This window comes from Odocoileus virginianus, chromosome 29 (genome assembly GCF_023699985.2).
Source record: "Odocoileus virginianus isolate 20LAN1187 ecotype Illinois chromosome 29, Ovbor_1.2, whole genome shotgun sequence".
In the NCBI taxonomy this organism is placed as follows: domain Eukaryota; kingdom Metazoa; phylum Chordata; class Mammalia; order Artiodactyla; family Cervidae; genus Odocoileus; species Odocoileus virginianus.
In genome coordinates, this window is record NC_069702.1 from 6,285,780 (window position 1) to 6,388,776 (window position 102,997).

Consider the following 102,997-nt stretch of genomic DNA (forward strand, 5'->3'; position numbering starts at 1 on the left):
AGATGGATCTGGGTGACCGTGAACGTGAGGCTAGCGTGGGAGGCAAGGGCCCCGCTCCCTGGGCTTCACCATGCACCACCCACTTCAGTTATTTCTACTCCCGGAAGCAACGGTGACCACATCTGACAGTGACAGAGTGACAGCTGAGTGTGCTTGGGGCAAGGATGACTCCTCGACCTGACCTGTCTGTGGAGTCATGTGCAATGTTGCTCTTTTTAAAAAATATTTCTTTATTTGGCTGTGTCACATCTTGGTTTTCCATGCGGGATTTTTTGTTGCAGTGCATGGATTCTCTAGTTGGGGCAGAAGGACTCAGTAGCTGTGGCATGTTAGCTTAGCTGCTCAGTGGCATTTGAGATCTTAGTTCCTAGACCAGGGATCGAATCCACATTTCCTGCATTGCAAAGTGGATTCTTAACCACTGGACCACCGGGGAAGTCCTGGAGGGTCGCTCTTGACTAAGTGGCTTCCAAACTGTTCTCCTGCCTTCCTGGAAAACCTGTCAGCCTCTGAGCTTCCTTAGATAATGTATTTCCGGCCAGAGCTGTATTCACTTGTTGCAGCTAAGGTCACTGGTTGATACACGTGTTTGATGAACATGCTTCGGTTTCTCTTCTCTGCAGGTCTGCGGTGGTTCAAGATTCCAAACGTTGTTTCACAATTATGTTCCTTAATAATAGTCACACATTTCACTATCTCATCACATCGACTCCTGGGAGGTCTCAAGTGAGGTTTCTTAACAGGACAAGGTGTTTCATCACATGATTCTCCAAACTTCCAAGCTGAGATTCTTGCTGGAAAGCAAACAGCACTATTCATTCTTCAATGTCTCTGATGACAAAGATGAATGGTGAGAGCTTTCGGGTCTTCAACTGACTATGTGGACCCCTCTGAGCATCTATTCCCACCTCCCCCATCTGCAAGACATCCATAATGACCATCCATCCTCTCTCCAGCTGCCCGACTCACTCGACCTTGGGGTAGGGTAGGCGAGAGACCATGTTGTCTTTGGAAGAGCATCTCCAGCTTGTTTGATTCTTCCTCCAACCCTATAGATAATTGTTGCAGGTTTTTTTCCCCAGATTTATTGAGGTATGATTGACAAATAAACATTGATATGTATTTAAGGTGTACAATGTGACGTTTCGGTATACATACACATTGCTCAATGATGATCACAATTAAGCTAATTAACACATTCATCATCTCACATAGTTACCTCTGTGTGTGTATGTGTGTGTGGTGAGAAAACTTCATATTTATTTTGTTGTTTCTGTTCAGATGCTCAGTCATGTCTGATTCTTTGTGATCCCATGGACTGCAGCACACCAGGCCTCCCTGTCCATCACCATCTCCCGGAGCTTGCCCAAACTCATGTGCATTGAGTTGGTGATGCCATCCAACCATCTCATCCTCTGCCATCCACTTCTCCTCCCACCTTCAATCTTTCCCATCATCAGGGTCTTTTCCAATGAGTCGGTTCTTTGCATCAGGTGACCAAATTATTGGAGCTTCAGCTTCCCTAGTCACTACATCTCCAGAACTTTCTCATCTTATAACCAGAAGTTTACAACACCCTTTGACCAGCATTGCCCTGTTCCCCACCCCTCTGGCTCTGATAGCCACCTTTCCACTTGTTGTTACTATGAGTTTGACTTTCTTAGATTTCACACGTGAGGGCAAGCAGTTTTTGCAGACACAATTGTTTTTAAAAGAATAATACCACAAAGCCCTTTATTATTCATTCTTTGTATAATTCATTGATATCTGTTGTAAATATATTCCAAACTGGAGAGTCACAGATGTTAATGAACTTTCTCACTGGGTCACTTGTCTCTTAATCCCACGGTTTTCACTACCTTGTGCTGTTTGCACTTTGCTTAAATGATTAAAAAAAAGCATGATGAGCCAATTTGAATTAAGTTCAAGGATAAACGCTATTTAGGGATCAATTCAAACCCTCTGTGCTTTGTGAGTGTGATCTGAGGGCCAGCTAACCCTTGCCTCTTGGGGTGGCACCCAGAAACTGAGTCCCTGATGGATTGATATTAAAAAACATATATTCAAATGATGGCTAGCACTGTTTACAATAGCCAATACAAAGAAGCAAACTAAATGTCCATCAGCGGAGGAACGGATGAAGAAGATGTGATACGTCTATACAAGGGAATATCACTCAGCCATCAAAAAGAATGTGAAGTAATGCCATTTGTAGCAACATGGATGGACCTAGAGATTTGTCATCCTGAGCGAAGTGAGTCAGACAGAGAAGGCGGCATATCATATGCTATCCGGGACGGGTCGGGGGGGATAGTTAGGGAGTCTGGGGTTGACCTGTTGTTATTGTTTAGTCACTCAGTTGTGTCCAACTCTTTTGGGACCACATGGACGGCGGCCCACCCAGCTCCTCTGTCCATGGGATTTTCCAGACAACAATATGGCAGTGGGTTGCCATTCCCTTCTCCGGGAAATCTTCCTGTCCCAGGGACTGAACCCATGACTCCTGCATTGCAGACAGATTCTTTACCACTGAGCTACTTGGGAAGACTTCTGCTATATTGAAAACGGATAGGCAACAGGTCTTACTGCATATAGCACAGGGAACTCTGCTCAATGTTATGTGCCAGCCTGGATGGGAGGGCAGTGTGGGGGAGAATGGATACATGTACATGTGTGGCTAGGAACTCCACGGTTCACATGAAACTGTCACAACATTGTTAATCGGCTGTAGTCCAATAGGAAATAAAAAGTTTAAAAAATGATGGTTAATGGAGCAAAAAGAAATTAATTGCTTCATTATTTAAAAATGGTGGGAAAATGTTAGGTTAACATTGCATTTATAAAATACTGTCTTTTTCTAATACTGTTTTATTTTTTGATAAATTTTTATTGGTGTACAGTTGCTTTGCAATGTTGTATTCATTTCTGTTGTAGAGCAAAGTGAATCAGTCATACATATACATGTATCCCCTTTTTTTTATTTATGGGAAGCTGCTATATAAGACAGGGGACCCGGTCTTGTGCTCTGTGGCAACTTAGAGGGATGGAATGGGGGTAGGGGGTGGGAGAGAGGCTCGGGAGAAAAGAGATGTAATTATGACCAACTCAAGCAATCAGACGGCAGAAATCAACACAACATCATAAAGCAATTATCCTCCAAATAAATAAATACAAATGCCTTTTAAAGTTATGCTGTAGGTTTATTTTAACATTTTGCTTCACACAACTCTAATTTGCCATACAAGACCTGCACCTATATACATAACCACTTGCCCTTTAAAAACCCACAAAAACACAGAGTTGTTCTGCTCCATGTGGATTCTACTTGAGATGCTCAAGTCACAGTCTTGGGAGTGGTCCTCAGGAGAAACTGCATGCCAGGAAATAAGTCAGCAAGGCTCCTAAGGCATCTCTTCCATCGGGGAGTGTACAGACTTGGGCGAGCTTGTTCCCAATGAGAGTTAAAAGGCACAGAAAGTTGTTGAGCGACGAAAGAATGCATTTTGCCAAAATATTTGATATATACTTGGCTTTGTCTGCCAAGTATATAAGAGACACAAATGTGGTGTGAAGCAGGTCAACACAAATGGGACTAAGAGAGACCTACTAAATGTAGCATCCCTATGGACTGAGAAAAATGTGTGTACACAGAAATACATATATACGCATACATGCATGTGTGTCCCTTCAACTATGAGAACTGTATTTGAAAGTGGCTTTGGGTGAATATGGTGCTGTGTAAAAGTTGGAATAGTAACAGGATTTTTCTAGAGCACACAGGAATGAAGAGGGGAGACAAGGCATAGCAGGTTTACGAGTAAAGTATGAGGTTGACGAGCAATCAGTAATTTGGTAGAGATGTCACTTATAAGAAGAGGGATATGGAGGACTACTTACAGAAAAAGTCCTTAGGGCTAGAGACGCATGGTTTAGCCACTGAGTTGTATCTGACTCCTTCGACCCTGTGGATTGTAGCACTCCAGGCTCCTCTGTTCATGGGATTTTCCAGGCAACAATACAGGAGTGCATTGCCATTTCCTCCTCCAGGGGATCGTCCCAACCCAGGGATCAAACCAGTGTCTCCTGCATCGCAGGCGGATTCTTTGCCAGCTGAGCCACCAGGGAAGGCCCATGAGGCATGGTCAATGGCAAAGATGCAAACTCAGAACTACAGGGAGAGCGGAGGCACGGATGAAACATCACGGTAATGAAGATACAAAGGTGGTGTGAGGAGAAAATAGCACCTCAGCCCCCAGCCGCCTCCAGGGGCCACAGGGCGTCCTGCAGCAGGTGTGACAACCTGGGGACCAGCCTCCTCTTTGGTCTCCACCAGCTTTGACCTTAAGCACTCAAATCAGTCTTCTTGGGGGGGGAAGAGTCTCACAAATGGATTTTTACTCTATCCATTTCATCACTGATAAGAGATGTTAAGGACAAAATTTTCCTGACACAGGGAGCCACCTCATGGGGGTATCCTGGTAAACAAAGAAGGTACATTAAAGGATCCAGAGCTCAGCAAGCTGGCCCAACAATAAGGCAGAGTGGTGGGAAGAAAAACAGCCGGGTTACCCAGTGGATTAGCAGGGACCTATTTCTGAAGACGTTCTGCAGGTAGGCAGGAGGCAAGACTGCACCTTAACCAGAACTGGTCCCTAGCATCTATTCTCATTTTAGCCAAGACCACATCCCACAAGAAAGCAGAGAACGGGCTGGAGAAGAAGCCCTGCCCTGATGGCAGTGGCCGTAGCTGTAAGGACTCTCGACGGGAACTGGACTGGCAATCAAGGCCAGGCAGAAGGGAGTCTATGTTCTAGTGATCTCTGACACGTGACTCACTGTGTTAGACTGTCATTTCTGTCATCTTCTTTAGTTCTCACCACACTTTGATGAGGGTAAATTTATAATCCTTATTTAAGTGATGAAGAAGCTGAAGTTCAGAGAGAGTAGGTATTTCATTCTAAAGCATAGAGTGATGCCAAAATATGGATCCAGAAACGTCTGACTCCAAAATGTATGCTGCTTTCAACACACCTGCTGGGTTCCCTGAAGGGTTTCCAAATGAGTTTATTAATTCTCCACTCGATGCATCTTATGTTTTGACAAAACAACAAAGAACTAGAAAATATCTGATGTTTAAAACTTAAGCAACACATTTTGAAATAACAATTAAATCAGAAAATGTTTTTAAATTATAAGGAAAAGAGACATAGCAAAAATTTTAAGAGCTTCAGCAAAGACAGCACTCAGAAGAAAAATTATAGTACTAAAATGAACATATAAGAAAAGAAAATGTACAACAAACTCAGTGATCTAAACTTCCATCTTAAGAAGCTGAATAAGGAAATGCAAAGAAATTAGAATCTCTCTATCTCTAATAATAGAGAGAAAAGTAAAACCTAAATAAGTAGAATGACAAAATCAACAAGGTTAATTGTTGGTTCTTTAACAGTAGTAAAAATGAGCATTCCCAAAGCAAGACCAATCAAGTAAAATTTAAGTGAGATGCAAACTGTCAGCATCAAGAACAAATAAATACATTTTAACTGACTCCTACACAAGTAAGACACCAAGATGAGGAAAAGCAAGGAAGAGGATGAAAAACTTTAACTGTTTTGAAGCCATCCAGAAAAATCACATTTCAGACTCTACTGCATTCAATTTAATCCAACATACATTCATTAGATGAGAGCATAAGGACTATCAATCTAGTTTATCTGCCTAGAAAGGGCAAGCACGTGAAGTTTTGAAACAAAGTTGAGTTCAAATTCATTCTCTACCTTGACCTAAATGTATGACTTTTGGGAAATTATATAAACTTTCTGAACTTATTCTTCTCATTTAACAAATGGAGGATAGTAATATCAACCTCACAGGGCTATTGGAAGGATTAGAGATAAAACCCCAAGCACAGGACTAATTTACATCTTACAGAATGTAACATGACCCATAACCATGGCATCTATACTTTATCTGTAGGAAAGATACAAAAATATATCCTGAGATAAGGTCATCCATTTTGATATGTGATCTTTGCTGAAAAGCCTGGGCATTTATTTTTCTTGACCGGCCAATAGGTTTGGAGAGGTCATTCTTCAACAGAAAGGATGTTACCAACATATTAGCAATATAAAAGAATCATATATTAAAAAAATTAAAAACTATATAAAATTTCCACTCTAACTTTATACAATAATTAATTTTTCTTGACTATTAGATCAAGATAAAAACTATGTCAATAGCATAAGCTATTTTAAGATTCTGGAGGAAAAGCTTCCATCTCTGGTGTTAATTTTACAACGAAAGTTTCCCCCCAAAGTCCCAGCTTTCCACCAGCGTGTCTCCTGAATCGAGTGTGTTGATCTATACTGCCAGGGCTCAACCATGCTGATCGATTCATCTGCAAAATGAATCCTCAGTAACTTCCAAGAAACTGGTCACGGCTATGATGAGAAAGAAAAAAAGGTCAACAGGCAGTACGATACATCTTGGTCAACTCGCCAGTGAAACAAGGCCCTTCATTAACAACAAAAGTATGCAGGGGCCACTTAGCATCCACACAAGTTCCTTCTGCTGCAGTGACAATACCGAGAATGGTCAAGTCTGAGCGTGAATGACTGAAACTACAGCCCAATTTAGCTTCATTTCATGTGCCACGCCATAGAAATAGATAACTGATGCTTGATGATAATGTGTGGAGATGGGAACGAATGTCGGGCTCACACATGTCACAGACAGGTGCTGTGATCCTCGGCTGATGGTCAAGAAACAGCAGAAGCAGCAACCAAAGAGGACAGACCCCATAGTTTCCATTGAGGACTGGTTTTCTCTTCTTCAAGAACTTCCTGAGGACATGTTGGGTCAAAGCATCAGGCAGTAAGAGGTCATAGACTCTCTAGAAGAGGACTGGTTGCCGTCAGCGAGAGGACCCTGATTCTTTGCACAGAGTACCTCCTATAGTATAGGCAGGTGAATGAGTCTGTTTCTTAAAAATCAAATCACAAAGCAACGGAGTTCAGTGGGAGTGGCTGGCACTTAGTGGAGGGGGTTGTCTAGTGGGGGAAAGTGGTTCCTTAAACTGCAGTCAAATCTAATTTTGTTAAATGTGAGTCAAGAAAGAGAGCCTTAGAAGTAGCTAGCAGCATCCCTGGGCTTATAGGAGGGGCCGTCTCAGGCTCATCTCTAGCCCTCTGTCATGACCAGCTGGGCACATTGGCTCTAAGTAGAGTCATCCATCCTCACCTACACTGCGGTCTGGGATCCCCCACATGAACACGCGCGTGTGTGTGTGTGCATGCTCCGTCGTGTCTGACTCTTTGAGACCCCGTGTCTTACAGCCCGCCAGACTCCTCTGTCCAATCTTGTCTGGAATATTCCAGACAAGAATACTGGAGTGGGTTGCCATTTCCTACTCCAGGGGATCTTCCCGACCCAGGGGTCGGACCCTCACCTCTTATGTCTCTTGCACTGGTAAATGGGTTCTTTATCACTAGCACCACCCGGAAAACCCACATGAATACATTCTAGGTGGAAAAAGCATCCTCATCCTCAAGGAAATAATGCTGTGGAAGAGGAGTCTACAGTCGACATCTATATCCACGACATTCACTTTGAGCTCCCCTAGAGACAAGCAAGTTTCTTGCAAAGTGGTCGAACTGTTAGATACAACATTTCCGTACAACAGGGAACTTTAGATACAACAGGGGACCCTGAGGGTCTGGTTATGCTGAATATATCATGACCTCATGGCTGGAGCAAACCAGAAGTGATATGCTGAATATATCATGACCTCATGGCTGGAGCAAACCAGAAGTGATTTCAAATATGGTCCCCAAGTGTAAGGTCACATGAACTGATGCTTGAGTGACAGGTGCTGGCTTCCTAGGTAGGCCACTCCACAAGTCCAGGTGGGAAGGTATACTTAATTATTTTTGCAAGGTGAAGGATGAGTGAGCCCACCCAGAGCCTACAGCTTGGGCCATTCATAAAAAAAAAAAAAAAGTGAATGGTTAACGTAAGGGAAGAGATAAAAGAGTTTTGTGAATGATTCACTTACATTCCTTAATCTTGTCCTGGGTTGTTGTATTCCATTCTCTTACTGCAAAATACCTTTGAGTAACTTAGACTGGTCAGATGTCTGCTATGTCTCCTTTATATTTGTTCCTTTTTTTCTGTTTTCCCACTTAACTGCTATAGAAAGCTTGTGTTATTTTCTGGCAGTTTCCAGAGAGAAGCCAGCCAGCTGATGGGGAATTCAGGTCATCAGAGAGACAAAGGCTTCAGTGAATGTTCCTTGACTCTGTCCTCCTGCCTTTCTGACATGGTTAGTGGGAAAGGGTGGTGACAGGGAAATGATGGGAGGCATTTCAGCTTCGACATTCTTTGAGAAAGTGTTTCTCTCTGCACCTGTTCTCTGGGAACTATCTGTCCCGTATCTATCTGTCACATATGGGAAAATTTCCAAAGATGCTTTTAGCACAGATCTCTGCCTGGAATTAAATACTGACCACACATCTTAAAAGTAGTGAGGGGTCTCGGTTATGATAACAGAGTCACAGGTGATTTTAAAAAATATATGCTTGTGGCTTCCCTTGGTGGTGCAGTGGGTAAGAATCCAGCTGACAATGCAGGGAACATGGGTTCGATCCCGGGTCTGGGAAGATCCCACCTGCTGTGGAGCAAACGAGCCCGCGTGCCACCAACTACTGAGGCCCGCAGGCCCTAGGGCCTGAGAGCCGCGACAGGAGAAGCCACCGCAATGTGAAGCCTGCACACCACGGCTCGAGACAAGCCCACGTGGCCACAAAGACCAGCACGGTCAAAAATAAGCAAATAACCAAAACTTTTGAAAATAAGAAATAAAACAAAAAGCATATGCCTATCTGTAATTTAAACTTTCCTCCAATAAATAGGTGTTATGGGGAAACAGTTTTGAGATTTTACATTTTTTAATTAGAAAATCATAAAGCTTGCTCTTTATGATATGAGACGATGACTGCAGCTGCTGTTCTACCCAAGGGGGCCGATCCTCAAGGGTCAGGGAGGCCAAGCTAGGAAGTCTTAGAAATCATCCAGTCCATCCCAGTGTTACAGATGAGAGGGTGGTGGGCTTTAAGGAGAATTAACGTGGAGGCTTGAAGTCAGGCCTCCTGTCTGTTGTGAGTGTCTGCGTAAAGCCCCGCTGAGCTTATCTGAGTGTTGGTATCTAGAGGACCTAGGCACTCAGGGGAGCTGACCTGGGTGTGAGCTGAGCTATTTGGGTCTGTGCGTAAGCCACCAAGTATTATGCATCTACAACTGAGACCCAGCCAAAGAAACCCCACCTGCAAGATATGCGAAGTCACAAGGCTTTTATAAATCCTTTGCTTTTGGCAAAATGTGCTTCTATACCCCTGAAAGTCAGGAGCTCTGGGTCAGGCCTCTCACATGGGAAAGCAGAAAAGATGCCCTCAAACCTGGGTCACATTTAGAGGCAAATCACTGCTAGAGTCGTGTGGGGAAGGACGAGGAACAGGGCAGGGGAGTGGACATCAGAAGGCCACTGGCTGGAAACGGCTTCCGGGCTAAGCTGGGAGAAGGACTGAGTTTGCTGAAGGTCACCACCCAGACTGCCGTCACGGCCCAAGGGAAGAGCATCTGCACGTGGCGGGAGAGTGTCAGTTACCTGAGATTATCCCTGCAGATAAATCTGACACTCCTTTGATTTAGGATGGACTCCAGTTCCTTTATAGAGGGGCCAGAGCATGAGTCGCTGGAGGAAAAAGGAAGAAAGTGTTAAAATAACAAGAGCTCACGCGCATTTCCTTGGAGTTGCTTGGTGTCTTCCAGGAGGCGGGCCTGGGGCAGGGCCCTCGGATGAAGACATGACGTGGAGGGAGCTTCAGAGAGCTCACTGGTCCACAGCAGAGTCAAAGGTGTGAACTAGGTAGAGACCCACCACGGAGACACAATTAAGAGACTGTGGAGTGAGTGAAAGTTGCTCAGTCGTGTCTGACTCTTTGCAACCCCATGGACTGTACAGTCCATGGAATTCTCCAGGCCAGAATACTGGAGCGGGTAGCCTGTCCCTTCTCCAGCGGATCTTCCTGACCCAGGAATTGAACCAGGGCCTCCTGCTGAGCAGATTCTTTACCAACTGAGCTATGTTGGGATGGGGTAAAGGTAGAGTAAGGCTCCATTCATTTCCTGAGCCAGTCTTTTCTCAGCGCATTCATCCCTGTGACTGTGGAGTCGTTCATGGACTGATTCCTGAAATAAGCCTGAGAACATACAGGAGTACAAAGTAGTAACACATACCTGGGAGGTTTTCCAGGGTCATGTACCAGCCAAGCCTTTAGTGTAACCATTTGCCTCAAGTTAGGGGCTTCCACTCGTCCAAATATGCTAAGATAGAAGAGACACAGAGCATTGTTCACCTCAAACTGAATTGTTGGAGCAAACACAGCCCCTGTGAAAAGTCATCGGGCGGGTGTCACTGGTTAGAACCTACCGTTTGGAAGTGACCCATGATTTGCATCAGAATCAGCCACCTTTACTTATTCAGCATGACCCCAAATAAGGAAGATTCTCAGAATAAGGGTCTTCATCTGTACACTGATGCTGATTCTTTACACACTTGCTATTCCAAAAAGATACAATTATCTTACACTCCTTAGACCAAGGTAAGGAGCTCATTAGAATCACAGAATCTCTGCCCAACACCACCTGCTGAATCTGAGCCAGCAGCCCAACAATTCCTAGGTGATCCCCACGCACAGTGAGTTTGAGAAGCATGTCGCTGAAAGACCCCTATGTCCTGTTCTGACCCCAGCCCTAAGCTCTCCCCATTAGGCACCACCACTCCTGTTACAAGTACTTGGGCCCCTAATACCAGATTACAAAATTCTGGAATGTTCACACTTGCACCCAAAAGCCCGCGAGGTTGGGGTCAGAAGAAGACAAGAGGACAAAGGCTTCCTGGAGGACTCAAACATTAACAGAGGCAAGGGGGGCTTCTCCGGTGGTCCAGTGGTTAAGAATCCGCTTGCAGTGCAGGGAATGTGGGTTCAAACCTTGGCTGGGGAACTAAGATCCCGCATACCATGCGGGCAACTGCAACTAAGACAGGATGTAGCCAAATAAACATTTTTAAGAAAAGAAAGAGGAAAGCAGGAAAATTCATTTGAGGGGCACTTGGAGTCCCCGGTGGTGGCGCTTTAGTCACTCAGTCGTGTCCAACTCTTGCGACCCCATGGCCTGTAGCCTACCAGGCTCCTCTGCCCACGGAGAAGAATATACTGGAGTGGGTTGCCATTTCCTTCTCCAGGGGATCTTCCCAACTCAGGGATCAAACTCACATCTCCTGCATTGGCAGGCAGATTCTTTACTGCTCCGCCACTGCTCAGAAGCCCCTGGGGCACATTAATATATGTTCCCTCATCTCAATCAGCCTTATCCAGGGAAAGGTTGGAGAAGAAAGACCAAGGTAAGCAATGTGGTAGAACCTGTAAGTGCAGAAGGGGGTCAGCGAAGGAAAGCCGGGGTGAGACCAGGGTCAGTGGTGTGGGCGAAATGAGATACTCAACCAGCACTTTCTCTGTGTGGCAAGTGGCTCAGCATTTTTCATACACCCTCCCATCCATCTTCACATCACCAGCACCTCCTCAGGTACACAGAGACTAGTGGGGCCCTGCTAAGGTCACCCAGGTAAGATGTCATGACCTCTGGAGTCCCCGCTTTTAACCGTGACAATAAACTGCTGACACTGCCTGCAAAAGATGGAATGCAGGTCAAAGGCGTGGCAGAGTCCCGCTGGTCTCAGCAGCAGATTCACTGGGATCCATACTGTCCAGGGAGGAGACAGGAGTCTCGGGCAGATGTTCGTGAGGAGCAGACGAGACAGGCAGAAGGAAGGAGGGGACAGGCCCTGTGGGGAAACAGGGTGAGCAAAGGGAAATGGGCAGGATGGAGTGTCAGGAGAGAGACAGCGGGCATGCTCAGGCAGCCAGTTGTGCCCAACTCTTTCTGGCCCCGTGGACTGCAGCCCGCCAGACTCCTCCGTCCATGGGGATTCTCCAGGCAAGAACACTGGAGTGGGTGGCCGTGCCCTCTTCCAGGGGATCTTCCCGCCCCAGGGACTGAACCTAGGCCTCCTGTGTCTCCTGCATTGGCGGGCAGATTCCTCACCACTGATCCACCTGGGAAGCCCTACAGGAGAGCGAGCAGGCCTCAACAAGCTAAGAGGAAGAGTCGGACCCCGAGCAAGGACCTCGGGGAATTTTAAACCGGAGAAACTGGACACAAGTGTTGACTTAGACAAAAATCTCACCATAGAATACATTTTACCTTTCTCAGCCCACATCTTCAGTCTTGAAGTTCGACATGAAAAGCATATTCTTCTAAAGGCAAAAGAGCCAGGAGGAGACTGTGTTAACCCTAACCCACAGGAAGCAAAGAAATAAGTACCTCATTTTATCAAAGGCGTTCTCGATGGATCCATTGAGCACCACCTGGACTGTACCACAGACATTTTCTGCAAACTTAAAAACAGAAACACCATTCCTCAGCATGCAAACTTCGCTGTCAGTCCCCAGCAGGTCCATCCCCACAGCTCTTAACATCAGCTGGTGAAAGAGGAACCGCCCGTAGGGTTCTACCTCAGACAGCGAGGTCTAAGGAACGTTTACCCCAAATTACTGGAGGGCATATGCTTCCCTCCAGAGTTCTGGAAGCCATTGTGCCAATCTGTGTCTGAACAATGAAGTTCAGCTTCATCGCTGCTAAGCTGGCGGTTCGGAAGGCAGAAGTCGGGATGAGTAAGAACAGCATCATTGCCGGAGAAGGACGGTAACATTGCTTTCCTAACACCACGCACTGTAGACGCCACACATCTCATTCAGTGGGAGCAGACCCTTCAGCCATAAGAAACAAAGAAAGACAAAAGAAAATGCCAAGGGAAAGGAAACTGTGACAGATGGTGGCCCTGAAGCCTGCACCAGCATAATGAGGAGCGGAGAATGAACGAATGAGTGGATATTTTTGAGCATGGGGTTTTAGTTCTTCATGCAACAAAGATTCAGCTGGAATCTTCGCTAGACACTGGGGAAAATAAGATGAACAAAAATATGCAAGCTAGGGAGGGGAGAATGGATACCTGTATATGTATGGCTGAGTCCCTTCACTATTCACCTGAAACTCTCACAACAGTGTTGTTAATTGGATAAATGCTAATACAAAATAAAAACACTATGCAATCTACTATTTCTTCCAGGAGGCCCACCCAGACCCCTGGGGCTATCTCTGCATCCGCTTCTCACATTATCCAGCTCTAGGGCGTTGTGATGATGAGTTTAACGTGGGTTTAGCCCCTGGGACTGAGAGCTGTGGGCCTGGCCGTCCCACCCACCTCCACAGCGCTGGAGCCTTGCAGCCAGGGCACTGTGAGTGGGCGCCCAAGGAAAGTCCATGGATGGAGGAGAGGGAAGGACAGCCAGATGTCCAAATACCCTGTGATGGAGAGCAGGAAGAACCAGCAAAGGCGGAACAGAGGAGGACAAACACCAAGTCCTAAAGCACGAATAGGATTTTGCCTGGTAGGGGTTGAGGCAAGTGCACAGAGGCCAGGACAGAGCTCCTGTGGTGGTCCAGGGGTTAGTGATCTGCCTGCCAATGCAGGGGACACAGGTTCGATCCCTGGTCTGGGAAGATCCCACATGCTGCAGAACAATGAAACCCATGCACCACAACGTCGGAAGCCTGTGCGGCCAGAGTCTGTGCTCCCCAACAAGAGAAGCCACACCAGTGGGAAGTCCTTGCTCTGCAACTAGAGAAAGCCCGGGCGCAGCAATGAAGACCCAGTGCAGGCAAAAATAGATAAATAAATAAATAAAAGTATTTTAAAAGTAAGCACAAAAGCAGCTTAGAATGAGGCCAGAAATACATAGATAGAGGGGAAGATGGTATTTCCCAGGCTAAATCCTGGATCTGGAGTCAGACACCTTGGGATAAACACCCACATTTGCCACCTGCTGCACCTCTTTAGTGGAATGCTGATTTACCTGCACCTCCAACGGGAATGACACTCCAGGTACCTGCTTCACAGAGCTCTTGTGAGGATGCCTGATTTTAATCCATGTAAAACTCTGAGGACTACCCCGAGCACACAGTAAATGGTCTGCAAGTGTAGATTATTAAGACTGTTCCAGGATTCTAAGATTGGCCAATACCTGGATCAGAGGATCCAACCAAGCCAGAGGCGCCTGGCAGCCAAAGCTCCAAAAAAAGGCAGAAGCAGGGAATCTTCATCCAGAGCCCGAGACCTTCCATGAATGGCCACAGATTACATGTGAAAATCTTTTGGCACGTGCTTACGAACATTTTTCTCAGGAAAGAACCTTTGTTTCTAAAAGGATCTGGGATGCTCCCTTCTTCAAGTGAATTAAAACCAACCACTGACAGGATGACCTCCTAAGCTCTTTGGCCTCCAAATTCTAGAATTTCATTTGTGGTACTTACCCTTTTGCTTGTTTTTCTTCATAAAGTGAATTATTTTATTTTAATATTTTTAATGGGAGGATAACTGCTTTACAGTGTTCGGTAGGTTTCATACCATACAACAATATGCCAGTGTCAGTGAAGTTGTTCGGTCGTGTCCGACTCTTTGCGATCCCAGGGACTATAGCCTACCAGGCTCCTCTATCCATAGAATTTTCCAGGCAAGACTACTGGAGTGGGTTGCCATTTCCTTCTCCAGGGGATCTTCCCAGCCCGGGGATTGAACTCAGGTCTCCCGCATTGCAGGCAGACACTTTAACATCTGAGCCACCAGGGAAGCCCAAACAACATGAACCAGCCGTAAATACACACATATCCCCTCCCCCTAGAGACTCCTTCCCATCCCGCCCCATCCCACCCCGGTTCTTACCCTTTCGGACAGCGCTTCCCAGAATACAGAAAAATAGTTGGTTCTGCAGTCTTTCTTCCAGTCTGGGCAAGACTGATAGTTCAAATCTAAAAGACATGGTTTGCAGAAAAGTACTTAAAGTGGGCAAGAAAAGGCGTAATTCATCTCTGTTCTCTGTGGGCTGTCGGATCTCAGTGGAGTCACTTTCCTCAGCATCACTGCCAAGACAGAGGACGGAGAACGGACGCCTCTCGGCCCAATTTAACTAAGTGTCCCCTGAACCCCTTCCAAGTCCTCAGCTTACCCTCCATGCCCCAGACAGGAATACGTGACCAGCTTTGAGCCATCATTCTGGAAAACTTCAGCAAAGGCTCATCTGACAGAGACAAGCCCCCACTAGTATTTCCAGTTCCGGGAAGAATCTGACATCATTTCCTCCCTCACCACTTTCATCCCCACACCCTTAGACTCAGATACCCTCAGAGTCTTCCTACACACACCGCATCCAGACAGGCTCAGCTGTCAGCGGGGAACCACGGACCTAAGGCAGGAACACGCACTTTCTGCACTACTTCTGCCAAGGATACCTGCCTTAGCACACCAACCGCTTTTCACTGAGGTATAGCAGAGTATGAGCTGGTTAGACAGCATGACTGACTCGATGGACATGAATTTGAGCCATCTCTGGGAGACAGTGCAGGACAGGGAAGCCTGGTATGCTGCAGTATATTGGGTCTCCAAGAGCTGGACATGACTTAGCAACTGAACAGCTGCAACAACAAATAACTGACAAATAAAATTCTAAAATACCTAAAGGGTACAATGTAATGATTTGATATGCATACATATTGTGGAAAGATTCTCCCCCACTAGGTTAATTAGTGCATCCATCACCTCATATTCTTGCTTTTTTTTTTTTTTTAATGAGAACTTTGAAGTCCTTATGGTGAAAGCTGAGTGCAGAAGAATTGATGCTTTTGAACTGTGGTGTTGGAGAAGACTCTTTGAGAGTCCCTTGGATGGCAAAGAGATCCAACCAGTCCATCCTAAAGGAGATTGATCAGTCCTGGGTGTTCATTGGAAGGACTGATGTTGAAGCTGCAACTCCAATACTTTGGCCACCTGATGCGAAGAGCTGAGTCATTTGAAAAGACCCTGGGAAAGACTGAAGGAAGGCAGGAGGAGAAGGGGATCCATGTGGAGAGAGCAGTGCAGAGACCTGCAGTTTAGAATGATCTTGGCAGAGCAGAAGGGATGGGGAGGGGCCGGACTGGTGATAAGGTGTATGAAAGACAGAATTCAGACTTTATCTTAGAGGCAGAAGAGAGCTGTTTGGGTTTTAGGTACGAGACAGAAGCAGTCCCATTGTGATGGCCAGATGCAGGCTGACCTAAAGGGGTCAGGGGTGAGCAGTCTGTCCAGCAAGAAAGGAAAGCATGTTAGTGAGCTGGATTCAGGCAGTGGTAACAGACACAGGAAGGAAAGGATGAATGCCAGGTAAATGACCAGGTGGGGACTGATTGGGCATGGCAGAGGAGGGCAGAATGAGAGTGAAGGCACAATCTGGCATTGTGTCACCTCGGCTTTGCACTAACAAGCAGGTCCTGCAGGTGTGGAGAGGCCCCAGAAGTCAAACACGTAGCAGCCGCCTGTCTCCTCTCCAGCTAAATGCACAGCTGACCCTACAAAAACACCCAACTTTCTGCTCCCTCTTAGTATAGGTTGAATCGTGTACCCCCCAAAAGATGTGCTGAAGGGTGTTTGCAGATGTAATCAAGTCAAAATGAGACTGCTACTCCCATTAAAACGAATTAATTTTAAAAAATGAGACTGCTAGGTTGGGTGGGTCCTCGTCCCATAAGCCTGAGGTCCTCATGAGAAGGGAGGTTTGGTTACAGAGGCAAACACAGGGAGAAGACACTGTGGAGATGCCCAGGAAGAAGACAGCCAAGGGGATGGAGACGGGGGTGGAGTGATGTATCCATGAGCAAGGTTGTCCAGCAAACACCGGAAGCTGGAAGAGTCAGAGTCTCTCCCCCTGGAGCCTTCAGACAGAGCATGGCCCAGCCGACACCTTGATCTAGGATTTCTAGTCTCCAGAAGTGTGAGAAAATAACTTTATATTGTTTGATGCCACATTCATTAGATCATGGAGAAAGCAAGGGAGTTCCAGAAAAACACCTGCTTCTGCTTCCTCGACTAAGCTAAAGCCTCTGACTGTGTGGACACGCCGAACTGTGGAAAATTCTCAGAGATGGGAGTACCAGACCACCTCACCTGTCTCCTAAGAAACCTGTACGCAGGTCAAGAAGCAATGGTTAGGACCAGACATGGAACAGTGGACTGGTTCCAAATTGGGGAAGGAGTATGACAGGGCTGTATATTGTCACCCTGCTTATTTAATTTACATGCAGAGTATATCATGTGAAATGCTGTATGAATCAAGCTGGAAGTGAGATTGTGTGTGTGTGTGTGTGTGCGTGCGCGCGCTCAGTCACTCAGTTGTGTCAGACTCTTTGTGACCCCATGGAGTGCAGCCTGCCAGGCCCCTCTGTCCATGGGATTTTCTCAGCAATAATACTGAAGTGGGTTGCCATGCCCTCCTCTGGGGGATCTTCCCGACCCAGGGATCAAACTCGCATCTCCTGCATTAGCAGGCAGGTTCTTTATCACTGAGCCACCTGCCAGGAGACAAATCAACGACCTCAGATATGCAGATGATACCACTCTTAATGGCAGAAAGTGAAGAGGAACTAAAGAGCCTCTAGATGAGGGTGAAAGAGGAGAGTAAAAAAGCTGGCATGAATCTCAACTTTCAAAAAACTAAGATTATGGCATCTGGTCCCATCACTTCATGGCAAATAGAAGGGGAAAATGTGGAAACAGTGGCAGACGTTATTTTCTTGGGCTCCTAAATCACTTCAAAGAGCAAATGCAAAGATGATGTTAATAGACTCTAGCTCCTTGGAAGGAAAACTATGACAAACCTAGACAGCATATTAAAAAGCAGAAACATTACTTTGCTGACAAAAGTCTAATTAGTCAAAGCTAAGGTTTTTTCCAGTAGTCATGTATGGATGTGAGAGTTGGACTATAAAGAAGGCTGAGTGCTGAAGAACTGATGCTTTTGAATTGTGGTGCTGGAGGAGACTCTTGAGAATCCCTTGGACTGACGGGAGATCAAACCAGACAATCCTAAAGGAAATCAACCCTGAATATTCATTGAAAGAACCGGTGCTGAAGCTCAAATAATTTGGCCACCTGACGTGAAGAACTGACGTATTAGAAAAGGCCCAGGTGCTGGAAAGATTGAAGGCGGGAGAAGGGCGCAGCAGAGGGTGAGATGGTGGGGTGGCATCAGCGGACGTGCTCAATGAACATGAATTTGAGTAAACTCCGGGAGAGAGTCGAGGACAGAGGAGGCTGGGGTGCTCCAGTCCACGGGGTCACAAAGAGTGGGACGTGACTTAGTGACTGAACAACAGCAAAAATGCGGTTCTTCATTAGGGCAGCCTCGGGAAACTAACGTAACTACAGATGTGGGCTTGACCGCCAATGACAGAAAATAAAGCTCTAGCTCAGAAACCTCCCAGGGATGAGGAAGTAACCTGAGGGTTTCCATAATAATTAAATGCATTAAAAACAAAATAACAAAATTAGAACAAAAACTTTTCCACATACAGATGTAAATAAATACTGTGGAGTCGAAAGATAAATTTGAATCATCTCCAAGAGAGGCAAAAATGTTGATGATAATGAAGTGAACATACATTTTGTAAGGTGCTACAATGGTGCCCCTGTTTATAGGGTTTCATGAACATAAAGCTTTTTTATCTTCACAACCACAGCCAGAGAGAAGTCTCTGAGTTTGTCACCCACCTCCTGCCCACAAGGATATCTCCCTCTTGCCACCTGCACATTAGACAAAAGTTTAAAGTCATAGGGAAAAAAAAGAGAAATTTTATAATAAAGAGAAATCAAGTACCTAAAGAGCAGAATAAACAGTTTTTTAAAAAACAAATTAGAAGGTTACAATGGAAACTACCATTTTCATAACAAAACAAACAAGGCAAAATTAATGTAGTAAAAAATAAGAAAAACACCAGACTGTAGAACAATTAAAACATAAAAATTAGGAATGGAAAGACAACAAATAAAATAAGGGAAAGAGGTTAAAATCAATAAAAACAGGCCAAAGAAGAAGGAAGCTGACAAAATAAAATGACCTATATGGGATTCAATTGAAAAGAGAGCAATAATAAGGAACTCTAAATGGTAAATAGATGAAAAGTAGATATTTATATACTTATCACTCTAAGAAAGAATTGAAAGAAAAAACTTCAAAAGTTTCAAGGAAACACCTTTAAAAGCTAAAAGGATTAAATGAATGACCATCAAAAACTAAATCAGGTGGACTCTTTCCTACTAGTGCTATCTGGGAAGCCCAACTTACAATAAGGGAAATTTAAAAAGGAAAGCAAGAAATATGGCGAAAACTGGAATTTAGCCAAAAAGAAAAAAAGTGGACAGACATATTTATATGTCATATTTCTAGGTGAAAAGTCTAGATTAAAGATGAATTGAAAATTACAAAATAAAAACACTAGAGGAAAATATAGAAGACTTCAATCTTGCATGAGGAAACTCTAAGCAAAATAGGCAACCCAGGAGCCAAATGGGACAGGGTTGACAGGCTTGCCTGCATTTCTGTAGGCAAAACACAGAATATAAACAGCATTAAATGAAAAAACAGAAGCTGAGAAACATAAACATGTGACAGAAAACAGGCAGGATGTCACATGGTTAAGAATACAGATCCTTCAGCAAGTAATCCTGGGTCTGCTCCAGCTCCACCACTCACTAGCCAACAACTCACTCTGCAGCCCTGGGCCTCAGACTTTTCACCTGTACAATGGGATCATCGTAGGAGTCCTAAGGATTAAATGAGCAAATATTCATACAGCACACAGAGCAATGACTGGGGCTATTATAAGTTCCAATAAATAGTAGCCACCACTGTCGACTTAAATCGAACTTCTTTAAGAAAGCAATAAACATCCCAATAAAAGGATGAATATATATGAGCTGTCAGTTAACAGTAAGAATAGAAATGACCACAATTAAATACACAAATATGCTGAGACTCAAAATCAAAGATAGGCAAACAACAAGGTCCTATGGTATAGCATAGGGGACCACATGCCATCTCCTGGGATAAATCATAATGGAAAAAGATATTAGAAAAGAATGCATATGTGAGTTTAAATGAGTCACTTTGCTATATGGCAGAAACCAGCAGAACACTGTAAATCAACTATATTTCAACTGTAAAAAAATGGAGGAGTTTCCCTGGTGGCTCAGCTCAGTTCAGTTCAGTCATTCAGTGGCGTCTGACTCTTTGTGATCCCATGGACAGGCCTCTCTGTCCATCACCAACTCCCGGAGTTTACTCAAACTCACACCCATTGAGTCGGTGATGTCATCCAACCATCTCATCCTCTGTCGTCCCCTTCTCCTCTCGCCTTCAATCATTCCCAGCATCAGGGTCTTTTCCAATGAGTCATCAGGTGGCCAAAGTATTGGAGTTTCAGCTTCAGCATCCATCCTTCCAATGAATATACAGGATTGATTTCTTTTAGGATGGACTGGTTGGATCTCCTTGCAGTCCAAAGAACTCTCAAGAGTCTTCTCCAACACCACAGTTCAAAAGCATCAATTCATTGGTGCTCAGCTTTCTTTATACTCCAACTCTCACATCCATACATGACTACTGGAAAAACCATAGTCTTGACTAAATGGACCTTTGCTGGCAAAATAATGTCTCTGGTTTTTAACATGCTGTCTAGGTTGGTCATAACTTTTCTTCCAAGGAGTAAGCGTCTTTTAATTTCATGGCTGCAGTCACCATCTGCAGTGATTTTGGAGCCCCCCAAAAATAAAGTCTGTCATTGTTTCCACTCTTTCCCCATCTATTTGCCATGAAGTGATGGGACCAGATGCCATGATCTTAGTTTTCTGAATGTTGAACTTAAAGCCAACTTTTTCACTGGTGGCTCAGTGGTGAAGAATCCACCCGCCAATGCAGGAGACACGGATCGATGCCTGATCCAAGAAGATCCCACATGCCAAGGAGCAACTAAGCCTATGGGCCCCAACTACAGAAGCCCACGCGCCCTGGAGCCCGTGACTGCAACAAGAGAAGGCGTGGCAGCGAGAGGCCCGCACATGGCAACTAGACAGTAGCCCCCACTTGCCACAACTAGAGAAAAAGCCGTGACAGCAACAAAGACCCAGCACGGCCAAAAATTAATAAATTTAAAAAATTATTTTTTAAAAAAGAGTCCATCCTTTTTGTATTTGGAAACACTGCACATCTGGGTTGAAGAAGCCACCACAGTAAGTTTCTTTGGGGGGTAAGTCTAAAGCAATAAAATAATATAAAGAATAAAATATATAAAGTAAAAGAGTAAAACTATATAAAGTAAAAATACCCACATTGAAAATAAAAAGAGAAGGAGAAAAAGAAGTGACAGTGCAACCAGACTTCTGAGTAGAAATACCTTCCGGCAGGGAGGTGTTCTAGGTCTTTCTAGGAAGGTAAAGGGACCCCTCATCTCCGGCAAAGCTACACACAGCCTGAGACAGAGAAGCCCAGCCCGTGGCCCTGGGGCTGTTCTGCAAATCAAGGACTTCTACCTGCTTCCCTTGGAGGCTCCTCCTGCCCGAGAATTCTTTGGTCCTGAATGATGCCCTTAGAGAAAGGAGACCACCAACCATCCCGAAGCAGGCTACACCTTCCCTCAGAAAGGAGAAAATCAGAAAGCTTGGGCAGTCCCAAATCCTGAAGCCATTTATTCTTTTCTAGAAAACGTGAGCTGGCCTACAGGATGCTGTCTTCCATCGGCCCGAGTTGTCCTCAAGAGTGCCGGGGGCATCTGTGAGAGCACTAGCCAGGTGTGAGTCTCCTGCACCCTGCCCGTCCCTGGGGCCGCCCCGCGTGCCCCGAGTCTCACCAGGAGAGCCTGGCTCCCCGCACCAGCTGAGGCCATCCGCAAGGGAACCCAGCAGCGTGTCCTCCAGGGTCAACAGGCCCCGCCGTTTCGCATACTCATGAGCCAGCTCCTTTGTTTTGCTCCAAAAGACCGCCTAGGAAAGAATAAACACAATCTATTATTGAGATCGATTTACTAAGTTGAATAAAAACACCAAATCTGCATCTTCTGTAAATGAAAGAAAACATGGGAAACATCACATAAATCACCTCTGTAAGAGGAAGCACGGCGGGCATCAGCAATTTCTGTCTGTGAGTGGGAGGGTGTGGTGTGTGTGTGTGTGTGTGTGTGTGCTCTAGGTCACAATGGAAAGTGAACTGATTTTTCTGGATTGCAGGAAAGAAGCCTGAAAGCCACTAATCAGTATCTTATAATAGGACGTCCCTGCTGGTCCAATGGTTAAGAAACTGCCTGCCAAGGCAGGGGACACAGGTTCGATCCCTGATGTGGGAAGATCCCACATGTCAGCAGACAACAAAGCCCGTGAACCACAACTACTAACGCCTGCGCCCCCTAGACGCCCCACTCTGCAACAAGAAAAGTCACTGCACCAAGGGTCCCGTGGACCGAAACCAGAGAAAAGCCTGAGCTCAGCAACAGACCCAAAATTAAATAAATAAAAATTCAAAAATAAACTAAATTAGAAAGTGCAGCCAAAAATTAAATAAGTACAAAAGTTTAAAAAATCTTGGTGTTTTTAAAGCTCCAAACACATCTGCGGAAGGCATTAGGAAGTTCCAAATTCCTAACGTTTTTGGCAAAACAATTTTTTCTACATGCCATTTTCTGGGAAAACTGCTCATTGGTTCTTAAAGAGCTCTATAATCCCTGCTTTTCCCCTCAAATCTCCCCTAGCCCTTTACAAACAAAGGAAAAGAACAAATACAGTGAGCTCTCTCAGGGGCCCTTGTAAAGATCCCTTGTAAAGTCGAATTTCAGAACTATCTCTGTTCCATGGATCTGTTCATTCTCAGTAGGAGGTGGTGAATGGTGCCCTTTGAAGCCAGGTCCTGGAGTCAGGCCTGTATAAAACCGAGCATCACTGCTCACTAGCTGTCTGACCTCGGGCGACTAAAGAATCTCTAAGCCTTACGTTCCCCATCCGTAAGATGGTGTGTGTGCGCTTAGTCACCTCCGTCGTCTCTGACTGTTTGTGACCCCGTGGACTGCAGCCCACCAGGCGCCTCTGTCCACGGGATTCTCCAGGCAAGAACACTGGAGTGGGTTGCATTTCCTTCTCCAGAGTATCTTCCCGACCCAGGGAAGCCTTAGGGGCTTCCTCAGCGGCTCGGATGGTAACAAGTGAGACCCGGGTTTGACCCCTGGGTCGGGAAGATCCCCTGGAGAAGGGAATGGCAACCCCCTCCAGTATTCTTGCCTGGAGAATCCCATGGACAGAGGAGCCTGGTGGGCCACAGTCCATGGGGTCACAAAGAGTTGGACATAACTTAGCAACCAGCACTTGCCATGCCTTCCTCCAGGGGATCTTCCCAACCCAGGGATCAGACCTTGGTCTCTTCCCTCTCCTGCACTGGCAGGCGGATTCCTGACCTCTTAGCCCCCATCGATCACAACTGTAAGGAACCCCCGAGATGCTGAGATGAAACGAGACAATACAAGGGAAGCGCTTGTCTCCTGTCCGCGGCCCCATCACTTCTTCAGCCAGCGTCTCCCGGTGGTAATCTACGAGCAGCCCCTCTGTGAAGGGCCTGGCGCTTGTTGCACCAACCAGAGCTCTATAGTAACCGCAGCTCTAACATGGGCTGTAACTCGTGGCTTTAAGGCTTCAGGGCTACATGACGATGATTTGGGGCACAGTGAATTTCCACCTTAAACGCTGATTTTAGAAAAGATGCACTCCGTGGGAGTGGGGAGCTCAGGATGGAGGGGACACCTGTATGCCTATGGCCGATTTATATTGATGTACGGCACAAACCATCACAATACTGTAAAGTAATTATCCTACAATTAAAATAAATAAAGTTTTTCTTAAAAGAAAAGATGCACTCCGTTATAGATCTTTTCCGGTATAATTAGTGTATTAAAATCCAGGTCTGTCTGGCTCTAAATCTTGAACCCTGTACATTTCAGATGGGCACTTTCAGGATCATCAAACTCAGTCATCATGGTCACCAAACTCACGAAGTCTCGGTATTCTTTCTGGTGAAATGGAGATACTGATGCCTGACCTGTCTATTTCACAAGTTGACAGTGAAAACCTAACAGGATAAGGTTCAGAGAGTCCTTTATAAACAAAAAATTTAGAAAATTCAGAAAATTCAAAAAGGCATTGCTGTTACCAGCATCACCATCACCAGAGGTCAGGGAGAGTTTTGAATTTTATCAGGTGGATCACTTCTGTTTGGATTGGGTTGGGATTTACGTTAGATTTGCTTTGCCTGGTTTTTGGCCAACTTTCCTTTCCTCTTTCTATATCCCCAATTCCCTCTCTCACCTCCTGTCCCCTGGGGTGTCCTGAATCCCTGTGACATTCTGGTCTCCCAAAGGCCAGCAAGCTCCCTCCCTGCCAATCAAGCCTACACCCTAATATCCAATTTTCCTCTTCCCTCACCCTGATCATGACCTCTCCCCTTTGGCTTTTAACCTCAGTTTTTAAATCCATAACTTGGCCCCAGGTACCTTGTTACAAGGCACAGTGGTATACGCCAGGTCTAGCAGGGGTTTGTAGTCCTCCTTTGTTGCTTTGCAGGGATCCTTGGAAATGAATGCACTCGTGAATGCCTGCTTGATCCCTTGGCAGTTTCTGCTTCTGTGAGATAAGACAGGAAGCAAAGTAAAAGATGAATAATTCGATTTCAAATATATGTTTAGAGCACAAGGCTTCCCAGGTGGCGCTAGTGGTAATGAATCTGCCTGAAAATGGAAGAGATGCAGGAGACACGGGTTCCATCCCTGGGTCAGCACGGTCCCCTGGAGGAGGGCATGGCAACCCACTCCAGTATTCTTGCCTGGAGAATCCCATGGACAGAGGAGCCTGGTGGGCTACAGTCCACGGGACCACAAAGGGTTGGACATGACAGCGCACACACACACCAAAGAAGTCTCGCTGAGAAGGTCACTGTGTGCCAAGTGGCTCATCCACACCCTTGCGTCTCGTGTGCAGCGTCCTTATGGGATGACATCAGCCTCCCTGCTCTACAAGGTCCCTGCCCTCGTGAGGTTCCTCTCTGGTCAGAGAGACAGATCAGAAACAAACAAGCAAATAAGCTAACAAAACAAGTACAGGTGATGATAACAGTGGAGGGAATCCGTGGGGAATTTTGGTGCAATAACCACTTTCGGAAGGCTGGTCAGGAAATGGCTCCCTAAGACTAGATGTTGGGAAGGGGTGCGGTCCAGGCAGAAGGCCCTGCAAGTGCAAAGGCCCTGAGGCAGAAAAGAACTTGCTGATTTTGAGGAGGTGAGGGAAGAATAAGGGGAGCAGAGGGGAGAAGTCAAGTCAGAAAAGTAATCTAGAGGAGATCACGTGGGCCTTTGAGACCGAGGAAATGGTTCCGAATCTCACCTAATTACCAGGGGAAGATGCTGGGTAGGTGGAAGCAGGGAGGCGGCCTCTGCTGATTTTTTTTTTTTTGAAAAATCATTCTGAAAAAAATCTGTGCTGGCCTCAAAGATGGAGAGAAGTCTTTGTAATAGAAACTCGAACCCCACGGCCCCCTCCAAACAGCCCCTAGAGGAGAGCAGGCAGGCAGGCGAGGCAGCAGAGATGGAGGGGAGGCTAGCTGGGGGTGCTGGCAGAGACCTAGCTGGACCTTCCTTTGTGAGCTTGTGTTGCAAGTGAACCCGAGCCCATCATTTCCTGGCGGGGGGAGCAGGGAGTGAGTTTCCATTGGCAGAGTTCAGGTATCGTCATCAGGACAAACTCTGGCCTTTGGACTTGGCATCCCAAGTATAATATCAGATCAGACCGCTGGGCCCAGGGGAGTAAGGACTAGCCTCCGGTTTTCTATTCCCCCCGAGCCTGCTTTGTCCCTGCAGGGCACTAATCAAGCAGCCATTCCAAGGGTCTTCTGCCTTCTTGACTCAGGCTGGCCAAGTCGAGTGGCTCGTTCCTCCTGCTGAGCCCAGGAATCGGCGAATATCAGTGAGATCCAGCCCCTGTGGCCTTCCCTGGTGGCTCAGCGGTAAAGAAACCACCTGCCAATGCAGGAGATGTAACAGACATGAGTTCAATCCCTGGGTCAGGAAGATCCCCTGGCGAGGCAAATGGCAATCCACTCCAGTATTCCTGCCTGGGAAATCTCATGGACAGAGGAGTCTGGCGGGCAACAGTCCATGGGGTCGCAAGAGTTGAACACGACTGAAGACACAGCACATGAAGGATTACTCCTTCCCACTTGCTTCCTGGCAGCATCCAGGGGAAACCAGCCTCCTTGAAACTGGGCCAAAATCTCATAAAGCAAGTCCAAATCCTTTAAGTCGCTTCTAACATCCTTAGATGGAGAAGGAAAAGGCAACCCACTCCAGTACATCCCATGGATGCAGGAGCCTGGGAGGCTACAGTCCATGGGGTCACAATGAGTCAGACATGACTGAGGACTTCACTTTCCTTCTACAGTTTCTTTTGGAGAAGGAAATGGCAACCCACTCCAGTGTTCTTGCCTGGGGAATCCCATGGATGGAAGGGCCTGGTGGGCTGCGGTCTATGGGGTTGCAAAGAGTCAGACACGACTAAGCAACTCACGCACAGCATCCTTAGATGGAGTCCTCTCCAGCCTCTGTGCATCCCTAGGGTGAGCGTCCAGTTGTTCTGCAAAGAGCAATAAACCCACCTTGTTCAACCACTGGTGTTCTTGTGTGGGTGTTCTCGGGGGATGGGGGTAGGGGAGCAGGAATTGACAGTAACCAGCAATCTGAACTGTTTGTTGTTCAGTCACTAATTTGTGTCCAACTCTTTGCAACTCCGTGGACTGTAGCCCGCCAGGCTCTTCTGTCCATGGGATTCTCCAGGCAAGAATACTGGAGTGGGTAGCCATTCCCTTCACCAGATCTTCCCAACCCAGGGATTGAAGCCGTGTCTCCTGCATTGCAGGCAGATTATTCACCATCTGAGCCACCAGGGAAGCCTGTGAAAAATCAGCATGCTTCATCAGTATTCATGCCTTACAAGTTCCAGGAGCAGCTTCTGAAAGAAGTGATTTGTCATAAGCAACTTTCTGGGTTGAGCTGGGCTCCCAGGCTGATAGCAGTTTTCTGTTTGCTTCTTTAATTGCTGACCTAGAGTCTCGATGCATGCAGGCTGGGCACCAATGTCAGGATTCAAGGTCACTGAGATGTCCTCCCCTTCCTACCACTCAGCTCCTTCCCACAGACCCCCACCAGCTTCCCTCCCACCATGAGTATCCCCTCCTGTTCACCACTTGCCCCTTCTTCCTACCTCTGACCCACTCACGCAGGTGTCTCCAGTGCCCAGTGGCAGGGGAGTGCTAGAAGGAGCGAGGAGAGGGTGCGAACACCGCAGCGCGCACCACGCGCTCATCGTGGACACATCCGGTTTAACTCTTACACCAGCCCTCCTTGTGTGTGTGGTGGGGGGACTGGGGGGACTACCCTCTCCTCTGCTTTGGAGCTACCTAGTCCCAGAGCTTAGCAACTTGACCAAAGTCAGTCAGCAGTCAGGACAGGTGCCTGATCGCCAGACTCCCCTCTTTCTGCTAAACAATGCTGCGCCCTGCAGGAAATTTTAAATCATGTCCCTTCTTATCCCCAGTCAATCCTAAAGGAAATCAACCCGGAATATTCATCGGAAGGACTGATGCTGAAGCCGAAGCTCCGATACTGTGACCACCTGATAAGGAGAGACGACTCATTGGAAAAGACCCTGATGCTGGGAAAGACTGAGGGCAGGAGGAGAGGGGGATGAGGGGGGAATGAGATGGCTGGATGGCATCACTGACTCAATGGACAGTGGTTTGAGCAAACTCCGGGAGATGGTGAAGGACAGGGAAGCCTGGCGTGCTGCAATTCATGGGGTCGCAAAGAGTCAGACACGACTGAGCGACTGAACAACAATAACAACTTATCCCGAGAATGAAGTTGATTCCTAACAGAAATTAGGATCCGGTGGCTCAGATGGTAAAGAATCTGCCTGCGATGCAGGAATCGGTGGTTTCAAATTTGAGGCTCCTGGAAGCCTGCGTTGAAGGTGAAGACCGCCACCTACTGGAAGGAGAAAGAGATTGACGACATTCTCTGAGGTGGTGAGGATTTTTTTTCAGCAGAGTCTTAAAATCAGAAGACTCTTCAGGCTGAAGGAAAGCTCAGAAATCATTCATTCCTTCACCTGGAAAATATTTATTGAGCATCTGCTATGTTCCAGGCACATTTATGAGCAAATAATATACACCAGTGAACAAAACAGACAAGAATCTCTGTCCTGGGAGAATTCCATTCTACCAGAGCAAGGCTGATAATAGACAATAAAGATAATTAGTATTATAGAGTATCCTAGCAATTTATAAATTCTATGGGGGGGGAATGGAAAATAGAACAGGAGAAGGGAGTCAGAAGTCATGGGGAGGAAGTGTCTGTGTTTGGCATTAAACAGGGAGGACAGTAGATGACATTTGAGCAAAGGATCAAAGGAAGCAAGGAAGTTAGTCGCACAGACACCCACCGCATTCTGGGCAGAAGGAACAGCGTTCACAATAGCCCTGATGCCTGGTGTGATTCAGAAACAGCAGAGAAGCCAGTGTGGCTGGAGCAGCGAGCAAGGTGGACAGTGGACGGAAATGAGGTCAGAAAGGCGATGCTGTCCACTGGGCTGAGCTCAGGGAGCTTCTACTCACAGTGAACTGAGGAGAGGCACCTGGCATTACTTAGGTTTCACAGCATTTCTCTGACCACTTTCTTAAATAGAATCTGAAGAGCGGAAAAGGCAGAGAGAGGTAGACCAGTAATCTGGATGAGTGCCAATGGTGATTTGCACCAGGGAGGTAACAGATGTGATAAATCTTTGATTCATTGCAGATTTCCTAACAGATAGGATAAGTAATGTTAGAGAAATAAGGATTCAATAATTCCAGGGTTTGGGGCCTGAGACACTGGAAGGATGGCATTGCCGTGAACTGGGATGGAGAAGTCTTTGGGTCGAGGTGGTATTGATCAGAATATGTAATATATTGTATAGGTTTGGTTCAGTTCAGTCACTCAGTCGTGTCTGACTGTGACCCCATGGACTGCTGCACACCCAGCTTCCCTGTCCATCACCAACCCTGGAGTTTGCGCAAACTCACGTCCATCAAGTCGGTGATGCCATCCGACCGTCTCATCCCCCGTCATCCCCTATTATGCTATAAACTATATATTAAATACTACATGTAATGTACTATATGAAAACTACATACTACATATTATATCAAAGTAGAATATATACATGTATATTAAACTATAGGAATGCAAAAATGGGAAATATTAACAAATTTAACAAAATATATGCAACTTGTACTCTGAAAACAAAACATTGCTGTAAGAAATTTTCAGATGCCTAAGGGCTTCCCTGGTGGCTCAGATATTAAAGAATCTGCCTGCAATGCAGAAGACCTGGGTTCCCTGGATAGGGATGATTCCCTGGAGAAGGGAATGTCTACCCTCTCCAGAACTCTTGCCTGGAGAATCCCATGGACGGAGGAGTCTGGCAGGCTATAGTCCTTGGGGTTGCAAAGAGTCAGACACAACTAAGTGATTAACATTTCAAGGAAATGGATACACCATATTTATGGGTTGGAAAGCTCAATATTAAGATGGTAACAAATTACAAATCAAACTTTCAGCATGCTTTGTTAAAAATATTGACAAGTTGAACCTAAACTTTATTATACAAGCTAGCCAAACCAATCAAAGGGGAAAAGCTAGAAGACTTACATGATTTGAATTCAAGATTTACTAAAGAGCTTCAGTGATCTAGACAACGTAGGAGTCATGAAAGAATTGATATAAATCAAAGAAGTAGAAGAGAGGGCAGAAAGAAACCCATACATGGTGCTATAGACTGAATATTTGTGTCCCCCCAAAATTCATAAGCTGAAACCTGTTTCCCAAGGCAGTAGTATTTGGCAGTGGGGCATTTGGGGTAATTAGCTTATGAGAGTGGAGCTATCATGAATGGAATTAGCATCCTCGTAAAAGAGACCCAGAGAACTCCCTCCTTAATCCCTGTGAGGACACAGTGAGAAGGGGCCATATTTGAACTAGGAAGTGGGTTGTCAGCACACACTGAATCTGCTGACATCTTAGTCTTGGATGTTTAGCCTCCAGAACTGCGAGAAATAAATTTCTGTTGCCAATAAACCACCCAATCTATGCTATTCTGTTACAGCCTCTGGAATTGACTGAGACATGGTCAACTGATTTTCAGGAAGGGAGTCAAAGAAGGCAAGGGGAAGCTTTTTCCATAAATACTACAGTCGTGTCCAACTCTTTGCAACCCAATGGACTGTAGCCCACCAGGCTCCTCTATCCATGGATATTCTCCAGGCAAGAATACTGGAGCGGGTAGCCATGCCCTCCTCCAGGGGATCTTCCCAACCCAGGGATTGAACTTGGGTCTCCTGCATTGCAGGCAGATTCCTTACCACTAGCGCCACCTGAGAAGCCCAAATGATACTATGGCAAATAAGTTTTCATATGCAAAAAAAGAAATTGACTCTCATTTCACACCATACACAAAATTAACTAGAAATTGATCAAAGACCTAAAGCACAAGTTGTAGAAGAAAACAATGAACAAATTGGATCTTATAAAGGTTTTTTAAAAAACTTTTTGGTCCTTAAAGACTCCATTAAAGAAGATGAAAAGACAAGTTACAAAGTGAAAGAAAATATGTTTAGGATTCATTTGATACAGGACTCATTTGAAAAAACCCCGATGCTGGGAAAGATTGAAGGCCGAAGGAGAAGGGGATGACAGAAATGAGATGGATGGATGGCATCACTGACTCAATGGACATGAGTCTGAGTAAACTCCGGGAGTTGGTGATGGACAGGGAGGCCTGGCGTGCTGCAGTCCATGGGGTTGCAAAGATTCAGACATGACTGAGCCATTGAAGTGAACTGAATTAATAATGGGCTTGTATTCAGTATAAATAAAGCACCTACAACTCAACAGTAAGAACAAAAATCTAATTTTTTAAAGATTTGCAAAAGACTTGAATACATACTTCAATAAGTCCATGAGATGAAGTTCAATATCATTAGTCATGAGGGAAATGCACATTAAAACCACCATTCAAATACCACTGGAAGCTCATTAGAATGGCTAACACATGAAAGCCTGACAGTAACAGTGCTAGCAAGAATACTCACACCCTGATAGTGAACGCATAAAGCCATGCAGCTACCTTGTGAAGCAGCGTAGCAGTTTCTTACACAGCTAAACCACAATGGCTCAGCTACTTTATTTCCGGGAATTTACCCAAGAAAAATGAAACCACATGTCTACACAGTAACTTGTATATTAATAGTCAGAGAAATTTTACTCATAATATCCAAAAAGTGAATACAAGTCAAATACCCATCAACAGGTGAATGGATAGACACATTGTGGTATATACACACACAAGGGCCTATAATTCAGCAATAATAGGGAAGAAACTATTGGTACAACATGGATGAAGTAAAAAAAAACATCATGCCAAAGCTGTGAAAGACACCAGAGACAAAAATATGGAGTGCGTGATACTGTTTGCATAAACTTAAAAAAAAAAAGTAAACTAGCAGAAAGTAGAGGCACCCTACTCAATATCAAGACATTAGTAATTTAAACAATGTGGTTTAGAAATAAAAAGATCATAAAACATATTAGAGCCCAGAAGTGAACTAATAAACCTGATATGCAACAAAAGTGGCATTATAAAGTCCTTCATAAATAATAGATTATTTAATAGATAGAACTCACAGAACTGACTATCCAACTGTAGGGGAAAAAATGAAATTAGGTTCCTACCTTATACCACACACAAAAATATATTCCAAAAGTATAAAACACTGACGAAAATCAATTGTTTTAAAATTTTTTGATTATATGTGACATTTTGTGACCTCTGGTAGAGAATAAGTTCTTAAATAAGATACAATGCACTTCCCTGGTGGTCCAGTGGTTAAAATTCCAAGCTTCCAATGCAGAGGGCATGGGTTCAATCCCTGGTTGGGGAATTAAGATCCCACATGCCCTGCAGTGTGGCCCAAAAAATAAATAAACATTTTTTTAAAGATGCAAAAAGAAAAAATAAATAAATAAAAATAAAGATGCAAAAAGGCACAACCATAAAAGATAATATGAATATATTAAAATCTTCAGTAAGACAAGGGACCTGATAAATAAAGTCAGGTCAGACCACAGATAGGGAGAGCTTATTTGTAATCCATGTAACTGACAAAAATTTAGAATCTTTATACATTCAGTATAAAGAAAAAAATTCAATATAAAAACAGGCATTCAAAGATAAAAATAGGCATTTCACAGAAGAAACCAGAATGACCGATAAAAACATTAAAGAATGATCAATTGTGTTAGTAATCAGGGGAACAAAAATTAGAGCCACAAAAGATGGGCAAAATATTTTGACAATTTCCAAGTGCTGGTGAGGATGCACGGTAACAGGTAAATTCACCCTGATTTTGTGAAGGGAAACTGATACCACAAATTTGGAGGCCAGTTTGGCCATATGTGATGTAGCAGACAACTTTGCTTTCCAACCCGAATAGATATCGCTCACTCTTCTTCCCTACTGGCAAAGCATATCTCCCATCATAGAGATTCCAAATATCAAATACTCACTTTGCAAGCCTGCTCTGCAGTTTAGGGAGCCATGTGCACCAATTCTGGCTAATAAAATTCAAGGAGGAAGCACAGACGCAACTGCAGGAGGCCTCTGGGAAGGACGCTATTCCTTGATAAGGAGACTTGCAGGGAAGGCAGTCATGCCCATCCCCTTGCTCTCTGTTCCTGGGTATCATGATACAAGGACGTAATGCCTGGAACTGCAGCAGCCATCTCGTGACAAGAAGCACAAGAATGAAAGCCACCCTAGGGAGATGGAGGAATGGAAGGTCCCAAGTGATGGGTGAGCTGCTGAACCTACCCAAGGGCCACCCCACTTCTGTATGTCTTATTATGTGTGTCTATTAAAAACCTCTTGTTTTAGACCTCTTATAGTTGAGTATTCTTTTTCTTGTGACCAAAAGCATCTTCACTGATACACCCACTGTTATGAGCTAATCGTGTCCCCTAAAAGATACTGAAGTTCTAACTCCCAGCCCCTCAGAAGGTGACCTTATTTGGAAATAGGATCTTTGCAGATGATCAAGTTAAGGTGAGAATAAGGAGGATCCTTTACCCAATATGACCAGGGTCCTTAGAAAGGACAGGAAATTTGGACCTAGAGACAGACACACACAGAAGGAAGGAAATGTGGAGAGACACAGGGAGAATGCCATCTGCTAGACAGGGAATTCTGGTGGCTCAGAGGTTAAAGTGTCTGCCTGCAATGCAGGAGACCCAGGTTCGATCCCTGGGTTGGGAAGATCCCCTGGAGATGGAAATGGTAACCCACTCCAGTATTCTTGCCTGGAGAATCCCATGGATGGAGGAGCCTGGTGGGCTACAGTCCACAGGGTCGCAAAAAGTTGGACACAAATGAGCGACTTCACTTTCACTTTCACCTCAGACAAGGAATGCCTGAGGCGTCTAGAAACTAAGAAGAAGGCGTCTAGAAACTAAGAGAGGCTTCCTCATGGTTCTCGGAAAGAGCCAAGCCCTCTGACACCCTGACTGCGGACTTCTGGCCTCCAGAATTGTGGGACAATAAATTCCCATTCTTTAAGCCACCCAGTTTGTGGTAGTTTATTACGGTGGCTCTAGCAAACTAATGCACCCAGGAAAGGTGAAAATGACACCCTATGGCTTAGGAATTCCATCTCTAGCCAAAGATCTGAGAAAAAACATAGGCACAAGTGGATGTGTGTGTTTCAGCGTGGTTTAGGTCAGCAAAAACCGAGAGTAAGGGAGAATTTGTTGTGTCAAACAGAACGCTCAACCCAGGGTTCTATGACAACCTAGAGCGGCGGGATGGGAAGGGAGGTGAGAGGCAGGTGCAGGAGGGAGGGGCGCGTGTGCGCCTGTGGCCGCCTCATGCTGATCGTGGCAGAGGCCGGCGCGGAGCACTGCGGAGCAACCCTCCTCCCGTAGCTGTATTTCGTTCTACACTTCTCAATATTGTACAGTTATAATCTGTGATAGTTAAAGAAGAAAGACAACATTTTAAAATAAATATATTGAGTTTATACCTTTAGAAAAAGGAAATCTACTCATAAATGTAAGATATAGTCATTCACTAGGCTACTATGCAGCGGTTAAGATGAATGAACTAGTGCTCATATAGCAACATGAATAAATCATTAAAATAATGTAATTGAAATCACCAAAACATATTGGTAAGTAGAAAAAAGCAAAGCTCATTCTACAGGGCAAAAACACAAAACAAATACAAATTAGAATTCAAATGCAGTAACATCTTCCCTTATCAGATTGGCAAAAATCAGAAAGTTTTTAAAACATCCTTCATAGTTAACATACAGGGAAATAAAGTTTCATTGCCTCATGAAGAGGATTGCTTCATCAAGAGAAGTGTGTCCATGTTTTCAAAACGTAGAGTGGTAAGTATTTTGACTTCTAGGATTCCGTTTTACAAACCCAAGGATTTTATTGCAGCGTAGTTTGCAATCTATTGTGAAAGTTTAAAAAGTTTAGAGTGAAGTCGCTGAGTCATGTCTGACTTTTTGTGACCCCATGGACTGTAGCCTGCCAGGCTCCTCTGTCCACGGGGTCTGATTTTGTGTTTAAATACCATGGGGTCACGAAGAGAAGGATGCGACTGAGCAACTTCACTTTCACTTTTCACTTTCATGCATTGGAGAAGGAAATGGCACCCCACTCCAGTGTTCTTGCCTGGAGAATCCCGGGGATGGGGGAGCCTGGTGGGCTGCCGTCTATGGGGTCGCACAGAGTCGGACACGACTGAAGCGACTTAGCAGCAGCAGCAGCAACAAATGTCCATCAATACAAGTCTAGAACTTGGTAAATCTATAAAGTGGAATGCTATTATAGAATGAGACAGAACTACACTGATAATCAAGATACACTATTAACTGAAAAAAAAAAGTGAGACACAGACGAAAGAATGTGTGCAGAAAAAAATGAATATATGCATATGTGCTCATATATTCAGAAAATATTTCTAGAAAGATATAGGTGAATCAAGTATTGTTTGCATATGAGAAAGAAGAAAATTGAGGGAAGATGTACTTTGATTTTTATCTCTAACATGTTGTTTCTTTGAAAACTAGGGGGAAAAGATCTGAAGGAAATATGACAAAAGTTGTATTGTCAGTTAATTCTGCATGATGAGTAACTGGATATTTGTTCCACAGATATTTCAGTGTGTTTAACACTGTCATGATTTAACATGTTTGAAAGAAAAGACTTGAGAGGATATATGAATTGAGGAGTAAGGAATATTGAACAAGGAAAAGAATGAAGAAAACTAGACCTGTCAAATACAAAAAGTACAATGTTTGGCATAAACGGATATGTTCATAATCTTGGTTTCCGAACCTTTAAAATTATTTTTCATTTTAAAGGATCAACAATTCATGAATGGAACAGCACCCAATTTAGCAGACAGAAAGGAGCTCCAAGGAGTTGTACAAAATGAAATATGAGTGGGAACAAAGAAGTTATACTAGACAAGAAAAAAAAAAGGTAAATCTTTTAAAATTTTTCCCAAGAAGTATTTAAACATGAAATCAGATCCCCCAAATACAAACAGTTACCTTTGATCTCAGTCTCACACATTCCTTTGTAGTTTTAAATCTCTCCCAGTTTCCATACAAAACTGTATGTTTTCCATCTTTCCTTACTCTTAAAGAATCCCCAAGGAGATTTTATTACTGCTCTAGACAAGCTAATTCATACACAGACTTTTACTCCGAGAAACCAAGATAATGAAGGAAGAAATTTATTATGTACCTTACAATATTTAAACTGTGGGGTGCCAAAGACAGAAACTACTTTGTAGTGTTTTCTTGAGAGTCACAATAAGAGAAAAGAAACATCTTAACCATGGCAAGGCGAATATGGATCATGGCCAAGTAAAAGTATGTGCGGAATTAACATCACTTCAAATCAAGCTTTACTAACTGCTTCAAAACATCCAGAGACTGAAGAGGTAGATAGCTTTCTGCTATAGAGATGCATTCAGGTAGGAAGTGGAGAATGTAGGTTAGCAATTTTTTCAATGTCATATTATGGGGGAAATTTGAATTATATCTATAAAACTACTTAGCTGAAGTCACCCATTTAAGCAGGTATACAGCTTCCTTTTGTGAATCTCCTTAATTTTTGTGGTATGCCCCACTAGTATTTAGAATTCCACTTTGGGGCTTCCCCGGTGGCTCAGATGGTGAAGCATCTGCCTACAATGCAGGAGACCTGGGTTCGATCCCTGTGTCAGGAAGAAACCCTGGAGAAGGAAATGGCAACCCACTCCAGTACTCTTGCCTGGGAAAATTCCCTGGATGGAGGAGCCTGGCGGGCTACAGTCCACGGGGTCACAGAGTCAAACACGGCTGAGCGACTTCACTTCACTTCACTTGGGGGCTAAGTGATTTTGTATTCTTCTCTACATTAAAAAAATTTTCTTTCCTAGTGTTCTAAAAAGGGCATGTTTTATTTTTAAAATGAGAAGGAAAGTCACTGCAAGGACAAGGAATGTCATTCTCATGCAGCACTTATTCAAGCTTCTGACCTCAGGTTTCACTTTCTCTTTTATCTTTAAAAACAACCTTCTCATCATCCCTCCCAGTTTCAGAGCAGGTATTTACTGGTGATAATAAAAAAACAAAAAACAAAACAAAACTGTGATCTCCTACTGAGAGAGTCAAATCCTAGGCAGGTTGATAAGAAGTCCAGGGTTCCTAAGGAGTAGAAAGGGGTCTGGGATTCTCAAGGAGGAGGAAAGGACAAACTTTTTTCCTCTATATTCCCGTAGTCTTAGTCACATAAAACCATTTTTTCTTTAAGCCTGGAACTGATGATTACACAACAAATGATTCAGTTTAAACTCTGTACTAAACATTATATAACAACAATGTATCCTGCTTGAGGACAGTTTCTGCTTCCTGAAAACCTTCTGGCTAATCCTGTTATCTTAAAATGTAAATTATGGGAGTGGGTCTAGTAAGATCTTTATAACTTTGAGACATTCTTCTGATTTACTGTAATAATTAATTTAAAAATATATAACTCCCTTGCTAACACCAGCAAGGGGGGCATTCTCCATGCCCTTCTGATGTCTATGTCAGAAGCTTTCTCTGAGCCTTTTCTTAACTTGAATAAAACTCTGCTACACAAAAGCTCTTGAGTGATCAAGCTTGGTCCCTGTTCCCGAAGCTAAATCTTCTTCAGAGATCAAGAATCCAACATCATTCATCATAAGCTATCACTACTCTCCACTAAGATCAACTACAAAAACTTGTGAATATAACCACTCGTTCCCTTCCACGCACACATGAAAGCAATTCTTGATTTCATCTATCATTCAGTTTCATGTTTCAGTCTCACCATCTTGCATCTGTTCTTTACACCATGAGTGTGTGTGAGTGAGTTGCTCAGTAGTGTGTCCGACTCTTTGTGACCACATGGACTGTAGCCCACCAGGCTCCTCTGGCCATGGGGTTTTCCAGGCAAGAATACTGGGGTGGGTTGCCATTTCCTTCTCCAGGGGATCTTCCAGACCCAAGGAATGGGACCCAGGTCTCCTGCATTGCAGGCAGATCTTTACACTATAGTTCGTTTAAAGAAAACTTTGCCCTGGTAGTTTTCTGACCTGAGGCAAGAAAAAGATCTTTAACAACAACAACAACAAAGTAATGCCTGACCATTTCTAAAATCATTCATTACAAAAAAGAAAAAAGAAACTCTTAACTGAATCTCTGCGTTAACCACCACCATTTTTCACTCCCTCTGTACAAGTTGTCCGTCTTCTACACAATTAATAGGCTACTTCCTAGTAGACCCAAGAACTTTCATTTTCACTCATTTGGTTCTTTATTTACCTATTCTTAAATAAGTGTATGCCTATTCTTTTTGCTTTAATTATACCCTTTCATTAAATTGTTAGCAAATAAATTGGGTGAGTGAAAAAAGAAAAGGTTTTTTCCTTGTGAAAACTAAGTTGAAATTTTGGGTAAAAACGACCAAGGTGAGTCACTTTAAAAATGTGGCTGAATTTGATGTTGGTTGGTCAGTTGTCAAAGAGCTTAGGAACCATAGAAGTTCAGAAGCATTCTTTACTTAGATGACTCCTCAGTCCACTTCAAAGAAACTGTCTCTCAAACTAGCCCCAAGGTCTCCCATCTTGGATCCCCCTTTATCCATCCAATCACCATGTCATCTCTGCTCTCCTTTCCAGCGAGACTCCTAGGGAGAGCTGTCTATTTTCAATTTCCAATTCCTCTCTTCCCTGCTTCTTCTTCAGTCCAATATGCCAGGCTTTCACCACGACCCCTCCTCCAAAACCCATTTTGTCAAGCCATGGATCCATTGGTCCATTCTCAGTTTTCATCTTGTTTAGCCTGTCAGAAGCACTTGCATAAGACAAGTAACACTTCCTCCACATGAAACATCTGCTTGAACTGCGACGCACAGTTGACTGTCACATTCATATCTTCAGCCCAGACCTCTCCCCAGTACCCTAGAATCACAGAAGCCAGCATCCTAGTCAATGTCTGCGCTTGAGTGACAATGGACAATGCAAAGCTAACATGTACAGAACCAAACGGGTGGTTCCTGTCCCAACTTGCTTCACCCCAGTTAATTCCCTTGTTAATATAGGGAAATTCATTTTTCTGGTAACTCAGTCCACAAACCTCAGAGTTTTTATTGTTTCTTCTTTTTTTCCTAACATCCTATATTCAAGTTCATAGCAAATCATACGAAATCTGTGTTCAGAATACATCCAGAATATGTCCCCTTCTCAACCCCATCCATCAAGACCAAATCCTCAATCACTTCTCATCTGAACAACTACACGAATTTCTACGTGGCTTCCATGTCTCTGCCCTATTCTCAACCCAGCAACCAGAGGGACCCCTTTAATACGGTGTCAGGCAGTTGTACACCACTATCCATCAGTCTGTACATCACTATTCATCACTAGTGGGATGCATCCTATGTCCTAAGGACCAAAAGAATCATAAAGACATTTGCATATTTTGCTAATAGCAATAATAATATACATATAATTACTTATTATTTAATATATATATGTGAAAGAAAATACACGATTATGTTAATGTTATTAGTAACTGTTAGGTAGTTAGAATAGGGAAAAAGAGTCCAAAATGGAGGTGGCTAAAAGACCTGGAAGGGAAAGCCCGCGAAAATAGAACAAAGGAAGGTCCGAGGACCAGAGTGAGAACCTCAGGTAAAACCAACAACGCTCCTGCCTAAGCCCAATTTACATAAGGCCGGCCCAGGGACAGAGAAACATACAAACATAGGAGCCAAAGCCCTCTTCTCTCCTTTTTTCGCTCCCTCCCTCTCCCCCGCGCGATGGGGCATCTTCTCTTCGCGTCTCTGGATCGACGTGCCCTCACGCCTCAAAGATGGATTTTCCCGCTATTATCTAAATAAACAGAGCTGTAACACTGAGCTGTAACACTGATTTATTTAAGAGCTATAACACGGTCCGCTCGAGACCTGAGAGCTATAACACGGTCTGTCCTCCGAGAGCTGTGACCCGCCAAGGGGCTTTAGTGTCCGTCACTCCAAATTTTTGTTGTGACGAGACAAAGAACCGAGGAACATACACTCACGTGACAGTAACCAAGATTTTTAGTGTCAGAGAAACATACAAACATAAAATTTTAAAATGTTAGATTAAAAGCCTTGCGTCTTGAACTCGTAATTTCTCTTTCTTGAAAAGGATATGTTTTCTAGCATCCTCTATTAAAAAGCCTGAATAGTTATGACAATCCAGTGGCAATTAGCACTCTGATGTAGTCCGAATAGTGATGTAAAGAACTGATACTCATTAAACATATAAAAAATCATGAGTTCTAAATGATACTTTAAAAAACTCATAGGTCACCTCTATAAGTTGATAGGGCACTAACCAATTTGTTATTCCATAAGTCGATTTTTTTAAAAAGGTAAAGAACCAAGCATCTGTCCTGCTTTTCTTTCATGGACTCTTTCAGGACAGCCAAATGTTTGATGAAAGACAGCCTTCTGTTTGTAAGAATCAGAGTAAGAAGTGCAGAAGGAATTTTACAATTAGATAATATCCATTTTACTCATCACTATTAAATGCACATGTTTTTATTCTTTTAATGCTACTTGGTGATTGTACATATAATATCTGGCCTAAGATTTTTTAATTTCAAAAAACTACATTTTGTTTTCAAATTTACAGTTTTCATCTTCTTTTCCATCCATTTCTAGTTTCTGTTGTTCAAGTTACATTCATCATTGTAGACTCTTCTGTTTAGTTTGTACTTGCTAAGTTTTTTAAGGTTGATAAACTGATGAACAGTTAATAGGACATTTTCTATGGATCTAAGTAAAAGCATTTTGACAGAAAAGAAAGAAAACATCCATTTTACAGCTCCTATGGAAATAATCAATCTTGGCAACAGTCATCAAATGCTGCTAAACTAACTCAATGAAAAGTTGTTGTGGAAGTTTATAACGAATGAATTAGGCCAATGAATAATGGCCAATCTTGTTAACGCCCCTAGATACGAGACAATGTGACATTATGCGTTGCCTGAGGTGATGGCTGAGGAATTCCACAGCTCCCTCTATGAAGCATTCCTGACCACCCCCAAATCTAATCTGACTCTGACCAGCTCTGTTTGCAGGTCACACAGGGACAGGAGATGTAAGAGGCGTGGGTTCAGTCCCTGAGTCTGGAAGATCCCCTGGAGGAGGGCACAGCAACCCACCCAGCACTCTTGCCTGAGGATCCCACGGGTGGAGGAGCCTGGTGGGCTACAGTCCACGGGGTCGCAAAGAGTTGGAAGCAGTGAGCGGAGCCCACTCGCCACAGGGCCTAGAGGAGAACATGAAATAAAACCAGGAGCCAGGAGAAGGAAATGGCAACCCACTCCAGTGTTCTTGCCTGGAAAATCCCATGGACAGATAAGCCTGGTGGGCTACAGTCCATGGGGTTGCAAAGAGCCAGACATGACTAAGTGACTTCAGGGAACTAAGGAGCTTCCCTGGCGGCTCAGACGGTAGAGAATCTGCCTGCAATGTGGGAGACATGAGTTTGATCCTTGGGTTCGGAAGATCCCCTGGAGAAGGGAATGGACCCCACAAGCTGTGGGGCACGGCCAAAAAAAAAAAAAAAACCAGGAGCCAAATCCAGAAGGTAGGAAATTCTACAAGACAAATCACCCAATCTCATCAACAGAGTAACAGGCTTTTAAAAATGATCATGAATTAAAGGAAACTTTATTAGTTTATTATTTATTATTAGTATATTATTTATACCCTTGAAGATACTTAGAGGATACTTCAGATTGCTGAATGTACTGGGTGAATCTTTATTGAACAAATCAATTGTAAAACTACATGCTTTTTAAGAAAATCATATGATTTTGTTCAAATTGATTTGAACAAATCAATTGTAAAACTACATGCTTTTTAAGAAAATCATATGATTTTGTTCAAATTGATTTGTTCAAATAAAGATTCACCCAGCTCCTCTGTCTTCCACTATCTCCAAGTTTGCTCAAATTCATATCCATTAAGTTTGTGATGCTATCTAACCATCTCATCCTCTGCTTCTCCCTTCTCCTCCTGCCCTCAATCCTTCCCAGCATCAGGGTCTTTTCCAATGAATTGGCTTTTTGCATCAGGTGGCCAAAGTATTGGAGCTTCAGCATCACTCCTTCCAATGAATATTCAGGGCTCCTTGAGGATTGACTGGTTGGATCTCTTTGCAGTCTAAGGGACTCTCAAGAGTCTTCTCCAGCATCACAATTTGAAAGCATCAGTTCTTCAGTACTCAGCCTTCTTTATGGACCAAATCTCACATTCATACTCACATGACTACTGGAGAAACCATAGCTTTGACTATATGGACCTTTGTTGGAAAAGCAATGTCTCTGCTTTTTAATAGGCTGTCTAGGTTGGCCATAGCTTTCCTTCCAAAGAGCAAGTGTCTTTTAATTTCAAGGCTGCAGTCACCATCTGCAGTGATTTTGGAGCCCCAGAAAATAAAATCTGCCATTTCTCCCACTTTTTCCCCTTCTATTTGCCATGAAGTGATGGGACCAGATGCCATGATCTTAATTTATTAATGTTGAGTTTTGAACCAGCGTTTTCACTTTCCTCTTTCTTGACAAGTTTACACCAGAATGAATTAATTATCTAGCAAGTTGTGTCTGTCTCTTCTACTGATTCTCAAACCTTGTGAAGTTTGATGGTAACTTATAGATCTTGTCTGTTAGAGATGCAAATAATTTCTGTCTGATAGAAAAGATATTCCCAAAGGTTATGGCTTCTTATTGCCTTGCAGAACACTGACCAGTTTTAAATCTAACCTACCAATCTATTCTAATATTCCTTTTAAAATACTTATAAGTGATCCAGTGCTTCCCAATGTTCTCTGAGTGGACTTTATCACTTTACAGATTCCCTCATAAAGGAATAAATAAATCTTTGTTTATGTGTTGATTCTGTACATTATAAAATTCCTACTCTAAGCATTTTGAAATTCCTGCTTTGACAAATGAATTCAAATAAATTATTCAGTTCAAATAAGTTGTGGGGCTTCCAAGGTGGTCCAGTGGTTAAGACTCCTGGGCTTCTACTGCAGGGGGCACGGGTTCAATTCCTGGTTGGGGAACTAAGATCCCTCATGCCATGTGGTAGTGGCAACTATAAAAACAACAACAAAAAAGCTCAACAAAAAGATTGTGATGAGCTGTGCAAATGTTGGCTGATATTCTTGGCTTTTTTGCCTCTTGAGGCTCTGATTCTGCCTTGCCGAGCTACACAACACACATCTGGTCCACTCACAACAAGACTCTTTTTCAGCTGGTGGAGGACATCTGGTCACCTATGGTCCCTCCCATCAGATTTGTCTTAACCACACAACTTTAGGCCCTTTATCCTGTGTCCCCTCCGGCCTCCCCTACTCCAGAACTGCTCTCATTTGTTACCCACTGGTGCACTTAGGCATCCATATCTGAAAGTGAAGGGGAAGAATATCCCCAGGTGGAATAAATAATATTTTACTCTTCTCTACTGATGAGCAACGTGATTCTACTGCAGTGTCACGAATAGATATCATCTCTCAGGCTCATTCTAACCCACTGCTAGCATCTATCTACAGGGCAGGCTGAGGCTGAACCCAGGCTCACCCCCAAGCGCTGTGAGCAGTCAGCAGTGGCTTCCAGGGACCCAGGATTAACGTGCCTAGTATGAACCACATCCTTCCTGACCTGGTTCCAAGAGGTGACAGTTCAAGACGTGAGATAAACCACAAAGACTACGTCTGATAACTAGCGTAGGCGTGGCACCCTGCTGCCTTACCTGCGGAAATCTGTAGCATGTCCTGACGCACAAACATTAGGACCTTGCCTCACTAAATGCAGACCTGTGACCTCACCCAGCAGCCTAATGACTCACCTTTGAGATGACAGAGGAGGACACCAGCTGCCTCCATCTGGAGATAGCAGAAACGCTAACACACTGGAAACGGATTGCCTCTGGCCTCAGCCTTGCTTAGAACTCTCTTTTGGAAACCATTGAATGGGACGGCTCCAGGCTACGCAGTCAGTTCAAAAGCCAGTTCTACCATTTCGCCAGTCCTGACCCTGGGAAAAGCTCTCCCTGTCTCTGCTTCCCCCACGTTTGAATGGGCCTGATGGTTCCAAGAGTAGAAAGGGAGGAGTTTCGGTCCCCACTCTGCCATGTACTAACTTCAAGATTGTCTTCACGCCCTGATACAGTCACAGGGAGCCCGGGGCTCAGAAAGACCACACTTAGAGTTTAATGGTCTGAAGTCACTGTCTGGAAACTTTTAAAAACTTCACCTTTGCTTTTGTGTTTCTACAAGACAAGCCCGATGGGACACTGGAAGGGGCGCCAGGGCCTCGAAGCCTTGGCTCACATATGGTGCCCCATCCGCTGCTTCTCCACCTCCCTGGGGCAGGGTCTTGCCTGTGAGGACCCTTCCTCACTCTGCCCACCAGCAGGAGGGTCTGATGGACTCAGGTACCCCTTCCCCGTGTAGCAAGTTGCGGGGAGCAGTCCAGCACCGGTGAGGCTCTGAACTCTGCCTTCCAGTAACCCCCAAGCTCAAGTGGACCCTGCAACCAGGAAAAGCTCATTTTGACTTTCTGCGGGATCTGTTTCTGTGACTGGAACCTCATCTTGCCCCTTTAGTTGTTACCTGTGTACATGATGGCCGGCCTCAGGGAGATGAGCTGAGCTGCCCACCTGTGAAGGTCTGCGAGGAAGTGAAACTAACACATCCTCCTGCCTGAGACTTGCCATTGTGGGGGACATTTGTAAGGACCGAATAGTCTTTTTACTTAGTTTCCTCACCTCTCCGCATCTCTGATTCACTAAAGAACCTGGGATCCAGGCCCCACAATATGGTTCTTTTGAGGTGCTAGCTTGCCATCTTCTTGGTAGGCTGCCTCCCAAATAAAGCCCTTTCCTGATCGCAGTGCCTCATCTCAGATCGATTGCGGTGGGCTTGGACTCGGTAACAACCCGACCTCAAACAGCAAGTAAAAACCACCCGGCAGGGTTTCCCTGGTGGTCCAGTGGTTAAGAATCCACCTGCCGATGCAGAAGAAATGAGTTCCATCCTTGGTCCGGGAAGATCCCACATGCTGGGGGGCAACTAACTCCTGAGCCAGCACTCTGGAGCCCATGGTTCCCGACAAGAGAAGCCACCACAACGAGAAGTCCTGGCACCACAGCCAGAGAGTAGCCGCCTCTGGCTGCAGCTAGAGAAAGTCCACGTGTAGCAACCAAGACCCACGCAGCCAAAAAAAAAATCACATAAAATAACAGTGATAAACCACCATGTCTGACTCCGTGTGACCCCATGGACCACAGCCTGCCAAGCTCCTCTGTCCATGGGATTCTCCAGGCAAGAATACTGGAGTGGGTCGCCGTGCCCTCCTCCAGGGGATCTTCCTGACCCAGGGATGGAATCCATGTCTCTTATGTCCCCTGCGTCGACGGGGAGTTCTTTACCACTAGTGCCACCTAGGAAGCTCAAACGACCGCTCCAGTGGAGAGAGAGACCACAGAATAAAAAGAAATCTTTCTGCTGCTTTTTGAACAACAAGCAAGCCATTTTTATTTGTATGAAGGGCCCCACAAGTTACCTTGTGAGCTCTAACTATTGGAAATCACTGAATCATTAATAATAACTGTCTCGGGTCCATCCCTACAATGCGTGTCCTAAGACTTCCCTGACAGGATGCTGATAATGTTGAGAAAGAACCTCAGAGATAAAGCTCCTAGTGCACTGCAGACAACCCATACACAGTGATTCCCAACCTTTATCCCCTCGAAATTTCTAAACAGACTTTTGGCAGCTGTTTTCCAAGGGTTTTTCCCTCCAAAGAGGGGAGGAGGAAGCAGAGAGGCCGTGAGTGCTCACTGTGGTACTGAATAAAGGTTTTCTTTATTCATGGCCACCTCCTCCGGTTATTAATAATGATACCAGGGAGGGACCTTGGGCTGCAGGTGGCTGCAAACAGCACGGACCTTTCTAAGAACAGCATCAGAAGCAAAGCCCGAGGCCAAAGAGCCTGGAAGTGGCCTCTCCCCTTCTCTCTCACCTGTTCCTGTCCTCGCTCACTCAGCTGTCTAATGGGCGCCCAGAGCATCCAATTAACCCCGCCTTCTAGAAAATTCTACCCACCCCCAGCTACCTTTCCCCAGATGTCCTGGGAGCACCCCAAGCCCCACAGGCCCCACACTCCGCTAATTTGCACACGTCCTCCACCCCACCCTTCCCTCCATGGATAACTCAGCTGCAGGGTCCAACTTCCCTCCTCATAACCGCAGCAGCAGCTTGGATCCGTGTTTCACTTTCCACGTTCAGTCAGGCCCACCTGAGACTCTCTGGCCCCGGTCCCTGCCTCAGAAGCCCAGAACGAAAGACAGGCTTGAAGGAAACCTGATAATCACGGAGAGCGCATGGGTGGACCCGAGGCCCTGTGGTGCGCTGATGAAGTTCAGGGTCTCACCGGGAGGAGGCATGATGAGCAGGTGGCCATTCCATCGCCACAAAGGGCAACCACACTGCCGCTCCGTCCCCTGCAAGGACGGCCACCCTCACACAGTCTCGTGCGCTGGGAAAGTCCAGGTTGCACACGGGCCAACATGACCCTCCAACCAGCGGGATCCTCTCGAGGTCCCACAGCCATCAGAGAGTTTTGGTCCATGGACTGGCCAATCTGCCACAAGCAATAGCATCTTATCTATCTCCCAGGCTTTGTTCAACAGGGTTAACACACACTCTTGGGAACACCCTTTTGTGGAAACCCTACCATTAAAGGAAGACTTCATGCATGGCCTCTTTCATCAACTCCTTCCTGATCCAGCCTCTCCAGGTGGGTTCAGTTTGCTGAATCTCGGTGGTGCTGCTCTGACCCTTGGTACATGGCAATTCACGTACAGATATTTTCTTGTTTGATGGGTACCCGCGTACATCCCACATGGTCCTGGGGAATCCAGCAAAAAGGGCTAATGGCAGAGAAGCGGCCCCTCCCTGCTCAGGCCCCTCTCGCCTGGGTACAATCCTCTTAGCTGCTGTACATGGCACTGTCCTGCGTTACTGTTTCCAGGCCCGGCCTCTTAAACCGGCCTTGCAGGACCTGGAGAGCAGGACCCAGGTGTTCTTCCTCCCCGAATCCTCCACATCCCCCCCCGCCAGCTCCACACACACACACACACGAAAGCCTTGACTAAGAGTTCATATGAATCTACTATTGGGTACAATTTTTTGCTCATACATTTTACAGGAAGTGGAAGTTAAGGAAATGCTAGAGTCAGTAAAATGGGAGGCATGGGGAAGTAAAAATGAAGACTTGGCCCTGAGAAATCTTATTGGAAATTCTGAAAAGGAAAGAGAAGCCAAAACAAATGATGAACTAGAGATACAGGCATCAGAAGAGACAGTGGATGTGATCACAGAAGTGATCATTAGCAGTTGGGAAAAGATCAAAGAAGAATCTTCCCTGATTAAGTCCCTCACTGTTTATGTATCAACAAGCACGATGTGGACTTAAGCAGGTTCAATTCAACAAGCACGGATTAAGGCTCTGCAATGTGATGAAGGACAAACTGGACCACAGGAAATGCAGAGATGAATTAAACAGCCCCTCTCCATCCAAGGGAAATGGCCACCCATCCCAGTATTTTTGCCTGAAAAATCCCAAGGACAGAGGAGCCTGGCGGGCTACAGTCCACAGGGTCACAAAAAGTTGAATGTGACTGAGCATGAGCAAGCAAACAAGGTCTTCAGCCAGGACCCTAGCTTGTCTCGGGACAGGGACAAAAAAAATCATTCATTATGATTTTGTTCATTTCTATTATTTGTAATATACTGGCTTGTATATTGTTGTTATTTAGTCACTAAGTCATGTCTGACTCTTGCAACGCCATGCACTGTAGCCCACCAGGCTCCTCTGTCCATGGGATTTCCCAGGCAAGAATACTGGAGAGGGTTGCTATATTTCCACCAGGGGAATCTTCCTGAACCAGGATCCAGCCCACGTCTTCTGCATTCCAGGCAGATTCTTCTCCACTGAGCCACCTGTGTAACCCCTACTGGTTTGTACACCATTCATTTAATCCAGCTAAATATTCTTGCTTATTATATTCCAGGCACTCTTTTAGATCCTCGAGATAGATCCCTCAACAGAATGTCTCTAGACTAAGGGAGCTTATATTTCACGAGGCATCTGCTAGATTTTTAGCATTTTTAAATCTAGTTTTTTTAAAAAAGCAATAAGGTAGAAAGAGATGTAACAGAAGAACAAAAAAGATGATAAGAAAACGAACAGTTACAAGCTAACATAACGATACACAAAGGGCGAAGCTGTCCACAATACCTGCCACTCCTCGAATGGGGTAGGCGGTGTTGTTTCTCTGCCTCCTGAATCTGGGCTGAAGGGGTGACTGTTTTAACCAATGCGGAAGTGATGCTGTGCTGGTTACGGGCCTAACGCTTTAGGAAGGCCTCTACTTCTGAAAGTTTGGGAACTCGGAAGAAATCCAGCCACACCACAAAGAGATCATATGGTGACACCACGAGGAGAAGAGGGGCCCTGAAAAGAATACAGAGAGAGAAAGCGAGGCCACCACCCCGGCTGGCACCACATGCCATGATGCCATCTTGTAGGTGCCACGTTTTGGATGTTCCGGCCACGTCAGTCCCTCAGATGACTACAGCCCTAGCAGGCACCATGTGAAGCAGGCCATCCAGCTGATCCCAGACAAGCCACTCAATCGGGAAAGATTACAGATAGCTGCGGCTTTAAGCCCCTAAATGTTAGGGCAGTTTTCGATGCAGCAAAAGATAACCAAAACAGAAAGCGTACCTGGAAGCGAGCCATGGCCTAACGAAAACCTGAAACGTGTGTTCAGTTCAGTTTAGTTCAGTCGCTCAGTCATGTCTGACTCTTTGCGACCCCATGGACTGCAGCACGCCAAGCCTCCCTGTCCATCACCAACTCCCGGAGTTTACTCAAACTCATGTCCATGGAGTCGGTGATGCCATCCAACCATCTTATCCTCTGTCATCCCCTTCTCCTCCTGCCTTCAATCTTTCCCAGCATCAGGGTCTTTTCCAATGAGTCAGTTCTTCGCATCAGGTGGCCAAAGTATTGAAGTTTCAGCTTCAGCATCAGTCCTTCCAATGAACACCCAGGACTGATCTCCTTTAGGATGGACTGGTTGGGTCTCCCTGCAGTCCAGCATGTGTACGATGGTTCATGTTCTATGTCAGCTTGGCTAGCCCATGGTACCCAGAGATTTAGTCAAATGCATCTGGATGTATGTTGCATTTATTGTTGTGTGTGTGTGTGTGTTACATTTAAATGGATGCACTTTGAGTAAAGCAGGTGACCACCCACGGTCTGGGTGGGCCTCATTCAGTGAGTTGAAAGCCTTAAAAAAAGACTGACTTCCGCCAGCAAAGGCCTTCAGATTGGAGTTGCATCATCAACTCTTCCCTGGATCTCTAGCCTGCCTGCCCACCCTGAAGATTTTGCCTTGTGAGACTCCAAATCATGTGAGCCAATTCCTTAAACATTACCGACTAGAGGATTTTTGCAGAAACTAATGCCTATGGTCAGCGATTTGCAAGTGAGTACTGAATCACGGAGGATTTTATTCTTTTTGTTGGCCCAATGGTCACATCACCTGAAGCAGAAGTATATTCTGAAGAACTATCATCTTCTGAGATCCTAGTATCTATGTTGCTTGGACAATCAGAGAAAGTATCTGCATAAAATTCACCAAAAAATGACTCTTCACTTAAAATTTTATAAAACAAAACAAAACAAAACACAATATTATAAAGTAATTAGCCTCCAACTAATAAAAATAAAATAAAATAAAATTTCATGATGTGTCCTTTTAAAAAATTTTATGGTAATAAACTTGCTTATGATATACATGAGGTTGGAACAAAAACCTAATGGAGCAAAATATGAATGAAAACAACCACAAGTTGTATGATGAACCCTTGATCAATTTTTAGCTTTAACAATTTTGCATGGTGATGTTAATTGTATCACTCTTAAAAACACATTGCCACGTCTCTAGTCAATAATATGTTAAATGAGCTCTTTCTCTCCCTCTGTCTCTATCTCTCTGTCTCTTTCTCTTCCTGATTTCAAGGAGCTTTGGCATTTAGGACGGGGTGACAAGCTACAGTTATTAATAGAAAGGCCTCAAGAAGACTATTTGTGAAGGCTGAACAGACAGGACAGAAATTGTTATTGGAGGCTGGGGAAATGAAACCTGTGCTATGAAGACCTGTCACCTGCCATAATGGAGCCAATAGAAACAGACCTGGTGAACTTAGGGTTTTGGCTAAGGAGATTTCCAGGCAGAATGTTGGAAGTACCAACTCATTTCTTTTAACTGTCTATGAGAAACATCCAGGGAGAAAGAGAGAAATAAACCAAAAGAGAACTGTTCCTTTCTAAGCAGATTCAAGAGCAAGCATTTCCAAGTCAAGATTTGTTAGGTTTGAAATAAAACTGCTTTTCGTTCCCAGTCTTTCCTAGTAAAAGGATTTCAAAGCAAGAAATGGCCTCCAGGCAATGATCACATCCAGGGTGCTGCCAATAAAACACATTCACAGGGTTGAGACTTCAGAGGTGTGACTGGAAGGCTCTGAGACATCAAGGAGAAGAAGCTCAGCATTTCCACCATCCCAGGTGACACCAGCCTTTCAGCTGACCCCTCCACCATGCCATTCATGGAAGTGATGTCTGAGCTGTTTGGGATGCTCCAGCTTAGCTAAGCCCTCCAATGACTTCAGTCCCAGCCGACACCACAAGGAACAGAAGAACCACCTAGCTAAGCCCATCAATCCTCAGAGTCATGCAAAACAGTAAAACGACCTATGTTTTAAGACACTAAGTTTGGGGATGGTTTGTTACATGGTAATAGATAAGCAAAATACCAACTACAGATTATTTGAGACTAAAGAGTAATAAGGGAAGAGACCTACCACAAACCTACTGAAGGTGGTGGGGTGATAATTATCAGTGGCTAACAAGTCCGTTTACCTAGCACTGCCACATTCTGTCTTTCTTCCTTGACACTCGATTTTACATAGCTGCAACTATTATCATTTTTATGACAGCCTTGTTTTGCATGATATTACTTATCACATTTTTATATGTTATACATAGTTTGAATAAAGTACTGCAGGGGTAAGAAGAGCCAGATCAGAGTAGAAATACCAAGTTGAACAGTTGGCATAAATTGCTGCTTGGGCCCTCTATAAATGACCACGGCAGGAGAGAGTAGTCTAGGCAAGAGATGGATGCAAAGAAGGATTGCAGAAATGGTCTCAGCTTTAATCAGGGAAAAGAGTGTATGACTACAAGGGAAATAGCATGCTAGACTTTCAACAACATAGAAGGAGGAAGTTATTAACCAAAGAGCCATGACCTTGAAGTTAAAGTCTCTGGGGGAACAGAAATTAGAAGGGCTACAAGGACAATAGGCAGAGAGAAAGAAAACACCATTAGATTACATATAATCTATAATATATGAAGAATTCTTATAGAAAGAAATAAGCAACACAGTAGAAATTAACAAGGATCTGAATAGGAAACTCACAGGAAAAAAAATATAAACAACCAATAACCATACACAATACGCTAAGAATCACCAATAATCAGGGAACAATTAGTTGTTGTTTTTCTCACAACTCGAAAGAGTTCGTACTAGTCAGCAATGAAGAGACTGGGAAAGTATGACCTCTGATAGATGGTGATGAGACTATAAAATGATACAGTTACTTTGGAGAGAATTCAGAAATATTTATCAAATGTTAAAATATGCATAATACCCCCTTTGGCCCAGAAGAAATCTATCCTGTAGAAACACTCCCACACATACAGAAATATATGTATACGTTGTTGTTTAGTCTCTAAGTCATGCCCGACTCTTTACAACCCCCTGGATACCTAGCTGCCCAGGCTCCTCTTTACATGGAATACTCTGTCCATGGGATGCTCCAGGTAAGAATACTGGAGTGCATTGCCATTTTCTCCTCACAGAGATCTTTCTGACCCAAGGATCGAACCCCTGTCTCCTGTGTCTCCTGCATTGCAGGTAGATTCTTTACCACTGAGACACCTGGGTAGCTATATATATAACAAACATATATATATATAACAAATATATATATAACATAATATATATAACAAAAAAATTATATATTTAACAAAAATATTCATTGCAGCATGTTTCTCCCCAACCAGCATGATAGCTTCATGAGAGTGGGCACTTTGTCCTTCAGTCCTGTATTGTCAGAACTAGATCACTTTCTGAAACATAGAAGATGCTCAACAGACATTTATTGAATAAATGAATGGGACTGAACATTGGAAACTAATTTTATATCAGTAGGAAATATTTACATCCACCCTACAGAATACTATTAGCTCTTAGGTGGTGCTAGTGGTAAAGAACCTGCCTTCCAATGCAGGAGACATAAGAAATAGGGATTTAATCCCTGGGTCCGTGAGATCCCCTAGAGGAGGGCATGGCAATCCACTCTAGTATTCTTGCCTGAAGAATCCCATGGACAGAGGAACCTGGTGGACTACAGTCCACAGGGTCACAAAAGAGTCAGACATGACTGCAGTGACTTAACCTGCACAACCTATGTGTAGTGACACTGAAAGATCTCCGGGACCAATTATGAATTAAAAGAAAATAATGATAATTACAGTAGAAAAATTTTTTCATCATTGAAGGATTGATTTAGTGGATTGTGATTTAAATAAATCAAATCTTAGGCACCTAAGTTTTTTGGTATTTGCTTTTATTTTTATTTGGATTTTTTTTTTTTTTTGCAGCATTTATTCCCAGGCCATGGTTTTTGTTTCTTCAGTTTCTTCTGGGATCTCTTTCTTCTGTGCAGCCTCCTCTTCTGATTTAGGGCTTCCTTGGTGGATCAGACAGTAAAACGTCTGCCTACTATGCGGGAGACCCGGGTTTGATCCCTGGCTTGGGAAGATTAGGAATAATCTGTTCCTTTCCAGTGAGGATCATCTCAGTGCGACCGGGAGAGCTCATGCATGGGTTGATCCAACCATGAGCTCTGCATCCTGCACCAACAGCAAATGGTTTTCAGAGGTCGCCTTTAGGCCAGTTATGGAAAAGGAACATCTATTTTGATGCTGGCCTTGGTCCATGTTTATTATCATTGAAAGATGTCTGTGACATTGCACTTCCCTCAAAGATAGCATGTTGAACGTTTAGAACATATCAGGATTTTTCCTCTTAATTCTCATCATTCCCCCCATGTGGTAGGTACTGACGTTCCATTTCACAGCTAAGAACACTGAAGCTCAAAGAAAGTAAGTAATTTGCCCACTTACACTGTGACAGAGACAGGATTTAAACCCAGTGTGACTCCAGAGTTCCTGCTCTTAAACTACCCAAGGATAAAGTGACCGTATGTTCTGATTAAGGCCAGAATAATTATGAATAGTGTCCCCTTTGTTTCCAAAAAGTTTCAGACAGTCAATGCATTATGGTCCCTCTACCTACAGAACCTGCATAGGTAGCAGAGTGTTAAGAGTTCAGTTTCTGGAGCCAAATTTGGGGCAGTTTGCTCAAATTCTCCAATTCAGTTTGCTTACATATAATATGGAGATAGCACAAGTAATGCCTCAGATAGTTGTCAAAGTGCTAAATATTTGGTTTAACATTTTTTAAGTGCCTGGCACACAGGAAGTACCAGATTAATTATTAACCTGCTTACACAAAGTATGTGTGTATGTGTATTGAGAGATATCTGGAAAGATGTTCAAAAAATAGTAACAAGATATCCCCATTAATATTTTAAATATATATATGCATTCACCAAAGGATGTGTCTTTTTGACTTTGTGTGTTTTGAATACTGAGCGTGTATCTAACATTGAGTAAGCATCCTGACAAGCACTAAAAAGCCACCTGATCTCTATGGCATCCTGCTTGCTATATGGATGTGAACACCCCAAAGATGATCAAACAACAGCAATTTAAAGACTATTAAATTAAGCAAAAATAAAATGATCACTCTTATCATTACCATTTCAGATTGTGTATCACTTGATTTAAGCTTCCGGGGTAGCTCAGCTGGTAAGGAATTAGCCTGCAACGCAGGAGGCCCCGGTTTGATTCTTGGGTGGGGAAGATCCCCTGGAGAAGGGATAGGCTACCCACTCCTGTATTCAGGGGCTTCCTTGGTGGCTCTGACGGTAAAGAATCCACCTGCAACGTGGGAGACCTCGATCCCTGGGTTGGGAAGATGCTCTGGAGGAGGGCATGGCAACCCACTCCAGTATTCTTACTTGGAGAATCCCCAGGGACAGGGGAGCCTGGCGGGCTATAGTCTATGGGGTCACAAAAGGTCGGACACGAATAAGCGACTAAACACAGCACAGCACATCATTTGATTTAATTGATATGTTAAATAAAATCTAAAGGAATCAACTTCTACATTTTCTCTCAATTAACTAATTGTAAGTGAAACACTTGAGACCTAGGCAATCTTTGGACTAGAACAATTTGCAAGTAAGAAACTTCAGGGGCTGCGCTAGAACTTGAACTCCAGGGCACCCGCAGGGAGGCTTGGGGGAGGGGAAAGGGGGGGTCTCTCGGCCCATTTCCTCTCTCCCCCGCCCGGGGTCAAGTGTGTTAGGACGCAGAACTGATGTGAATCACATAGGTGGATATCGCCGCTAGCCTGCGCGCCTTTGGCAGCCTGGAAAAGACAGCCAGCACCTTTTTACTCCCCAGGTTATTCTACTTCATGTACAATTTCAAAACTGAGTTTTCCGGGAGAAGCTAAGCCCTGGTAATGGAAGTCAGGAAATCGGTTCACTTTGGGGGGAGATTAGTGGCTAGCTGGGATAGGGCCCGAGAAACCTTCACGGAAGTTTCCATAGACGGTGTTCCCAGGGTCTCTACCGATTCATAAAGCAGATGCACTTTCGCGGCTGCTAGAATCTTAATTTTTAACCTTGCTGTTACTTTGTTTTCTGTCGTTACTGGGAGCTCTGGTCACATTCATTTCAGGGCGCACAAGAAGAATCTCGGGGCTGGTATATTAATGAATGAAATGAACGTCGGTGATCCGGCCCTCCAGACACACTGTCCTCCCCCGACCCCAGGCTCCGCAAACCACTTAATCCAGTGTCATCTGCAACACTTCGGGGACTTGGGAGGCAAGAGATGGCGAACAGAAACCCCGCGCAAAGTAGAGAATGCCAGCAACTCACCTGCCTCCCGTTGACCTTCTGTACCAGTCGCCGGGCGGTGGGCGCCCGGGGTGGGGGTGGGGGGGGGGTGCTGCGGCCCCAAATGGAAGGCCAGGCTCAGGGCGTCTCGGACAAGTCCCACCCGCCGAGCGGACGCGCCAGGAGCCGCGCGCTCTCGGCGGGCTCCCTGGGACCACCGGCAGCCCGCACCTCTAGCGAGTGGCGCGCGCAAACGCGAGCCGGACTGCTTACTCGGCACCGCCCGGCGGGCTCTCAGCTGACTCGGGACAGTAGATGCCTTGTTGCCAGCAAATCCAGACGGCTGCTGTTCGGCGCGCGGGGTCCAGCTGTGCCCAGCGCGCCCCGCCCCGTCCCCACCGCGCGTGGGACCCCGCGGGGCGCCTAAGACGCCCACTCACCTGGCACCCGGCTGGATCTGCTGGGTGTAGTCGTCGCATCGCTCCTGGATGATTTTCTGAAAATCGGCGGTGCTGCCTCTCCCGTGCCACCTGTTGAGCCCGGAGTGGTGCCACTTGTAGATTCCGATCGCCCCCCCGGTGATCCCCGCCACCAGGAGGCACAAAAGAACGAAGCAGCAGAGCTTCCTCTGGGTGCCGCAGTCACCCATGGAGTCGGATGCGGGTCGCCGGGACCAGCTTGGAGAAGAGGCTGCTGGGGTCCAAGCGGCCGGGGAGGAGAGCCTTAGCCCGGTTCTCAAACTGCACTTCCCCTTTAGCGCTCGCTCGCCTTTTCTCTCGCTTCCTTTCCTGCTCCTCCCCCCTCCTTCGAAGTCCCTCGGTGGCGAGCGCTCGACCAATAAGGATCTCGCGGTCTTAAAAAGCCTTCAGCCATTCACTTCCTAGATGGCAAGAGTGAACATCGACAGTTTAGGAATCAGCGAACTAAAATGGACTGGATCAGATACATGGATTATATTCTTTGCAGCCAAAGACGGAGAAGCTCTATACAGTAAGCAAAAACAAGACCGGGAGTTGACTGTGGCTCATATCATGAACTCATCATTGCCAAATGCAGACTTAAATCGAAGAAAGTAGGGAAAACCCCTAGACCATTCAGGTATGACGTAAATCAAATCGCTTATGATTATACAGTGAAAGGGACAAATAGATTCAAGGGGTGAGATCTGATAGGCAGGGTGCCTGAAGAACTATGGATGGAGGTTCATGACATTGTACAGAAGGCAGTGATCAAGACCAGCCCCAAGAAAAAGAAATGCAAAAAGGCAAAATGGTTGTCTGAGGAGGCCTTACAAATAGCCGAGAAAAGAAGAGAAGCATAAGGCAAAGGAGAAAAGGAAAGATATACCCATTTAAATGCAGAGTTCCAAACAATAGCAAGAAGAGATAAGAAAGCCTTCCTCAGTGATCAGTGCAAAGAAATAGAGGAAAACAATAGAATGAGAAAGACTAGAGATCTCTTCAAGAAAATTAGAGATACCAAGGGAACATTTCATGCAAAGATGGGCACAATAAAGGACAGAAACGGTATGGCCCTAACAGAAGCAGAAGATATTAAGAAGAGGTGGCAAGAACACACAGAAGAACTGTACAAATAAGATCTTCACGACCCAGATAACCACGATGGTGTGATCACTCACCTAGAGCCAGACATCCTGGAATGTGAAGTCAAGTGGGCCTTAGAAAGCATCACTATGAACAAAGCTAGTGGAGGTGATGGAATTCCAGTTGAGCTATTTCAAATCCTGAATGATGATGCTGTGAAAGTGCTGCACTCAATATGTCAGCAAATTTGGAAAACTCAGCAATGGCCGCAGGACTGGAAAAGGTCAGTTTTCATCCAATCCCAAAGAAAGGCAATGTCAAAAAATATTCAAACTACTGCACAATTGCACTCATCTTACACACTAGCAAAGTAATGCTCAAAATTCTCCAAGCCAGGCTTCAAAAGTACCTGAACCATGAGCTTCCAGATGTTCAAGCTGGTTTTAGAAAAGGCCAACTATTTCTGCTTTACTGACCATGCCAAAACCTTTGACTGTGTGGATCACAACAAACTGGAAAATTCTGAAAGAGATGTCAATACCAGACTGCCTGACCTGCCTCCTGAGAAATCTGTGTGCAGGTCAAGAAGAAACAGTTAGAACTGGACATAGTACAACAGACAGGTTCCAAATCTGGAAAGGAGTGCATCAAGGCTGTATATTGTCACACTGCTTATTTAACTTATATGCAGAGTACATCATGAGAAATGCCGGCCTGGATGAAGCACAAGCTGGAATTAAGACTGCCAGGAAAAATATCAATAACCTCAGATGTGCAGATGACACCACCCTATGGCAGAAAGTGAAGAGGAACTAAAGAGCTTCTTGGTGAAAGTGAAAGAGGAGAATGAAACATTTGACTTAAAACTCAACATTCAGAAAACTAAGATCATGGCATCTGGTCCCATCTCTTAATGGCAAATAGATGGGGAAACAGTGGAAACAGTGACAGACTTTATTTTTTGGGGCTCCAAAATCACTGCAGATGGTGATTGCAGCCATGAAATTACAAGATGCTTGCTCCTTGGAAGGAAAGTTATGACCAACCTAGACAGCATATTAAAAAGCAGAGGCATTACTTTGTCAACAAAGGTTTGCCTAGTCAAGGCTAGGGTTTTTCCAGTAGTCATGTATGGATGTGAGTTGGACAGTGAAGAAAGCTGAGTGCCAAAGAAGTGATGCTTTTGAACTGTGGTGCTCAATATTCATTGGAAGGAATGAATGGCCAATACTTTGGCCACCTGGTGTGAAGACCTGACTCATTTGAAAAGACCCTGATGCTGGGAGAGATTGAAGGTAGGAGAAGAAGGGGACGACAGAGGATGAGATCGTTGGATGGCATCACTGTCTCAGTGGACATGAGTTTGGGTAAGCTTTGAGAGCTGGTGATGGACAGGGAGGCCTGGCTGCTACAGTCCATGGGGTCGCAAAGAATCAGATATGACTGAGCAACTGAACTGAACTGAACTGAACTGTTCACTTCCGGAGCAGAGGGAGCCAGGCTCCACATCTTCAGGGAGAAGCCACCACTTTGTCTTTACTTGTTGTTCAGTTGCTTAGTCGAGACTCTTTGCGATCCCGTGAACTGCAGCCCACCAGGCTCTGCTGTCCATGGATTTTTCCAGGCAAGTGGGTTGCCATTTCCTTTCTCTGGAGAATCTTCTCCACCCAGGGATCAAACCAGCCTCTTCTGCATTGACAGGCGGATTGTTCACCACTGAGCCACCTGGGAAGCTCTTGACCTTACTGGCAGATGTTCAAAGAACAGACAATATAACTATACACGTTGGTTGGCTCCCTTTCCCAAGCTGAACTTTACACAAAGTGACTGTCTGCCTCCCAGCCTGTGTGCGTGCAATGCCTACCTCTGCTTATCGTTTTGAGAAACACCTGCTCAGCCTCCTGTAAAGGCTCTGCTTAAGCCTTCTTTCCAGCGGCATCAGTGTAAGTTCTGGCTGGGTGCTGTGCGGTAAGTCACTTGACCTCTTTGTGCTTCAGATGTAAAGTGAGCACCATAGTCATATGACTTTTCGGGGTTGTTATGAGGATTGAGTGAGCTCGTTATTACCAAGGGCTTCCCTGGTGGCTCAGATGGTGAAGAATCTGCCTGCAACGTGGGAGACCTGGGTTCGATCCCTGGGTTGGGATCCTCTGGAGTAGGGAATGGCTACCTACTCCAGTATTCTTGCCTGGAGAATTCCATGGGCAGGGAAGCCTGCCACAGAGGAGCCTGGCAGGCTATAGTCCGTGGGGTCGCAAAGACATGACTGAGCGACTTTCACTTCACTTCTTCACGTACCAAGTGTTTAGCTAGGCACATGATAAGCACTCACCTACTCCCTGAGGCTGTCGACAGGATGCAGTTCTGTAACCCATGTGGTGCTGCTTGGATCATGCCTGGCATGTGTCTGGCATGCAGTAAGTACTCAAAGTAGTGATTCAGTAAATAATCCAATGGCTTTTCCCAGCACCCACTGCATTGCCTCTCTCAAGGTTCTACACTAGGAGCATCTCTGATATTTCAGCAGAGACCTAAGGAAAGTGATTTCCGGGGGCAAAAAATTTCCATACAGTGTAGAGAGCAGGTGCCAATACCCTGAGGCAGGAAAACTCCAGAAGGTAGTGGAGGATGAGGAACCTGGTGTGTGTCCATGGGATTGCAAAGAGTGAGACACGCGTTAGTGACTGAACAACAAGAAAGGCTCTTGGTCTGTTATGCAGGGCTGAGGGAGGAAGATCAGGAGAGAAGTTCAGAGGGTAGGAGGAAGGCAGGCCACCTATGGGCCTGCAGCACAAACGAAGGACTTTTGGGACTGTGGATTTTATTTTTAACCTATTTAAGGTCACTGAGTGACCTGATCAGATATGACACTTTAAAGGTTCCGTCTGGCTTCTGTATTGAGAATAAATTGTAGGAAAATAAAGATAGAAAGGTAGACACCCGTTATGATGACTGTAACCAGGAGAGTAACAGTGGAAGCAGCAAAGAAAAAAAAGGAAGTTGCATTCCTGATGTAGTTTGAAAGCAGAAGCATGGGAATTCACTTATGAGTTGGATGTAGGGTTTTCCAGAAAGAGGGGAGTCTAAGATGACTCCAGTAATTTTGGTCTGAGTAACTGACCAGAGAAAGGACAGAATTGCCATGTACAGCGAAAGGAAAACTGGGGGTGAAATAGATTTGGTTTTGGGGGGGAAAGGCATGAAGCAAGAGTTTGGCTTCAGGGGTGTTAAGTTTGAGATGCCTGTTAGACTGCGAGAGCAGACACCAAGTGACTGATGGGATATAAGCATTTGGCAAGCAGGCCAGGGTTAGTCCTGGAGACATAGATATGGACACAGACAGTTGCTGTTGTTGTTTTATCTGATTCACATCTTAGCCATTTGTAACGCGTTAGAACTTTTGTTTATGCATTTATTTTGCCTGTGCTGGGTCTTTGCTGTGCGGGCTTGCAGACAGCGGGGCTACTCCCTAGCTGCAGTGCGCAGGCTTCTCCTTGCTGTGACCCCTCTTGTGCAGAGCACAGGCTCTAGGTACATGTGCTTAGTTGCAGCATGCCAGCTTAGTAGTTGCAGCTTCCAGGCTTAGTTGCCCCGTAGCATGGGGCATCTTCCCAGACCAGGGATTAAACCCAAGCTCTTCCCTGATACTGGGTCTTCACAGATGCCATCACCTCTTCACCCCCCTCCCCACTCCTGCTCCCATCCCCAGCCAACTCCTCCTGATTTCCTTCAATGTGACTTTCTCTGGAAGCCTTTCCTGACCCCATGGAGCTCACAAACTGGGTTAGGTCTCCAAGCTGTATACTTTCCTAGCAGAAGAACACAGATGCCAGTGACCATACAGAGCCCCAAATCTCTGGTCTGGACCACCTAGACCAGGAATACGTCCTCTGAGAATTTCTTCAAATGTCCTCTTCAACTGAACCAGAGTTTGCTTGAGGCTGGGTCTGCAGGAATAGTAGCTCATTCTCTCAGTATCCTGGGACTCAAGTTGGTGTCCACAACTGCTGGTTGAATGAATAGATGAATGAATCACAGACCAGGGTCTTATTTCTGGCCCCTGCTACCCCATCCTTTCCAAACTAGATTCAGAGGGTTACTTTTGCAATCTCAGATCTACGTGAAATAGTATGAATATGGGGTGAGAAAAGTTGGTCTTGACCGAGGTTCATTTCCCTGATCTCTGACCTTGTGCTCTGCCTTCCTCCACTCCCTTCTCCTGGGTGTGAACTTTGTTTCATACTGAATATTGAGCAAGATCCAAAATCAGTTACTCCTATTCCTTACTGAACTAAGTCTTTTGTTATTACAGCATCTAAGATCTTCCACGCAAACAATCCCTTGTAACAAGGCATTTGTTTTTGGAAATGGGGGAGTTGTTTCATATTTAATGGGTACAGTTTCAGTTCAGGAATGTAAAAAATTTGAGAGATAGACAGTGCTGAGAGTTGCAAAACAATGTGAATGTTCCCAGTGCCACTAAACTGTACAATTAAATATAGTTAAATTGTATGTTTTATATTATGTGACTTTTACCAAAATAAGAAAAAACATTAAGAGAAAAGATAAATACACATGGAATAAAAGCCAAATAGAACCAGGTAAATATGTAGAAAGTTGTTCTTTCTCCTACCCTGGATGTCCCCCTTCAGTTCAGTTTAGTTGCTCAATCATGTCCGATTCTTTGTGACCCCGTGAACCACAGCACGCCAGGCCTCCCTGTCCATAACCAACTCCTGGAGTTCACCCAAACCCATGTCCATTGAGTTGGTGATGCCATCCAATCATCTCATCCTCTGTCGTCCCCTTCTCCTCCTGCCCTCAATCTTTCCCAGCATCAGGGTCTTTTCAAATGAGTCAGCTCATCAGGTGGCGAAAGTATTGGAGTTTCAGCTTCAGCATCAGTTCTTCCAATGACTATTCGAGATTGATTTCCTTTAGGATGAACTGGTTTGATCTCCTTGCAGTCCAAATGACTCTCTAGAGTCTTCTCCAACATCACAGTTCGAAAGCATCAATTCTTCAGCACTCAGCCTTTTTTATGGTCCAGCTTTCACATCCATACATGACTACTGGAAACACCATAGCTTTTACTATACATATCTTTGCAAGCAAAGTAACAGCTCTGCTTTTTAATATGCTGTCTAGGTTTGTCATAGCTTTTCTTCCAAGGAGCAAGCGTCTTTTAATTTCATGGCTGCAGTCACCATCTGCAGTGATTTCGGAGCCCAAGAAAATAAAGCCTCTCACTGTTTCCATTGTTTACCCATCTATTTGCCATGAAGTGATGGGACCGGATGCACCATGCTTTATCCAAGTAGACCCATATCAATGGGCATTTAGGTTTTCATTCCTTTCTTACTACATTAAATAGTGGAATTTTTGTGTTAGCATATTTTTCACATATCTGAGTACTTACACTCCTAAAAGTAGATTTCCTGGGTCAAACGGCACAACCATTTAAACTTTGTAATGTATTGCCAACAAAAGAGATTGTACCAATTGAGTCTCACACCCACAGTTAGTTTCAGATTTGCTTTATCTCAATTTCTGATTATGAATCAGGAGTAGCTTGGGAGCACTTCAGCTTTCAGCCTCTCCTTCTGTCAAATGCAACAAACACTTGAGAAAATAATGTCTAAATGGACCCTCTCGCCCTTTGCTCCTGCTAAGTCTCTTGACTTATGAACCCTCTCACCTCGTATCCTGTCTTTCTGCAAGCCAGGTGTTCAGCTACAAATGTCAGACACCCTGGTATGCCCTGGGAGAAGGAGATTACAAAGACAAAAAGGGAGCCACCCTCCCTCCACACTATCTGGATATGGTACAATTTGGGGCAAGTTATATGTTTGAATTTCAGTTTTCTCATCTGTAAAATGGGCACAGTATAATGCTTACTCAGGTCAAAGTGGCGATTGATTGGGATAATATACACACCTTGGGCAGGTTAGGAGCTCAACACATGGTGCCATGCACTCAGGCTCAAAAAATGGCATTGATCTGATACATTCAGGACCCATCACACGCCAAGCACCGTGGTGGATTGCTGAGGGCAGGGAAGGAAACTAGCTTTGAGGAGTGCCTGTGTAGGGCAATTAGGAATGCAGGCTTGGTTGCATTATTCACAATAGCCAAGACATGGAAGCAACCTCGGGGCCCAACGATCGATGAATGGATAAAGAAGATGGGGCGGGACTTCCCTGGTAGTCCAGTGGTGAAGACTCCGAGCTTCCAGTGCAGGGGGTGCAGGTTCGATCCCTAGTCTGGGAACTAAGATCCCACATGCTGCACGTGACCAAAAAGTAAAATATAAAACAAGTCAATGATATTTTTTAAAAAAAGAAGATGGGGCATATGTTTACCATAGACTATGACTCAGCCATAAGAAGAATGAGATATTGTTATTTGTAGTGTCATGGGTGGACCTAGGGATGATCATACAAAGTGAAGTAATTCAGGCAGAGAAAGACAAATATCATATCACTTATTCATGAAATCTAAAAAATAATACAAATGAATGTATTTAGAAAACAGAAATGGATTCAGGGGCATAGAAAGCAAAACTTACAGTTACCAAAGAAGAAAGGGAAGGGGGAGGGATAAATTAGGAATATGGAATTAACAGATACACGCTAGTGTATATAAAAGAGATAAGCAACAAGGATTATCCATATAATACAGGGAACAGTATTCAATGCCTTGTAATAAAGTATAATGGAAAATAATCTGAAAAATACAGATATACAACTGAATCAATTTGCTATACACCTGAAACTAACACAATATTGTAAATCAATTGTACTTCAATTTTTTACCCAAAGTGGAAACTTAATTGCCCATATTTTGGGCCATAATGTTGTAACAATAGAAATAATGATCAAGAAGTTAAATCTACAATAAGAGCATAGGTTTGCCGGTTAAGTTAACCTGAGTGATCTCTGCCACTTAAAAGTGAGAGAAAGTGTTAGTCGCTTAGTCATGTCCAACTCTTTGCAACTCCATGGACTGTGGTCTGCCAGGCTCCTCTGTCCATGGGATTTTCCAGGCAAGAATACTGGAGTAGGTGGCTATTCACTTCTCCAGAGGATCTTCCTGAACCAGGATCGAACCCAGGTCTCCTGTATTGCAGGCAGATTCTTTACCATCTGGACCAAAGATCCTATTTTTTTCTGCCAGTGGGGCAAGTAATAAAACATCTCTGAAGGACAAGTTCCTCTTCTGCAGAGCAGAAGAGCCAGCAACGAAGACCCAGCGAAACCAATAAAAAAGACTGACCAGCTAAAACCAATCCATCCAGTAAGCATCTGTTGGTCATCTGAGAAGTAAAGTGCAATGTTGAAGGGAGGGGAGGGGAAAGGCTACGGTTAATTACGAAGTTATTTTTCCTCCTTCAGTAGTGATTACTAACATCAATTACTGTCAAATACTTTGTGTACAATACCCTACAGCATTGCCATTGTGTAAATTCTTTGTTAGTCCACGTGAGGACTAAAAAAGATGAGGAATCAGAGGCTTAGAAAGGTAAGCAATTTGGCTAAAGTTAGTTAGTCACAGAGGGGTTTGAACTCAGACAATCTCATTTCAAGCCTGTCGAGCTAACCCTACCTCTATGAACTTAGGCAGCAGATAGTCAAGGGGTTCCAAATGTGTGCTGGCCCAGCATTGACAGACTCAACCTGTTGCTACAGAGGATTTGTGGTCCAGAGTGGGAACTTCTGGAAACATGTTTTCGGGTATGAATCCATGGCAGCCATCAACTCCGAGCATCATCAGGGGTTTTAGAATGGACCTATTTTCTTAGGAAGGCATTTGTCTTTGCAACGTGTTTTCAAATCAGAAGGGTGAATAGATGCCAAATATCAAAACCATCAGAAACACACATCCATTGATGTCAAACACATCACAGCCTCTCATCTGGGGATTTTTTTCTTCTCACCTTCTTGAGAAAACAAAAGCTGTACAGTGACATCTCCCACATCCTGAAACTGAGAACAGCCAAGTCATTCACCCTTTATCCTGTATTTTCAGTGAAACAGAATTGACACGGCTTGGCAGAAAGCCGTGAATTGCTTTTCATTCACTCCGAGCTGTGTGTTCTTCCTGCACTGCCCTGGCTTGCTCGTTGTGATAAATCAACTTCTCAGCCTCTTCCTTTGTCAGTGCTCTAACCTCAGCCTAATAGATTTGGCAACTTAGCTCTCCTCACCCTCCACCTCTGTGGTCGACTTACTTGCCCTTTCGTGAACTTTTAGGTCGCAGCTTATACACCCCATGTCTAGAATCTTTTACAAACTTTCTCATTCCTGTCATGAGCGTCCACATGCACCCGAAACTTCCTGGGTGGTTTTGTTGTTTGGTCGGTTGGGGATTTTGCGGGTCATTTTCCTCATTCCTCTTTGCCCTACTCTAGACTTTAATTTGAAACAATCTTTTTCTCGGTTGTGACCACCATGACTAGCAAGTCTCTGACCCCTAGTAGACACAAGACTGTGTGTCTGTAAAACGGTGTATTGAAGAATATCACATTATAATGCAAATCTTTCTTTGTTTACTCATTCATTCATTCATTTATGCATTAAATAGTCACTGAGCCCCTATTATGTTCCATGAACTGTTTCTTTTTTTAACCCCCCCCCCCTCGATTTTTATTGAGAAATAGCTGATATACGTCACTGTATAAGCTGAAGGGCTTCTCTGGTGGCCCAGATGGTAAGGAATCTGCCTGCAATGTGGGAGACCCGGGTTCAATCCCTGGGTTGGGAAGGTCCCCTGGAGAAGGGGAAGGCTACCCACTCTAGTATTCTTGCCTGGAGAATCCCATGGACAGAGGAGCCTGGTGGGCTACATCCATGGCATCATAAAGAGTTGGACACAACTGAGCATGCACAGACACACACAGACACACACAGCAATTTAAAAACTCAATTCCTATGGAGCTTAGATTCTAATGGGAGGGAGCAGACATATAATGGATAAAATAACATGAGCAAATCACAGGGCATGTGAGGTAGTGATGAGAGCTAGGAAACAAAATAAGCAAGGAATGAGATAAGCACTGGAAGAGGAGGGCAAGGGTGGCAACACTGGAATGAAAACTTTCCAACGGAGAAGGCAGCCTTTGGGTAAGGATCTGAAGAAGGTGGGGTAGCCACACGACTTCGGGGCAAGCAGAGTCCCAGCAGAGGGAAGAAAAAGAGCGAGTGCTGAGGACCTGGTGTGTTGACAGAAGAGCAAAAGTCAGGGAAGAGATGCCAAGGGCAGAGAGAGCAAGATGGGAGGAAGTGGGAGAGGAGGCTAGAGACGGGGAGACGTGATGGCATGTGATGGGGTAGATGGGCACTCATGGTGCTGAGAAATGGAGTATTCCTGCCAAACCAGTAAACAAGGCTGTCGTAATCATCAGCAATTCTGGCTCTCCAAATGTGAATCTCTGAGCCCTGAGGGCACCCAGGAAGGAGAAGAATCCTTGCACACTCCAGCAGTCAACAAGCTGCAGCCACTGCCTGTGGTGAGCACCGAGGAACTCAGGATGTGAAAAACACAGGATACGGACCCCAGATAGCTGAGATGTGTGGGGAAAGAATGACTTCTGTGAGCCCAGTCTCTTGCATCTTCCCATATGTAGAAAAGTCCTAAATTCCTTAACTTGGGATATCTGATTTTTTTTAATTCACAAAACACTTCTGATGTCCAGACTACCTGCCCCTTGTTGCAAAACTTCTATATAACCTGAACTCTCCACCACCACCACCCCACCTCCTCGGAGCAATCTCTCAGGGTTATTTGAGATGCTGTCTCCCAGGGTTAAGTCCTGGAATAAAACATAACTCTCAACTTTTAGGTTGTGGCCATCTTTTAGGTCAAAAGTACAGTAGAGTGATATTTTCTCACTTGGTTTTATCAGGTTCACTCTGGCTGCTTGTTGGGAATAAACTAAAGTGGGGCAAAAACAGAAGCAGGGAGAACCTTTAGGAGGCTATGGTGCCATCATCCAGATAGGAGATGATGGTGCCTTGAGCCAGGTTGACATCTGTGGAAGTTGGTTGAATTCTGGATCTATTTTGAAGATAGACCTGACAGAGTTGTTTGTAGAGTAAAGAAACAAAGATCAAGGTCAAAGACAACTTCAAGGATTTTTGGCTTGAGCAACAGGAAAGCCAGAGATGTCATTCACAGAGCTGAGGAAGACAATGAAAGAATTTGTGTGAAAAGTGTTAAATTTGAGATGCTCACATGACAATTTTGAGGAGACGAACATCAGGACAGGCTTTACCAACATTCACCCGCTCAACCCCCGTAACAACCTGTGAGACAGATTCTTGGCCCCATTTTTCAGGGGAAGACTGAGACCCAGAAAGGATGAGTGACTTACCCAAGGCCACTCGGCCAGAGGGTAGTGGGACTGGGTAGCTAGGATTCAAACCCAAGTCGTGGGTGCAGAAGGCATGCTCTTCTATGCCAGGCTTCCTCTTAGCTAAGAAAACACAGGCACACATACACACACACTGCCTCATTCCGGTCACTTAAGAAGCTCTTCCCCTTGGCTCTGAGCCGATGCTTGTAGCCAGAGGCCGACACATTCCAGTGAGGTTAGGTCTGAGTCTCCTGTTGCCTGATCTGGGAGGTAGAGAGTCTCCACAGAATAAAACCAGGATGTCATCCCCAGAAGGGAGAAGAGATGCTGAATTTCAAAGACAACAGGAAAGCACACTCATCATCAAATCTAGCCTGGGTGAACTTAACTTGGGCAAAGATTATATGCTGGTCATTACACATATGAATGGCAAACTACCCAGAACTCCCCAAAGTCATGCCAAAACCTTCTCAATGATTTCCTTTATAAGATGTTTATTTGGACACTTGTGCTTTCCATTCTTATATTCCAACGCAAAAGGGCTAAAGGTCAAATATCTCAGCTGGGAGGAGGAACACATTCTTGAATATTTAAGAGACAGCTGTGAAACTATGTTTTCTCAGTCTTGTATTTTTTTAAGACCAGGCTAAAAACAAAATAAACAAACACTCAAAAGAAAGCCCCAAATCGAATACACTGAAAGGAAGGATATTGTATGGCATTCACTGATTTTCTAATTTTTTAAAAAAATAAACAAGCTTTTAGAGCAGTTTTAGATTCACAGCAAAAGTGAGCAGAAAGGAATGAGTTCCCATATACCCCTTCCCCCACACACCCACTGCCTTCCCTCCCATAACCTCCTCCACCAGGAAGGCACATTTGTTGTAATTCATAAACCAACCTGTTGCTATTGTTGTTTAGTCACTCAGTCATCTCCGACTCTCTGCGACCCCATGGACTGCAGCACGCCAGGCTTCCCTGTCCTTCACTGTCTCCCGGAGCTTGCTCAAACTCAAGTCCATTGAGTCGGTGATGCCATCCAACCTTCTTTTCCTCTGTCGTCCCCTTCTCCTTCTGCCTTCAATCTTTCCCAGAATTAGGCTCTTTTCTATTGAGTTGGCTCTTCACATTAGGTGGCCAAAGTATTGGAGCTTCAGCTTCAGTATCAGTCCTTCCAATGAATATTCCAGATTGATTTCCTTTAGGATTGACTGGTTTGATCTTTTTGCAGTCCAAGGGATTCTCAAGAGTCTTCTCCAACACCACTGTTCAAAAGCATAAATTCTTCAATGCTCAGCCCTCTTTATGCTCCAAATCTCACATTCAAATAGGACTACTGTAGACCTTTGTCGGTAAAGTATTTTCTCTACCTTTTAATATGCTGTCTAGGTTTGTCATAGGTTTTCTTCCAAGGAGCAAGCATCTTTTAACTTCATGGCTGCAGTCACCATCTACAGCCATGAAACCAACCTAGACAGCACATTAAAAAGCAGAGACATCACTTTGTCGACTAAGGCCCATGTAGTCAAAGTTATGGTATTTCCAGTAGTCATGTTCAGATGTGAGAATTAGATCATAAAGAAGACTGAGTGCCAAAGAATTGATGCTTTCAAACTGCGGTTTTGGAGAGGACTTTTGAGAGTCCCTTGAATAGCAAGAAGATCAAACCAGTCAGTCGTAAAGCAAACCAGTCCTGAATATTCATTGGAGGGACTGTTGCTAAAACTGAAGCTCCAATACTTTGGCCACCTGATGGAAGGAGCCACCTCATTAGAAAAGAGCCTGATGCTGGGAAAGATTGAGGGCAGGAGGAGAAGGGGATGACAGGGGATGACAGAGGACAGATGGTTGGATAGTATCATTGACTCAATGGACATGAGTTTAAGCAAACTCTGGGAGATGATGAAGGACAGGGAAGCCTGGCATGCTGTGGTCTATGGGGTCACAGGGAGTCAGACATTAAGTGACTGAACAACAAATAAACCTACATTGACACATCATAATCACCCAAAGTTCATATGCCAAGATTAGACTTCCCTGGTGGCTCAGATGGTAAAGAATCTGCCTGCAATGCAGAAGACCCGGATTTGATCCCTGGGTAAGGAAGATCCCCTGAAGGAGAGAATGGCAATCTATTCCAGTATTCTTGCCTAGAGAATTCCATGGACCGTGGAGTCTGATGGGCTGTGGTCCATAGTGTCGCAAAAAGTAGTACATGACTGAGCAACAGCACTTTTATATTAAGACTGATCCTTGGTACTGTATATTGAACAAATTTTCGCAAATTATATAATGACTTGTAACTGAAACTGGGGCGGTCCTGTGGGCATCTGAACACAGAAGGCTTTTTTTTTTGTTCCCCATTTCTTGTAAGCAGACTCCAACTTCCATGATTTTCACTGTGTCCCAAGGGGTGGATTCCAACAGTTGCTAATCAAGGGAGGAGCCAAGAAATCACCTGAGGCAAGATCAAAGGGAACAGAGAAACTCATCAAGATAAGGAGGCAGGAGGTAGTTGGACGTCCCCATCTCCTGAAGGAAATCAACCCTGAATACTCATTGGGAGGACTGATGCTGAAGCTCAATACTTTGGCCATCTGATGTGAAGAGCTGACTCACTGGAAAAGACCCTGATGCTAGGAAAGATTGAGAACAGGAGGAGAAGGTGGAAACAGAGAATGAGATGATTAGATAGCATCATTGACTCAGTGGACATTATTTTGAGCAACCTCTGGGAGATGGTGAAGGACAGGGAAGCCTGGTGTCCTGCAGTCCATGGGGTCACAAAGAGTTGGACACGACTGAGCGGCTGAAAAACAACCACCTCCCCACCCCCCGCCCCAGGGTTAAGTGATTGGGAGATTCATTCCCTGTGGTCTAAAACTCCAAGACAAGAATAGCAGGACAATTAAGGGAGGAGCCTAGACCACATATTTCTCGTTCTGAAAGTCAGAAGACCTCCTTGGCCACACAAGTGCAGAAAGCCTCCTTGAAGGTCAAAAGGGAATGATGTCAAGAGATGCTCTACCCATACGCCTCTTTGTATGGGTAAGAGATGCATGCGCAAACCCGGGAGAATCCTGAAATACACCAAATATGGACTGTGAACCAGGCAAATCACAATGGCTGGCCAAAGGAAATCCAGAAGAAACAACCCATAAAAGTAATTCAAATTGCCATGAAGGTGTGACTCAGCGATTCTCTCTCTCTCTGAGTCCACCATTTGTCTCTCTACACATGCTGTACTCTTTTTTTCCCCCAATAAATATTTTACTTGCTTCATTGCTTTCTGTCTTTGTGGAAATTCTTTTCTGCAAAGCCAGGGCCTTGTCTAGTAGTTAGGAACTGGTGCTCCCACAGTCCTACCCAGCCTCAGTCTCCAGCGATATGTAATTTTGAAAATTAAGAAGACTACAAAGAAGAAAATAAAATTACTCATAACATCACTCAGAAATAAATATCATTAATAATAATAACTTGTTATTATATACATGATTTTCCTAACATTTATACTCTAGGATTTTAACAGATATTTTACCGTCTTTAAATATTCTTCATAAGTAGTATTTCAAACAATGTATGGCCTTCCATAGTATTGGCCTACCGTGGTTTATTTGATCATTATCTCAATTTCAACTATTTCCAATCTTTTGCTATGCTATTATAGCATCCAGAAAAAAAAAAAAAAAAACCTCTGGGTACATCCCCTATGATTTTCTTAAAATAAGTTCTGGAATTTGAATAAAATAGTATTCTTATTTAAAATTTACTTTTAATTAGAGGATAACTGCTTTACAATACTATGTTGATTTAAAATATTATTCTTTATGTCAGAAGAAAAATGACAGAAATCAGAAGGAACTGGAAATTAATACATATTTTAACCCTATAAAACCTGATGGAAGAGCTTTTTCCATACTGAGACATGGGGAAGTCATTCTGGCTTAAGAGCGATTTAGCTTAAACTTCACGCTGACTAGGACAGCCTGTTTTGTGGCCCATTATAACACACACTGTACATTTGCTTTAACTATTTAAAAATCAAAATAGAGTAGCTGTGGTTCAGGCACCCAAAATGGAACCTGATGGCCGTTGTGGATGTGGTTTCAGACACATTTCTGCATCACTGAGAACCTGAGTTTTCTGAACTGAATCAGACTCAGGACACCACCATGCTCAAAACCGTATCTCCTAACAGAGCTGCAGCCGTGTGATCTCACGGTCTCCCGTTGTAACATGCAGCCACGTCAGACCCCAAACTACCCTTACTTATCAAGCTCTCTTACTTCTTACAGCTCCAATTACGATTCTTGACAAACAACTTAAGAAATTTTATGGGTTTTGCCTTGATAAGCCTCTCCCATTTTATAGTCCAGTGGAAAACAATTCAACTGCCTCTTGAGCCTGTGTCTCCTGGGCTATAGCCCCTAGTTTGGCTCAAATAAACCTCTTTTCTATTCCTGTTATAGATTGTTTGTTGATTACTGTCATAGGCATTGTTCGATGTATTTCACATCCCTCTTCAGGTGCTTCAGTGAATTTTTCCTGATAGCTGGATCTTCTTGTACTAAGTGATGCACCATGACTTTTTTTGGCTATTTTCCTAAGATTTGGAGACTGAAAAAAATAGTAATTATTATTTATTTATTCGACTGCTGCACCTGGTCTTACTTTTGGCATGCAGGATCTTTAGTTGTGACATTTGAACTCTTAGTTACAGCTTGTGGGATCTATTTCCCTGACCAGAGATTTAACCCAAACCCCCTGCATGGAGAACTGAAGTGTTAGCCCTCGGACCACCAGGGAAGTCCCAAGACTTGGAATCTTAAAGGGGCAGCAGTAGAGTCTCTAGGTGAAAGGGATGTAGGGAGACTTTCCTAAGCAGAGGACATAGCGGGAAGTTCTTAGCAGGGGATAGAGGAAGAAGTTCTTAGAGAAACGGGGAATTTCTGAGCAAGTCACACAGAGGGCATTTCTAGGCAGGAAAGGGATAGAAGGAACTTTGGAGTGAAGTGAGTTGGCTAATATTTTTTAACATGGCTAAAAGTTAAAAAGATCTGTACTTTACAGTAAAATGAAACTAAAAGAAAAAGGGAAACTGTGCTTCTAAAGCCTACCAGCTCCCAGGCTGGCAGCCGCCCCTGGAACTCCAGCTGAATTCATGTCCATCTGAGATGGAGCCAGTCCTTGAAAATGCTTATCTCAACCTGAAGTGGCCAAGATGGGGCTCTCCTGACATTCCCAAACTGCCTTTTGTGTACGCAGTTAGAGAAAGTTAGCCTGACAAAGTTTCTTCAAAATTTTGATGCCAAGAGAACATAAGTATTCCTAGGAGAGAGATTAAAACCATAACTGTTTTTATCAAGTCCTTGAAATGTAAACACAGCCCACATGGTCAGAGACTATGAATCGGACTTAGTTGTACTGTGCTGTGCATGCTAAGTCACTTCAGTTGAGTCTGATTCTTTGCGATCCCATGGACCGTAGCCCACCAGGCTCCTCTGTCCATGGGATACTCCAGGCAAGAATACTGGAGTGGGTTGCCATGCCCTCCTCCAGGGGATCTACCCAACCCAAGGACTGAACCCGTGCCTCTTAGGTCTCCTGCCTTGGCAGGTGGGTTCTTTACCACTAGAGCCACTTGGAAGCTCTATCTGACTCAATTAGTAGAGACTAAAAGGAAAAACCAGGGAAGGCAATGGCAGCCCACTCCAGTCCTCTTGCCTGGAAAATTCCATGGATGGAGGAGCCTGTGGGCTGCAGTCCATGGGGTCGCTAAGAGTCGGGCATGACTGAGCAACTTCACTTTCACTTTCCTGCATTGGAGAAGGAAATGGCAACCCACTCCAGTACTCTTGCCTGGAGAATCCCAGGGACGGGGGAGCCTGGTGGGCTGCCGTCTATGGGGTCGCACAGAGTCAGACACGACTGAAGCGACTTAGCAGCAGCAGCAGCAGCAAAAGGAAAAAAAGGTAAGGGGGAGACCTTTGAAAAGCAAGTGAAGTTAACTTTTCCTTAGGATTGTTTATGAACTAACACATGCACTGCAAATAAGATTATTCATAATCATAATATATATATATTTAAATATATTTTTAAAACCTTGTAGCTCAGTTGGTAAAGAATCTGCCTACAATGCAGGAAACCTGGGCTCGATCCCTGGGTCAGGAAGATCCCCTGGAGAAGGAAATGGCAACCCACTCCCGTATTCTTGCCTGGGAAATCCCACGGACAGAGGAACCTGGTGGGCTACAGTCCATGGGGTCACAAAGAGTCAGACCTGTTTGAGTGCACACACACAATGAATTTTATACTCTAATACATGATTCACGACTAAGTTTTAAAATGAAAACTAGGCGATCTCTGTGTCTATTTAGATGTTTGTCTATATGTTAAACATATGGTTTGTTTCTGTTTCTGGATGGTATTGCCAAAATTAATCCATAGAAGAGTTCTATTCAATTCTGTTGAAATGTAAGTGCTTATAGGGACTTCTCTGGTGGTCCAGGGACTAAAGACTCCACCCTTGAAATGGAAGAGGCCCAGGTTTGATCCCTGGTCAGGGAGCTAGATCTTACATGCACAATTGAGGCCCCGTATGGCCAAATAAATTAAAATAAATAATCTTTTTAAACTAAATGCTTACAGGTTAAGCATTTCTAAATGCAACATGTTGCTGTTGTTGTTTAGTCGCTGGGTCATCTCTGACTCTTCTTGGCCCCACGGGCTGTAGCCCTTCAGTCTGCTCTGTCCTTGGGGTTCCCCAGGCAAGATAGTGGGGTAGGGGGCCATTTCTTTCTCCAGGAGATCTTCCTGACCCAGGTATGGAACCGTGTCTCCTGCTTGGCAGGTGGATTCTTTACCACTATGCTACCTGGGATGTACCATGAAGTAGTCTTTTTTTTTTTTTTTTAAGGATCACAAGACGAGAAGGCTAGAATAAGACAGTAGTAGATAGCTGTAACTCATGGGTCTGGACCAGGCCTGTATGATCCATCCTACTAGTTCACTTGAACTGTTTCCAAATGTTTGTCTCCCAGTCTAAACCAAAAATTACTGTTTTACTTCTAGATGTCTCTTGCCCCAGTATATATGATGGAAAGAAAATTCTTTAGTATAAAGTTGTCACAAAGTATAGCTACTGAACACAGTCTAAGCAATTATTGGATCTGTTATCACATTCCCAGGTCAATACAAGACTGATATGTGCTATGCTGTTCTGTTCTTAGTCACTCAGTCATGTCCAACTCTTTGTGATGCCATTGACTGTAGCCCACCAGGCTCCTCTGTCCATGGGGATTCTCTAGGCAAGAATACTAGAGTGGGTTGCCATGCCCTTCTCCAGGGGATCTTCCCAACCCAGGGATCGAATCCAGGTCTCCTGCATTGCAGGTGGACTCTTTACCAGCTGAGCCACTAAGGAAGCCCAAGAATACTAGAGTGGGTATCCTATCCTTTCTTCAGGGAACTTTCCCGACCCAGGAATTGAACTGGTCTCCTGCACTGCGGGCGGGTTTTTTTTTTTTACCAACTGGGCTGCCAGGGAAGCCTACAGTTTTGATATAAGCCTCTCATAATCCTCGTCACCAACTTTTCAGATCTTCTTAATGTTAGCAACTACAAAGACTGACCTCCCTAACCTTTTGTTAGGGGACCCATTAACCAACCCTGACTTCCCTGGCCAGGCTCGATAGTAACCACTTGCATGAGTTATCTTACAACAGGAGGCCTGGTGAGAAACACAGAACTAATAAGCCACCACCAACTGGAAGAGTTCAGGAAAGACCAAAAGGAGAGAGGAGACTCCGGTCCATACAACTTACCAACCTCCCAGGATCCTCAACACTGGAATCTATCTTGGCTGAGCAATGCATGACCAGCAGGACAGACCCTGAGTTGGACTGATTGGCCAGAAACAATCTGGAAACTAACCCTCTTACCGTGAAACTCAAGATCCTGAGCCTCGTGGCAGAGTCGTCCTCTTGGGTTCCCTGCTACTCACCATCCCTTCCCAGTAAGGTCTCTTGCTTTGCCAGCATACGTGTGTCTCCTCAGACAATTCATTTCTGAGTGTTAGACAAGAGCCTACTCTGGGACCTGGGAACGGGTTCCCCTTGCTGCAGCACTTTCAGGTTCAAATTTTTTTAACATATTAATGTGTTCAGCCCTTGTTTGATACCATCCCCGATTCTTGGAGACCAAGCACAATACATCCCAGGATTCGTTTGTTCTTTCCCTTACTTTATTGAAAAATATCCTAAAGAGAAAAATATGAGTAAGTAGGCCAGCAACTCCCAGATGGCAAATATGACACAAATGACTTTTGGAAAGCTTGTAGGAGAAACAACCCATGGTTGAGTGTTGTGTTAACGAGATTTCCAGTTGAGATGGTCAGTGAGAGCTCTCTAGGAGGGATTTATATTCCTGCCCCAGATTTTATCTTCACACATGGTATTGAAATTGACCCGCCTTCCCAAGGACGGGATGTCTTCAGAGCTGTGTCAACTACACATTGTCACTTGCCATGGGCACTTGCTATCCACATCTAGAAGGATTACATCATGAGCCGCTGCAGCTGCTAACCTTCAACACCCTCTGAAAGGAGTTCAGGGTGGAGAGCAAAAATGAGGCACTCTGTGCTTGGGGGAAAAACTGTCAGGACAGGTCTTCAGGTAGTTAGGTATTTTCAGGAGCAGATTTCATGTGTCCAATTCTTATATCTCCTCATATCTAGAAAAGCACCAAAATCCTTCATGGTGACGAATGTTCCTCATGACTAGCAGAGCTTCATGAGACTAGTAGAAACCTTCTGGAAAAATATGTGCCTGATTGCATGTATTGCCCGTTCACCCAAATCTTGTATTACTGACCTTTCCCCTGCTGCCTCTTTGGAGCAGTTCCTCTGATACACCTGAGGTACTGTCTCTTGGGCTGCAGTCCTCATTTTGCCCCAAATAAAACTTAACTCACAACTCTTTTGTTGTGCATTTTTCTTTTAGGTTGACAACTGGAAAATAGAAGGTTTATTTTTATCAGGTTTACATTACCCATTGCCTATATATAAGGAAACAGATGACTTCCTTTTTGTCTTCATTCCAGACTCAAGAGATCCATGCTAGCAGAATACCAAGGTGCCTGGTGACAAAGTCTTTTGGGAACCTTGGGTCCCAGTGCAGAAAAACTTGGAAACAGAAATATAATTAAAAATCTCAGCACCATTGGTCAAAAAGTCAAAGAGACTGCAAAAAGCATTGCCGCATAACAGACATGCCCAAACTCCTGAGCCCAAGAAAGATCAGATAACAAAGGTGCCTTTGATTCTCTGCTGATTAAACAAGGAGTTGTTTGTGCTGTTGTTCATACTCCTTTTTGCCTTCATATCAATACCTTAAAAAGGATTAATTTTATTGTATGTGAAATATGTCTCAATAGAGGTCTAAAAAACAAAGACCTGCCCCCAGGCCTTGTACATTCTCTGGTGCAGCGTCCTCTCACCTTTCTTGAATCTGATATGAACCAGCTCATTTCATATTTGATGTCGCTGGAGAAACAGGGCAGGGTGTGGGGGAGAGAAATGGAGAGAGAGGTGTGTTCAGCATTTATTAGTTTGTGATACTATCCAGTGAAAAAGTGGCTTTTGGGCACTTGTACCCTGTAGCTCCTTCTGGCCCTGAAACAGAGAAAACCACTTCCATAAGCAGAATGGTTTATTTTTTGTTATTTTTAAAATTTCTATTTATTTATTTGGCTCCACTGAGTCTTAGCTGCAGCACATGAGATCTTGGATCTTTGTTACAATGTGCAAACTCATGGTTGAGGCAAGAGGGATCTAGTTTCCTGAGCAGGGATCGAACCTGGGTCCCCTGCATTGGGAGTGTGGAGTCTGAGCCACTGGGCCCCCAGGGAAGTCCCAGAATTATTTACACTCCATTTCTTATCACTCAGGAGTTGGGCAGAAGGAAGAAAGGGGGCAGAGGCAGAGAAAAATGAACAAGAAGAGAGGAAGAGGAAGAAATGAAGAGGAAGCATTTACTATGTGGACACTCTACACTGGCCTTGAAACAAAGCAGGGCTCTGCAGGACCCTCCTAAGCACAAAAGCCCCTCTCTGTCCCCTGTTCTTCATAGAAAAAGACTTCAGTCTCCTAAGCCTGCCCCGAGTTTCAAAGAACAGACCTAGGCAGTTACTAATTAGGGAAGTGAGGAAATGCAGAAGCAGAGGAAAGGTGGTTAAACAAGGAAAGTAATAACAATAGATCAGCAATAAAACAGAATTCTCTTTACTCCTCAAGGGAGATAGATAACGATCTGATAGACATCTGAGTTGTCCTCCCAGAAATAAGACCCCTATCCTGATGACGGATGATGACCACAAGGACAGATAATGCAGACTGGTTGGAACCAGAAGGTTGATGACTGAGACTCTCAAAATGTCATTGCGTTACCTTCACCACCAAACAACCAGAAAAAAATCCACAAGTGGCAACCCTCCCACCAAATGTTGCCTTTACAGACTTTTCCCTGACAGTCATCAGGGAGTTTGAGTCTTCTGAGGACAAGCTGCCAGTTCTTCTTGCTTGGCGCCTGCAATAAACACTACTTTCCTTCACCTCAACCCAGTGTCAGTAGGCTGGCTTTGCTGCATGTGGGCAAACAGACCCATGTTTGGCTCAGTATCACACTCTTTACACGTATTAAGTTATTAAATTCTAAAGATAACTCTGTGAGGTAGGCATTCTCGCTATTACTTACTTTATAGATTTGGAAACTGAGTGTGACAACTTCAGACTTTCTGAGGCAGAGCTGATGGGGATTCTGTTAGTCAGATCTTTTTTCTTTTCTATTTATTTATTTATTGGCTGCACTAGGTCTTCACTATTTCGTGCAGGATTTCGCTAGTTGCAGCAAGGCAGGACTACTTTTCCTTGTGGTTCATGGGCTTCTCATTGCAGTGGTTTCTCTTGTTGTGGGGCATAGGTTCTAGGTGAGCAGGATCAGTAGTTGTGGTGTAAAGGTTTAGTGGCACGTGGAATCTTTCCAGACCAGGGTTGGACCTCATGTCCCCTACAAGGGCAGGTGGATTCTTATCCACTGTGCCACCAGGGACGTCCTGTTGGTCAGCTCTTAGACTGCACATCCGTGGTCCAAGCTCCAGTTCCTTTGCTCAGAGATCTGGGCAGTAGGCTCTCTCCTGGACCAGTGATGTCATTTGGATATTATTCCTGATTCTTTCCTAATTCCTTCACCCTCCAAGCGATGTTGGAACTTAATATCCTATGATGCACTATTGGGAGACAGTTCTGTTTCACATAACTAAGAACCCTGATGGTGGCAGAGGCCAAGGAACTTCAGACCCATCCATTTCAAAGCGTGGACTCCTTTGGTAGGAATGGCATTGAACTGCATTCCAGGCACGGACTCCTGCGCACAACACTGTGAAAGAGCATAGCCCTGCGAAGACTGAGCCCCGTGACACCCCCGCAGGGAAGACCAGGACACCACGTGATGGACGGCATGTGGCTCAGGTGGGAAACACTGTGTTCTGGTTCATTATGAGAAAATGGCACCAGACACCTTACACCTATTCAACCTTTAATTGATACTAAACATCGTGAACCAAAACGCTGGTGTTGCTGTTGGTGGGAATGTATATTGGTACAGCCACTATGGAGAACAGTGTGGAGGTTCCTTAAAAAACTAAGAATAGACCTGACCCTTCAGTCCCTCTCCTGGGCATATATCTGGAGAAAAATATGACCCGAAATCATACAGGCAACCCCAATGTTCATTGCAGCACTGATTCTAATTGCCAAGACATTAAAGCAACCTAAATGTCCATTGACAGGGAAATGGATAAAGAAGATGTGGTACATATATACAATGGAATATTACTCAACCATTTAAAAGAATGAAATAACATCATTTGCAGCCACATGAATGAACCTAGAGAGTGTCATACCGAGTGAAGTAAGTCAGACAGAGAGGAGAGATATTGTATGACATCCCTTATATGTGGACTCTAGAAAGAAATGATACAAATGAACGAATTTACAAAATAGAAAGAGACTCACAGGCTCAGAGAATGAACTTACGGTTGCCAGGGGAAAGGATTGGGGGAAGGGATAGTTAGGGAGTTTGGGATAGACATGTACACATTGCTATACTTTAAATAGATAACCAACAAGGACCTACTGTATAGCCAAAAAAAAAAAAAAATGATGGTGTTGTTAGATTTTTTTAAATTAAGCATTTACTCTATAATGAATTTCCCATAAATAAAAGTAAACCTTGTAATGTTAACAGGAAGGGGTGGTGAAGAGAAGGTGCAATGTTTTCCCCATCAGGAGGACCACTGTTAACAGCAGCCCTGGAGCTGTGTGCTTTGTCCTCTGACAGACAGGAGAAGCTCCATCTTGCAGCTTAGGTCACAAGATAGAGACATAGCAGAGCTGGCGTCTGATCTTGGGCCCAGAAAAGCACTCTGAAGACTGGCCATCATGGAAAGAGACCTGGCTGGCCACAGCATAATTCTACATCACACAAAAACATTGTGAAAGTCACTCTAAACCTCACCCTCCACGGTCATCAGCAGGAATAACAGCACAAAACACCTTAAATGCTACAATAACCCAAGTTTATGGTGACGGCCTGACTCAACCAGAAAAGATTCACTTCCATGCAGTACACCATCTTCACAAGGCCAGGAGGCGCCTAACGCATTCCAAGTCAAAATGTTTTTCAGTCTTTCTTAACCTAGCCACCACGTTCTTGAGACATTTCCACTTAGCTGCAGAGAATGGTTGAGTGTACTTCCTGGGTGTGACTTGTACTGCAAAATATAGATTCAATATATTTTTTTTAATACATCCCAACCCAAGCCCAGCCTTATGGCACAAACCTTTAACCACAAACAAAAATGGCTGAGACAAATGTTGCAGATTTGTAAGAGAAGTTTTCAGGTAGATGGGAGTTTCATGGAGCTAAACCCACTTTTCTCCTGAGGATTTTTAGTGGTTAAGTTTTACTGCACAGTTTATCTTCACAACATTTAAATGGCCAGGCTTTCTTGTGTTTTTCCTTTATGAGAGAAACTTCCCTCCATTTGTTACAAGCCAGACTTTGGTCCATTCATCTTTGCACAGTAAAACCAAGTCTACTGACACCAGTGGTGAAAGCAAGTACAGCATTTATTGTCAGCAGCAAACAAGGAATCTGGGTGACTAATGTTCAAAAGACCCAAACTCCTCCATGGCTTTCAGGGAAAGGTTTTTAAGGACAGGGTGAGGGAGAGAGTTACAGGGTGTATGATCAGCTCAAGGACATTCTTCTGACTTCTTAACGGTGAGGTCACTGGGAATCAATATCATCAACCTTCTGGTTCCAACCAGTCTGGGGTCTATGTGCTTCTCGGTAGCACAGAGTTAACTTTTTCCACCTGGTGGGGGTTTTAGTATCTGCAAAACAGCTCAAAGGATGTGGCTGAGAATATTATTTATAGCCCTTGAGGAGGAACTAAAGATCCTTTGTTTAATGGCTAAATTTTTTTTTTTTTGGTCTTGCTTGAGTGTTTTCCTGTTTCTACATTTTCTCACGTCTCTCATTAAACTTACTCTTTGGAACTTGGGGAAAGCCTAGGAAGCTAAAGGTTTTCTGCAAACAAGAGGCAGGCAGAGGACATCGAGGACATGGGGGTTGTCTGTCCTGGGAAGGGCTCATACATAGGGCTCTAGTAGTAGTTAAGTCGCTAAGTTGTGTCCGACTCTTGCGACCCCATGGAGCCTGCCAGGCTCCTCTGTCCATGGGATTCTCCAGGCAAGAATACTGGAGTGGGTTGCCATTTCCTTCTCCAGAGGATCTTCCTGACCAGGAATCGAACCCAGGTCTCCTGCACTGCAGGCAGATTCTTTACCAACTGACCTATGAGGGAAGCCCACATAGGGCTCTGTTCGGTTGTAAATCCACCTTACTGTGTATTAACAGAAACATTGGAAAGTGACTTTTTTTCACATTTGGTTGTTATTGTTAATGGCGTGGTTGGTTTTTTGTTGTGTTTTGTTTTACTTTTTTTTTTCAAAGTCCATGGTTACTTGCAATATAAATACCAATTTTACCATGTAAATTTGAAGCATATGCTGCTGTTGCTAGGAATGAAAGATTTTTCAGACAGTCTTTCGAATGCTAGAGCATCTATCAGTCAACACAAGACTTGCCTGGTGGATGAATTCTTGGCTCTTGGATTGCATTACCTCTGTCACTGAAACTTTTAGACCGTTGGAATTAAAAGCTGGAGTCTTTTAAATAATCAAGAAGCTTGTTTCTTTGGAAGTAGAAGAGTAGGGTGTTTGACTCCATTGGCTCCATTTCTAGGAATTTATCTTGCAAATATCCCTGCCCGCATAAGAGATGACAAGTATGCTAGAATACTCACTGAAACCTTGTTAATAAGAGGAAATAAATGCCAATGAGCCAAGTGATATTCCCAACAGGAAATGGGTTAAATAAATTAAAAAATACCTCTCCTGTGGAATATTTTGTATTAATACCTGTTTTTTAAAAAATAGTGAGGAATCACTCCACGTGTTGAGACAAAGTAATCCCTAGGATATGTCAGGAAACAGGAAAAAGCAAGATACAGAGTATTGTGGGTTGAACACTTTCTTTTGTATAAGAAAAGATAGGGAGCAATAATATTTCTTCCTATGTGCCTGTATTTCCACAAAGAAGCAAATGGTTATCAGACTGAAAGGGAGGGAACAAAACAGATGACAAGGCTGGGAGTGAGGCTTTTTATGTTGTTTTTATTTTTGAGCCACGGGTATGTACTGCCTTTTCGGAAATAACATAACAATCACCCAACATATTCTAAAACAACTTGTAATGTGCTAGAAAAAGGGACACTTAGGACAGCATGTGTTTCTCATCTTATCAGGCATGCTTATCAAATAGCCTCCAGATGAAAAATGAACAAAATTAAGTGTGTATGCAGCTGCATCCTTTGTTGTTTCTTCATATGATTCAAAACACACAGAGTGGATGACAACATCCTTCCTCCCGCGCTGGCTCCTCGTTGCTGACCCCGGGAACCCTGAGAACAGAGCAGGCGGACTGAAGTGCTCTTAGATAGCAGCCCTGGTAAATGTGTGCATGACTAAGACTATTTTGGAATTCAGAAATCTTTCCAAGCTACACATGCTCATCTCCCTGGGTCCCTTGATGCCAGAGTTCACAGTGGGGTCACCATAACCCCAACAATCTCTATCTCAGTACCTTCTGAAGCCTCCGTGTGTTTTGCACAATATCAGCTGTTTTCCAAGCGTCTCCACCTCACCCTCTTTGTGACTCCTCATAGGGAGTATTTCACCTCTGGTCATAAAGGCTGCCACAATCTGTGGCTTCTGTCAGGACTTGCCTTTCCTGCTCAGTTCCCATTGGTGACATGTACTGAAGGGACTGAGGACTGGACATCCCTAGTCTGGCCCCCAGATTCTCCATTTGCTTCCATTTGGCTCTCTGCCCCCATCTTGCCCCAGCTGGTTCTCCCGGAGGGAGGAAGGAGGAAGCTGTGCATTTCCTGTTTCAGCCCATTTGGGTCCTATAACAAAATACAAAGATCAGGTAGCTTCTAAACAACAAACATTTCTTTCTCCCAATTCTGGAGGCTGGGAAGCCCAAGATGAAGGCGCCAGTGTGTCCTTGTTCCGGCGATGTCCCCCCTCCTGGTCCGCAGAGGGCACCTCCTCCCTCTGTCCTCCCACGGCAGAAGGGGTGAGAGACGTCTGGGATCGCCTTCATAGAGCACTGAGCCTATTCATCAGGCTCCACCCTCACGGTGTAGGCACCTCCCACCAGCCGCACCTCCTAATACCACCATCTTTGGGGGTTAGGATTCCAACACATGAACTGGGGGGCACACAAGCATTCATACTGCAGCTGTTGCCCTAGCCAGCTTACTCCTTACAGACGGCCTCTCACCTGCTGGATTCACTGGCAGAAGGTTACTGCTGACCTCTCTATGGGACGCTTTCCTTCAAGATTCTTGCAGTCATTTCATCCACTGGTCCCTTCAGTGTTTCTTTGTTGTTCAGTCACTCAGTCGTGTCTGACTCTTTGCAACCCCATGGACTGCAGCACACCAGGTTTCCCTGTCCATCACCAACTCCTGGAGCTTGCTCAAACTCATGTCCATTGAGTTGGTGACGTCATCCAACCATCTCATCCTTCTCCTCCTGCCTTCAATCTTTCCCATAATCAGGGTCTTCTCCAGTGAGTCAGTTCTTTGCATCAGTTGGCCAAATATTGGAACTTCCAATGAATATATTCCAATGAATATTCAGGATTGATTTCCTTTGTGACTGACTGGTTTGATCTCCTTGCAGTCCAAGGGACTCTCAAGAGTCCTCTCCAACACCACAGTTCAAAAGCTTCAATTCTTTGGTGCTCAGCTTTCTTTATAGTCCAACTCTCACATCCATACATGACTACTGGAAAAATCATAGCCTTGACTAGATGGATCTTTGTTGGCAGAGTAATGCCTCTGCTTTTTAGTATGTGTCTATGTTGGTCATAGCTTTTCTTCCGAGGAGTAAGCATCTTTTAATTTCATGGCTGCAGTCACCATCTGCAGTGATTTTGGAACCCAAGAAATAAAGTCTCTGACAGTTTCCACTGTTTCCCCATTTATTTGCCATGAAGTGATGGGATGTTGAGTTTTAAGCCAGCTTTTTCCCTCTCCTCTTTCACCTTCATCAAGAGGCTCTTTAGTTCCTCTTCACTTTCTGCCATAAGGGTGGTATCATCTGCATACCTGAGGTTATTGATATTTCTCCCAGCAATCTTGATTCCAGCTTGTGCTTCATCCAGTCTGGCATTTCACATGATGTACTCTGCATATAAGTTAAATAAGCAGGGTGACGATATACAGCCTTGACGCACTCCTTTCCCAATTTGGAACCAGTCCATTGTTCCATGTCCATTCTGTTACTTCTTGACCTGCATACAGATTTCACAGGAGGTAGGTAAGGTGGTGTGGTATTCGCATCTCTTTAAGAATTTCCCACAGTTTATTGTGATGCACATTGTCAAAGGCTTTAGCGTAGTCAATGAAGCAGAAGAAGATGTTTTTTCTGGAATTCTCTTGCTTTTTCTACGATCCAATGGATGTTGGCAATTTGGTCTCTGGTTCCTTTGCTTTTTCTAAATCCAGCTTGAACATGTGGAAGTTCTCAGTTCACATACTTTGAAGTCTAGCTTGGAGAATTTTGAGCATTACTTTGCTAGCATGTGAAATTAGTATAATTATGCAGTAGTTTGAACATTCATTGGCATTGCCTTTCTTTGGGAGTGGAATGAAAACTGACCTTTTCCAGTCCTGTGGCTACTGCTGAGTTTTCCATATTTGCTGGCATATTGAGTGCAGCATTTTCATAGCATCATCTTTTAGGATTTGAAATAGCTCAGCTGGGATTGCATCACCTCCACTAGCTTTGCTTGTAGCGATGCTTCCTAATACCTTTGTAAGTAGTCCTTTGTTAAACCCTCTTCAAATTATCAAAATCTGAGTGTGTTTATCTGGGTCCTGCTAAGACCCTGAGGGATGCAGACTGGTTCTGCTTGCAAGGCAGTTCGAGTTTGTCCCATCATTGATTCCTTTTTCTTTAATTTGCTGAAGTATAGTTGCTTTACAATGTTGTGTCAGTTTTGCTGCAGTGAAAAGGACAAAAAAAAGAGGAATGAGGTTTTCTTTCCCTTTCCTGAGGACAAAGACGATAAAGAGAATGATGAGCAGGACTGAACGTTCACAGTTTTTTGTTTTTTGTTTTTTAACTTGCACTGCTCCTAAATCTGCATGTCTATAGCTAAGTTTCCCTTTCAGAGTCCGACAGGACTGAGCGGCTGAGCTGACGTCTGCAGGAGCTACACTTCACACCTGTTTGTCTTTGCTCTATGCTAAATACATCCTGTATCTGGTGGTTTCCCTTACAACACCCTTCCCCTTGTAGTTACTTATCAGAGGCAAGGAAGCAAAGCCACCGAGATACCAGACTCAATGGTTGGGTTACTGACACCAGCCTACGACTGCCTTTGAAACAAGGCAAGAGGAAGACACAAAGATCCCAACACCTTTGTTCCTCATCACTGACTCCTGACTGCGAGCCCTCATCTTGTATCAGCCCCTAGACTCCTCCTGCGGGGGTGGGCACAGTTCTTGAGGCATGAACCTACTCTGTGCCCCTCTCCACTATCTGAGAATTAAAGTCACCTTTCTCTTTCCTCCAAACTCTGTCTCTGCAGTTTTTTATTCAGTTTTGGTGGGCAGAGAAAGCCAAGACCTTGGCCAGCAACAGTTTCTGCTGAATGACAAAGTGGATCAGCTATGTATATATTCCCTCCCTCTTGGACCTCCCTCACGCCCACCCCCATCCCACCCTTTTAGGTCATCAGAGTACAGATTCCAGTGCTATGCAGCAGGTTTCCACCACCTGTCCATCTTACCCGAGGTAGTCTATATAAATCCCTATTTCCCAGTTCATTCCACCCCCTCTTCCCTGCTGCCATGTTCACACATCCTTTCTTCACATCTGTGTCTCTATTCCTGACCTGCAATTGGGTTCATCTGTACTGCTTTTCTAGATTCCACATATAAGCATTAATATATGACATTTGTTTTTCTCCTTTTGACTTAAGGCCAAGAGGCACATAAAAAGATGCTCAGCATCACAAATTGTTGGAGAAAAGGTGGATCAAAACTACAATGAGGTATCACTTCACACCAGTCATATTGGCCATCATCCAAAAAACTACAAACAATAAATGCTGGAGAGGGTGTGGAGAAAAGGGAACCCTCCTGTAGAGATGGTAAGCATGTATATTGATAAAGCCATCATGGAGAACAGTATGGAGGTGCCTTAAAAACTAAAAATGGAACTCCTGTATGACACAGCAATCCCACTACTGGACACATACCTGGAGAAAAGCATAAATCACAAACATCTGTGCAGGCTTTTACTGCTTTTGACGGCCACTCTCGCTGGAGACCTGCAGCGATACTGAAAGGTTGCTGGTGAGCCATGAAAGATGCTGGGATTCTTGGCCTATGGAGGAGAGGAATTCAATCCGAGGCCAGTGACGAGGCTTGTTCACTCAGCGCTTTTGTGTAATAAAGTTTTATTAAAGTATAAAAGAGACAGGCAAAGCTTCTGACATAGACGTCAGAAAGGAGTAGTAAGAGTACCCCCCCCCCCCCGCCTCCTGCTCATTTTAGCAAGCTAACTGACGTCTATTAACCAGATAAGAGAGACCCCTCAAGGCAGACGGAGGTTCACCAGGCCCCTCTCCCACAATACACATTTTTGGCACGAGGTATGTCATCCCCTAGACATAAAACAATTGATACAAATACTGGTTTGTTGAGCTATTATCAGCCCAAGATTTGAGAAAAGAAAAAAGGTAGTCTTGGGTGGAACCATTTCGAAGAAAGGCAAAGTCCAAAGCAAATACTTAGTTTCATTAACACAGCTTAAGAAAAACATTTCCATAAGAAAAACGCATTGGTTAGCTCAAGGTTTGAGAAAAGTTATGTTCAAGTGAAAGCAGGTGTCGTCATGGCAACACAGAATTTTGAGACAAACCTCCTTTTAATTTTGTATAGAGAAGGAAAAAAAATCCGACACTTGTAGTTTGTTTCCTCCTGCCACTTAAGGAGAGAGAAAAAAAAATGTCTGATGCTTGCAGCCTATTTGGAGACCCCTGGCCTTCCTGCCTGTCACCCTCTCAACACCCTAGCTGGGTCACTCTTTGGTGGGAAGGGGCTGGGTCCCCCCACAATGCTACTCCTGCCTCTCTGTCTCACACGTCTTCTGTCTTTGAGGCTCTCCCTAGCAGAGAGGGTAACTGTTAAATACTTACACCAGGACAAAGGACACCAATCGGCGCTGTCATGGATCAACTAGGTTGCTTGATGTCCAGACACACAAACAGACACACAATCTTCACTATGGATACAATGATGACTTGCTAATTCTTCTCCAGAATTCCTTTGTTATCTGATAATCCCACAGTGAACTTCCAAAAGACCCATGGCGTCAGCCTAGACCTATTTGAGCCCCAGAGACAGACACAGATTTGGTGAAAGCGCCAACACAGGTAATCTGACATTTTAGAAGAAGAGTACCATGTGGTGTGTTTTATTTTATGTTTTAATTGAAAGATAACTCCCGGGATCAGGATGGGGAATACATGTAACTCCATGGCTGATTCATGTCAATGTATGACAAAAACCACTACAATATTGTAAAGTAATTAGCCTCCAACTAATAAAAATAAATGAAAAAAAAAAAGAAAAGAAAAAGGAAAAAAAAAAAGAAAGCTAACTCCTGTACAATGTTGTTTTGGCTTCTGCTGTACAACAATGCAAATCGAGTGTCATGTATTTTAGATACAACCCTGTTTCAAAGACTCAGAGGTGGAGAGTAATCCATTGCCAGATGAAACCAGGATAGCACTTCACCTTCTTAGTGATAGATATTTGATCTGCATTCTCAACCAGTATTTTGGGGCATCAGTATGCTATGGCCAGAAGGCTCTTTCCAGAGGGCATCCTATTGCTTTTCACTGCAAAGAAAGTCTGCAGAACGGCCTGCAAGATCCAGCCTGATTTGGCCTCTGTCCTTCCATCACACTGACCCCACCATCCTGGCCTCCCCGGTTCCTGGGTTCCTATTCCTCTGTTTCCTGGAATAACTCAGACACTGCTCCCCACTTCCGACCACCCCCAACCCCGACGCCTGCCAAGGCCTGTGCTTCTGCTGCTCCTGCCTGAAATGTTCCTTTCCACAGAGATCGGGTTGGTTTAATCCCTCTACTCCTTTAAACCTTTATTCAAATAGCATCTTCTCCGGGAGGCTTTTCTAGACTTCCTTATACAAAACCACAGCCTTCAGCTCAACTCTTTCCAAACTTTTCTGTGCTATATTTCTCTTCTCTCTTTAAAAACCTTTATTTATTTTTGGCTACACTGGGCCTTTGTTGCTGCCTGCAGCCTTTCTCCAGTTGCAGAGAGTGGGAGCTACTCTCTAGTTGGGGGCTGCAGGCTTCTCATCACGGTGGTTTCTCTTGTTGAGGAGTCAGGCTCTAGAGCACTCGGGCTTCCGTAGTTGCAGCTCATGGGATCCGTAGCTGTGGCTCCCGGGCCCTAGAGCACAGGTGTGATAGTTGTGACACCCAGCTTTAGTTGCTCAGCAGCACGGGTGATCTTCCTGGACTGGGGATTGAACCCTTGACTCCTGCACTGGCAAGTGGATTCTTAGCTATTCTACCACAAAGGAAATCCTGCTATGTATTTTTCTTAATAGCATATATCACCTTCTAAAACACAGTTTACTTCTTTATAAAAGCTACTTACTGTTTATCTCCCCCACCTCCTAGAAGGTGCACCGCAAGAAGGTGTGGATCTTCATCTGCTCCCTAAAGTAATCATAGCACGTAGTGTCTGAAAGTTATAGACACACAATATTTGTTGGATGAATTAATGACCAGAGCACAGATCTAATCATCCATCTCCCTTGTCTGAGTTTTTTTTAACCTTCAACAGTTTCCCACTTCTCTAAGGCTTTGCTAGTGGCTCACATGGTAAAGAATCTGCCTGCAACGCAGGAGGCCCGGGTTCAATGCCTGCATCGGGATGATTCCCTGGAGAAGGAAATGGCAACCCACTCCAATATTCTTGCCTGAAGAATTCCACAGGAGGGGAGCCTGTCTGTGGGATCACATCACAAAGAATTGGACACGACTGAGTTACTAACACTTTCACTTTCTCTAAGGACAGAACTGAAGCTTTTTAGCATGTTTATAAACTGGCAGCAATTCACCTTCTGGTCTTGCACAAGCCACCCTTCCCCATTGCCCTGAGTTCTTGTAAGAGATGAACTGGGATGATCTGTGAAAAGTGAAAAATTCTAGGTTTTCTGTGTTGTGATGAAAAGAGAGAAGCAAGGAAATCAGCACCATATGACAAAGGAAATGGTGAGCATCGTGTCTATGTATTTTTTAGTCTACTCAACACTCCTCCCTTCCTGGACCAACATGACCTTCCTTCTGAAGCATTGCTTTTTTTCCTTTTGAATAGAAAATATTATTTGTCAAATCTTAAAAAAAAAAAAGAAAGAAAGAAAGAAAAGGTACAAATAGAATCAGAGATGTAGAAAACAAGTATATGGTTACCAGGGGGGAAAGGAGAGCAGGAGGGATAAATGAGGAGATTGGAAATGATATATGCACACTGCTATATATACAGTAGGTAGCTAATAAAGACCTGCTGCATAGCATGGGGAACTCTGCTTGATATTCTGTAATGACCTAGATGGGAAAAGAATCCAAAAAAGAGTGGATATACGGATTGTTGTTGTTGTTTAGTTGCTAAGTTGTGTCTGAGATTCATTTGCAACCCCATGGACTATGGCCCACCGAGCTCCTCTGTCGATTGGATTTCCAGGCAGGAATGTTGGAGTGGGTCTCCATTTCCCCCTCTAAGGGGTCTTCCCCACGCAGGGACCAAACCTGGGACTGCTGCTTTGGCAGGTGAATTCTTGGCCACTGAGCCACCAGGGGAGCCCTGGATAGATGTATTTGTATCACTTATTCACTTCCCATCTACACCTGAAACAAACACAACACTGTAAATCAACTGTACCCCAGTTAAAAAAAAAACTTTTGAAAAGAAAATATTTCCTCAGTAAGTGAAGGGAAGTGGCACAGTTGGAAATAAACAGAGTTAAGTGAATAAACTCAGGAGAAAAAAAGAGACGGCCAGTGAATCTTGGGGAGAAGGAGAGTCTTACTTCCAGATGTTACTGGGTTCAGAGAAAACCAGCAGACAGAAGTTGAAATGGGGCAAATTCTAAGCAGGAACTACTACAATAGGGGGGAGAGAGACCTGGGTACAGAGCTGACTCCAAACTGAGCTGAGCATGGGCAAGTGGGGACTGACAGTCAAGGCATAAAGCGGAGGTCAGTGGGTGGAAAATGACCCCCAGAGGACATCAAGAATAGGGGGCATTCTGGCTAAACTGACTTTAGGGAGTTTTTTCCTCCTCCGCACTGCTAAAGGCAGATGCAGAGAAGGGAAAATAAGAACACCTTTAAGTTCTTGACTGAAGGACCTGTAATAAAAGACACAGAAAAAAAAAAAAAGCAGATTTATTAACATCTATACCTCAGGTATGGCTTCCCCCGTGGCTCAGAGCTAAAGAATCTGTCTGCCAATGCAGGAGACACAGCAGACATGGCTTCAGTCCCTGGGTCAGGAAGGTCCCCTGGAGAGGGGAACGGCTACCCACTCCAGTATCCTTTCCTGGAGAATCCCATGGAAAGAGCAGTCTAGCGGGCTACAGTCCATAGCATCACAAAGGATCAGACAAGACAGAACAACTTAGCACACACACAACATACACTCATGTACACTTTAGAGATACACAGGGGAAGATTGAGTAACTCCCTGAGAAGATTAGGCGTTCAGGATTAAATCCCACCTGAATAGGGAGAGGTGTGGACGAGATAGTTCTGGGAGATTATTAGGGGCAAGGCTAGGTGTGCAGATTTGAGTCAACGCTTTCTCCATTGCTAAGATTCTCCTGTGATTTTGTTTTCAGCTATATTAAGGTATACTTGACGAATTGCTGCTTACTTAAAGTGATAATTTGACATATTTGATAATTTGATATACATATGCATTGTAAAGGAATTCCCCCCTTTGTGTTAACATACCATTACCTCACAAATTTACCTTTTTTTTCCTGGTGAGAACATTAAAGTTCTGTTCTCTTGATAAATTTTAATTACTCAATATAGTGTTCTCAATTATTGTCATCTCAGACTGTAGTCCTCTTAAAAGTGAAAATTTGTACCCCTTTTACCAACCTCTTCCTGTTTTTTCCCTCCCCCTAGCCCCTGTCAATCCTTTTTCTACTTTCTATTTCTTTTTACAAAGGTACAATTTGCCAAGTTAATGTAACAGAAGTTAAAATGGAGATGGCAAATTTTAATCAGGAACAATTATAATAGGGGGAAAAGAGACCTTGGTATAGAGCTGACTCCAAACTGAACGCAGCATGGACAAGTGGGGACTGACAGTCAAGGCATAAAGAGGAGGTCAGTGGGTGGAAAATGACCACCAGCTTAAGAGAAAAGAAAATATGCTTCCTTAAGTCTGGAAAACAAAACATTAAAGAACCAGTAACATCATCTGGAGGTAACAAAAAATACATGCATTTTTAACATACATCCAAAGACATCCATCCTTAAGCAAAGACAGACATAGAGATCTTACAGTGTTCATTCTAAATTTCGGACAGGTACATGAGACAGATATGATGATACAAAAGTCACTGATTTATAAAAGAACAGTTTAGCTCAGTCGCTCAGTCATGTCTGACTCTTTGCGACCCCATGGACTGCGGTACGCCAGTCTTCGCTGTCCATCACCAACTCCTGGAGCTTGCTCAAACTCATATTGATTGAGTTGGTGATGCCATCCTACCATCTCATCCTCTGTCGTCCCTTCTTCTCCCGCCTTCAATCTTTCCCAATGTCAGGGTCTTGTCCAATGAGTCAGCTCTTTGCATCAGGTGGCCAAAGTATTGGAGTTTCATCTTCAACAACAGTCCTTCCAAGGACACCCAGGACTGATTTCCTTTAGGATGAACTGGTTGGATCTCCTTGCAGTCCAAGGGACTCTCAAGAGTCTTCTCCAACACCACAGTTCAAAAGCATCAATTCTTCAGCGCTCAGCTTTCTTTATAGTCCAACTCTCACATCCACACATGACTACTGGAAAAGCCATAGCTTTGACTAGACAAATCTTTCTTGGCAAAGGAATGTCTCTGCTTTTTAATATGCTATCTAGGTTGGTCATAACTTTTCTTCCAAGGAGCAAGCATCTTGTAATTTCATGACTGCAGTCACCATCTACAATGATTTTGGAACTCAAAAAAATAAAGTCAGTCACTGCTTCCCCACCTATTTGCCATGAAGTGATGGAACCAGATGCCATGATGTTAGTTTTCTGAATGTTGAGTTTTAGGCCAACTTTTTCACTCTCCTCTTTCATTTTCATCAAGAGGCTCTTTAGTTCTTCTTCACTTTCTGCCATTAGGGTGGTGTCATCTGCATATCTAAGGTTATTGATATTTCTCCCTGCAATCTTGATTCCAGCTTGTGCTTCATCCAGCCCAGCGTTTCTCATGATGTACTCTGCATATAAGTTGAATAAGCAGGGTCACAATATACAGGCTTGATGTACTCCTTTCCCCATTTGGAACCAGTCTGTTGTTCCATGTCCAGTTCTAACTGTTGTTTCTCGACCTGCATACAGATTTCTCAGGAGGCAGGTCAGGTGGTCTGGTATTCCCATCTCTTTCAGAATTTTCCACAGTTTGTTATGATCCACACAGTCAAAGGCTTTAAGCATAGTCAATAAAGCAAAAGTAGATGCTTTTCTGGAACTCTCTTGCTTTTCTAATATCCAATGGATATTGGTAATTTGATCTCTGGTTCCTCTGCCTTTTCTAAATCCAGCTTGAACATCTGAAAGTTCACAGTTCACATATTGCTGAAGCCTGGCTTGGAGAATTTTGAGCATTACTTTGCTAGTGTGTGAGATGAGTGCAATTGTGCAGTAGTTTGAGCTTTCTTTGGCATTGCCTTTCTTTGGGATTGGAATGGAAACTGACCTTTTCCAGTCCCATTTCCACTGCTGAGTTTTCCAAATTTGCTGGCATATTGAGTGCAGCACTTTCACAGCATCATCTTTCAGGATTTGAAGTAGCTCAATTGGAATTCCATCACCTCTACTAGCTTTGTTTGCAGTGATGCTTCCTAAGGCCCACTTGACTTCACATTCCAGGATGTCTGGCTCTAGGTGAGTGATCACACCATCGTGATTATCTGGGTCATGAAGATCTATTTTGTACAGTTCTTCTGTGTATTCTTGCCACCTCTTCTTAATATCTTCTGCTTTTGTTATGTCTATACCATTTCTATCCTTTATTGAGCCCATCTTTGCATGAAATATTCCCTTGGTATCTCTAATTTTATTGAAGTGATCTCTAGTCTTTCCCATTCTATTATTTTCCTCTATTTCTTTGCACTGATCACTGAGGACGGCTTTTTTATCTCTCCTTGCTATTCTTTGGAACGCTGCATTCATATGGGTATATCTTTCCTTTTCTCCTTTGCTTTTGGCTTCTCTTCTTTTCACACCTATTTGTAAGGCCTCCTCCGACAGTCATTTTGCTTTTTTGTATTTCTTTTTCTTGGGGATAGTCTTGATCTCTGTCTCTGTACAATGTCATGAATCTCAGTCCATAGTTCATCAGACACTCTGTCTATCAGATATAGTCCACTGAATCTATTTGTCACTTCCACTGTATAGTCATAAGTGATTTGACATAGGTCATACCTGAATGGTCTAGTGGTTTTCCTTACTTTCTTCAATATAAGTCTGAGTTTGGCAATACAGAGCTTATAATCTGAGCCACAGTCAGCTCTTGATCTTGTTTTTGCTGATCGTATGGAGCATCTCCATCTTTGGCTGCTAAGAATATAATCAATCTGATTTCGGTATTGACCATGTGATGTCCATGTGTAGCATTTCCTCTTGCGTTGTTGGAAGAGGGTGTTTGCTATGACCAGTGTGTTCTCTTGGCAAAACTCTGTTACCCTTTGCCCTGCTTCATTCTGTACTCCAAGGCCAAATTTGCCTGTTACTCCAGGTATTTCTTGACTTCCTACCTTTCATTCCAGTTCCCTATAATGAGAAGAATATCTTTTTGGGTGTTAGTTCTAGAAGGTCTTGTAGGTCTTCATAGAACCATTCAACTTCAGCTTCTTCAGCATTACAGGTTGGGGCATAGACTTGGATTACCATGATATTGAATGGTTTGCCTTGGAAGTGAACAGAGATCATTCTGTTGTTTTTGAGATTGCATCCAAGGACTGCATTTCAGACTCTTGTTGACTATGATGGCTACTTCATTTCTTCTAAGGGATTCTTGCCCACAGTAGTAGATATAATGTTCATCTGAGTTAAATTCACCCATTCCAATCCATTTTAGCTCGCTGATTCCTAAAATGTCAATGTTCACTCTTGCCATCTCCTGTTTGACCACTTCCAATTTGCCTTGATTCATGGACCTAACATTTCAGGTTTGTATGCAATATTGCTCTTTACAGCATCAGACTTTACTTCCATCACCAGTCACATCCACAACTGGGTGTTGTTTTTGCTTTGGCTCCACCTTTTCATTCTTTCTGGAGTTACTTCTCCACTGATCTCCAGTAGTAACAGTGGGCACCTACTGACCTGGGGAGTTCATCTTTCAGAGTTCTGTCTTTTTGCCTTTTCATACTGCTCATGGGGTTGTAAGGCAAGCATACTGAAGCAGTTTGCAATTCCCTTCTCCAGTGGACCACGTTTTGTCAGAACTCTCCACCATGACCCATCTGTCTTGGGTGGCCCCACATGGCCTGGCTCATAGTTTCATTGAGTTAGACAAGGCTGTGGTCCATGTGAACAGATTGGTTAGTTTTCTGTGATTGTGGTTTTCATTCTGTCTGCCCTCTGATGGGTAAGGAGAAGAGGCTTATGGAAGCTTCCTGATGAGAGAGACTGACTGAGGGGGAAACTGGGTCTTGTTCTGAAGGGTGGGGCCACGCTCAGTATATCTTTATCCAATTTTCTGTTGAAGGGCAGGGCTGTGTTCCCTCCCTGTTGTTTGACCTGAAGCCAACTATAGTGGAGGTATTAAAGATAATGGTGAAGGAACAGTGGAATAAAACTGAATAAAAGAACAGTTGGATCCAAATTATGTTTCTGGGAAATGGACTATGTTAAGGTTACCCACTCAGATGGCCAAATGTTTAACTAAAATTTGTGGCAAAGAGTTTGTCGAATAATAAAAATAATACACTTTAACAAATATCATATAATAGTGCTTGTATGTGGAATCTAAAAGAAGGGGTACCAATGAACTTAGTTATGTCAACTACAAATTGTCACTTACCAAGAGCATTGCCAAGAATTGAACAACAAAGGTGTTTGCCATCTGCCTCAACGGAGACTGAACCCCACGCTGCGAGAGCTGTTGACCTTCAACACCCCCTGGGGAGTTCAGAGGGGAGTGAGGCCCTCTGTGCTCCAGGGAATCTGGTGGGACAGGTCTTTAGATAGCTGGATGTTTTTAGGAACAGATTTTATGATCTCAATCCTTGTATCTCCTCATATCTAGAGAAGCACTAAATCCCTTCACATCAGATCCTCAAAAACCTTTTGTAAAATGAGTGCTTCATGGCACTGAACTCCCCCTTCACCAAAACCTTATATATTGACTTTCCCCACTGCCACTTTGGAGCATCTCTCAGAGCTATCTGAGACTGCCTTCCAGGCTGCAGTCCTCATTTTGCCCCAAATAGAACTCAACTCACAACTCTCAAGTTGTATATATATTTTTAGTCAACAGTTAGAAAGGGCTTCCCAGTGGTAGAGAACCTGGCTGCCAATGCAGAAGTCATGAGAGATGTGGGTTTGACCCCTCGCTTGCGAAGATCCCCTGTGGGAGGGCGTGGCAACCCACTCTAGTGGTCTTGCCTGGAGAATACTATGGACAGAGGAGCCTGGTGAGCTACAGTCCATGGGGTTGCAAAGAGTTGGACAAGAGTGACCGACTAACATTTTTTTCACACACAGTTAACTTATGAGGAATCCATGCAGCTTGCGCTTGAAATGATTTGAATATGCTTTAGTTCCACTTTGATTTGACACAAAGAAGTACTAATGAGTCTCAGGTAATGCCTGTTTCACAAGCCTGAAGCTCCCTGTAAGATGAAACCCAACATCAAGAATTTGAAACAAATGAAACAAACAAACTTGTGGAAAGAATATAAAGAAAACATGGAGTGGCTTGACCAGAGCACTGTTAGAACAGTGTGTTGAATTAGAAAAAAAATTTTGATGTGCTGTTTTAATCTTCAGTAGCAAATAGATATGTTTATCAGTTCAGTCAGTTCAGTTCAGTCACTCAGTCATGTCCGACTCTTTGAGACCCCATGAATCGCAGCATGCCAGGCCTCCCTGTCCGTCACCAACTCCCGGAGTTTACTCAAATTCATGCCCATCAAGTTGGTGATGCAATCCAACCATCTCATCCTCTGTCATCCCCTTCTCCTCCTGCCCCCAATCCCTCCCAGCATCAGGGACTTTTCCAATGAGTCAGCTCTTCACATGAGGTGGCCAAAGTACTGGAGTTTCAGCCTCAGCATCAGTCCTTCCAAAGAACACCCAGGACTGATCTCCTTTAGGATGGACTGGCTGGATCTCCTTGCAGTCCAAGGGACTCTCAAGAGTCTTCTCCAACACCACAGTTCAAAAGCATCAATTCTTCCGCACTCAGCTTTCTTCACAGTCCAACTCTCACATCTACACATGACCACTGGAAAAACCATAGCCTTGACTAGATGGACTTTTCCATAACTTGGAGCAAATATGCAACAAACTGAAAGTGGCTTCAAGGTTTGAACCTAAGTCTAAATGCTCCTCTATTCAATCTTTCTCTGTTCAGTTCAGTTCAGTCACTCAGTCTTGTCCTACTCTTTGCGATCTCATGAACCGCAGCATGCCATTGTATCTTAAATTATAAGGAAAAATCATCTTTAAAACTGTTTCTTACATTGTCTCATCTGAAACTTCATGTAAACAAATTGTACCCTTTTTTTTTTCTAATTTATTGTTTTCAAACTTGAAGCTTTTTATTTTGTATTAGGGTGTAGCTGATTAACAATATTATGGTAGTTTCAAGTAAATAGGGAGGGGACTCAACCATACATATACATGTATCCATTCTCCCCCATGAGCACATTGGTTTTTTTCTGTCCATTGCAGCAATCTTTAAATTTTGCTCTAAGCCTGTGGGTATTTGCTTTGGATTGTTGCAGCAGTTTTCAAAACCAGTGGGTCTAAATTCTTCGAAAAATTCCAATAATTCCCTGATGAGTTTGTTTTGCTGCCCACATGTACACTTTGGTTTAGTAATAATGCACCAATATAATTTACCACTGGCAGTTTCTGTCACAGGACTCAGGCCAGAGAGTCAGTATTTGTGCCGCTGCCCAAGCACAGGCTTGGGAACAAAAGGGCAAAGGGCGTAGCCCCGCCAGCATCACGGGCCCAGCCCTGTTCCTGCCACCACTGGACACTGCAGCATGGAGCAGATGTGCTCTTGGGAGCAGTCCTCCACTCATGACTGACCGGCAGAAAAACGTCTCAACCTCCTCCTGCCTCCGGTGCAGAAACTCTGAAGGACCGTCTACGCTGTCCGCAGCCGCTCCCCTGATAACCCGGTTTGGCTTCCGGCACTCACGGACTCACATCCCACTTCCTCACCAGTGTTTCCTGCCAGCAACTCCCAAATTGACTTGGGACTCACCCTGGACTTAGTTTCTGTAGCTGGGTCTGCTTTTAAGGAAAGTCAGAGCAACTTCTGACTACATTGTTAAGTCAGTCAACAACTTAACCTCAGTTCAGTTCAGTTCAGTCACTCAGTCATGTCTGACTCTGCGACCCCGTGGACCGCAGCACGCCAGGCCTCCCTGTCCATCACCAACTCCTGGAGCTTGCTCAAACTCATGTCCGTTGAGTCAGTAAAGCCATCCAACCATCTCATCCTCTGTCATCCCCTTCTCCTCCCGTCTTCAATCTTTCCCAGCATCAGGGCCTTTTCCAATGAGTCAGTTCTTCACATCAGGTGGTCAAAGTATTGGAGCTTCAGCATCAGTCCTTCCAATGAATATTCAGGACTAATTTCCTTTAGGATGGACTGATTGGATCTCCTTGTAGCCCAAAGGGACTCTCAAGAGTCTTCTCCAGCACCACAGTTCAAAAGCATCAGCTTAACTTAAGCATTAACTAAAACAACTTAACTGGGCACAAGTAATAAAAGGGATTCCCTGATTCTCAAGTTCTTGAGGGAAGACAGCTGAACAAAAGGCTGGCAAAGAAAGACCTTCTGCTCCTCCTTGAGAAACTGCTTGTTCCAGAATTTTCCCAGCTGTGGAAGATGGCAGAGCTGAGGGTGTTGGAAGGAAATGTGATGTCATGTTTGTATCATGTGTCTGAAGGAAGGAGAGTGCGCAGCCAGTGTGTACCGACCAGACCGCCGTACTTCTCCCAGCGTAGCGCGGGGATGAGGGCTACTGACATCCTCAGACTTTGAGGTCATAGGTCGGCGAGCATTTTCTTTTTCATTTTGGTCTGTGCTGGGTCTTCATTGCTATGTGTATGCTTCGCTAGTTGCAGCACTGGAGTGTAGTAACCCCTTGGCATGTGGGATCTTAGTTCCCCAACCAGGGATTGAACGTGTGCCTTCCCCCATTGGAAGGCAGATTCTTAACCACTGGAGCACCAGGGAAGTCCCAGAAAGCATTTTCTGCAAAGTGAAGTGAAAGTTGCTTTGTCATGTCTGACTTTTTGCCACCCCGTGGACTATACAGTCCATGGAATTCTCCAGGCCAGAATAATGGAGTGGGTAGCCTTTCCCTTCCCCAGGGGATCTTCCCAACTCAGGGATGGAACCCAGGTCTCCCACATTGCAGGCAGATTCTTTACCAGCTGAGCCACAGGGGAAGCCCATTTTTCTGCAAAGGGCCCAGTAGTAAGTGCTTTCAGCCTTGCTGGTCATACAATGTCTGTTGCAACTAATCAGCTTTGCCGTAGTAGCCCAGGAACAGCCACCCATCATGCATAAACAAGCGAGCTTGGCTGGGTTTCTCTAAAGCTTTACTTCCGGACATTGAAATTTGAATTTCATGTTATTTCCGTGTGTCATGAAATATTATTCTTCTTTGGCTTTTTTTCAACTATTAAAAAATGTAAAACCTCCTTGTGGCTTTTGAGTTGCATAAAGGCAAGTGTTGGGTCAAATGTGACCCCTGTGGGCCATTGACACCCAGACTCTCAGTAATGCCCGCAGTTTTTACCTCCCCCCCACCCCCACTACGGTGTGAGCCCTTTCTAAGTTTGAGAGATCCTGGGCATCTATCACAGTGACTTTTTTAAGTTTTTATTCTATATTATAGTTGTTTTACAATGTTGTGTTAGTCTCAGGTGTACTGCAAAGTAATTCAGTCAGACATTCCTCTCCAGACGCTTTTCTCATGTGGGTTACTACAGAATACTGGGTAGAGTTCTCTGCACTATCCAGAAGGTCCCTGCTGTATCTATTTCATATATATCAGCAGTAGCGCTTAAATGTGACTCTCAAATTCCTAATTTATCCCTCCTTAACTTTCCCCTTTGGTAGCCATAAGTTTGTTTGTGAAGTCTGTGAGTCTGTTTATGCTTTGTAAACAAGCTCATTTGTATCTTTTTTTTTTAGATTTCACATATAAGTGGTATCATGTGATATTTGTCTTTGACTTAATTCACTTTGTATGACACTCTCTAGATCCATCCATGTTCACACAAAAGGTATCATTTCATTCTTCATGATGACCAATAATATTCCATTATTGTATATATGTACCACATCTTCATCCATCGGAGGAAGCAACCATTGGATGAACATTTAGGTTGCTTCCATGTGTACCACTGTGACTTTTCATGAAGGTTATCAAGGGCGCAGACAGAATGTTTCAGCACTTCCCCCTGCCTAATTTGCCTAGCCTCACCTCTTTGCCTGCTTTGCAGGTGGCACTAGTGGTAAGGAACCCCCCTGCCGATGCAGGAGACAAAAGAGACTCAGAGGGTCAGGAAGATCCTCTGGGAGAGGGCACAGTGACCCTCTCCACTATTCTTGCCTGGAGAATCCCACGGACAGAGGAACCTGGTGGGCTACAGTGCATAGGGTCATGAAGAGTTGGACACGACTGAGCAACTGACCTGAACTGACTGACTAATGGGATTCCCTGGGGCTTGGTGGTAAAGAACCCACCTGCCAATGCAGAAGACGCGGGTTTGAGCCTAAGTTGGGAAGGTACCTTGGAGAAGAAAACGGCAACCCACTCCAGTATTCTTGGCTGGGAAATCTCACGGACAGAGGAGTCTGGCAGGCTGTAGTCCATGGGGATGCAAAACAGTGAGCCATGACTTAGCACGTGCTAAACAACAAATTGGCTGAGTAGTATAAATTTGTTAAATTAAATGCAAACATTTAAGACAGACTCAATAAGGTGAGGACATAAACACCTGTATATATTAGTCTCCATGCCTGGAAATACTTCCAACCCACCTCCTCATGCTCCCAGCTCTCATCTGGCTGAATAGCCCTTATCTTTCCCATCTCAACTTACAGGTCTCCTCCTCCAGGAAGCCTTCCTTTCCTGATGCTACACTGGGTTAGGTCCTGACTCTGCAATCCCCAAACACCCTGTGTCTCCACCACATATATAGAAAGAGAGAGAGCAATTCCCAGTTTAATTATTAGGGTCAGGAGAGTCTTCCTCCCTCCCTGCCTCCTGCCATCCTTCCTAAATTCTATTAACAGCAGCGGTGGTAAACAAGAACTTCATTCTGATTATAATTCTGTGCAGGTCACTGTGTCACCCAGAATCCAATCCAAAGAAGCATAATGTGTTCTTCCAAGAGCTTTTAACTGTGAAGCAACTATTCCCAAATAGTAAAGCTTTACAAGGTACCATCTTAGAGTTATCATGTCACATTTCTATCATAAAATCATGCAGGTGCAGTTCATAGAAGTCAAGTTAAACCCTATTTCTGCACAGAGCAGAAACACATACATTCAGACTGACTTTTCAACATGTACTTTTCTCAAACAAGTAAGTCATTTCAGTGAAGCGTTTGGGTAATTTTGACAGCTACCCTTGAATAGCCACATGACAATGGGGAATTCTAAAGGACCAAAGTAACACAGCAACAAATCAATATGCTTTTGAGAACCTGCTTCAGTCCATATTTTTTGGGGAAAAAAATGACCTGCCTGAAATTCCAAGTAATGTGATTGAATACATACACCTTTCTCATCGTTGGGACATATTTTGAGATAGACTACCAAAAAGTCACAGAAACATAAGGCTATAAGTAAGAAATATTTTTGTTGAAATTAGCATTGTGCTGATCGGGCCACCCGCTTCACTGGTTATTAAGTGGAGGTTCAGAATCCTGGTCAGGTTTTAAACAGACAGGTTCCCAGTCTCCACAATAGTTAAGTCCTGCTTGCCCGTTCAGTGTCTGAGTTTGCCCTTGTCTTTAGTGCCACAAGTCTCCTTGTATAAGTGTAAAGCTGAGCTCTATGTTTCTAAAGCCTATTAAGTAAGTTCAAGCAACCACAAGTTCTTCAGTGAAGCTTCATTTTCACGAGTTCCACTTTGGGGCACGGAGGAATTTTGGAAAGACTTCAAAAAAAGGAAGAATAGCATTCAGTGCTGGTTCAGCCCTGCTTTGGACTGTCCCATGTGGAGTGGGGCCCTGAATTCTCATCTAGGTGACACTCTTTATTCATCATATCCCCTTGGCACCCTAGTAAACCTCAATTGTCATTATCTCAAGAAGCAAGGAGTCCAGAAACCTGGTTTTCTCTTCAGCAATCTGCTTCTATAACTTCCTTTTGAAATACTCACTGTTGAATTGGTTTTCTGGGCTGGAGTAAAGAAGCACAAAGTGGGGGAGGAACCCAGTTTAGTCCATAAAGTTTGTGTTCAAGGAGAATTTCAGACAGGCAACCAATCAGTCGGCCAAGACGTAGTCACTCTTACTTCACATCTTTGAAGATCATCCGAAGAGGATCGTTGTGGTTTTTAATCAAAGTCTTTTTGCCTTCCAATATATTGGGGTTTTAAAAATTTATTTATTTATGTTGCACCGGGTCTTCATTGTTGCATGCGGGCTCTCTAGTTGCATCGAGTGGAGGCTACTTTTTGTTGCAATGCACAGGCTTCACATTGCACTGCAAGTGGCTTCTCTGTCTGAGGTGCACGGGCTCTAGGGTGCTTCAGTAGTTGCAGCTCGCGGGCTCTAGAGAGCAGGCACAGTAGTAGTGGCCCAAGGGTTTAGTTGTTCCATGGTATGAGAGATCTTCCTGGACCAGGGATTGAACCCGTGTCCCCTGCATTGGCAGGCAGAGTCTTACCCACTGGACCACCAGGGAAGAATCAACCAATATTCAGAGATGTTTTGGGGATTTTTTTTCCCATTCTTTTTCCTCCTTTTTTATTTACCAGCATCATCACATGCTTCAGAATTCAGGTCCTCCCTGTTTTACATCTCATTTTGTCACCTTTGGGCACATCCTTCTGTTACATTAATAGTGAAACATGCACCATATAGATTTAGTATCTTAGTGAGGAAGTGCTCATAGACATTCCGTTTTATCTCAAAGTTCGGAAATGCCTTTTCAAATTGGGCTTCTATTTCGTCCTTTTCCTTCTTAAGTTTTTGAGGGACATTGACACAGACCGAACTCAGCCAGGGCCCCTGGAGATTTTGGTCTCCTTTCTGTGGAAGTCAAAGGCATTTGTGCCTCTGGACTTGCTGAGGACTTCCCAGGCAGCGCTACTGGTAAAGAACCCGCCTGCCAATGCAGGATACCCGGGAGACTTGGGTTCGATCCCTGGATCTGGAAGATCCCCTGGAGGAGGACATGTCAACCCACTCCAGTATTCTTGTCTGGAGAATCCCATGGACAGAGAAGCCTGGCAGGCTGGAGTCCATGGGGTCGCAGAGAGTCGGCCATGACTGAAGTGACTTAGCATGCACGCATAAACTGTCAGTATCTTGTGGAAATTAATAAACGGGAACCTCACTAAAATGGAGTCAGGAGGGCTGAAGCGGGGCATTCTCATGCCAGTACCACTCTGAGTCCACACCGATCCCAACAGGAAGAAACGTAGTTTGCATCTCCCACAGCAAATGACACTACTTGACTACCACCAGCAGAAGAAAGAGAAGTTTTTCCTTCTTGCCTAGCAACAACCCAGCCAATGAAAAGCCACCACACTTCGAGCTCCTAATTTCTTCCAATGGACTTTTTGTTTATAACAGTCCCTCGCAACTTCCCCTTCTCCATCAGAGAGTTTCCTCTCCTTTGCTTCACTGGACTTCCATAGGGTTACTGCAGTTGCCGGT

At 44.3% G+C, this 102,997-nt stretch overlaps 1 protein-coding gene across 2 annotated transcripts; it reads right to left on the reverse strand.

The window, feature by feature from the left end:
- Positions 1-3,179: 3,179 nt before the first annotated feature.
- On the reverse strand, positions 3,180-55,991 carry CD38 (CD38 molecule). 2 transcript variants are annotated; one of them, XM_020879836.2, is made up of 8 exons: positions 55,417-55,977; positions 24,571-24,700; positions 21,892-22,024; positions 14,900-14,985; positions 12,442-12,515; positions 10,294-10,380; positions 9,662-9,748; positions 3,180-6,440 (listed from the first exon to the last, which is right to left on the reverse strand). In XM_020879836.2, the coding sequence occupies exons 1-8, from the start codon at positions 55,623-55,625 to the stop codon at positions 6,413-6,415; spliced, it is 834 nt and encodes a 277-aa protein (XP_020735495.2). In that variant the 5' UTR covers positions 55,626-55,977; the 3' UTR covers positions 3,180-6,412. The 2 variants fall into 2 exon arrangements, with proteins under 2 accessions (XP_020735495.2, XP_070314197.1); XM_070458096.1 differs by lacking the exons at positions 3,180-6,440; positions 9,662-9,748; positions 10,294-10,380 and adding an exon at positions 10,387-11,902 and having other exon boundaries at positions 55,417-55,991.
- Positions 55,992-102,997: the final 47,006 nt, after the last annotated feature.

Coding starts and splice junctions, on each gene's coding strand:
- CD38 (XM_020879836.2), bottom strand. CDS start 55,625: ATGGGTGACTGCGGCACCCAGAGGAAGCTCTGCTGCTTCGTTCTTTTG. Junction 24,701..55,416: donor CAGATCCAGCCGGGTGCCAG/GTGAGTGGGCGT, acceptor CTTATCTCACAG/AAGCAGAAACTGCCAAGGGA. Junction 6,441..9,661: donor ATCTGCAGGGATAATCTCAG/GTAACTGACACT, acceptor TTCTCATCATAG/CCGTGACCAGTTTCTTGGAA.